Source organism: Nerophis ophidion, linkage group LG04 (genome assembly GCF_033978795.1).
Source record: "Nerophis ophidion isolate RoL-2023_Sa linkage group LG04, RoL_Noph_v1.0, whole genome shotgun sequence".
Lineage (NCBI taxonomy): Eukaryota > Metazoa > Chordata > Actinopteri > Syngnathiformes > Syngnathidae > Nerophis > Nerophis ophidion.
In genome coordinates, this window is record NC_084614.1 from 43,934,821 (window position 1) to 44,078,999 (window position 144,179).

The window sequence follows — 144,179 nt, forward strand, 5'->3', positions numbered from 1 at the left end:
TATGACAGAGCAGACAGCGGACAATTAGGAAGCATTTGCTGGTATTTCTCTCTGTGATTATAATTATTAGTATTTTTAGTTATAGTTAAATAAGACAGTAGAGTCATTTGACCATGAGCTCTTAGAATGTAGTGTGTATTTTAAGTCTGTGTGGTATAAGATGAGTAAACAATACAGTATTTTTGCTATTTGAGGTTAAGGTTACAAGGAACACTTAGAATATTAAGTGTATAATGCATATGTTCCTTTTTGACTGTACTGTAATGTATAATAGATTGTATTTATATTATTCACATGTGAATAATGCTGTATAATGGACTGTATTTATATCATTCACATGTAAAAATACCTAAGTGTTGTTTATTGTGAGCCAACTGTGGTGCTGAATTCCCCCCAGGGCTCAATAAAGTACTTTGTATTCTATTCTATCCTATCAATTATATTAGTAACAAATTCACAAAATCACAAGTTGATTCCATGTCATTAAAAAAAAAATAAGCCTTGAAATATCTCGACTTTTGCTTACTTTCAGAAAAATCTGCAGCAAATTCCGGCATTTCAGGCTGCAACAATCACAAATCAATAAAACATGTAATGAAACTGGGGGAACACTGTAATATTTTCCATTTTTGTGTATTTCCCCAGACATTAGGGACACGAAAAAAAACTGTGCATTTTTAGCAGTTGCATCGTGCTGAAATGTGCTTTGTATTGATGATGACTCAGCATATACTTATCTTCCATAACCCACTGAGTGCACATATTCTTACTGTCAGCTGTAAGAGCAGATACAACCAAACAAAGCTCTGATTATCGCTGCTCAGCAGTGTGAAAGGAGCACCTCTTGTCTCCGGTGTGGATCGCCTACAGCGCCGTTATTCAGGCCTCACCGAAAATGTAGAGTACACAACCTGCGAGTATGAAATACGAACATGATTGACGTATCAAATCACATGCATGCACAAAATGTACACACTTGCCAATAGATTGATCATAAATTCCACAAAATCAAACTTTTGTAGGGTATGTGTCATTGTTTCTGGTGGGACACATTTCAGTGTAACATCAAACAGTGGACTGACATAAAAAGCGGTATTTCCTTTATATGAAACGTCATGAAAGCAACAAAGATTTGAAAAGTGTCGTCATCATAAACGTTCTTTTGAGCATTGTTTTGTTTCTAGGCAGAAGAAGAATAGGCCACAGTGGTTAGAGTGTCCGCCCTGAGATTAAGTTAAAGTTTAAGTACCAATGATAGTCACACACACACCAGGTGTGCTGAAATTTGTCCTCTGCATTTGAACCATCACCCTTGATCACCCCCTGGGAAGTGAGGGGAGCAGTGGGCAGCAGCGGGGCCGCGCCCGGGTATAATTTATGGTGATTTAACCCCCAATTCCAACCCTTGATGCTGAGTGCCAAGCAGGGAGGCAATGGGTCCCATTTTTATAGTCTTTGGTATGACTCGGCTTGGGTTTGAACTCACTACCTACCGATCTCAGGGCGGGCACTCTAACCACTAGGCCAGCGAGTCGGTAGGTTGTGAGTTCAAACCCCGGCCAAGTCGTACCAAAGACTATAAAAATGGGACCCATTGCCTACCTGCTTGGCACTCAGCATCAAGGGTTGGAATTGGGGGTTAAATCACCCCCAAAAAAAAGACACCCGGGCGTGGCCATCGCTGCTGCTCACTGCTCCCCTCACTTCCAAAAGGGTGATCAAGAGTGATGGGTCAAATGCTAAGAATAATTTCGCCACATCTAGTGTGTGCGTGACAACTTTTAATATATCCATCCATCCATTTTCTACCGCTTATTCCCTTTCGGGGTCGCGGGGGGGGCGCTGGCGCCTATCTCAGCTACACTTTCTTTTTAAGTAGGCTAATGTTAGCTACTAAGCTTAATGGTGCTTGTTGCATCAATCTTCTGATTTCATGGAATTTTTAATGACATATGTTGGTGGCTGGTGGTGACATTTTTTAAAAAATTGGCTTTGCTCAGGTTTAAGCTGTGTAGATTTATAGTGATGATGGCTGTTATTAATAGAGCAATTTAAAAGTCCAATCTAAATGTCCTCCAACAAGCACACATAGTCATTTACAAGAGAAAAAACATGGTAAAATATCGGCTACTGAGCGCTAGCAGCTACACAAGAGCTAAGCACACAATAGTACACAAGCTTGACATACGTAATGAGTGTCCTTATTTGAACTACCGTATATTTCGGACTATAAGGCGCATTTAAAATCATTTCATTTTCTCAAAACTCGACAATGCGCCTTATAACCCGGTGCACCTAACGTACAGAATACTTTTGTGCTTACCGACCTCGAAGCTATTTTATTTGGTACATGGTGAAATGATCAATGTGACCAGTAGATGGCAGTCAGACATAAGAGATACGTGTAGACTGCAATATGACCCCGGTAAACAACACTAACATTTGATATGTTCCATTGAAAATATAGAACATTACACGCGGCTCTAAAAAACTTTCAGAATGTTTTAGTACGACTTTGGTAAGCAATGAAGCCGCACCGCTTGACAGATTGTACTGTGCTGCAACATACTAGTATTATTATGGCATGCATAAGGTAAGACATTTCTGGCAATCTGTTTCGCAATATTATGCAAAAGCAATTTTTCCTACCTTCTGGTACCTGCTGATCTGTATTTGGGATCTGCTTAAGTCCTAAAATTGTGTGCGCGTCAGCCCTTGTAGTCCGTACCCACACTGTGGGCAATAAGCTTCTTCTTTTCCTCTACCTTCTTTTTATGTGACATTCATCCTCCGCTGTTGCCATTTCTAATATAAAGTAGTGTACAGTTCTTACTTATATCTGTCAGTAAACTTGCCATGAAAGCGCTAAAACATACCGGTGTAGTGAGTTTCCATTATTCACCCAAGGAACTATAGTTATTAGAGTTCCGGTCGAACGGTTTTTCACAGAACATATTTCGGGTGTTGTTTCGGGATGAGGAGATGCTGCTCCGTTATTGATTTAAGTAAAGTCTGAATGTCATTAAAACAGTCAGCTCTATCTTTTGACACTTCTTCAACTCCCATCCTAGCACGCTACTCCACTACAACAAAGATGACGGGGAAAAGACGCTGTTGAAGGTGAGCACGTAAATAAGACCGCCCACAAAACACCGCATCCGAAAGCGACTGTCAGAGAGCGACTTGAAGATGATCTGTGAAACATCATCAATGCAACATTTTGACCAAAGAACTACCATTACATGTTATGTAGACCACAGGGAAGTGTTTTACATTTAGAAAAAGAAAAAAAATCATATGACTTTTATATGAAAATAGACCTGACTAGACCCGTTCATCGTCAGTGCGCCTTACAATCCGGTGCATCCTATGCTCCGGAAAATACGGTATGTTGCAGTCTAAAATATAACATTTGTCATTATAAACAAATAAAAAAATATTCTAGTTGCAATATTACAAGTATTATAAAGTATGAAGTAACAAACATGTACACATCTTTCAACTTACTATGTCGTTAACTTCTTGAAGTATTGTGACCACCCCACTTCATTTTAAAGACAGCCCAAGTCCATTGCAGACGGTTATTATAAATACCATTGTTCTATGTTTGACTGATTTCATTTGATCAAACCTTTTCTAACTTAAAATCCATGACTAAAAAGGATGGTTTGTGATGATATCGTATCGGATCGTAGTTGGTGTCGGCCAATAGTCAAGGCTCCAGGTATGGTATCGAAAGAGAGTCCTCTAGTTTTGAGTGTTATCTGGAGGAATATCCAATATTAATCAATCAATCAATCAATGTTTACTTATATAGCCCTAAATCACTAGTGTCTCAAAGGGCTGCACAAACCACAACACAAACCACTACGACATCCTCGATAGGCCCACGTAAGGGCAAGGAAAACTCATACCCAGTGGGACGTCGGTGACAATGATGACTATGAGAACCTTGGAGAGGACGAAAGCAATGGATGTCGAGCGGGTCTAACATGATACTGTGAAAGTTTCAATCCATAATGGATCCAACACAGTCACGAGAGTCCAGTCCAAAGCGGATCCAACACAGCAGCGAGAGTCCCGCTCACAGTGGAGCCAGCAGGAAACCATCCCAAGCGGAGGCGGATCAGCAGCGCAGAGATGTCCCCAGCCGATACACAGGCAAGCAGTACATGGCCACCGGATCGACCGGACCCCCTCCACAAGGGAGAGTGGGACATAGGAGAAAAAGAAAAGAAACGGCAGATCAACTGGTCTAAAAAGGGAGTCTATTTAAAGGCTAGAGTATACAAATGAGTTTTAAGGTGAGACTTAAATGATTCTACTGAGGTGGCATCTCGAACTGTTACGGGGAGGGCATTCCAGAGTACTGGAGCCCGAAATGAAAATGCTCTATAGCCCGCAGACTTTTTTTGGGCTTTGGGAATCACTAATAAGCCAGAGTCCTTTGAACGCAGATTTCTTGCCGGGACATATGGTACAATAAAATCGGCAAGATAGGATGGAGCTAGACCGTGTAGTATTTTTTATGTTAGTAGTAAAACCTTAAAGTCACATCTTAAGTGCACAGGAAGCCAGTGCAGGTGAGCCAGTACAGGCGTAATGTGATCAAACTTTCTTGTTCTTGTCAAAAGTCTAGCAGCCGCATTTTGTACCAACTGTAATCTTTTAATGCTAGACATGGGGAGACCCGAAAATAATACGTTACAGTAGTCGAGGCGAGACATAACAAACGCACGGATAATGATCTCAGCGTCGTCAGTGGACAAAATGGAGCGAATTTTAGCGATATTACGGAGATGAAAGAAGGCCGTTTTAGTAACGCTTTTAATGTGTGACTCAAAGGAGAAAGTTGGGTCAAAGATAATACCCAGATTCTTTACCGAGGCGCCTTGTTTAATTGTTTGGTTGTCAAATGTTAGAGTTGTATTATTAAATAGAGGTCGGTGTCTAGCAGGACCGATAATCAGCATTTCCGTTTTTTTGGCGTTGAGTTGCAAAAAGTTAGCGGACATCCATTGTTTGATTTCATTAAGACACGCCTCCAGCTGACTACAATCCGGCGTGCTGGTCAACTTTAGGGGCATGTAGAGTTGGGTGTCATCAGCATAACAGTGAAATCTAACACCGTATTTGCGTATGATGTCACCTAGCGGCAGCACATAGATGCTGAAAAGTGCAGGGCCAAGGACCGAACCCTGGGGAACTCCACACGTTACCCTAACGTAGTCCGAGGTAACATTGTTATGAGCGACGCACTGCATCCTATCAGTAAGATAAGAGTTAAACCAAGACAGGGCTAAGTCTGACATACCAATTCGTGTTTTGATACATTCTAATAAAATATTATGATTGACGGTATCGAAAGCAGCGCTAAGTTCGAGGAGCAGCAACATAGATGACGCATCGGAATCCATCGTTAGCAATAGATCATTAGTCATTTTTGCGAGGGTTGTCTCTGTAGAGTGATTTGCCCTGAAACCGGATTGAAAGGTTTCACATAGATTGTTAGACGCTAAGTGTTCATTTAGCTGCTCCGCAACAATTTTTTCGAGGATTTTTGAAATAAAGGGAAGGTGAGACACCGGTCGGTAGTTTACCATGAGGTCAAGATCGAGGTTAGGTCTTTTAAGAAGAGGATAAATAACCGCTTTTTTGAATGCTAGGGGAGCAGTGCCCGAGGAAAGTGATAAGTTTATAATATTTAGCACTGATGGATCTAATAATACAAAAAGCTCCTTGATCAGTTTCCCAGGAAGAAGGTCAAGTAAACATGTTGTTTGTTTTATTCCATTTACACGTTGTAACAATTCCTCTAATGTTATTTCCTCAAAATGAGAGAAACTATTTTGGAGGGCAGTATCCGCCGTATATACAATTGTATCTGTGTTAATAGAACCCAGCTGTAGCTGGGACGCATTTTCTTTAATCTCCTTTTTGATGACTTCAATTTTCTTATTAAAGAATTGCATAAAGTCATCAGCTGAGTGGGTGGAGCTACTGGAAGGGGTCCCTTGTTGGGTTAGCGATGCTACCGTACTAAACAAAAATTTAGGATTGTTTTTATTACGGTGGATGAGATTTGAGTAACATTTAGCTTTAGCTAAGGTAAGCATGCGTTTATAAGTTATTAAACTATCACTCCATGCTTGATGATGCACCTCAAGTTTAGTCGTGCGCCATTTGCGTTCCAGCTTTCTATATAATAATTTCTGAGCTCTAGTTTCTTCTGTAAACCACGGGGTACGCTTTTTTGGAGCCTTTTTTAACTTTAGCGGTGCTATGTTATCAATGGTTTCGCGCAGGGCGTCGTTAAAGTTGTTAGTGAGGTTATCAATAGAGCCCACATACTTTGGGAATGGTGCCATTACAGAGGGCAGTAGGTCAGCAAGAGTTGTCGTTGTGGCCGTATTAATGTTGCGGCTGCTATAGCAGTTATTATTATTATTAGTTTGACGAACATGCGTCTGAACATCGAATTTTATAAGGTAATGATCGGACAATACTTTAGTATACGGGAGTATCGTAATTTTGGAAACGGTGATACCCCTGACAAGCACTAGGTCTATCGTATTACCGTTGCGATTCGTGGGTTCATTTATTATTTGTGTAAGACCACAGCTATCAATTATAGTCTGGAGCGCTACGCATGGTGGGTCCGATGGGGTATTCATATGGATATTAAAGTCTCCCATTATGATTATATTATCCGCGTGCGTCACTAGATCAGCAACGAACCCTGAGAATTCATTGATAAAGTCCGAATAGGGCCCTGGGGGGGGGGGGGGGGGGTGCGGTAGATAACAGCCAAGTGTAGAGGCAACAGTGTGACAGACCTCATAGTAAGCGCTTCAAACGATTTATATTTATTATTTATGTTAGGACTAAGGTTAAAGTTTTCGTTGTATATCAGTGCGACCCCCCCACCCCTTTTAAGGGGACGGTCAATATGGGCATGTGTAAAGTTAGGAGGACATGCCTCATTTAGCGCAAAAAAGTTGTTTGGTTTAAGCCAGGTTTCGCTGAGACCGATGACGTTAAGATTGTTGTCTCTGATGATATCATTAACTAACAACGTTTTGGGAGACAATGATGTTATGTTTAAAAAAACTATATTAAAAGTAGGGGGCTGTTTTAGGGAATGTTTGATCAAATTATCCGTAGTAGCAATATTAATAATGTTGTGTTTATTATGCTCAGTGAATTTAGTATAATTACGACCATATCTAGGAATTGATACGACACCCTTTAGTTGGCAAATTTATTGTGTAATACAAATAACAATTCTCTGCATACTTTATGCGCAAAGTATCATTTTTCTATTACTACTAATCTATTTAACAAGAAATATACTTGCATAGTTACAATATTCCTTGAAGGCAACACATTAGGTGCGTAAATCTCTTTGACATCACATCAATGTCATAGCTGGGACATGACAGCCATGAACTGTGCTGGTTGACTTTTGCTGCTATGACTCCTTGAAGCTGTCGCCCCTGTTATGTTCCTCACGAGGTGAGATGTGGGAAAATCAAAGGCTTGTGTGTTGACCTCAGTTCAGGAATGAAGAGGCCGAGTGTAAAAAGTCTCTGAACGCGAGCCCGGTCTTGCAGCAAGCGCCACGACGCCCACACAGGTAACGATCTGGGTCTGTTCACAGTTGACTGTCACCTCAAACACTTATGCCGAAACCGCCACCTCAAACACGCAGTCACTGGACACAACATTAGGCACACCAAGGGCTCGGTAAAAATAATGCTCAGTCGTGATTGGACCGCGTAGTTATATTAGTGTTGCTGCCATCTTACAGCCTTGAAACGGAAGAACGTCAATCAAAATAATTTGAAATAAGAAACAGACAATTATTGAAACCATCAGTAATTAAACTGGAAAAAAAGAAACAAGCAAGCAATGTAATCTAAAATCATATGTCATAAATACAGTGGAGCGAGATATATGACTGACGGGTTTCCAGCCGTCCTCGTGTGGGGTGCAGTGCCGATCGATAACCATAGCAGGTTTGACTCTGATTTATTCTTTCAATAAATACTTTGTCTGGCCAGTCGGTGGCGCCAATTTCTGGCTCGCTGGCTCTTCCTGCTTGTCGCGGCGCACCTTTCGGTGCCTGGTGGCTGCGTCTGCTGCGGGGGCTCATCTTGCTCGGGTTCTCTCTCCTCGTGCTCGTGGTTGTTGTTCGCCGTGGTCTTCTCCCCCAATTCTCCTCGAGTGTTCCTTTTTCACCCCTTTTATGCTGCAGCAGAAGATGATGGGATTGAGCGCAGGTGTGTAGTTAACGCACCTGACTCGGTTGGCTGCAGCGTCGCTCCGAGTGCGCCCCGCCTCTGTGCTTCGCTGCATGCTCCGCCTTCTTGCGGCCATCTTGGGCCGGACCACCGTTTGTCCGAGCCTACTGTCGGCTCGTCGGCTCCGTCCCTCCACAATGACTTTATTGGTTCTGTGACAAAGCTCGTGCAACAAAAAAGTGAAACAGCGTAGCCCATTGAAATGAATTGAAAACATTACAATTTTAACATGTTGCATGCCCTATAAAAAGGAAAACTAACTTTTAGATTAGAAATATTTTATAAAAATAATACACAAGAACAGGGGTGTTTAAACTTTTTGGCTTTTGAAACTTGACAGTCAGACTTGGGGGTGTTTGTTTTCCCAAGATGCAAATAAAGTTGGATCGGACATGGCTTCGAGGTAAATACATGATTTTATTTTAACTCTAACAAAAGGTACAAATCTAAAGGCGCGCACAAAGGCGGAGAACAAACTTGACTAATGAAACAAAAACTAAAACTTGGCCAAAAAACTATGAACATGAAACAAACAAACACTTACTGTGACAAGAATACACAAAACTCACGTGGCAAGAAACGAGCAGCAAGAAAAATATGGCAGCATGACAATGGCTTGAGTAGTAAGGATATCAGATAGCATGGGTGTCCAGGAGGTAATGTCGCCAGGCCGACTGCCTGGCAACTGCGAGCTTAAATAATACCGACCTGATTAGTGACAGGTGCGCGAGTGCAAAATGTGAGACAGGTGAAACTAATGAGTAGTCATGGAAACAAAACAAGCAGGAGTGCACAACCAAGAACTAAAAATAGTCCAAAAAACAAACAGCACATGGCCAAAAAAAAACATGATCAATAGACATGACACCGGCGAGCACAATATGCATTTCAAAGCATATCCCATCTGTTGGAACTAAGAGTAGGCTTCTCAAACATGAGCTATTTTAATCATAATACATCTATTTTCAACAATATCATATCAGAACATCAAAGAAACATAAACATGGTATTAAAGGGGTAACACTTACATTTTCTTTTCGGGTCAGCAATGTTGTGGATCACCCTTTTTTGCCACTGTGTCAAAGTCTTGTATCAGTTTTGTTGTGGCAATTCTTAAATAAATATTTTGCTCAATTTTTTTTTTATATTTCGCGGGCTAGATTCAAAGGACCAACGGGCCGGATGTGGCCCCCGGGCCGTAGTTTGCCCGCCCCTGCACTAGAATGTAATACAAACAAGTACAATCGTTTTATGACAGTCTGTTATTGTGAAGAATTATGACGTTTGTCTCTTTTTGATGACGTATAATTCGGATGAACGGGACCTGAACGGCCCTGCGATGAGGTGGCGACTTGTCCACGGTGTACGCCGTCTTCTGCCCGATTATAGCTGAGATAGGCACCAGCGCCCCCGCGACCCCAAAGGGAATAAGTGGTAGGAAATGGATGGATGGATGGGACCTGAACGTTCAGACTGCAGTTACATGGAATAAAACCAGATTTATATTCACATACTAAAGAAGCCTGAGTCGGATTGGAAAAGATCGGAATTGTATTGTTCACACTCCATCCATCCATCCATCCATCCATCCTCTTCCGTTTATCCGAGGTCAGTTCGCGGGGGCAGCAGCCTAAGCTGGGAAGCCCAGACTTCCCTCTCCCCAGCCACTTCGTCCAGCTCCTCCCGGGGGATCCCGAGGCGTTTGCAGGCCAGCCGGGAGACATAGTCTTCCCAATGTGTGCTGGGTCTTCCCCGTGGCCTCCTACCGATCGGACATGCCCGAAACACTTTCCCTAGGGAGGCGTTTGGGTGGCATCCTGAACAGATGCCCGAACCACCTCATCTGGCTCCTCTCGATGTGGAGGAGCAACGGCTTTACTTTGAGTTCCTCCCGGATGACAGAGCTTCTCACCCTATCTCTTCTAAGGGAGAGCCCCGCCACACAGTGGAGGAAACTCATTTCGGCAGCTTGTATCCATGATCTTGGGTTCGGTACCTCCAACAAGGTTAAAAGCCTACTGAAACCCACTACTACCCACCACGCAGTCTGATAGTTTATACATCAATGATGAAATATTAACATTGCAACACATGCCAATACGGCCTTTTTAGTTAACTAAATTACAATTTTAAATTTCCCGGGAGTTTCGTCTTCGAAACGTCATGTAATGATGACGTGTACGCAAGACGTCACGGGTTTTTAGGAAGTATGAGCGCTGCGCACACACACAGCTAAAAGTCGTCTGCTTTAATAGCATAATTACACAGTTTTTTGGACATCTGTGTTGCTAAATCTTTTGCAATTTGTTCCATTAATAGTCACAGTAGAAAGATGGAGTTGGGACGCTTTAGCCACACAAACAAACGGTGATTCCTTGTTTAAAATTCCTGGAGGTGAAACTTTCCTATGGATCAGAGCGCGGTCAAGAGAACATGGATCCCGACCACATGTCAACCAGCAGGTTTCAGTGAGAAAATTGTGGTTAAAAAGTCAGTTCTTACTGGAAAAAAGCTGAGCTTGTGCCGTCCATAGCTGCCGTCGACTCCCCTGAGACACTGCGCGTCAAGACACCCGTGGAGACACCCTTCCGACTATCAAGTAATATTAAACTCACTAAAACACTAGCAACACAATAGAAAGATAAGGGATTTCCCAGAATTATCCTAGTAAATGTGTGTAAAAACATTGGAATCCGCCCCAATGCAATCTTTTTTTTTTTCTAGTCCGTCGCTATCAATATCCTCAAACACTAATCTTTCATCCTCGCCAATTAATGGGGAAATTGTCGTTTTCTCGGTCCGAATAGCACTTTTTGTTGGAGGCTGCCATTAAAAACAATGTGAATATGTGAGGAGCCATCAAACATGTGATGTCATTGTCTGCGACTTCCGGTAGAGGCAGGGCTTTTCTCTTAGCACCGAAAGTTGCGAACGTTATCGTGTAGGTTCTCTACTAAATCCTTTCAGCAAAAATATCGCGAAATGATCAAGTATGACACTTAGAATGGAACTGCTATCCCCGTTTAAATAAGAAAATCTCATTTCAGTAGGCCTTTAAGAACCACTGTGTTAGGCTAATCAGCATAAATGAACATGATTACTCTCTCCTCCTCAAAGGCATCCATGTACCCTCCCATATCTCTTTCTCCCTCTCTCTCTCTCTCCCTCTCCCTCTCTCTCTCTCTCTCTCTCTCTCTCCCTCACACACACACTCTCATACATTCACACACACTCATAACACGCTGCACGCTGCGGAAGCACACATTCATACGTGCATTCATAAAGATTCATGATCAGTAACATTGATACCACGTACATTATCAGGTACATTACCCCTCCAGTTCCTGCCCAGAGCCTTCCTTCCTTTCCGTGTTGGATTTACGGACTCATTTTTGCTGAAAAGAAAACAGAAAGCGTTCCTTTTTTTGTGTGCGGATATTGTCTTATTTCTGTCACTTTGGACCGCCGCGTCAAAGGTGGGTTTCTTTTCAAAGTATTCCAAATTGTACTTTTCTGAGGATGCGTTCACGTCCGTCGCGTACATCACCATTACCGATAGTTATTCCCGTTTTAAAACATGGGACGTAAACATAACATGTGTTTACTTTATTGTCTTTAAAATAAATGCAAAGACGTCATTGCAAAACTTACTTTTTTTTTTACTGTTTATTGACACTAACTTTAAAACGGTTCGTGTCTTTTTTAGTATAATCAATTTACAATTGTTATCTTGTTAGCTGATCTAAAGTGATGTTTTCTCTACACGTATCGATCCAATATGACATATTTAGATATTTGGATAGTTATCTGCAATAATGTATACAGTATGTGCTTTAATTGTTATTATCATTTTAGACGACTTATTTTACATTTTGTTATCATCAAATAATTACCTGTGTTTTCAATGCACAGTGAAGGAAAACCAGCATGAATGACGGATTAAAAAGACTCACCACATTCAGACAAAAAAAATAAAAAAACATTCCGTATTCATTTTATATGAATAACTACAGCCTATAATTTATTATTTAACTCATGGCAATTTGATGATCTATACCTATCATTTTTACTTCAATTGATTAGTTAAAACTATTGTGTTATAAAACCGAATAATTGCAATATTTTGTTGTTATTGTTAGGTTGTCTTTGTTGTACTTATTTTGCCAAAATCACTGTTGGTAAAAAAAATATTTTATTGGCCTGAAATTTCTGTTTTCTTCGAATTTAAGTTATGATCAACAAATTACAGACAAAATCAGTTATTGATGTTGTCGTATCGGTATCGGCGATACGCGCCATTGGATCAGTACAACAATTACAATATCGGCCACCTGTTCTCGTCATGTCCTTAAGTGACTTTGTCATGTGACAGTCACGTGACATTCTCAGGGCGTCGCTTGGCTGTGTCAGGTAAGCTAGCTTGTTTCCAAAAGCTATTTTTTATTTTTTTTACTATAACAATTACCAATTCCAATTCTTTAATAGGGTGTCAAACATTACAATGAAACTCTTCTTGCTCTATTTGTTCAATCAGTCAGTATAAAACAAGCGAGTCAAATATCGCTATCGGACCTTTAGCCGTATAATTGCGATTTAAAGACTTTCTTGACATTATTTGTCATAATAGCTATAAAGGCTACCAAGACACTCAATAAATGTCACTTTTTAAATTATTTTACATATAGTACTGTACGTTCTTTGTACATTTTTGCCACACAATTTGTTTTCAATTAAAGAATACATTGAGCATTATCAATGTAACTTATATATAACATTTTGCATCAATTACTATTTTAGTAGTATTGGGAATTAATAATATAGGGTGATTAATGCCGATACTGATACCAAAACCTTTGAAAAGTCATGATTGTTGAATACATTTGTGAATTTGCCTCAGTTATTGGGAAATATTTTAATAACTAAATACATCAGTCTCAAAAACTGATAGAATATAAATACAATACTCATTACCTTGTATAAAATGCTGTTGAACATTGCCATTTTTTATTAGATTACTCAGACTTCTGCTTTTTGCATTATCAATCCCAGTAAATGGCTTGCGTCCATTATTTATATTGACTTTAAAATGACCCCAATATTTTGACACAAATGCAGTACTATTTCTTTTCTGAAATGTTTAACCTGAATGCATGTCTTTTGTTTATTCAAACTTGCGAACAATTGTTTGACTGCACAACTTTCTACATTCTAGTTCACACAATTGTTTGAAAAAAAAGTCACAATTGCATATTGATGTAAAGTGGAGTATATTTATTAGGGGTGTGGGAAAAGATCGATTAGAATGCGAATCGTGATTCTCACGTCGATTCTCATTTAGGGAATAAGCATTAGAAAATGGATGGATGGATTATTTAAATTTTTTTTTAAAAATTATTATTATTATTATTATTTTTTAATAAACGAATAAATACTGTAAATGGGTTGTATTTGTATAGCGCTTTTATACCTTCAAGGTACTCAAAGAACTTTGACACTACATCCACATTTACCCATTCACACACTGATGGAGGGAGCTGCACTGCAAGGCGCTAACCAGCACCCATCAGGAGCAAGGGTGAAGTGTCTTGCTCAGGACACAACGGACGTGACGAGGTTGATACTTGGTGGGGATTGAACCAGTGACCCTAGTGTTGCGCACGGCCACTCTTCCCCACTGCGCCACGCCGTTTTATAAATCCAACACACCAATACACAGCAATACCATAACAATGCAATCCAATTCCAAAACCAAACTTGACCCAGCAACACTCAGAACTGCAATAAACAGAGCAATTGAGAGGAGACACAAACACGACACAGAACAAACCAAAAGTAGTGAAACAAAATAGAATATTATCAACAACAGTATCAATATTAGTTATAATTTCAGCATAGCAGTGATTAAAATCCCTCTTTGACATTATCATTAGACATTTATAAAAAAAAAAAGAACAATAGTTTCACAGTGGCTTACACTTGCATCGCATCTATTAAGATTGACAACACAATGTGTCCAATGTTTTCACAAATATAAAATAAGTCATATTTTTGGTTCATTTAATAGTTAAAACAAATTTACATTATTGCAATCAGTTGATAAAACATTGTCCTTTACAATTATAAAAGCTTTAAAAAAAAAATCTACTACTCTACCCCAGTCTGCATGTCAGCAGACTGGGGCAGATCCTGCTGAAATCTTATGTAGTGAATGAATACAGAATCGTTTTGCATCGGAAAAATATCGTTTTTGAAACGAGAATCGCGTTGAATCGAAAAAAATCTATATATATAATCGAATCGCGACCCCAAGAATCGATATTGAATCGAATCGTGGGACACCCAAAGATTCGCAGCCCTAATATTTATATAGCGCTTTTCTCTAATGACTCAAAACACTTTTACATAGTGAAACCCATTATTGAAATTGCATTTAAACCAGTGTGGGTGGCACTGGGAACAGGTGGGTAAAGCGTCTTGCCCAAGGACACAACGGCAGTGACTAGGATGGCGGAAGTGGGGATCGAACCTGTAACCCTCAAATTACTGGCACGGCCACTCTACCAACCGAGCTACACCAAAAATAAATTTGACTATGTAATAATACATATTGGCATATCTAAACAGTACTTATTTCCATTGCATGCAAATGTTTGCGAAAAATAAAGACAGTCGTGCAGGAAGCAGCAAAGCTAGCACGAGTGTGCAGCAGAAAGAGCAAGAGCTGTGGAAGCGTAAAATCTGACAGGAATATTTAATAATTTGCTGGATGAATAGAATATAAACTGCAATAAAAGTATCAATCCGATAGAAATAGGCATCCTGGTATCGATACCATAAATACGCCCAGCCCAAGTATTCTGTGTTTCATTTTGTTTGTGTTTCTTTTTTTAACTTCCATATTTCTCAACCCGTCAAAGCATGTCGGCATCAAAACATTAGAGCCCACCATCTACCCCTGGAAACATCCCCCAAATTCCCACTTTTCCTGTACTTCCACATTTCCATAGTAGTAAATAATTTAGTGTCTGACATTGATTAATTGTTCTCCTCCCAGCAGGGGTTGTTTGGCCTGACACGAGGTGAACCCTGCTAGTTGAAGCAGCTCCAAACATCTTTCTTGTCTTTGGGAGTCCCGCTGCCAACCATGAGGAGGTGCTGTCACGTCTTGCCTCTCGCCGTGCTCGCCGCTATGCTGCTCTCTCAGGTCTGCTCTGGCATCAAATGGCTGTGAGTATTCCTTCAGTCTGTGGCCCGCTTTTGCACTTTTTTTTTTAAACGGTCGCACACAATGTTGTTCAAAGTCGGGAGTGTTGTTTTTTCGAATCTCATTAAGTGATGGTAGATTAACAGGCAGGTTCTCCTGCTGGGAGCGGAAACCTCTTTAATAACTTGGATGCTCAGACTGCATGGTTCCAGGGTATCAGATGAAATGTCCCACCCGGTGTATAATAAAAGGAGTAATACGTATTACAAAGAAAAGTGGGGGGTTGTTGGGTTGCTGTGTGTATTCTTGTAGGGTTACATGTGTGAGAACAAAGCACTTAAAATGCACATGTGGATTGTTGACAAGGACCACTGGCTTCTTTACTGACGTTCGGAACAAAATAACTCTTGGATGTGTTCAGTTTTACAAAACAGACTTTAAAAAGGTGTTTTTTTGGCCCTTATTAATTATACATGTCGCTGATAAAAGCAAACATTTGAACGTTTTGCCGTTATTGTTTTGTTGAGCAATAGAAAGACTCCAAAATAATTTACACGGTCAAAATAAAGACCTTTTAATCGTTTCTCCACCCGCAATAATGACAGCATGTGAATGTGACTATGTAGAGACAGAAATTACATGATCACATGTAAATAAGATCAATACGATATCTTTGTTTAATAAAATAACTATGAAGTAAATAATAGGCAGTGTTTCACAACATTCATTAAAACATTAAAAAAAGATTTGTCGAAAAGTGCTGGTATGCATCACAACTCCACTCCAAATTCCCACACGGTACGCATTAGAAGTAAAGAAAGTGTTTCATGCGTCATGCATCATTTATTACATGCGAGGGGGTCGAGAAAGGGCAAGTATTCATCGTGGGAGCGGAGTTGCAGGGCACCTGCGCAAGTCCGAGGAGTGTTCATTACCGCGGTCGTGGAAGGTGAATCGTGGAAGTGTTGAGAACAACTACACAGGCGCGCAGGACAAGCGGTAGTCATGACTAGCACGAAGAAGACTTTTCAGTCGTTTAGTAACACTTCACCTTCCCAATTAAATCGGTAAACCCTGGGGCGCTCCTAGCTAAATTGGGGCCATAAGCAGAATTGTATTTGGAGCCCCCCTCATTATAAAATTTTTACACACTTTAATTTTTTTTTTGAATAAAACTTTAATTTAATTCGATGCATATTTTGCATTAAAGCATGTGGGAAATAAAATGTTTATTTTTTAGTGCAAAATAGCAAATCTGTCTGAGAAAACTCCGGGCTCAAACTCTTCCAAGACCAGCAAAAACGCATCGCACCGCACGGGACAGTGAGCATGGCCGCAGGAATGTGCCAATTTTATTTTTATCAGTGACAAAGACGGAAGGGCTAGAGAAATATCATATTATTGCAGCTAGTTTTTTTTATTTAATTGTAGAAATCAAATAAAAAAATAAAAAAAAAACCCAAAACGGACAACATTGAATACCTTTGGTAGTATTAATAATAACAAAAACAAAGTATTGTCTTTTAATATATTTTACATTTTAATTTAAAGAAATCTAAATAAATAAGCACATGTTTAATACCCAATTATTCAAATTAGATGCCATCTACTGCAGACACCTCCAACCTCCAGTATGACAAAACACTGAAAGGAAAACTCAAATGAATTATGTTCTAATCTGACCCTACATTGTGTAAAAAACCTATTAAATAAAATGAACTTGACATAGTTTGGTTGATGTCAGGCAAGTTTTGTCACACAGGACGCATGCGAGGAAAAAAATCTTCTAATAGCGGCCAACATTCAACACATTATTTTTCACGTTTTTAAAATGATGCATGTTTGGACACTTTTATCACATTTAAAACTTCGCAAGTAAGGTAAATTCGGGTCAGTTTTACAGATACGGTACAATAAGCTCTACAGAACTGTTTCCATTATGTTCCGTTGCAGTTGTGGCAATAAATTCTCCGTGAGTGACCGTGATGGCGTTGCCGCTTATCATCTTGCACAGAGCGGCGGCCCAGCAGCCTGGATAATGTAAAACAGACCCAGTAACTTACACCACTGCCTGTTTCTCACCAGGACCAGAGGTAGCCGTCATTCATTGGCTGCGGTTTCTCTGTGAATACATTAAACATAAACACAGTATTAGGGTGAAACGGTGAGCCATCATCACGGTTTTAAGGTCACGGTTCGGTACAGTAAGGGAACAAAATACAAAACATAAACAACTTTACAGCTTCATTACATTACAAAAATTAAATATAGTTTATATGTTTTTTTTTTAGCACCAGTAAGAGTGTGAACAGTGTAAATGAGTATATTATTGTTACTAGTGCTGTTAGGCGATTACATAAAAAAAAAAAAATCTGATTAATCACAGTAAATAATTTGTTTGTATAATTCACATTATTTTAGAAAAACACAAATGCAATGGCCAAAATAATTGAGTTAAACTCATGACGCAGTAAGTCAAATGATGCGGACACGTTTGTTACTGAATACTTTCTAGTGCACTTCTACCTTGGAAACTTTGTGTGTGTAAGTAATACGCAACTGTCATTTTTTAACCGAGTGTTTATATTACTAATTATTTAATACTTGGATGTATAAAATAATGTGCTGTTTTAGACTGCTATATTGTTCGATTATAGACACTAATTACGTTTGTCTAGTTACTGTATTGCATGGTGGAACAGGGGTTAGTGCATGTGCCTCACAATATGTGTGGAGTTTGCAAGTTCTCCCTGTGACTGTGTGGGTTCCCTCCGGGTATTCCGGCTTCCTCCCACCTCCAAAGACATGCACCTGGGGATAGGTTGATTGGCAACACTAAATTGGCCCCAGTTTGTGAATGTGAGTGTGAATGTTGTCTGTCTATCTGTGTTGGCCCTGCGATGAGTTGGCGACTTGTCCAGGTCTACCCCGCCTTCCGCCCGATTGTAGCTGAGATAGGCGCTAGGGCCCCCCGCGACCACAAAAGGGAATAAGCGGTAGAAAATGGATGGATGGATGGATATACACACAGTATGAATATATATATACATATACATATATATATACATACACAATATAATTATATATATATATATATATATATATATATATATAAATATATATATATATATATATATATATATATATATTAGATTAGATTAGATAGTACTTTATTCATTCCGTCAGGGGGGGGGAATAGAAGATTAAAATGAAAAAAAAAAAAAAAAAATCGGTCTTAGCCTGGGCCTTGGAGAGGGGGTGCAGACTGAGGCCAAGGGAAAAAAAACAACAAGAAAACAACAACAACAACTCATAGCCATAGTACACATCCCTCTTCCATGTGTGTAAGAGGGAAACATCAAACATCAAAGAACACAGAGGACATTAAAGACATTAAAGCAGCAGATACAAGCAGACACTTCTACATACAGTTATGAATAAAAAGTAAAAGAAACATATCCACTGTGGTGGCCTCTGCGGTGATCCACGCCATCGTCCGCTGGGGAGGAGGGAGCATGGCCAGAGACAGGAGCAGACCCAACAAAGAAACCAAGACAGCTGACTCCACTCTCGGCCAGTGTCCAGTCCGCATGGATGAGCGAGGATACGTCCAAGGTGACTGAGGTGTCCGACACCTGCTCACCCAGCCAATATATATATATATATATATATACATATATATATATATATATATATATATATATATATATATATATATATATATATATATATATATATATATATATATATATATATATATAAATACTTGGCAGTATCCCTGACATGATTCCTCAGAAAGGCTGGACTGTATTTATTTACCAAGTAGATGTGTGACACGAACAAACTCAGATTTTAACTGCATGTATTGTTAAACTCCGGCTAAATACGTATTGATTTCTATATGTTCTTCGACTTGTGTTCACCGTACAGAGCTCATTAAAAGTGTACTGAAGCAAGAGGAAGATGAAATGGCAATGATGAGGAGCACATGTTAGAGATCTACTGTAGAGTTAGATCTCAAAAGCACTTCTGCGCTGTAACAAAAGGGGTTAGAGTCAAGAATATGTCACATATATTTGATGTATCTGCTGCTCATTTTAGGATTTTTACCAAGATATGAGATTTTTGTCCTGTGATGGATGACCAGTTTAATGTCCCTCCCTGCCTTCTTCGTTGCCGTACGTTCACAGCTGTACAAAATACAGACGGGAATTTTTAATCTTTTAAGGGAGCCGGTTCTTTTGGCTTGCCTTCCAAAAACTCATCAACATAAAAGTGGCTCAGCTTTTGTTTCATGCTTCTTATTTTCCTCACCTTTTTGGACATGCGGTCTTAAATTCTGTAGCAACTTCACTCCCTTCTATTTCCTTTGTTCCTGCTGCGCAACGCAGTCCAACCCCATCTGCTCAGTGTCGACTCAAATGTATATCCAATCCAATATGACCGATCACGAGCGGCTTTATCCACGACGGTTCGATCACTTCTACGCGCCGACCCTGACCAGTCACTTCAAAGGGCAGAAGTTATTGCTGGAACAAAAAACAGCAACTAAAGATGTGCCAACTCATTCACCACCAATTCGTATTGGCTGATTTTTGTGGAAAAGTATTCATTCGCCATTGCAGATAAAGGCCTATCACAAACACCAATCCACTTTAATTCCCAATACTTTATTTAATTTTTTTGTGCCGCTGCTGACAAGACGGCCAGCAGCTAATTATGTATTTTTAATAAACAGCATGGTGCAACTCCTCTAAGCTAATAATAATCACCTGCGATACAGAAAATAAACTGCATTTCTTAGTATCTTAAATATCATTATCATGTATAATTATCACTGGGGGACGAGGCTAAGCATGCTACACACCGAGAGCAAGCCAGGAGCAGACATGCTAATAGCTAAGCTAACCACTAAGCTAGTTTAAACAACACCAATAAATAATTTCTTAGGAAAGTTTAAGAAGCGTAAACGGAAGCACGTCACAGCAAAAAGTAAGAAATTATTAACAGGAAATTAATAAGAATTAGAGAGAGGATAATATAACAATTGTTGGTCTGTTAGCATTGTTGCAGTCGGTACTTAAAGATACATCCTTAAATTGGTGGTGTCGATACCAAGGGTAGTGTAAGTTTATGATTGATGTTTAGATCGAGGTAGTGTGCTCTCTTGTAGTTGTTAAGTTCTTCTTTGTTTCTTGTATTGAACAAAAAGAACACAGTGGAACTAAGTGAAATTCCTTGTGTGTTAAACTTACTTGGCCAATAAAGCTGATTTTAATTCTGATATTCATGTTCTCAAAATCATATTCTGTTGTTTTTATTAACGTTTAAAAATTCAGGGAATAATTCCTTGGACACAGGAGGACTGTGGTAGGAAACACAAAAGGATTTAAATGAGCTAGTATACTGAGATAGTAGTAGATGTTTTTCTTCAACAATTGTAAGTAATACAAGAGAATAGGGAAGTAGTTTATATATTGTACTGATATTGTTAATTTGTCAACAGCACTCACCATAAATACATTGAAAGAAATTACAATAACACGTGGGATTGGTATCGGTGTTGGTATTGGCGAATCTCATGTATGAATGATGGGTATCGTATCCCTGACAGCTACCATCACCTCAACATTTAAATGTGATTTTTTTAATAAATACTCTGTCAATTGTTTCTCCACAGAGCACTATCCCACACCCCCAAGACGTTACCCATCAACCAGACCCAACATTGTAAGCTTCTGCCGGGCCTGGTGTCCTCCCAAGCTCAGCTGTGCCGCAGCAACATGGAGCTCATGCAAACCATCATCCAAGCAGCTCGCGACGTCAAGAAAACTTGTCAAAAGACCTTTGCTGATATGCGCTGGAACTGCTCCTCCATTGAAATTCCCGTCGACGCCTCAAAGTATCGTCCGGACCTCGACCGAGGTAAGGTCCACAATTTTGGATCCAAGCCAATATTACCTGCTACGTTTTTTTGCTGATATTGGACCAATATTTTACAAACCCCGTTTTCATATGAGTTGGGAAATTGTGTTAGATGTAAATATAAACGGAATACAATGATTTGCAAATCATTTTCAACCCATATTCAATTGAATATGCTACAAAGACAACATATTTGATGTACAAACTGATAAACTTTTTTTTTTTTTGCAAATAATCATTAACTTTAGAATTTGTTGCCAGCAACACATGAGAAAGAAGTTGGGAAAGGTGGCAATAAAAACTGATAAAGTTGAGGAATGCTCATCAAACACCTATTTGGAACATCCCACAGGTGTGCAGGCTAAATTGGGAACAGGTGGGTGCCATGATTGGGTATAAACGCAGCTTTCATGAAATGCTAAGTAATTCACAAACAAGGATGGGGCGAAGGTCACCACTTTGTAAGCAAATTGTCGAACAGTTGTAGAACAACATTTCTCAACGAGCTTTTGCAAGGAATTTTGGGATTTTACCATCTACGGTCCGTAAAATTATCAAAAGGTTCAGAGAATCTGGAGAAATCACTGCACGTAAGCGATGATATTACGGACCTTTGATCCCTCAGGCGGTACTGCATCAAAAACCGACATCAGTGTGTAAAAGATATCACCACATGGGCTCAGGAACAATTCATTAAACCACTGTCAGTAACTACAGTTGGTCGCTACATCTGTAAGTGCAAGTTAAAACTCTACTATGCAAAGTGAACAACACCAAGGAACGTTGCCGGCTTCACTGGGCCCGAGCTCATCTAAGATGGACTGATGCAAAGTGGTAAAGTGTTTTGTGGTCTGACGAGTCCACATTTCAAATTATATTTGGAAACTGTGGACGTGGTGTCCTTCGGAAAATAACCTCCGGAAAATAACCATCTGGATTGTTATAGGCGCAAAGTTCAAAAGCCAGCATCTGTGATGGTATGGGGGTGCATTAGTGCCCAAGGCATGGGTAACTTACACATCTGTGAAGGCACCATTAATGCTGAAAGGTACATACAGCTTTTGGAGCAACATATGCTGCCATCTAAGCAACGTTATTATGGACGTCCCTGCTTATTTCAGCAAAACAATGGCAACCCACGTGTTACAACAGCGTGGCTTCATAGTAAAAGAGTGCGGGTAGTTTCCTGGCCCGCCTGCAGTCCAGACATGTCTCCCATCGAAAATGTGTGGCGCATTATGAAGCGTAAAATACGACAGCGGAGACCCCGGACTGTTAAACGACTAAAGCTCTACATAAAACAAGAATGGGAAATAATTTCACTTTCAAAGCTTCAACAATTAGTGATGTAACACAGTGGCGAACATGCCCTTTCCCAACTACTTTGGCACGTGTTGCAGCCATAAAAAAAAAGTTAATTATTATTTGCAAAAAAAAAAAAAAAAATGTTTATGAGTTTGAACATCAAATATTTTGTCTTTGTAGTGCATTCAATTGAATATGGGTTGAAAAGGATTTGCAAATCATTGTATTCCATTTATATTTACATCTAACACAATTTCCCAACTCATATGAAAACGGGATTTGTACATTTATTTCATATTAGGTAAGAAAAATAGTATCCTATTTATTATTTACCGTCTGGAATGAACTTATGCTGTTTTTAAATTAAAGTGGATTTTTTGTTTTGTTTTTGTGGACACTTAGTGCCCACAATAATTCTAATGATGCAATAATTTGAATTATGCGGACACGTTGGTTACTCGATACTTTTCTAATACGCTCCTGCCTTGGAGACTTTGTGTGCGTAAGTAATCTGCTACTATAATTATTTTATATTTTTTTATTTTTGACCAATCAATGTGGTGGTTTTGACTGCATTATTGTTCCATTAAGGACACTTATTACATACGTCTAGCTTGTGTGCTATTGTGTGCTTACTGTAGCTGGTTGCTCCTAGTAGCATACATTTTGAAGAGGCTATAGGCTACTGCAAGAGTGCTTATATTTCAACATATATAACATATCAATATCAGATCAGGACACCCCTCGTATTAATCCCAATTGCTGTTTTTTTAATAGTTAGCAGGATGATGCTAAATAACACCAGTCCTACCTGACTGCACAGGCAGGACATTAAGGTTTTAAATTCTCTATGTAGAAGTTTCATGTTCTTCTCGTGCTTGCATGGGTTAAACGCTCACGGTGCTCCGGCTTTCTCTCACATTCCAAAAATGTGCTTTTAATTTAATTGTTGCGTGTAAAATGTGCATAAACTGTATTAAGTTAATACATTATTTGAGTTATGTACTTAATCCAATCCATAATTTAGTTACACATCTATAAAGTAAACAAACTGAGTCACAAATGTTCTAAATTATTTGTTTGAGCACTCAATTCCACAGAATCACGGGTGCAAACAATCGAGTTTGATATGTGCAATGCAACGTGTAATAACTGAGATATATTGCAAAACTTGGCATACCGAAAAACCGTATCATAGGAAAAATGAGGAGGTACCGAAACCGAGGTGCTACTGTAGTCACGTTTTATTGATCTCATTTACATGACAACATGTAATCTTTTTCCCTACATGGTCATGTTTACAATTTTATCATCTGCTGTATCGCATGTGTATGAGCGATCACATCAGGATGGAAGATAAAATCTATATCGTGATATGTATTGCAGACTCCTGCAATAACAATATAAATCACAATATTATTTGGCATATAAATGATAATAGAACACTTTCAAAACAGGTTACAAAGGCTCCTAATTTGGCTGCTGACATATGCCATACTTGCCACGTCCGCTTTCCCACAATATAAACAGAGTGCCTGCCCAATGACGTTATAACTGTAGAATGATCGAAGGCAAGTTCTTGGTTTATTGTTAGGCAGTTTCATTAACGTCCTCCCAGCGTGGTACCATAAAGCAGTCCGTCTGCTGTAAACAGCAATGTTGTGACACTATTAAACAGGACAATACTGCCATCTACTGTGCATGCATATGTGACAATAACATCTACGGCTTTTAGAGCAGTGGTTCTCAACCTTTTTTCAGAGATGTACCCCCTGTGAAAATTTTTTTAATTCAAGTACCCCCTAATCAGACCAAAGCATTTTTAGTTGAAAAAAAAAGATAAAGAGGTAAAATACAGCACAATGTCATCAGTTTCTGATTTATTAAATTGTATAACAGTGCAAAATATTGCTCATATGTAGTGGTCTTTCTTGAACTATTTGGAACAAAAGATAAAAAAAATAACTAAAAACTTATTGAAAAATAAACAAGGGATTCAATTATAAAGATTTCTACACATACTGCAATGAGTGGGGACTTGTCCAGGGTGTACTCCGCCTTCCGCCCGATTGTAGCTGAGATAGGCACAAGCGCCCCCCGCGACCCCAAAGGGAATAAGCGGTAGAAAATGGATGGATGGATAGCTGTAAATATACTCCTCCCCTCTTAACCACGCCTCCAACAACGCCCCGCCCCCTCAGCCACCCCTCTCGCCCCACACCCGACTACGCTCCCCAACCCCCACCTCCTGAAATCGGAGGTCTCAAAGTTGGCAAGTATGACATATGCGTTAACATATTGTGTCTTTTTTTGGTTTATTATTTTGGCAAAACTATAATTATTTGACTTGCTTATTTACTGTTACTATCTGGTTGTATTCTGTTGTAACATGGTTCTATTTACACTTCTGTTAAAATTCAATAATCACTAATTTTTCTGTTGTTTGGTTACTTTATGTCAGTTTTGGGAGATTCCACAAATTTGGGTAGTATTTACTGGAGCAGTATTGGTCATACCAATGCCGATACAGATGTTTAAAATTTTCAAGATCATTGAATGATTCTATTTTTGATCACAGTTATAATTAAACAAAGCCCAAGATGGCTCTGTAACAAAATACATTAAGATATTTCCTATAATTGACCCATGATCCGCCCACCTTTGTTTACGTTCGAAAGCTATAGCTTTAGCTTATCCTCCTACAGTGTGTAGTGTAGCATTTTTTAGGTATTCCTCCAGTGATAATGACACTTTGCTGCTATGGAGGCAAGGATTTCTGACTTAGAAGTGGTTTTGCACTGTGCAGGGACATTAGCCGCTAGCTCGCTAGCAAAGACCCTACAATGCATCGAGGATGCATTTGTTTGCTTGTGTCAATCTAATCTAATGTGTCAACAATATGCATTATTGTGATATAACGATGGGATTAAAGCTCTATTGTTGGCCAAATCTATATCATTCATATTGAATATCATTTGGTCTTTATTTTGACTTTAATTTTATTTTCGAGTATTTCTATTGTTTTCTGTAACTGTAGAAGAGAGTTCAGTGCATGTGACACTCAGGTGTAGACCTTGATAAAACACTGCATGTGACGACAATGTGGTTGCACAAATGAACACCTTTTTTTTCAACGTTTTGGTTATAGTTCAACCTTTGGGAGGTTAGCGCTTTTCTGTGTGCCACACACTATATGGTGATTTGTTTTCTTTTTACATCAAGAGAGTGTTGTTTGTATGTCTGATGGAGCTCCTGCACCCTGTCCAACCTGGGTCTGCCAAATGAGTGTGCGAGATTAGCGCGACGCATCAAGCTAAAAGGAGTAGCTGTAAACTCAAAGCCCAGCGTGAACTCTTTCGGCATCGGGATGTGAGGCTTTTTAACAGCCACACTGGCTGTTATCTTAACCGACAGCTTGAAACTTGAAAAAGCGAGTAGCTTATTTAGACAATGGTTATGTTTTAGAAAAGACGTTTGCATCCGCCCATTTTCGGGCGTTGGACCATCAGGTGCTAAGAGGCAGACCATTCCTTGCAAAGGCTGTTTGAAGAACTAAGGCTGTCCCGATACAGATTTGTCACTTCCGATACGATACCAATATTGGAGACTTAGTATTAATGATTATTAGCACCATTTATCCATACTTTTATTATTTTGTGGTGTGGAATGTTAGAAAAGCTCACAATGCAGTAATTTAAATGATGCAGACATGTTTGTTTATATTGACAAATGTGCTGTTATAGTCTGCAATATTGTTCAATGAAAGACACTTATGTAAGTCTAGCTTGTGTGCTTAGCTGTTGTGTAGCTGCTAGGTCCTAGGAGCCTAGAGCCTACCATGTTTACTTTTTGTAATTGACTTCAGTAAAATACAAGAAAAGACAAACCTTGTGTGCTTATTGAAGGTCATTGAGATGTTACCTGGCTGTTCATCTGTATACACGTAAACACGCTGCCGGACTGCTTGTATCGAAGCATTTTTCAAAGGTTTATGATGCAAACTGATATAATCTGATACTTGTTTTTTTGCTATCGGACCAATATCCAATGTTCATAACTAACAGTAACGCCACCTACTGAAAACCCAGGGACACCTCTAAAGTTACCTACTCAGTGCCCTATTGGACCTACTCAGTGGCCTATTGGTTAGAGCAGGGGTCGGCAACCTTTACCACTCAAAGAACCATTTTGACCCGTATCACGAAATAAAGAAGAGAATGGGAGCCGCAACCATTCTTGCTAATATCTGCTAATGGTCACCCAGATAACAATAACAAGGGAGTACTATGAAGTCATTGTCTTTGACGCCCCGTACAACATGTACAAACAGCTTACCGGCTCAGTAACATATTGTACGTGGTTTCCGCTGATAAACGTACACTACTGCAAGGGATATAGTCAACAGCCATACAGGTTACACTGACGGTTGTGATATAAACAATTTTAACACTCTTACTAACCCACATCAAACAAGAATGACAAACACTTTTTGGGAGAATATCCTCACAGTAACACATTATAAACGCAACATAACAATTACCCAGAACCACTTCCCGACCCCTCTGTGCGTCGGTTCAGGTGGGCGGGCAGGGTGTAAAATATAGCCTGGATGCGTCATGGATGCTTGGGATTCTGGGTAATTGTTATGTTGCGTTTATAATGTGTTACTGTGAGGATGTTTTCCCGAAATGTGTTTGTCATTCTTGTTTGGTGTGGGTTCACAGTGTGGCGCATATTAGTAAGCGTGTTAAAGTTGTTAATATCACAATGTTCAGTGTAACCTGTATGGCTGTTGACTATATGCCTTGCAATCTCGCACATGTGACGACAGAAGCAGCGCAATGCATGCGTCCGGCCGGCACGCAGATAGCATGCTGTAAAGGCGGGCGATAATATGTTGTAGAAGACGTTAAAAGTAAAGCCATCACGGCACGTCCTCAATATTGTAGTTGGGGTACAAATCGGAGAATGTTAACCCCATGTGATGTCCGGGAGAGGCACCAAAATACGGAAACCCCCCGAAATGGGGGTCGGCGATTATGCAGCTGAGCCACATCAGAGTGGCTGAAGAGCCGCATGCGGCTCCGGAGCCGCGGGTTGCCGACCCCTGGGTTAGAGTGTCCGCCCTGAGATTGGTAGGTTGTGAGTTCAAACCCCGGCTGAGTCATACCAAAGACTATAAAAAAATGGGACCCATAGTCTTCCTGCTTGGCACTCAGCATCAAGGGTTGGAATTGGGGGTTAAATCACCATAAATGATTCCCGGGCGCGGCACAGCTGCTGCCCGCTGCTCCCCTCACTTCCCAGGGTGTGATCATGGGGATGGGTCAAATGCAGAGGACAAAATTCACCGCACCTAGTGTGTGTGTGACAATCATTGGTACTTTAACTTTAACTTTAACTTTATGGTTATTGTGTTAGTTTATTTTGAACATGCATACAATTACAATATGATATATCACATATTTCCAGTTTCTCATTACAGCAAGTCCGAAAAGTAGTATGAGGAAGCAGAAAAGTTTTAATTTTAATCATTGTTATCAAATTAAATTAATATTGTTGAATTGACATGAGGCGTAACACACAGGTAAAATGCATTAAAATGATAAATTACTCAATTAGTTTTAGGAAGCGGTTTACTGGCAACAAATGCTCCTTTTCCAGTGTTTCAGGTAGTTAAATATAATCTTTTACATTGTATTCAATAAATATTAAATGAGATCAATGTGCAATACACTTTGCTTAATAAGAACATGTATTTTATAGTTAGTTTTATTCTGTATTTACTGTATTTATTGACGTTTCCAAGGACACAAATAGTACTTTTTTGGCGGAATGAATCTGATATAATTTTAAAATGAGCAGCTAAAGAATATGTTCACCCAACCAGCTTTGGTCAAACAGGACTCCCCTGTGTTCATACTTTTAAGTCCTTCCATGCATCATCAGCAGTCACGTAAGTGTGCACATGTGCTGCCATGTTTAACTGATAAATTGTGGACTGGCAAAAGTAAATTATAGTCGCTATAAAGATTGACGGACAAGATGGACTATGTCAGTTTTGATTTGTTATGTCTTTTGAAGAGTCTTCCTTTCATGGAAATCAGTTCCAAATAACATAACTGAACACACCTGCTTGCCAGTCTGCTGAGATCCAATGCAGAAATACCATACATCAACTTCATGTGAACGTGTATCTAAAAATATATATTTCAAGAAAGTAATGCTTGGGTTTGTATGATAGAACTCATTTTAGTTGTACTTAAAACTGAACTTTCTTACAACTTAGTAAAGCCTCTGGTTCTGCAATTATACGTAAAGTAGAAAAGTTCAGTTTTTAACTTAAAATAATTCTGCTCTAATCACAAGTGATACAGGTTTGCTAACTTAGAAGATAACAAGAAAAAGAAGATACATTTTTGTGAAAACTACTAAAATACTGTACTTATTTTTCAAGTTCAACCTTCATTTTTATTCAGACATTTAAACATTTGACATATCAAGAGAATACATTTTTTTTAACCTATAGTCTGAAATGGAGTAGGCTTATATACTGCCCTTTCACATGTTGCTGTGCAATATGGACAAAAATATATAGTAAATGTATATCCTGATAACGATATATATCACAATAGAGTATTTTTTCTTCAAATTATATAGGGTTTCCCCTAGATTGCCAAGATACCTCCAGCAGTGGTTAGGGTCATGCTAGGGGTGAGGTCAATATGACATTGTTTGCTACAATGGATGTAACTTTTTACAACTCAACGCCAAAAAAACGGAAATGCTGATTATCGGTCCTGCTAGACACCGACCTCTATTTAATAATACAACTCTAACATTTGACAACCAAACAATTAAACAAGGCGACTTGGTAAATAATCTGGGTATTATCTTTGACCCTACTCTCTCCTTTGAGGCACACTTTAAAAGCGTTACTAAAACGGCCTTCTTTCATCTCCGTAATATCACAAAAATTCGCTCCATTTTGTTCACTAAAGACGTTGAGATCATTATCCATGCGTTTGTTACGTCTCGCCTCGATTACTGTAACGTATTATTTTTGGGTCTCCCTATGTCTAACATTAAAAGATTACAGTTGGTACAAAATGCGGCTGCTAGACTTTTGACAAGAACAAGAAAGTTTGATCACATTACGCCTGTACTGGCTCACCTGCGCTGGCTTCCTGTGCACTTAAGATGTGACTTTAAGGTTTTACTACTTACGTATAAAATACTACACGGTCTAGCTCCATACTATCTTGCCGATTGTATTGTACCATATGTCCCGGCAAAAAATCTGCGTTCAAAGGACTCCGGCTTATTAGTGATCCCCAAAGCCCCAAAAAAGTCTGCGGGCTATAGAGTGTTTTCATTTCGGGCTCCAGTACTCCGGAATGCCCTCCCGGTAAAAGTTCGAGATGACACCTCAGTAGAAGCATTTAAGTCTCACCTCAAAACTCATTTGTATACTCTAGCCTTTAAATAGACTCCCTTTTTAGACCAGTTGATCTGCCGTTTCTTTTCTTCTTCTCCTATGTCCCACTCTCCCTTGTGGAGGGGGTCCGGTCCGATCCGGTGGCCATGTACTGCTTGCCTGTGTATCGGCTGGGGACATCTCTGCGCTGCTTATCCGCCTCCGCTTGAGATGTTTTCCTGCTGCTGTGGATTATGGATTGAAACTTTCACAGTATCATGTTAGACCCGCTCGACATCCATTGCTTTCCTCCTCTCCAAGGTTCTCATAGTCATCATTGTCACCGACGTCCCACTGGGTGTGAGTTTTCCTTGCCCTTATGTGGGCCTACCGAGGATGTCGTAGTGGTTTGTGTTGTGGTTTGTGCGGCCCTTTGAGACACTAGTGATTTAGGGCTATATAAGTAAACATTGATTGATTGATTGATATTTTCCTTTAAAAGTAAAAAAATTGTATATGTAAAATTAAATTATTTTTATATATATGTATATATATATATATATATATATATATATATATATATATATATATACATATATATATATATATATATATATGTGTATATGTATACACAAACCCATTTCCATATGAGTTGGGGAATTGTGTTAGATGTATATATAAACGGAATACAATGATTTGCAAATACTTTTCAACCCATATTCAGTTGAATATGCTACAAAGACAACATATTTGATGTTCAAACTGATAAACATTTTTTGTTGTAGCAAATAATCATTAACTTTTGAATTTGATGCCAGCAACATGTGACAAAGAAGTTGGGAAAGGCAAACACTCAAATGGAACATCCCACAGGTGTGCAGGCTAATTAGGAACAGTTGGGTGCCATGCTTGGGTATAAAAGCAGCTTCCATGAAATGCTAAGTAATTCACAAACAAGGATGGGGTGAGGGTCACCACTTTGTAGGCAAATTGTCGAACAGTTTTAGAACATTTCTCAACGAGCTATTGCAAGGAATTTAGGGATTTTACCATCTACGGTCCGTAATATTATCAAAAAGTTATGAGAATCTGGAGAAATCACTGCACGTAAGAGATGATATTACGGACCTTTGATCCCTCAGGGATCAGCATCAAAAACCGACATCAGTGTGTAAAGGATATCACCACATGGGCTCAGGAACACTTCATAAAACCACTGTCAGTAACTACAGTTGGTCGCTACATCTGTAAGTGCAAGTTAAAACTCTACTATGCAAAGCCAAACCCATTCATCAACAATATCCTAAAACGCCGCCGGCTTGGCTGGGCCCAAGCTCACCTAAGATGGACTGATGCAAAGTGGAAAGGTGTTCTGTGGTCTGACGAGTCTACATTTCAAATTATATTTGGAAACAGAGGACGTGGTGTCCTCCAGAACAAATAGGAAAATAACCATTCAAATTGGTATGGGCGCAAAGTTCAAAAGCCAGCATCTGTGATGGTATGGGGGTGTATTAGTGCCCAAAGCATGGGTAACTTACACGTCTGTGAAGGCACCATTAATGCTGAATGGTCCATACAGGTTTTGGAGCAACATATTTTGTCATCCAAACAACGTTATCATGGACGCCCCTGCTTATTTCCGCAAGACAAGTGTTACAACAGCGTGGCTTTGTAAAAAAAAGAGTGCGGGTGCTTTCCTGGCCCGCCTGCAGTCCAGAACTGTCTCTGATCGAAAATGTGTGGCGCATTATGAAGCATAAAATACGACAGCGGAGACCCCAGGACTGTTAAATGACTGAAGCTCTACATAAAACAGGAATGGGAAATAATTCCACTTTCAAAGCTTCAACAATTAGTTTCCTCAATTCCCAAACGTTTATTGAGTGTTGTTAAAAGAAAAGGTGATGTAACACAGTGGTGAACATGCCCTTTCCCAACTACTTTGGCATGTGTTGCACCCATGAAATTCTAAGTTAATTATTATTTGCAAAAAAAAAAAAAAGTTTATGAGTTTGAACATCAAATATGTTGTCTTTGTAGTGCATTCAATCGAATACGGGTTGAAAAGGATTTGCAAATCATTGTATTTCGTTTATATTTACATCTAACACAATTTCCCATCAAATATATATATATATATATATATATATATATATATATATATATATATATATATATATATATATATATCATATTATATTATATATTGACATATATTTTTCTAACATAATATCGTATTGCCCTACTTCAATTGTTGCTGCTTTTTGTACAAGGTACTTTGAGATTTATTTAAATTTTTCTCAAGAATTCTCAGATCCTTTTAGTCGGTTTTTCTTTTTAAAACAAGTGGCAACAAATCCAGTTTTTAAAACAAGTGGCAACAGATCCAGCATCTATTTCTGGTGTTATTGTAGACAGTACTCGTGTTTAGAGACTCTTTACTTCTGTCACTCCATGTCGGGGATTAAAAGCGAGATGCAGAGAGCCTGGCGTCACACTTGTTTCATGCTGCTGGGAGCCTTTCCGTCCTTAAAGGCCGCCACTATCATCGCTGTCTGTGGGTATATCCTAAATATAATAAAAGTATGTCTACATCGCGGACATGCTGCCTTTAATCCAGACAACCCTGTGCGTATGGTACGGTTTTGGCAGCGCTGTTCCAGTGATCAAAGTACAGTGCATCACTAATCAGTATTGCGCAAATAATAAACTATATATTACCATTCATACTGTAACTACCTACTTGTGTTAATGTATATGTTAGTGTGTAGTGATGTTAATTTTTTCCATGGGCTGTGAACACACTGTGTCAGCATAGAATGAGGAAGTGTCGTTGTGTGTCCGGGAGTGAACTATGGAACAGAAGTGTTTGCACGGAGGAAATACATGTTTGAATTAAGCCCATAGCTAGCACAAGACTGGCAATAAAAGCTAAAAAGAGCGTCAGACTTTGTGTTTCTTCTTCTGGGCCCTACAATACATTATATTACTGTGGAGGTCTGTTGCTTCCGGGTTCTCCAGACCACCAAGGACCGACATGACAGGCTTCTTCAGGTTCAACAATGTTTTATTTTTCAATAGAATTGTCTTGGTGCTTTTCAGCAATTGTCTTTGTCGGTCTCCGTCTCGCTCGTGCTCCACCATCCACACCTCTCCTTCCTTTCCAACAGGTGATTAGACAAACACTTTCAGCTGTGTCATCCACTCACCTGTCGCTAATCTCGAAGCCGGTTCTGCCACACCCCGGGAGAGAGCGGGAAAGGAAGTCGGCCACGGCCATCTGTGCACCAGGTCTGTGGATTACTTTGAAGTTGTAGGGTTGCAAAGCTAGACACCAACGGGTGATCCGCGCGTTGGCATCTTTCATGCAGAGGAGCCACTGGAGGGGTTTGTGGTCCGAGCAGAGGCTGAATGAGCGCCCCAGGAGGTAATATCAGAGGGCCTCGACCGCCCACCTGATGGCGAGGCCCTCCATATCCACTGTGCTGTACCTGGCCTCCCTTTCGGATAGCTTGCGGATGATGTAAAGGATGGGTTGGTCAATACCCTCCTCCTGCTGGGACAAAACCGCTCCCAGTCCTCTGCCCGACGCGTCAGCCTGCAGACAAAACGGGAGAGAAAAATCAGGCATTTGTAGGACCGGCTTCTTACAGAGGGCCTTCTTAACCCTCTCAAACGCCTGCTGGCACTTTTCCGTCCACTGGACCAGATCTGGGGCACCCTTTCGGGTGAGGTCAGTTATTGGGCTGGTCAGGTCCACAAACCGGGGGATAAACCTCTGGTAGTAACCCGCCAGACCCAAAAACTGCCTCATCTCTTTTTTTCGTCTAGGGTGTTGGGCAGGCCGCAATTGCCGCTGTTTTATCTACCTGCGGCCGCACCTGCCCTCCTCCCAAGTGGAACCCCAAATACTGTACTTCCCTCCGGCCAACTGCACACTTCGCCGGATTGGCGGTGAGCCCTGCCTGCCTCAGGGACTCGAGCACTGCCCCCACCCGCCGCATGTGTTGTTCCCAGACGCTACTCTGGATGATGTCATCATCCAGGTAGGCGGCCGCGTATGCAGCGTGGGGTCGCAGCACCCGGTCCATGAGGCGCTGGATTGTGGCGGGCTCACCGAACAAGCCAAACGGAAGTGTTACATTTTGGTATAAACCTTCTGGAGTGGAAAAGCCCGTTTTTTCCTTGGACTCCGGTGACAAGGGAATCTGCCAGTAGCCCTCGGTTAAATCCAGTGTCGTGAAAAAACGAGCAGTGCCCAGCCGATCTAGGAGCTCGTCGACCCGAGGCATGGGGTACGCGTCAAAACGTGATACTTCATTCACCTTGCGGTAATCCACACAGAACCGAACATACCAGTTGAAGTATTAAGAGGTGGCAGCATTTAACGAGAGAAAGTGTGTGTGTGTGTGTGTGTGTGTGTGTGTGTGTGTGTGTGTGTGTGTATATGTATATATATATATATATATATATATATATATATATATATATATATATATACATATACACACACACACACTTTTTATATCAATTTGGCCTGGGGTTAAAATAATTGCTTAGGTTAGAGCTATCGTTCTTAGATATTCAAAATTGGCCCTAGTGTGTGAATGTGAGTTTGAATGTTGTCTGGAGTTTTTCCCTTCACACTGACTCAACCATCATCCCCGCCCGGGCGGCCATGATTGTAGTTTCAGAGAGAACCTCCCCGCAAGCAAGGTAGTGAAAATTATCTTATTCTGAGGTGGCGACTTGTCCAGGGTGTACCCCGTCTATCGCTCGAAAGCAGCTGATATAGGCTCCATCACCCCCCGCGACCCCAAAAGGGACAAACTGGAGAAAGTGGATGGATTTTAAATCGGATTTATTGGTATGACATCATATTGGCCTGATAAATATCCGTCTGATATTTATTCTGCACCTCAGTAATATGTATTAAACAGCTATGTTGAGCGACTAGCCACAAAAAAAGCAAAATACACTCGCTTTGAGGCTAAACAGGTGAAAAACTTGCTCTTGCCGTACGAACTGGTTTGTCCAAAAATGATCGCTTCAATGTTGCTTTTTAGATATTTATTTGCTTGGAAACAATAATGACATATCTTTCCAAACAAAATGCGATATAAATGGGTTCAATCAATGCCTTCTATCAAACTAAATGTGTTATATCAATGCGATCGAAATGCGGTCAGCAAAGTAGGACATCCCCTGTCCACCTTTCACTTGCTCAATGAGAACACCAGGTTAACAGCTGTTATTACTACTGCTGACATACCACACTCCACGTGACTCACGTCCCCATCATTCAGTAAATGACAAACTAATCAATTGTAAAAAGAACATGCACCACAAATAAAACAAATAACATTAGCTGGCACCTACATCCCAGCCCCAAAATAATTACAGTTGCCCCAGTAACAATTATAAGCACATAACCCACATAAAAAAATTTACATATTATACAATTTCTTTGGCTCTTTGTTTTTTTTTGTTTTTAATCTTTCATGAGGTGTCCATAGTCCATCTTAAGTATAAAGTTCATGGTAGATCTTGATCCAATCTTCTTCAACATGTCAAGTCAAGTCTAGGACAGAGGTTACCAGCCCATGTCCTAAGTGAGTCAACACTCACGTCAAGTCTAAATCCAACAAGTCAAAGCTGCCTTCAAGACTCTGCCGACTCCTTGGTCACACGTCTGCTGAGGGTGCTGGTGTGGGTTCTAATTTTGACGTTCCGCACTAGTCCCCTTCTGTCTGGAAGTGCCTCAGTGACCCTTACATGGATCCAGGACTACGGATGGGCAGAATCATCCAATATCAGCACAGGGTCCCAGGAATGAAGTTCCTCTTGACTTTTGTCCACTTCTGGCGTTCCTGTAGTTGTGGTAAATACTCCATAGTATATATTTTCCAAAATAAATCAGCAATACGTTGGACCTGTTTCCATCTGCGTTGTGGATAACTCTACGGCTTGTGAAACAGACCAAGTGGTAAACAGGGCTGGGTTTTGAGAAGCAGAAGACGGTTTGGTGTACACTCTTCTGGCATAGCTGCCTTACCAAGCCAACCTCCGACTCTCAAAATGCCATCTTCTATTATCAGATTGAACTTGGAGATGTGACTGTTTCCTTTCCACTCTCTCCTCTCTGGAGGCAAGAAAAACTCTTCTGAGTACATTTGTCTCTGACAGAACTTGATTAATTCCATTTCACTGTCTTTGATTTATTTTAATGAGAGGTGACGTTGACATATCCCACCATCCTTGTACTGTTTTCCATTTGATGCAGACTGAGAAGCATGAGCATGAACTTCCTTCCGTTGCCGGATACTCAATAGCAAAGCTTTAAGGTTTAGTAATCAGGCCATCACTCTTACGAGACGTGTCCAGGATAAGCTGCGGTTTATTAAACATGTCACAGCATCGTCTTGAAACAATAGCAGAAACCTTGACTTCTGGGTCACTAGACAGCAACTCTCCCAAGTCATCTGGATCCACAGACCAAGCTTCTTCCCCTTGGTTGCAGGAGAAATGGGGGACCACATATCCACATTTCATTCTTCAAGTAAAGTCAACTTTAATTTATATAGCACATAAAAACAATTTGTGTTGACTGAAGTGATACACAGGGCACATAAGACAGTAAAACCAATAAAAAGAATACAAATAATAAAACAGTGAATAATAGAATAAACAGTAATAAAAGAACAGCAAAAAAGAAACGGTTGGGCTAAAACCAAGGTGTTATCTGCGAAATGCTTGAGAAAATAAATGCGTTTTTAGGATGGTTTTAAAATGCTCTGTTTGAGCATCCCTGATGTGCAGAGGTAGATTGTTCCATGAGTTAGGGGCAGCTACAGCAAAGCTTAGCGTGGGACAGACAGCAGCAGTTTGTTTACAGACCTTAATGCTCTGCTTTGGCAGTGAGGCTGCAGGAGCTCAGACTAGTAAGATGGGGCAAGTCTATGCAAGCATTTAAAAACGAAGAGCAGCTTTTTAGCATAATTCCTTTAAAGTACTGGAAGCCAATGGAGAGCCGAGAGCATAGAGGTTATGTTCTCCCAGCGTTTGGTCCCTGTTAGCCAGCGGGCTGCTGCGTTCTGTACCTTTGGAGGCAGCGGAGAGAGGACTAATCAAGGCCAATATAACGTCAGAACGGATTCGACACGCACACTTCTGGAGGCAAAATCTGCTGGATTGTGTATGGTAGGCTCATATTTCCATAGAGATGAATTGGATATCTTGAGGATCTCTGTGTCTCTGTTGGCTATGAAGACACAAATTCTTGACATTTAATTTTTGATATATTCCTGAACAGAGGTACTGTCTGACCAAAAAACTTGTCTTGCAGCTACTTCCTCAGCTCCCTTCTCCACAGCTAATCTATACAAACTGCCACCACAGCTGCTGTCAGTTCCGTACGTGGAATTGTCACAGGCGTTAAAGGTGTGAACCTGTACTCTCTAATTAAGAAATCACTGTGTGCCAGACCATTATGATTGTGCAACAGCAGGTAGGTGACAGTGCCAAAAGCCTACAACAAATATTCAAACAAGAACATCAAAGAACACAAAAGGCATTAAAAAAAAAGCACAGATGAGGCAACCAGCTGCCACTTCAGCGGCGACATTTCTACATACAGCCCTTCTCACTCGCATCCGCAAAAGGATGTAACTGAGCTACAGTTTTTCCTGCAAAGCTGGGAGGTTTCAAAAATCTGCTGGTGCTGTAGCCGTCCAATATTTGTAGCTGCTTTACCCAACCTGTCCACTCTTGGGCAGCAGATCTGTGTTTGGAACGCTCTCTGCAAATCCACTTGCTATGAGGTCGATCATGAATGCAACGTAGTCCTTGTTAAGAATACGTTGCTCAACAACATTGCGATTGTTGGGTATGCTGAAATTTCTGTCCTAAAGAGACACACCGATGCTGTAATGGCCATCAATCAGTTTCACAGATCTGTCAGCCATTTCAAGGAACCTGCAATCCTCCGTTGATATCCCCAGTAATTGGTCTTGGTTGTTCTCAATGAAACTTGTCTTATACTGCTTATTCCTAACCTCGTCAAGTGTGATGACTGATATTTTATTGACGATAACTGGTGACTGACACTGAGGACTATTACTGCATCCACCAAGTGGCCCATTTACCCTCCAACCTAACCTTGTCTTGACAACATATGGCTCTTCATTCATATTTCTGATTGGCTCCAAAGCACTGGGGACATTTGTGACTATCAGAATCTTCCCATCTGCATCTATTTCTGGTGGGCAGACATTGTTTCAAGTGAGGTAAATTTCTCAAGTTTTGCTATTGTGTGATATTGCATCCATCGACAGGCATCTTATGTTGGACAAAGATCTTCTGTATTTAACAATACGCATCACTCTCCAATCCAGCGATTTCCAAATGAGATGAAATACCACTCTCCACCACTTTCTTTTGGCCCATTGTGCAAAACAAAATCCTTGTTTTCCAAGTCTTTCAAACACCTTGTGTGCAGATAGATGCAGTATTTCATGGGTCTAAAAAGCCAAACTGACCTTAGCCCCTTAGTTGATTTGACCTCGGACTGTCATGATGGCAAGTTTACATTCTAGGTCACCTCCCCAGTGAAACTACTAGTTCCTATACCAATGGATGGATGTGCAGCAAGCTGGGGTGTCGTGAGCCACATATTTTATATATCAATACGCGTCTTACATTCTCTGTTAATGTGCCTCATACCCAAGCAGCCAAAGCAAACTCCATTAGTTTTCACAATCTTTTAAATGTGGGCTTTCCTCTCCAGCATGTGTCCACAATTTTTATGATATAGGCAAGCAATCTCCGATCCATCCCCTTTGTTATCTGTTGGGGCCTTTTTTTGATTGCTGTAACAGTTGTGGCAAAACTGCTCCCTTTGACCTTTTAACGAGGCATGGATTTTGTTCTGCGGCCTTGCTTGACTGACACCAGTGTTGGGGCATCCTGTTTGTCTCCAAATACAGGGTCCATAACAATTTCTACTTGACACACAATAAAGCTTACAATATCAGGGTACATGACTCACTCTGCCGACCCCTTTTCTGTACTGTATGTCGCAAACTGTTGTGCGCCACTAGTTCCTTAGCTTATATGGTAGCTTCTTGATCACAGTGAGCATTTTCGCTAATGTATTCAAACCACACAGACTATATACGGTACATCTTTCATGACATTACAACATCCACGTAAAAACGGACTATACTTGCATAACCTTTGCTTCTTCTGATTTAAATGATGACAATGAAAATATTTTATTTATGTAAGTAGAGGATATTTACATGATCATTTCCAAAATGCTCATGAATCAAAGCCTTTGCTGTAGCAAATCCATTTCCATCATTCAGGCACCTGGGTTACTGCATGTGCCTCACAATACGAAGGTCCTGAGTAGTCATGAGTTCAATCCCGGGCTCGGGATCTTTCTGTGCATATTCTCAAAGCATTCTTCCTTATGTTTATTGGAATCATTCATCACTGGGAATTAACTGCATCTGGGACTCATGTAAAGCAAAGGCATCATCAGACAGTTGCAGTAAAACATCTAGCTGAGATCTGACCAATGAAATATTTTTGTCACCCTTTATGAACTCTGTTATAGAAAAAAATCTGGCATTTCATTTCATTCACTTTCCTTTTCTGTGCCGTGTGAACTGATTAAATTTTATTCATCATGGCCTTTTCCGTGAGTTATACTCTTTCTGCCATTTTACCAACAGTTGAATGATCACGAAAACACAATAAAAGCTAGCGGCATCAAAAGTCACAAGAGCTGTGTGATAACTTTAAAAAAAATCCAGCTCTGCGTTCCCAACCCCACACTAGCCTGACGCAGCGATCCAAACACTTGGCTCCTCTCACCAGCAACAACCGACAAACTGAGACAACAAGCCAATTTCCACTCGGCAGCAACCAGTTCAAACTGTTTCCATCAAGCCAACATAACGGAAAAACTTGAAAGGGTTACATACCGTCAATCACCATACGATGTTGGTCGGCCGCAGGCATGCTGTGAGGCGTCCGTGTGTCCCTGTCAACCATTCCATTTCAATTCATTAGCTTTGTGTCCAAAACGTGTGGCTTGTTGAGTACCTCGTGTATACAATTCAACTTAGTTTGTCTCGTTTTTCTGACAATGTATCTTAGTTGTCTTGTTGGCTGACAACAGCTATGTGCACATGGACACAATTAATTGGATTAAAAGCCTAACAAGAATAAAAATGCTTTATGTAAACACGACATTCGGAATATTCTGACCCGATCACATATTTTGGGATAAAAATTTCATTCCGATCAAGATGGGTGGTTGATGCCGGTCTATACATTTACTTTACTTTTGTAGTACAAAGAGTATTCTGGAACATTTAGGAGTAATATGAGATATCTTCTTTGTCTGTTATATCCACTGCAGATGCATGCTAAATATCCAACCGACCAACGTAAGAAAAGTAAAAAGCTTTGTTATCCATTTGACCAGCTGGTTTCTTACCAGTAACAGTTAGTTATTAGCATGTATCCTTTGCTTTGTCACACACTTCAACCAGTTTAAATGGGCAAAATTGAAACAATTATATTATCATTATATTTATTGGATCTGATATTGAGCAGCACGGTGAAGAGGGGTTAGTGCGTCTGCCTCACAATACGAAGGTCCTGGGTTCAATCCTGCGCTCGAGATCTTTCTGTGTGGAGTTTGCATGTCCTCCCTGTGACTGCGTGGGTTCCCTCCGGGTACTCTGGCTTCCTCCCACTTCCAAAGACATGCACCTGGGGATAGGTTGTTTGGCAACACTAAATTGGCCCTAGTGTGTGAATGTGAGTGTGAATGTTGTCTGTCTATCTGTGTTGGCCCTGCGATGAGGTGGCGACTTGTCCAGGGTGTACCCCACCTTCCGCTAAATTGTAGCTGAGATAGGCTCCAGCGCCCCCGCAACCCCAAAAGGAATAAGCGGTAGAAAACGGATGGATGGATCTGATATTGATATCAGTCCAATATCAGCAAGAAAAAAAAAATCAATTATTGGATTATATCACCTTGCATCTAAAATGTGCGGTCTGAGCTCCAATACAAGCAGTCCTATGGCGCATTTACTTGTGCAAAGCTGGACAGCCAGTTAAGATCTGAATACTTGGTGGTATCAGGTATCAATATTCTCAATATTTTCGATACCAAAGTGGGAATTGGCATCAAGTTGATACTCACGTGATGTGATCGATACTGTTGATGCCGTTCTTGCCTATACGTCCAGCAAATGACTTGCTTTCACGAGACTGCAGTGAAACTCCCAGTCTGTCAGCGCAAACTGCGCACCTCTTGCTCATTCCACTGCTCACTTTGCTTCCTGCTTCACTGACTACTGACTTTATTTTTCACGAACATCTGGCTGCAATGGAAGTTATTTATGGTTCTTTTTTAATATATTCACATTTTTGTTAAATTTTTGCATTTTGTTGTTATCAAGCACTGGTACATTTTTTCCTAATAAGAGAGGTATTTTAATAATTTGATAAACATTTCATACAAATTGTATGGTTGCATTTAGTTATATAGCCATTTTTTTGTGAATAAAATATTGTCCTGTGTTATTGTAGTCATAATCAACGAACTAGAGGCACATTCACAAAATGATTCAATAATTTGACATTTCAAGTCAAACTATCTGTATTAGTATTGGCGATACTAGCTAGCCTTGTATTTACTTGGTATCGGATCAATATCGAAATTAAAAACTATCGCTCTCCCCGAATAAATTTCAGTAAAGTCATTCATAAAAGATTATCATTGTGGGTAAACATGGTATTAGGAGCTAGCAGCTACGCAACAGCTTAGCTCACATTAGCACTCAAGCTAGACATATGTACTGTAATAAATGTCATTAATTGAACAATATTACAGTCTAAAACAGCACATTTTGCAATCTAAACAAAGTATTAAATAATTATAGTTGCATATTACTTACACATACAAATTTTTCAAGGCAGAGGAGTATTTGACAGTATCCAGTAACAGACGTGTCCGCAATATTCAACGTATTTAGAAGTCTGTTAAATGTTGGTTCTTGTTTCGTTCACTAGGAACGAGGGAAACAGCGTTCGTGTATGCCTTGTCTGCTGCTACCATCAGCCACACCATCGCCAGGGCCTGCACATCAGGAGATTTGCGACTGTGCTCGTGCGGTCCCATTCCGGCTGAGATTCCCGAGCCCGGCTATCGCTGGGGGGGCTGCGCTGACAACCTACATTATGGTTTAATAATGGGCTCCAAGTTTGCGGACGCTCCCATGAAGATGAAACGTGCAGGCTCTCATGCCAACAAACTGATGCACCTTCACAATAGTGAAGTGGGGAGACAGGTAAGCAAGCTACAGCAATGTTTAGAAGTGCCTTGCTAGTAAACATGCAATAGAAAAACCGAACAGTGATCCCAATCTAAGCTTTGAATTCTTTGTTGATAGGCACTGAGGGAGGCGCTGGTGATGAAGTGTAAATGCCATGGCGTATCCGGTTCCTGCTCCATCAGGACCTGCTGGAGAGGCCTTCAGGACCTGAGAGAGATCGCCATGGACCTGAAGACTAAGTACCTGTCAGCGACAAAGGTGGTGCACCGACCCATGGGGACACGCAAGCAGTTGGTGCCCAAAGACATTGACATCAGGCCTGTGAGAGAGAACGAGCTCGTCTACCTGCAGAGCTCCCCAGACTTCTGCAGCAAGAGTGAAAAACAGGGTTCTGTTGGCACGCAGGACAGGTGAGACTTTTGATTTCTACTGCAGAAGCAGTGTAGATTTTGTAGTACCACAATGGTAGACCCATACCATATGGTTATTCTGTAGGGGTGTAAAGGTACACAAAAATTTTGGTTCGGTACAAATCTCGGTTTAGAGGTCACGGTTCGGTTCATTTTCGGTACAGTAAGAAAACAACAAAATATAATTTTTTGGGTTATTTATTTACTAAATTTGCAAGATCTTCCACCAAAAATATTTTTGTTAGTGGAATATTTGATGTGAAGTAATCGGAACCTTGGATAGATCAATAATTCATAATAACATTGATTTTGATTCAATATTATGTTTTGAGCAATGACAGTTTGAAAGAAAAAAAAAACAGCTTAGTTTTATTAGTCAACATTGCAACTTTTTTTAAATCACATTTAACCTTCAAGCTTTTTTATTTCACTTTGTCATGTTTTTGTTTATTTTCATAGTAGTTTTAGAATGTGCCGTGGGCCTTCAAAACATTAGCTGTGGGCCGCAAATGGCCTCCCGGGCGCACTTTTGACACCCCTGCTATAGATAATAAAAAATTAAATCTGATAAATCAATGGATAAAAAGCAGAGCCTGGAGACGCATGCGCGTTTATCATAACTCTCTCGCTCTCTGCCCCTCCCTCACGAATGCTGCTGATGCGCGCACAATTTGTTTTGTTTTTAACCCCTTCTTAACCCTGAACGTACATTGTTAATACACACAACCATAACTCAAAATGCCGGACATTTGAGGCATTTAAGAAACTTCGCCCGGACAGCCCCGTAAAAGAAGACATATAAGACATGAAAAGAGGACGTATGGTCAGTCCATCCTAGCCCGATCGCTGCTAACACCGGACATGTCCTCTTTTGCTAGCATGCCTCAAATGTCCGGCATTTTGATTATTGTTTACGCTACTTAATATGTCCGTGTGGAAACTTGTTCGGTACACCTCCGCACCGAACCGAAACCCCTGTCCCGAAACAGTTCAATACAAATAGACGTACCGTTACGCCCCTAGTATTTTCTAATCGTGGCAAAACCTCAGTTTCTCACAAAGTAGCATTTGGTTCAGTTTGTTAAAGTACCAATTGTCAAAGGTTCCATATGTGTGTGACCTATACTCTCGCAAATTCCAGCATTGTTCAATTGGTGCACCAACAACTGTGAATGATCACTTTGTAGCAGTTGCCAAAGTGGTGGTTTGTGGAAACACACATTGAGGTTTCTAAATACGTCTTGATTTTATGACTGCAAACATAAAACTGATGCACAACAAACCGTGCCCCCACCTGCATGCCGACCTGAGAGGACAGATCTTAATGTCCCCGACCACTTTAATGTTATGAAAGAATGGAAGAACACAAAAGGCTAAAATCAAAGTATTGCAGATTAAAGATAGTATGTATTGGATATGCTTTGGTGTAAACTTTGCATACATTTTGCTCCACAGCCAATTTTATAACTTTATTTCTGGAGGAATTCCCAGATTGCAAATAAAACCATGCCCCACCTTCTCCAAAAGTATCATAACTTATCTTTTAAAAATGTACAGTTAAAATACAGTGTATGTCTTAAAACAACTATGCTTTTTTAGATGTGGTCGAAACAAAAAAAAAACATTATATTGATTCACCCGGTCACGACATTCGGTACACCTACACACTTTCTGATCGATTCCGACTCCAGAGCTGCATAAAAAAGTTATTTTTTACCTTCATTACGCTGGTGTTAGTGTGCGCATGCCAAGATGATATGTAAACAATACTTTATCATACTCTCTCTCAAACCTCAAGTAGTAATTATGCTGTCATTTGACATCAAAGTTGAGTCACTAATCCGATTTTGTACTAGTCCATCTTAACAAAACAGTGCAATGTGGCAAGGACAAACACAGAAGTATTTGTTTCATAAACATCAGAGCGAGTAAGACATTAGACAATAAGGTATACCACACAAGCAATAGGCAGCAGCCGTTATACTCTCACAGTCTATGGCAGTGCTTCTCAGATATTTTCTGTTATGCCCCCCCCCCTTGGATGAAGAAAATATTTCGCGGCCAACCCCCCACTCTCCATTTTGGCTATAAATAGTATAATTTGTCTGTAAAATTGTTATATCTATACCATTTCGTAACATTGTAAACTTAATAGCATTAAAGGACACAACACACCGTTTTTTCCTCGTCTCCCACCATGGTTACATTGAAGCCAAATGCTACACACGCTTCATCATATTGTGGTATGGCAAAAAAAAAGCATCTTCCCTGAGGTCACACGTGCCCCACTAGTTGAGGAAGGACTGGTGTATGGTGCAGAGTGAAAGGAGCACTACAGGCTGCATATTAGAAATGCCCACATAAGTAGATCTGCCCCAAAAATTTTTAAACAGAACTAATACCTTCTTAAGCCAGACTACGGTTTATTATTCTGTGATGCACTGTGAGCTGAATTGCGTCACTCGGTAAACACGCGGCTAATCACGGCTGCTGAACAATGGCAGGCCCACACGGCAACAAATAGGAAATGACTGATCCTTTGACCGATTGTTGGTTCGTCCACAGTGTTGACTTTAGGAAAGTGACGTCCTGCCTGGTGGCACAGTTTAGTTAGCGGGCTGGCTGATAACAACCAGAATACCCTGCTTGTCTGAGCACGTGTCACCAAAGAAGGCTACTGTGACCGAGGTCCTTGTCCCTTTATCTGCAACAATGACTAATGTACTTATTCTTGGGCACGACACAACTGCAGCTGATATCGTCTCAAGGGGCTCACACGGATTTGGAAGCATTTAAAGGTTTCCCATTGATAAAGTTTTGCTTACACTATTCGCTCCCTGTAGTGTGTAAGTGTGGTGAGAACCAAGAAAGCTGCAAAGAGTCATTTTGTCTGAGGGTTTTACCCGGCTAAGCAGTATCAGGGAAAAAATATGCTGTTATCTTGCAGACTTATTGAATTTTCCAATTTTCTTTCAATGCACGGCTGAGAAGGAAATGCCTTATCTTCAGACTCGATTCATTTGTTATGGATTGCAGGACACCGGAGGCATATTTTGACAATAACAATTGCAGTCACAGGAGTTTTTTTAGTAACATATAAAGCTTATTATGTTTCATCTTGTTTTATTGCAAATTGTGTGCAATTGCTGAGAGATGCTAGGAAGAAATAAAAACATTATGCACTGTAAGGGGTTCAGATTGTTTCCAGAGGGGGGACAAATACATTCAGACCTCTCGTTAGTGATAAATTCCAAAAGGTCACAGACAAAAAACATGAAGTAAATTAATCTGTTCAAGACAACCAACAATTTGATTTGTGTCGAATTATTGGGAGTCTTTTTTAAAACACATACAATTATGCAAGCAAGTAATAACCTGTGATTAATCTGATTAAAAGAATCAATCATTTGAAAGCGCTACTACCAACACATTCAGAGATTTATGCTGCCAATTCTGATACTGATCATCCATGAGTGAGATTGGCCGATACTGATACCGATTACATATAAACTGTATATTTTGTTATTTATGTATGATGAGTGCTATTGATTAACAACATGTAGTAATGTGGCTAGATATGGTACTACAATCATGGTATGTAGTCCCCTCCTACTCTCCATGACTGAGGATGCCAGATACACAAACTTCAAATGGAAATCGACGAGTCCTACGCTGTAGTTTTCTCTTGTTTATGCTTTTTGCAAGATGCTTTACTAAGTAATTATGGCAAATTTTACTGATGTCGATTAGCCAAATGTGTTTGCAAAGTTACGCAGCAATATTTTTGTCGGGAGTCAGAACAGATTGTTGACATTATCCTGTTAAATTGTCTCGTTTGAGCGCACGGACAACCATAGAAATAATATGATAATATTCAATATCGATCGCATAGACCTACTTTGATGGCAAGCCAAGGCCAACAGTAAAATTACCCCAACATTTCGTTCAGCATAACTCCCATGTTGCATCCAATCTGACGCATTGCATTATCTTCCTTGTACGGACTAGAGATGCGCGGGTAGGCAATTATATCATCCGCAGCCGCATTACAATAGTCGTCATCCACCCGTCATCCACCCGTCATTCACCCGAACCAACATTTTATCAAAGCCACAACCGCCCGCCACCCGTTCGTTGTTATATATCTAATATAGACGATGCAAGGCATTAGTGAGGTTAGAAAGTGTAACTCCCTCCAAATAGCACAGACACAATGGCTTTCTTGAACTGATTTATTTGAAGGCTTCCTTTCCTTTCAAATTCACCGTGAAAACTGTAATAAATAAAGCACGTTACAAATGTAAAAATAATAACATGCACAGCATGTGGATTAAACATTTTACCAAGTAAAATACCAACAAATGACAAACAAATACCTTGTTGGCCTGCATGTTTCTTTTAGGAGGAAATTGTGATCTTCTGGTTCTTATAGCCCAAATGCTTAAAGTCCTTGTGACACTTTTTAGTCTTTGTTACAATCAGTCGCTTTCTTTCTCCCTTCTCATGCATCAAAACAATGTGTACTCATACCCAGAAGTAGCTTTCTTACATCCATCCACAGACCAAACGAGACACAAAATTATGCCCACATACTGTTTCAAAGAGTGCTGCTCGTTTTTCGTATGTGGGTAACAACATTAAACTATTTATTAATGGTTGATTGATATAGGCTAGTAAGGTAAAGTGTTGTACCTGACAAGTTTGGGCTACCTTGCTTCTGCAGCCTTCATCAGAGGTGTCACGTGATGTTAGCGTGACGTCGTCTGTGACGTGTTATATGGTTTGTTTTGATTGATACTTTTATTAGTAGATTGCAAAGTTCAGTACATATTCCGTACAATTGACCACTAAATGGTATCACCCGAATAAGTTTTTCAACTTAAGTCGGGGTCCACGTTAATCAATTCATGGTAAAAAAAGTGATTTCCCTGACCGGGAATCGAACCCGGGCCGCGGCAGTGAGCGCATTGAATCCTAACCACTAGACTGTACATCAAGTACTGTCAGGAACAACGCTTTACCTTACTAGCCTATATAAATCAACCTTTTATAAATACACGTCAGTAGGCTAAATGAACCTCTTCAACATAACATTTAACTATGTATATATATTTCTGAATTGGTTCAACCGCCACCCGCCCGAATCTATCCATCCATCCATCCATTTTCTACCGCTTATTCCCGCCCGAATCTATTTAAAATTAATTTTTTCGTCATGTCACCCGCCCGACCCGCGGTTTATCCGCGGACTCCGCTGTTGTGACCGCAAACCGCGCATCTCTAGTACGCACATTACCATCTTTTAGTGCAGAGTGCCATTCTATGAGCCAACTCACATTACGCAAAAACCAAGTTACGCATAAATCATTTAGCCTACTACCATGTCAATACACAAAGTAGAAAATCATTACATGTAAAGCATTATATTGTGCCAAGCAAATACCACCCCATACATGTTTGATGCACATACAGTACCAGAAACTGCAATTAGCCGTGCTAATGTTGGAACCCATTTCATCAGCATATTTAGAACGAAATAGGCACTAACACTACCCATATCCACATAGGTTTTATTTGTCGGAAATATATTTTTCCCTGTCAGTTGGATGACACATCGGCATACAGGCTAACGGGCATATATTTCGCCCGTTATTTTATATGTCGATGTGTCATGAACCGGGCTAGCATGCTAAGCATTCGTTGCACGAACATACTACCTTTGTTAGACAAGGTCATAGACTATATTGGACATTATAGTTTACATAAAAAATGTCCATTTCCATTTATTACAAGTAATAAGAAAACGTAAATGCCTGACTTACCCATCAAGGAGGAATATAGCAAGTTTGGCGTCAGATGAAAACATTTTCTCCATCTTCAATCGTCTCCATCTTTCAAAGACAAATCTTCGTTTTGTTCCTGGCTTTGTCATGAATAAGTTGAGAATCGTAACAACGCCTTTTAGATTTACTAAAGTCAGTTTAGTTTAGTAACTTTACCAGTGGTAATATCTCGACCAACATGGCGGTGCGTAAATGGCAACCTGGATGTGACACACTCACAGACATTCTAATTGGTCAAATGGTCGGAGGCGGGGCATCGAAATAAAAACATTAACAATATTTCGAGGCTGTAAATCTAATTTTGAAATGACCATATCTCGGCTGAACTATCGTTATCAGTTATAAAGGTATATGAAAGAACATGATTTATTAATACCTTTTGACATATCAGGGCCATTTAATGATGACTTGACATGAAATTATTACATATGACACCTTTAAACTAGTTCCATATTCTCTTTCATTACATACAATTTTTTGATCAAAACAAAGTCTAGACTAAATCAAAAACTGCTCTTTTCTAGTCATTTAAACCCTTTTGACCTCAAAGTCTTCCTGTTCAGGCACTCATTCTTTGACTTTGTAAGCGTTACCAAGAAGGAAGAAAGTGCTTGTAAAAGACAGTGCTTAGAAGAATAAATTAATGATATTTATTAAATTTAAGGAACAAAAGCATCAAACACATGACAGAGCCTGTGGCTAGCGCATTTTGTAAAGCAGTTGAGTGTAGCACTGCTAGTATGCACGCTACTGAAGCAGAGTTAGTTGTTATAGCCAGCTAAGGCCGTTAGAATAACAACTAAACGGCAGACATTTATCCATGAAAATATGGAGATGTTGCAGATAGTGTGTTTGATGGAGAATTAGCTGAAATGATATACAATTGTATTGATTTTCATACAATAGTATCTAAAGGTTATTTTTTTCTTTTTGAAAGGCATGTTACATGTTAAAATTGTTTGGGGGCAAGCACATAAATTGATTTCAATTCATTTCAATGGGCGATGCCGTTTTGCTGTTTTTGCAAGGAACAAACTTACCACAGAACCATATCCTTAGGTACCACTCCATAACACACACTTTTTAGCAATAGTTTACATACAGCAGTGTTTCTTAACCATAGGGCCCCAAACGGGCCACCAAAAAATATATGCTTCTCAGCTGTGGTACGCATGGGCCCCAGCTGTACTTTTCCACCACTTGTTGCAGTAATGACAATATCAAAGTTTGGAGCTAAAGTCAAAGAGAAGTTTATCATGCGCAACAATAAATGACTAAAATGGTGAAATTAAATTTTCATTTGCACTTTAATTTCATTAACAATTTAGTTAAAAACATATGTTATCATTTTAGTGTATTTATTTTAGCACAACATAATTGTATGTAAATCTATTTTTCGTCACTAATTAAAGAGTCCCGTCTTATGCAGTATTTTTGGTTAGTACTTATTTTTCTAATCAGCCTGACCTAAACCTAAGGTTTATGTGTTAAATATATAATAACTTTGGTGATTAAAACGAGGTTTCATATCATTTGACAAGGTTGTAAACTGTAAGTCGGTTAGATATAATCAATCACTGAATGAGATTAAAATCAAGAGTATAAATACTAATTCAGTGTTAATATTTGAGTGGGCCCCAGGTCCCTCTGTAGTGGAAAAGTTGGCCCCAGAGGTCAAAAAGGTTTAAAATAGAGTAAAGTAAGTTACATTAGTGTACCACTACTGAAGTGGTGGCAGAGACCCTGGAAGCAGGCTCAGAAGGGGCAAGGAAACGTGGGAGGCAACTTTACCACATGACCTTTTTGAACTATTATAAATGTCATACATCACATGAATGTCATATTCAGGCACTTTACAGATAAACTATAGACATGTTTCATGTCAAGGACACTCACCAGCTTCAATTTCCGATATCTTAGCAGCCATCCGAATATGTAAAATTTTTGCCAAATCTCAATGGGCCTTGAGAGGACAAATATTGCGTCAATAATCCTCATGTGCTCGCCTAGCTCATCAAACTTTGAAAAAGTCCCCCAAAACTTTGTCTTTAGCTTAGCCTTGTGCAGTATCACCACTAAGTTGTCACTCACTTGTCGCCACTTGAAGACAGGCTTTATCTGTCTTTACACTTGAACTGACCTCCTGTCTCCATAGTTAGGCCTGACAGTCACAAGACCTCAATGTTATGGATGCTCCTTTTATGGTCAATGCTTTATGTGGAGGATGTAAGAGCAAATTAAGTGTGGGGATTAGAAAGTGAAGACTAAAGCTTGGACTGGCACTTGGCTAATTGTACCGTGATTTGCTCCGCTTCACACCCAGCATAATTCATCTGTGATGTTCCTATTAGGGATGTAATGCTATTTTTCTATGTATTTATGGGGAGTGCTATTGACAGCGTAACAATATCAACACAATACTTAAACTACTCCCCTTGTCTCTTTTATTACATACAATTATTTGATCAAAACAAAGTCAATAGTACACAATGACTAAACAAAAGCAAAAACAACTATCAACTACAGCTGTATCTTGTAATGTATTCTTTGGTATACAAATAAGGGTTTTACAATCGGGGTTTTTTGCTGCCGATTCCGATCATCCATGAATAATACCGGCTGATACAAATACCGAACCAATCACATGTACTAATTGTACATTTTTCAATCTATTTATGGTGAGTGCTAGTGATATGTATTTTCTTCTTCAGTGATAAGATAAGAAATACTGTTTTGTCAAAATGAAGGTGATTATTATTAACTCAGAGGATCGGCTCTACACTGTGTATAGTGATACATAATTAGATGCTAGCTGCGAGTCAGTCGGGGATACTAAAATTTAATACGGCGTCATCCAGATAGGATCGGCAGTTGTGATCAGCAATAAAAGGCGTTAATTGGCAATGGCGATCATATACTTTTTTAAGAAAGTACCGATCAGTGGCGGATCGATTGGTACAGCCCTTATAAAAATGATAAGAAAATCTTTTGAAAACATGTTACAGGTTACAAACGCTCCTCTTGGCTGCTGACATATAACACAGCGAGAAGCAAGCTTAGCGGTTAGCTTAGCCATTGACATGCCTGCTCTGATAAAATGTTTAGCCTTGTCCTCCTGTGATAATACTACTTGACAATGATACTTACGATAAGCAATCAATCAATCAATCAATCAATCAATCAATCCATCATTCAATGTTTATTCATATAGCCCTAAATGACAAGTGTCTCAAAGGACTGCACAAGCCACAACGACATCCTCTGTTCAGATCCCACATCAGGGCAAGGAAAAACTCAACACAGTGGGATGACTATGAGAAATCTTGGAGAGGACCGCAGATACTAAGGAACGCAATTTATTTTCCGTAATGGAGGTGATTATTAAGGTGATTATTATTAACTTAGGGGAATGGCCCCACACTATGTATGAAGACACATAGATAGCTGCTAGCCACCTGCCAGCCAGGGAATTAAAAATATATAATGTCTGCCAGAGGGGATCTGGGTATATGATGGGCATTAAAATGGCAATCACAAACTTTTTCACAAAAAGCGTCCCATACTGATCAGTAGCCGATGTGTGTGCTTGAGTGTTTGGGGGCGCCGGGTTAGGTCCCTCTTTGGAGGTCATGGTGCATTTTGAGGTCTCCCAAGGGGCTTGTGTCTCTAGTCTTTTTCTTAGAGCAGTGCAGTTTAAGCACAGGAGGTGAACAAACCTTGGAGTAATCAGTGATGGGTAGTACTGCGCTACAAGTAGCGACACTTTGTAGCTTGACTACTTGTCCCAGTACGTGGCAGTAGCATCGCTCCTTTTTCAACCATTAGTGATTCCTGTAGTTTAGCTACACTATATCGCCAAAAGTCCACCCATTCAAATGATCAGAACCCGGTGTCCTAATCCAGGTGTATAAAATCAACCACTTGCGCATGGAGACTGTTTCTACAAACAGCTGTGAAAGAGTGGGCCGTGCTCAGAAGCTCAGTGATTTCCACAGTGGAACTTTCATAGGAAGCCACCTGTGCAACAAATTCAGTCGTGAAATTTCCTTGCTCCTAAATATTCTAAAGTCAGCTATTGGCTTTATTATAAGAAAATGGAAGAAGTTGGGAACAACAGCAACTCAGCCACAAAGTGGTAAGCCACATAAACTGACAGAAAGGTGTCAGCAGATGCTGAAGAGCTCCAAACTTCATGTGACCTTCCAATTAGCCCAGCTGCTTCTAAGCCATACATCACAAAGTCCAATGCAAAGCGCCGGATGCAGTGGTGAAAAGCACGTCGCCACCGGACTCTAGAGCAGTGGAGACGCGGTTTCTGGAGTGATGAATCACGCTTTTCCATCTGGCACGTGTCTGGGTTTGGAGGTTGCCAGGAGAAAGCTACATTTCGGACTGCTTTGTGCCTAGTGTGAAATTTGGTGGAGGAGGAATAATGGTGTTGGGTGGTTTTTCAGGAGTTGAACTTGGCCCCTTAGTTCCATTGAAATTAACTTTGAATGCTCCAGGATACCAAAACATTTTGGACAATTCCATGCTCCCAACCTTGTGGGAACAGTTTGGAGCAGGCCCCTTTCTTTTTCCAACATGACTATGCACCAGTGCACAAAGCAAGGTCCATAAACCCATGGATGACAGAGTCTGGTGTGGATGAACTTGACTGGCCTGCACAGAGTCCTGACCTAAACCTGATAGAACAGCTTTGGGATTAATTAGAACGTAGAATGAGAGCTAGGCCTTGTCGACCAACATCTGTGTGGGACCTCGCCAATGTGCTTTTGGTACACAATCCGCAATCTTGTAGACAGCCTTCCCAGAAGAATTGAAGCTGTAATACGGCCCCAAACTACGGACCCCGGGCCAGATCCAGCCAGCCAGATCTGGCATGCGGGAAGTCCCAAGTTAAAAAAAAGAAATGTTTTAATTTTTCTATTTTTTCTTATAATCTGTCCTTTCTAACCCATTTTCTACCGCTTTTTGCTTGTTACTCTCAGAGTCTCCTAACTGCTCAGGCAAATCACATTGTCTAAAAATCCATTTCCCAAACGATGACATGATATCATATATATATATATATATATATATATATGTATATATATATATATATAAACAACCCGCCCCCCAACCAATTTATTTTAACCCAATGTGGCCCCCGGGTCAAAAAGTTTGGGGACCCCTGCTGTAATAGCTGCGAAAGGTGGACCGACATCATATTGAACCCTATGGGTTAGGAATTGGATGGCTCTTCAAGTTCATATGTGAGTCAAGGCAGGTGGCCAATCCATGTAGCAACGTAGCGTCTATCAAACACTACAAAGAGAGAAAGTCTGGAGGGGGAAAAACAAAAAATATGATCCATGATTATTGGTGTGTCCCCAACCGATACTGGCTGTCCAGAGTCGGGACACAGGCGAGCGGTCCATCCTGGGTCCCGACTCTGGACAGCCAGTACTTCATCCATGGCCACCGGACCTGTGTCCTCCCCCTCCACAAGAGAGAGGGGGACAGAGGAGAAAAAGAAAAGAAACGGCAGATCCGGTCTAAAAAGGAGGTTTATTTAAAGGCTAGAGTATACAAATGAGTTTTAAGATGAGACTTAAATGCTTCTACTGGGGTAGCATCTCGAACTCTTACCGGGAGGGCATTCCAGAGTACTGGAGCCCGAACGGAAAACGCTCTATAGCCCGCAGACTTTTTTTGGGCTCAGGGAATAACTAATAAGCCGGAGTCCTTTGAACGCAGATTTCTTGCCGGGACATATGGTACAATACAATCGGCAAAATAGGCTGGAGCTAGACCGCGTAGTATTTTATACGTAAGTAGTAAAACCTTAAAGTCACATTTTAAGTGCACAGGAAGCCAGTGCAGGTGAGCCAGTATAGGCGTAATATGATCAAACTTTCTTGTTCTTGTCAAAAGTCTAGCAGCCGCATTTTGTACCAACTGTAACCTTTTAATGCTAGACATGGGGAGAAACGAAAATAATACATTACAGTAATCGAGACGAGACGTAACAAACGCTTGGATAATGATCTCAACGTCTTTAGTGAACAAAATGGAGCGAATTTTAGTGATATTACGGAGATGAAAGAAGGCCGTTTTAGTAACGCTTTTAAAGTGTGCCTCAAAGGAGAGAGTAGGGTCGAAGATAATACCCAGATTCTTTACCGAGTCGCCTTGTTTAATTGGTTGTCAAATGTTAAAGTTGTAATATTAAATAGAGGTCGGTGTCTAGCTGGACCGATAATCAGCATTTCCGTTTTCTTAGCGTTGAGTTGCAAAAAGTTAGCGGACATCCATTGTTTAATTTCATTAAGACACGCCTCCAGCTGACTACAATCCGGCATGTTGGTCAACTTTAGGGGCAGGTAGAGTTGGGTGTCATCAGCATAACAGTGAAAGCTAACACCGTATTTGCGAATGATGTCAATGTATATGCTGAAGAGTGCAGGGCCAAGGACCGAAACTCCACACGTTACCTTAACATAGTCCGAGGTCACATTGTTATGGGAGACGCATTGCATCCTGTCATTAAGATAGGAGTTAAACTAAGACAGGGCTAAGTCTGACATACCAATTTGTGTATTGATACGCTCTAATAAAATATTATGATCGACGGTATCGAAAGCAGAGCTAAGATCGAGGTGCAGCATCATAGATGACGCATCAGAATCCATCGTTAGCAATAGATCATTAGTCATTTTTGCGAGGGTTGTCTCCGTAGAGTGATTTGCCCTGAAACCGGATTGAAAGGTTTCACATTGATTGTTAGACGCTAAGTGTTCATTTAGCTGCTCTGCAACAATTGTTTTGAGGATTTTTGAAATAAAGGAAAGGTGAGACAGCGGTCGGTAGTTTACCATGAGGTCAGGATCAAGGTTAGGTAATTTAGGGAGAGGATGAATAGCCGCTTTTTTGAATGCTAGGGGAACAGTGCCAGAGGAAAGTGATAAGTTTATAATATTTAGCACTGATTGACCTAATAATACAAAGAGCTCATTGATAAGTTTTCCAGGAAGTGGGTAAAGTAAAAATGTTGTTTGTTTTATTCCAGTTCTGACCATTAGTTTTACAAAATAAATTTTATTGTGGGGGGTTTCACCAAAAATTGTATGTTTTCCATTTTTGTGTACCAGTTCAGACACCGTTGAAGCACTGGCACCATTTTTAAGTACCGATATGGTACTAGTATTGCTTAAAACAAAACCAATACCCATCTGTAATTGTGGCTCTTTGAGAGAGCTAGTCCGTCTATGGACGACTGCACACAACTATAACTGTCTAAATTGCACACAACTATAACTACGTCTAAACTGTACACAACTCTAACTATGTCTTAACTGTTCACAACTACAAGTATGTCTAAATTGTACACAACTATAACTATGTCTAAACTGCAAACAATTATAACTGTCTAAACTGTAAACTTTGTCTAAACTGTACACAATTATAATTTTGTCCAAACTGTACACAACTATAATTATGTCTATACTGCACACAACTATAACAATGTCTAGACTGCACACAACTATAACTGTCATAATTGTACACTCTATAATTATGTCTAAACTGTCCACAACTATAACTATGTCTAAACTGTACACCGCTATAGCTATCTAAGACTAGACACAACTATAAGTACGTCTAAACTGTACACAACTATAATTATTTCTAAACTGCAAACAATTATAACTATGTCTAAACTGTAAACCTTGTCTAAACCAGTGGTTCTTAACCTTGTTGGAGGTACCGAACCCCACCGGTTTCACATGCGCCTTCACCAAACCCTTCTTTAGTGAAATATAAAATGTTTTTTTTTCTTTCAAATTCAAGACAAAGTTATGTTTTTTTTTTACTGGTGCACAAAATGAACTGTGCATGAACATCACCTTGTTCAAAAAACAACACAAACATAGTGCATGAACTCACAACAATATACACACTTGCAAATCATATGGAAAATTAAAGGAAATATTGTTTGGGGTGGTATCTATAATAGACCGATAGGGAGAAGTTTTTATTTACACGATGACTTGGGTGTGTCTTGACCTCAGAGGCGGAGGCTCCGCCGAACCCCTGAGGCCGACTCACTGAACCCCTAGGGTTCGATCGAACCCAGGTTAAGAACCACTGGTCTAAACTGTACACAATTATAATTTTGTCTAAACTGTACACAACTATAATTATGTCTAAACTGCACGCAACTATAACAATGTCTACACTGCACACAACTATAAGTGTCATAACTGTCGGAGGTGGGTAGAGTAGCCAGAAATTGTACTCAAGTAAGAGTACTGTTACTTTAGAGATTTATTACTCAAGTAAAAGTAAGGAGTAGTCACCCAAATATTTACTAGAGTAAAAGTAAAAAGTATGTTGTGAAAAAACTACTCAAGTACTGAGTAACTGATGAGTAACCTGTTCGTTTAATGATTACGGCAACAAATAATGCACAAAAACATAAAAATAGCAACAAGCAAATTCAGGGCCAGGAATATCTCTTAAGCAACTAAAACAATAATATATATTAAATAATACTACATTAAAATAAAAAAAAATTAAGTCACATTGAGCCACAATAACTTAACAGCACCATAGGCTCAGTAGGTATTCATTGATTGATTAATTGATTGATTGATTGATTAAAACTTGTATTAGTAGATTGCTCAGTACAGTACATATTCCGTACAATTGACCACTAAATGGTAACACCCCAATAAGTTTTTTAAAGTTAATCAATTACTTTAAAAAAATGACCAAGTCGAGGTGATCTACCTCATATATACATATACATACACACTCATAACATATATATATATTTGTATATATATATATACTGTATATATATATATATATATATATGTATATATATATACTGTATATATATATATATATATATGTATATATATATATACATACATACATAAATTTATATATACAGTATAAATTTTATATTATTTTGCCGTTTTTGTTGACATGTTAAAGGTGTTTTAATGAATATACATGCATGTTTAACACATAGATTCCTATCTTTCATGAAGACAAGAATATAAGTTGGTGTATTACCTGATTCTGATGACTTGATTGATTGGAATCAGACAGTATAGTGCTGATAATGTTTACGTTTTCAAATGGAGGAGAAAAAAAAGTTCATCCTATCTGTATAATACCACATGAAACTCGTTGGTTTTTGGCATCTTATTTGTCCAGCTTCCATATTCGTTTTTATACACTTTACAAGAAATACATTGGCGGCAAACTCCGTAGTTTGCTAACTTGTATGCTCTGGCTTTCGGAGACGCTTATTTTGTTAGTGCAGGCGCGATGAAGCGGCACTTTTATTGTGAAGACAAGAACTGTGCGATCAGTCTTTAGGCTTTTGACGGGAAGTACGGTTGAAATAAAAAGTGTCTTTTTTCCTTTACACTTTTGATTGATTGATTGATTGATTGAAACTTGTATTAGTAAATTGCACAGTACAGTACATATTTCTTACAATTGACCACTAAATGGTAACACCCCAATAAGTTTTTCAACTTGTTTAAGTAAGATGTATATGTGTGACGGTCACGTGACCGCCTGGCTCTGTTTGATTGGTCAAACGTAACCAGTGACCGCATGTGATTAGTGAAACGCAGGCATGCGTAGATCTTACTTTGAAAAACCAAAACAAACATTAATAGATCGATAAAAAAAAGTAGCAAGTAGCGAGCTGAACGTAGTAAAATGGAGCGGAGTAAAAGTAGCGTTTCTTCTCTATAAATATACTCAAGTAAAAGTAAAAGTATGTTGCATAAAAACTACTCTTAGAAGTACAAATTATCCCAAAAGTTACTCAAGTAGATGTAATGGAGTAAATGTAGCGCGTTACTAGCCACCTCTGATAACTGTACACTCTATGTCTAAACTGTAAACAAGTATAATATTTATGTCTGAACTATACACAACTATAGTTCAGACATAAATATTATACTTGTTTGATTGGCAACACTAAATTGGCCCTAGTGTGTGAATGTGAGTGTGAATGTTGTCTGTCTATCTGTGTTGGCCCTGCGATGAGGTGGCGACTTGTCCAGGGTGTACCCTGCCTTCCGCCCGATTGTAGCTGAGATAGGCGCCAGCGCCCCCCGCGACCCCGAAAGGGAATAAGCGGTAGAAAATGGATGGATGGATATACACAACTATATCTATCTAAATTGTACAAACCCCGGCCGAGCCATACCAAAGACTTTAAAAATGGAACTCATTACCTCCTTCCTTGGCACTCGGCATCAAAAGTTGGAATTGGGGGTTAAACCAACAAAAATGATTCCTGGGCGCGGCCACCGCTGCTGCCCACTGCTCCCCTCACCTCCCAGGGGGTGATCAAGGGTGATGGGTCAAATGCAGAGAAATAATTCTGCCATACCTAGTATGTGTGTGACAATCATTGGTACTTTAACTTTAATAACAATTTCTAAACTGTACACAACTATAACTATGTCTAAACTGTACACAACTATAACTGTCTAAACTGTACACAACTATAACTATGTCTAAACTGCACATAACTATAACTATCTAAGATTGTACACAACTATAATTATATCTAAACTGCACACAACTATAATATGTATGTCTAAACTATACATAACTATAAATACGTCTAAACTGCACACAACTATAATATTTATGTCTAAACTATACATAACTATAAATACGTCTAAACTGTACACAACTATAAATTCGTCTAAACTGCACACAACTATAAGTACTTTGAAACAATACACAACTATAACAATATTTTAACTGTACACAACTATAACTATCTGACTGTACACAAGTATAACTGTCTAAAGTGTATACAACGATGAGTACGTGTAAACTGTACACAACTATAACTATATCTTTTTTTTTTGTTGTCCTGTCCAGCTTCTCAGGCAAATCATATAGTTGATGTAGATGCCCATATCGGCTGTTCAGATTTACTTTACAAAAGAGAAGTGTACGATACTTCTCTTGTTGCCTTATTTGAATTTGACTTTATTAAATGTATTTATATTATCATTTGTTGCAGCCGGGCCGGAGCAGGTGGAGATAGAAAGAGAAAAAAAGGAAGACAGAGGGGGAAATTGTGGGGATAAGAGGGGGATTAGACAGAGAGACAAAAACAACAACAGTAAACACAACAATAAGAACAACAATAAAACAACACCAGCACATACGATATGTACAAATATGATTGTAAAAGTGATAGCAAATAAGCAGGTAGTGAAATAAATAATAATATAGAAATTACATTCAGCATTTTACACTAAAACTGGAGCAATACAAATACCAATAGAAAAAGCGCTATTAATCATGAACAATACCAATAGTTTACCTCTATTATCAACAATACAGTTGTTCAAATGCAACAATACGTATACATAATAACTAGAAAGACAAATACAATAAAAAATAAAATAAAATAAATAAATAAAAAGGAATACCGAAAGATGGAGGGGAAGAGACAGAGACAGAGGCAACCTATATTAATCTTGTAGATTGTTATAGTAATAATAGGTTAAGCTTTGTCAGTATGCCATGTGTTACCCAGTTTACCCTAGGGCATGGGTGTCAAACTCTGGCCCGCGGGCCAAGTTTGGCCCGCCGTGTAATTTCATTTGGCCCTTGAGGTAATATCAAATTAAGATTAGAGCTGGCCCGCCGGTATTATACAGGGGCGGTGCTGCTGCAACAACGCATTTGCCAACCCTCACGATTTACCCGAGAAACTACCAAATTTCACTGCCCCTCCCCAAAATCTCCCGGGGCAACAATTCTTCAGAATTTCTACCTATTTCCACCCAGACAACAATATTGGGGGCGTGCCTTGAAGGCACTACCTTTAGCGTCCTCTACAACCTGTCGTCACGTCCGCTTTTCCGCCATACAAACAACGTGCCGGCCCAGTCACATAAAATTTGCGGCTTTAACACACACGAATGAATGCAACGCATACTTGGTCAACAGCCATACAGGTCACACTGAGGGTGGCCGTATAAACGACTAACACTGTTACAAATATGCGCCACACTGTGAAACCACACCAAACAAGAATGACAAACGCGTTTCGGGAGAACATCTGCACCGTAACACACGTAATACCCAGAACCCCTTGCAGCACTAACTCTTCCTGGACGCCACAATATACGCCCCCGCTACCACCAAACCTGGCCCCCCCAATTTTTTATTTAAATTTTATTTGATATGGCATTGATATTTTTTAATTATTATTGATAGGTTGAAACTCGACTTTGCATGTCACTATAAAGTTATATGAGCCTTGCTTGTTCAATACTCAATGCAAAACTTGTTTGGATCCCTCTTAAAAGGTTAATTTTTTCAACCTTGGCCCGCGGCTTTGTTCCATTTGACATTTTGGCCCACTCTGTATTTGAGTTTGACACCCCGGCCCTAGGGCAACAACATTGATATATGTTTGATGGAACGTGATTATGTGCACGAGTGTATGTATGTATATGTACTTGTATATGAACAGAATGTGTATATGCATGTTTGTACAGTGAATTTATATGTACAGTATATGTATGTTAGTACCGTGAATGTACATGTACAGTATATGTATGTTTGTTTGTACAGTGAATGTATATGTACAGTATATGTATGTTTGTACAGTAAATGTATATGTACAGTATATGTATGTTTGTACAGTGAATGTATATGTACAGTATATGTGTGTTTGTACAGTGAATGTGCGTGTAGATGGACAAACTTGGAATATGTCGGTATGTACTGTATTTATGCATGTATGTGGGAGCGTAGCTACCTATGTACAGTATGTATGTTTGTATGTATGAATAACGGTGTGTGTGTGTGAGTATATGTGTGTTTGTATGTACAATATATTTGACTCCCAGTGTGCGTGGGAGCCAGAGAACGGCCCCAGCGGCCCAGAGAGCCCAACCCAAACAGCAGGTGTGGCGCCCGGGGAACCAGGGACCACCGGCCCCACTATAACTATGTCTAAACTGTACACAACTACAAGTATGTGTAAACTGTACACAACTACAAGTATGTGTAAACTGTACACAACTACAAGTATGTGTAAACTGTACACAACTACAAGTATATGTAAACTGTACACAACTGTAACTACGTCTAAACTGTACACAACTACAAATATGTGTAAACTGTACACAACTATAATATTTATGTCTAAACTGTACACAACTCACAGTATGTGTGAACTGTACACAACTATAACTATGTCTAAACTGTACACAACCACAAGTATGTGTAAACCGTACACAACTATAATATTTATGTCTAAACTGTAAACAACTCACAGTACGTGTGAACTGTACACAACTATAACTATGTCTAAACTGTACACAACTACAAGTATGTGTAAACTGTACACAGCTTTAATATTTATGTCTAAACTGTACACAACTCACAGTACGTGTGAACTGTAGACAACTATAACTATATCTGAACTGTCCACAACTACAAGTATGTGTAAACTGTACACAACTATAATATTTATGCCTAAACTGTACACAACTCACAGTATGTGTGAACTGTACACAACTATAACTATGTCTAAACTGTACACAACTATAACCATGTTTCAAGTATAGAAATGATACAAAAATAAAGAAGCCATTAGCAACTCTGCCTGACTGTCGTCCTGCTGCTGCGATTCCCCCTGCGCCCGTCTCACCATGCTGGTGGCTAACACTGGGCCGTCATAAAACCGAGGCATAACGTGGAAAGGGCAAAGTTAAAAAGGGGGCAGGCCTGCGTATTAAGGGTGATTTACGGCGGCTTATTCACTGGCCATTCAAAGCACGGGCTCAGAGATGGGGGCGCGTTGGTGGGTCAGGAGTATTTAAAGGGTCATTGTGAGGCTGGGAATTTGAAACGTTTCCAACCGAGCCATTAACCTAATTGTCTCTGGTGGGAAGTCAAACTGGAACCGGCTTGTCTTTTAGAAGAAAGGCGCTCACTCAATCTTCTAACCTTGTGTGCGCTCACATTGCAGGCAGTGCAACAAAACCTCGGCGGGCAGCGACAGCTGCGACCTGATGTGCTGCGGCCGCGGCTACAATCCGTACAGCGAGAAGCTGGTGGAGCGCTGCCACTGCAAGTACCACTGGTGCTGCTACGTCACCTGCAGGAAGTGCGAGAGGATGGTGGAGAGATACGTCTGCAAATGATTCCTCCCACCGCCCCGACCCCTTCACCGAGTCGCAGAAGAACCAAAGATAACCAGAAGGCAAAGCGGTCTTCAGCTTCAGCATGTGACGTGGTCTAGTCATCACTTTAGTATCCAAGCGTTCTGGTTTCTGCCGGACATGGACTGTGACGACACTTTATGTGAAGACCGCAGTCCTCCTTTCTCTTGTTAATGACCATGAATTCCCCCAACGGGGATGAGGGAAGTCTCTTGTATTGTAGCGCTAATAAAAAAAGTAATAATATTGGATTTTTATTCTGGAGGAGAAAGATGGTTTCCCTTCTCGACTGAGACTTATGTCTGGCTTCATTCCACACAAATGGAAGGGATTTGTTGGACTGGTGGGACTTTTTTTTTTTTTTTTTAGGTACAGTTGACACTTTTTCCTTCTGCATGGAAGGACAAGGGAGGCAAAGGAAACATAAAGGGAACTTCGAGTACTCGGGACTGTCACGTCGTCCTGCTTGACTTCATCCCTGTGGACTGAAAGGACTTGCAGATTGATTGTCCCTGACCTTTGACCTGCAGCCATCAAATTGTATTCTATTTTTAGAGCATATGAACGAAAGGATTTTGTAAACCACTTTTGTGTGGATGTACATACTCGTATTTTGTATACTGGAATAAAGATAAGTATTTATGAAATGATTAAATGATTACGACATGTTTATTTTTATTTTTTTTCCTTAACATTTAAAACAAAAAAAAAGGTTTTCAGTGCTCTTAGAGCCTCACCTGTCATGCAAAATACAAAAAAAACAACAAATAATGCTAACATAAAAATTATATATGCCCATTGAACTGTTCTAAATGTATTTTCTGTATGATTTCAACAGGACTGCAACGATTCATCGAATAAATCGATCAGAAAAAAAGCTTTGATTTGTATTTTGTTGCTTCGATGGTTCGTTTAATGCTTAGAGTGCCCGGAACTTAAAATACAAACCCCACTTCCATATGAATTGGGAAATTGTGTTGGATGTAAATATAAACCGAATACAAGGATTTGCAAATAATTTTCAACCTATATTCAGTTGAATATGCTACAAAGACAACATATTTGATGTTCAAACTGATAAACATTTTTTTTTCTGCAAATAATCATTAACTTTTGAATTTGATGCCAGCAACACGTGACAAAGTTGGGAATGGTGGCAATAAATACTGATAAAGTTGAAGAATGCTCATCAAACACTTATTTGGCACATCCCACGGGTGTGCAGGCTAATTGGGAACAGGTGGGTGCCATGATTGGGTATAAAAACAGCTTCACAAAAAATGGTCAGTCTTCCACAAGAAAGGATGTAGCGAGGTACACCCCTTTGTCCACAACTGTGTGAGCAAATAGCCAAACCGTTTAGGAACAACCTTTCTCAAAGCGCAATTGCAAGAAATTTAGGGGATTTCAACATCTATGGTCCATAACATCATCAAAAGGTTCAGAGAATCTGGAGAAATCACTCCACGTAAGCGCATGGCCAGAAACCAACATTGAATGACCGTGACCTTCGATCCCTCAGACGGCACTGTATCAAAAACCGACATCAATCTCTAAAGGACATCACCACATGGGCTCAGGAACACTTCAGAAAAACACTGTCACTAAATACAGTTTGTCTCTACATCTGTAAGTGCAAGTTAAAGGGGAACATTATCACAATTTCAGAAGGGTTAAAACCAATAAAAATCAGTTTCCAGTGGTTTATTTTATTTTTCAAAGTTTTTTTCAAAATTTTACCCATCATGGAATATCCCGAAAAAAAGCGTTAAAGTGCCTGATTTTCGCTATCTGTAAATCCACCCGTCCATTTTCCTGTGACGTCACATAGTCAATACAAACAAACATGGCGGATAGCACACCAAGATATAGCGACATTAGCTCGGATTCAGACTCGGATTTCAGCGGTTTAAGCGATTCAACAGATTACACATGTATTGAAACGGATGGTTGGAGTATGGAGGCAAATAGCGGGAACGAAATTGAAGAAGAAACTGAAGCTATTGAGCGAATAGCTATTGAAGCTATTCGGCGATCGCCTTCTAACCAACGATTGCATCTTTTGACCACTGGAGCAACTTATATCTGTCGATTGGTAGGTGTTTGTTTGGTAATAAATATGGGTGGAGGGAAAGGCTGGATGCAAATATAGCTACAAATGTACATACAGCTAGCCTAAATAGCATGTTAGCATCGATTAGCTGGCAGTCATGCCGCGACCAAATATGTCTGATTAGCACATAAGTCATTAACATCAACAAAACTCACCTTTGTGATTTTGTTGACTTTATCGTTGGAAATGCATCTGCTTTGAGTGTCGCAGGATATCCACACATCTCTGTGCCATGTCTGTCGTAGCATCGCCGGTAAAATGTGCAGACCAAACGAGGGACTTTCGCATCTTTTGACACTGGTGTAACTTAAATCCGTCGATTGGTATGTGTTAGTTTGGCATTAAATGTGGGTGGAGGGAAAGGCTGGATGCAAATATAGCTACAAATGAGGCATAACGATGCAATATGTACATACAGCTAGCCTAAATAGCATGTTAGCATCGATTAGCATGCCGTGCTAATCGGTGCACATTCCACATAAATCAACTTGAATCCGTCCCTGATTGGGTTGTTACACCCTCCGACAACACACCGACGAGGCATGATGTCTCCAAGGTACGGAAAACAGTCGAAAAAAAGGAAAATAACAGAGCTTATTTGACTTGTGTGTGTAATGTGTTTGAGAAAATGGTGAATTGCTTCCCATTGTGACGTCACGGGTGAAAGGTCATTGCTCCGACAGGCGAACAATTGAAAGGCGTTTAAATCGCCAAATTCACCCTTTCAGAGTTCGGAAATCGGTTAAAAAAACATATGGTCTTTTTTCTGCAACATCATGGTATATATTGACGCTTGCATAGGTCTGGTGATAATGTTCCCCTTTAAAGCTCTATTATGCAAAGCGAAAGCCATTTATCAACAACATCCAGAAACGCCGCCGGCTTCTCTGGGCCCGAGATCATGTAAGATGGACTGATGCAAAGTGAAAAAGTGTTCTGTGGTCTGACGAGTCCACATTTCAAATTATTTTTGGAAATATTCACCACCGTGTCATCCAGACCAAAGGGGAAGCGAACCATCCAGAACCATATATGTTTTTTTTCTTCTTTTTTATGCATTTCGGAGCAACTTATACTCCGAAAAATATGGTAGTTTTAAAGGAGACCAATCATCTTTTTTCCTAAACATTGTTGACATATTTTTTTGTCCTACATTAAGCATTTCAAGCATATAAATGGGTAAATTGGACTAAAAATATCAATAGTACAGTAGTGTTGGCCACAAGATGAGACCATGGCTGCAAAAGTAAATACATTAGTCCTATTTTACATCATTATGTCTACTCTAGTGGATTAGACCAGTGGTTCTGAAATGCGGGTACACGTACCCCTGGGGGTACTTGAAGGTATGCCAAGGGGTATGTGAGATTTTTTTTAATATTCTAAAAGTAGCAACAATTCAAAAATCTTCTATACATATATTTAATGAACATTACTTCAAGAAAATATGAATGCAAGTTCATACACTGTGAAAAGAAATGCAACAATGCAATATTCAGTGTTGACAGCTAGATTTTTTTGTGGACATGCTCCATAAATATTGATGTTAATTTTTTTTTTTTCTTTTTTTGTGAAGAAATGTTTGGAAATAAGTTGATGAATCCAGATGGATCTCTATTACAATCCCCAAAGAGGGCACTTTAAGTTCATGATTACTTCTATGTGTAGAAATATTTATTTATAATTGAATCACTTGTTTATTTTTCAACAAGTTTTTAGTTATTTTTATATATCTTTTTCCAAATAGTTCAAGAAAGACCACTACAAATGAGCAATATTTTGCACTGTTATACAATTTAATAAATCAGAAACTGATGACATAGTGCTGTATTTTACTTCTGTATCTCTTTTTTTCAACCAAAAATGCTTTGCTCTGATTAGGGGGTACTTGAATTGAAAAAATGTTCACAGGGGGTACATCACTGAAAAAAGTTTGAGAACCACTGGATTAGACAATCAAATAATCATTTGAAAAATTGATTTAGAAGGTTATAAACAGCTTTTATTCTCTAGAACTGAAAATATTCGATTCATAATTAACGTCAGACCTACGATGTCCAAAATGTGAAATCGCACGCGTCTTGGAAACTTATGTCCTGACTTGCTGGAGGGGAAAATGTGTGACGTTGTGTTTTGCACATACAGTATTTTAGCCTCTGACCAATTTGCGTTAGTTAGAGTGCTTCTCATGAATTTGTGCCGACAGAAATAGCTGTGAAAAATACAGTGCTTTGCTGCGAGGTCACATGACGCACGCTAAACAGTGAACAACACGCCCAGTTCAATACTTGTTGACCCCCAAGCATGTCTACACACACAAAACCTCAAAAACACCTTCAAATAACCCAACATCTGCTATAAACAAGGTTGTTTATGTATTTTCATATAAAACATATTTTATTCCCCAGTACAAAGCATATCTAATCATATTTGTTGATGTGTGATGTTACATACATGTGACATCTTTCATGATAAATGTTTTATTTATTTAAAAACAAGTCAACTTTATTAAGTGTCTTATCTACAAAACCCCAAACCAGTGAAGTTAGCATGTTGTGTAAATCGTAAATAAAAACAGAATACAATGATTTGCAAATCGTTTTCAACTTATATTCATCTTAATAGACTACAAAGACAAGATACTTAACATTCGAACTGAGAAATGTATTTTTTTTTTGTTGCAAATAATCATTAACTTAGAATGTAATGGCGGCAACACATTGCAAAAAAAGTTGGCATACGGCGCATTTTTACCACTGTGTGACATGGCCTTTCCTTTTAACAACACTTAGTAAATGTTTGGGAACTGAAGAGACCAATTTTTGAAGCTTTTCAAGAGGAATTCTTTCCCATTCTTTCTTGATGTACAAACCCCGTTTCCATATGAGTTGGGAAATTGTGTTAGATGTAAATATAAACGGAATACAATGATTTGCTAATCCTTTTCAACCCATATTCAATTGAATGCACTACAAGACAAGATATTTGATGTTAAAACTCAAACTTAATTTTTTTTTGCAAATAATAATTAACTTAGAATTTCATGGCTGCAACATGTGCCAAAGTAGTTGGGAAAGGGCATGTTCAACACTGTGTTAAATCACATTTTCTTTTAACAAAACTCAATAAATGTTTGGGAACTGAGGAAACTAATTGTTGAAGCTTTGAAAATGGAATTCGTTCCCATTCTTTTTTTATGTAGAGCTTTAGTCGTTCAACAGTTCGGGGTCTCCGCTGTCGTATTTTACGCTTCATAATGCGCCACACATTTTCGAGGGGAGACAGGTCTGGACTGCAGGCGGACCAGAAAAGTACGCGCACTCTTTTTTTACGAAGCCACACTGTTGTAACACATGCTGAATGTGGCTTGGTATTATCTATTCTTCTACAAGATATACAGTAAAATTTGAGCCGTGTTGCAGATGAAGCAGAGAAGACCGGCTTAAAAAGGATTGAGCATAAACAACAAACGGCAATATCAAATACGACTGCACCTGGAAGATATCCACAAAGTCATTAAGTTTGTATATCTTGGAAGCGTCATCAGTAAAGATGGGGCGGACGGATGAAGACATCAAGTGCCGAATCAACAAAACCCGACACTTCAACATTCTACCGCCCATTTGAAGATCAACTGCCCTTTCACTGCACGACAAGCGCCTTATTTTTAACACCAATGTCAAATCAGTTCTGCTCTATGGCTCAGAAACCTGGCGGGTTACCAAAACTAACACACACAAACTCCAGGCATTCACCAACAGGTGTCTTCGCAACCAACTGTGGGACAGGACCAGACAAGCCCCAATCCAATGGGACATCAAGAAAAGGAAATGGGAATGGATCAGCCGCACGCTTCGCAAGCATGCTTCAAACATCACCAAGCGTGCCCTGGACTGAAATCCACAAGGGAAGCGGACAACGGGTCGTCCAAGACAGAGTTGGTACCGAAGTATCAAAGCGGGGGCAAAGACAGCTGGGGTGAAGAGATGAAGAGGGTGGCCCCAAGCAGCGTAGTATGGAGAAGCTTTGTCGTGGCCCTATGTTCTTTGAGGCATCAAAAGGCTATGCATTAATTTTTTTTAAATTTGTATAAACTTCAGATGATAAATATTGTAGTTTGTGATACCCTGTTTTGTCACATTTATAATTCAATGACATTTGGACATTTGTATCCATGTTAGATTAAAATGATGAGCGTTGATCATGGATACATGTGGAGAACTATTTACTGTCTTGATGGTTACCATTGTCGACCGCATAACTCAAAACTTAACCAATGTGGAAATGAAAACCTCAGGAATGCTTCAACAAGGACGCAAACATGATGCGTGAAGTAAGTCAGCAATCAAGTCTAAGACGTCTAACGGTATATCAAAAAGATCAGTAAGTAGATGTTCTCTAAGCAGAAACAGGCAGTGGGGACAGAAGTAGCGTGTAATGGTCTTGTGGTTTGGGGTGGGGGGCGGGGGCAGATCTGCTTGTGTGCAGGTGAGTTGGGGGTCTGAGAAGTCCGCACACAGGCCTGTCTATCGACAGCCTCAAGGACTCTTCAGTCACTGGCATTCCTCACTTTGGCAGTAGGAGAGAATAGGTTTTATGTGTGCATTAGGGTGCGTTTGTGTCTGTCGCTAAGTGCTTCACTCGAGTCATATGAAGCTGCACCTGTTGATGGAGGTAATGCATGCTGTCTGAGAACCGAGATACAGGTGAATTTCTGGACTTTTGTCTGACTAAACGGGAAATAACTTCTAATTGTTAGGGCTGGGCGAAAATGAGGACTCAGGTGCAGAAGCATGACAATTGAACTCAGACTTTATTTAATTAAATTTCTATGCTATCTTTAGAACAGAGTGATCAAAACAAAGTGGCTACAAAATCTGAGATATATTTGAGGAACAAAGGAAGGTAGCAAAGACCATAAGGCCAAAAACAGAAAAATCACTCCATAAGGAGGAAAAAGGCAATAGCAAAATTTCTATACGAATCTAATAGCGAAAACCAACAATGTACAATTATCTACAAAAGGAAAATCAAACATGCAAAGCAGTCGAGAAGACAGTAAACTAAAGACGCTCCAGAAGGAGGGAAAAGGAAAACACGGCACTAGGAACTAGATACAAATTACTAGCATGAAAAACTTTAGCAACAGAAAATCACTCTCTCAGAGGAAACAAAGAAATCAATAAATAAAGTGAGACAATACTTATCAAACTTGGTACAAGGCTGTGGACAAAGCTGGAGGCACGTAGCGAGACGATATACTCTGGCACAAGACAAGAGGAGGAAGAGACATTTATACACATAAGGGAGGGTGACACAGGTGGGCACAATTAGGCAATCAGGAGAGAGACCAGTGACACGGGAGGAAGGGCAAGTGACCTGAAACGAAAGGGAGAGTTAACCTTTCAAAATAAAAGAGGAAATGACAAGACATGAAACCAGACAAGACTTCACCCAGGTGTGACACTAATTCTAAGATCAGTTTTAACAAAAAATCTGAATGTAATCCATGGACATAAAAGCAGACACTTAAAGAACTAACACTGCAGATCAATTCTCATTGATTGCCCATATGTGACATGTATCTGATTTTTTTGTCCCCCCCTTCCTTGAGAAGGGGGTCCGGTCCGATGGCCATAGATGAAGTACCGGCTGTCCAGAGTCGGGACTCAGAATGGACCACTCGCCTCTGTATCGGTTGGGGACATCTCTACGCTGCTGATCCGACTCCGCTTGGGATGGTTTCTTGTGGACGGGACTCTCGCTGCTGTCTTGGATCCGCTTTGAAATGAACTCTCGCGGCTGTGTTGGATCCATTATGGATTGAACTTTCACAGTATCATGTTAGACCCGCTCGACATCCATTGCTTTCGGTCCCCTAGGGAGGGGGGGTTGCCCACATTTGTGGTCCTCTCCAAGGTTCTCATAGTCATCATTGTCACCGACGTCCCACTCGGTGTGAGTTTTCCTTGCCCTTATGTGGGTTCTTCCGAGTATGTCGTAGTCGTAGTGGTTTGTGCAGTCCTTTGAGACATTTGTGATTTAGGGCTATATAAATAAACATTGATTGATTGATTGATTTTCATGTCAATGTGAGTAATAATGTGGTTCCTCTCTTTAAGAACAGGAATCGGAGAGTGTGTTCCCACTATCATGGGATCACACTCCTCAGCCTTCCCGGTAAGGTCTATTCAGGTGTACTGGAGAGGAGGCTACGCCAGATAGTCAAACCTCGGATTCAGAAGCAACAGTGCGGTTTTCATCCTGGTCGTTGAACTGTGGACCAGCTTTATACTCTCGGCAGGGTCTTGAGGGTGCATGGCAGTTTGCCCAACCAGTCTACAAGTGCTTTGTGGACTTGGAGAAGTCATTCGACCGTGTACCTTGGGAAGTCCTGTGGAGAGTGCTCAGAGAGTATGGGGTAACGGACTGTCTTATTGTGGCGGTCCGCTCCCTGTACAATCAGTGTCAGAGCTTGGTCCGCATCGCCGGCAGTAAGTCGGACCAGTTTCCAGTGAGGGTTGGACTCCGCCAAGGCTGCCCTTTGTCACCGATTCTGTTCATAACTTTTATGGACAGAATTTCTAGGCGCAGTCAAGGCGTTGAGGAGATCCGGTTTGGTGGCTGCAGGATTAGGTCTCTGCTTTTTGCAGATGATGTGGTCCTCATGGCTTCATCAGGGCAAGATCTTCAGCTCTCACTGGATCGGTCGGTTCGCAGCCAAGTGTGAAGCGACTGGGATGACAATCAGCACCTCCAAGTCCGAGTCCATGGTTCTCGCCCGCAAAAGGGTGGACTGCCATCTCCAGGTTGGGGAGGAGACCCTGCCCCAAGTTGAGGAGTTCAAGTACCTCAGAGTCTTGTTCACGAGTGAGGGAAAACTGGATCGTAAGGTCGGCAGGTGCGGCATATTCAGTAATACGGACGCTGAATCGATCCGTTGTGGTGAAGAAGGAGCTGAGCCTGAAGGCAAAGCTCTCAATTTACCGGTCGATCTACGTTCCCATCCTCACCTATGGTCATGAGCTTTGGGTTATGACCGAAAGGACAAGATTAGGGGTACAAGCGCCCAAAATGAGTTTCCTCCACCGTGTGGCGGGCTCCCCCTTAGAGATAGGGTGAGAAGCTCTGTCATTTGGGAGGAGCTCAAAGTAAAGTTGCTGCTCCTCCACATTGAGAGAAGCCAGATGAGGTGGTTCGGGCATCTGGTCAGGATGCCACCCAAGCGCCTCCCTTGGGAGGTGTTTCGGACACGGGGAAGACCCAGGACACGTTGGGAAGACTATGTCTACCGGCTGGCCTGGGAACGCCTCGGGATCCCCCGGGAGGAGCTGGATGAAGTGCTGGGGAAGAGGAAAATCTGGGCTTCCCTGCTTAGGCTGCTGCCCCCGTGACCTGACCTCGGATAATCGGAAGAAGATGGATGGATTTCTTTAGTCGTCTTTATAAATCTCATTGTAACGGCACCAGACAAAAGTTACAGCATAATTACTGAATATGACTTTCATCCAGTGATCTATAGTCTAGGATTATGTTTCCTTAGCCCATTGGAACTTATTTTTTTTTCTTTATTCAAGTCCCATTTCCTTTTTACAGTTTGGTGACTCCAGTTTCTGCCCCTGTGTTCTTAATTGGTTTTGCTGTGCATGTTCTGTTTTCAAGACATAGTGCTTTAACATTTTTGTTCTGATGGATTGACATAGTCCTTGGTCTACCAGTATGCTTGCCTCTTACAACCTTCCCATGTTATTTGTAATTGGATCAGATTTTAGACGCAGCTGACTGTGAACAATCAACATCTTTTGCAACATTGAGTGATGATTTACCTTCTTAAAGAGGTTTGATACTCCTCTCCTTTGTTTCAATTGGCATATCTCATGTTGGAGCCATGATTCGTGTCAATCCACCTGGTGCAACAACCTGTCGCCAGATTTTTTTACTGCAGACTAAGGAATAGATTTAATCCGATGCAGGTGTTAGCTTTGGAAATGAACATTTACAAGGGGATTCCATAATGTTACTCAGATTTGAGTTATTCCATACTATTTTTACTCTGTTTTAGCTAATTATTGATTTTCTTGATTTCTTTTCGTGTTTCTTAAAACCAGAAAGTTTTTATTCGAAACAACTATAGTTTTGTCATGTCTGTTATCTTTTTTTCTTTTCTACAAAATCAAACAACTGAATGAACGTCCTTTAAGTCGGTTGATTCCATCTTTTTTCAAGGGGTTGTATAATTGGAGCCAAACACCTTGCAGCACGTGGGCATCATGACGTCATGTAAAATCACTCTAAGGACACGTTCCACTCAAATATTTTGTCATTCGAACGACGACATGAAAAGATTGTATAAGCGGTAGAAAATGGATGGATGGATGGGTTTACTTCCATAAGCACTGCAGTGTGTGTCATAACGTTTTTATTCATAGGCTGGTCCCTTCATGGACCATCCCGTTCACATTGAAAATTTTACAATACCATGTTAGACCCGCTCGACATTCATTGCTTTTGGTCTACCCTATAAGGGGGGTGTTTCCCACATATGCGGTCCTCTCCAAGGTTTCCCATAGTCATTGTCATCGACGTCCCACTGGGGTGAGTTTTTCCTTGCCCTTATGTGGGATCTGTACCGCGGTTGTCGTTGTGGCTTGTGCAGCCCTTTGAGACACTTGTGATTTAGGGCTGTATAAATAAACATTGATTGATTGATTGAAAAATACCTTTTTTTGGGGGTGTCATTTCAATGGCCATAAAAAAAGTATAATAAAAAATTCTAACTATGTATCATACCCTGTAGTGTGAAAAAACGCTCCCCAAAAAAAACATTCCAGTCCAAATATTTTTATATGTATAATTTTTAAACAATTTGTTAACTCATTGTAATGTTGTCAATGTCAGCATAATATTTGCGTAAGTAAGATGTGACTATATTACATGTATTTGCTAATTCTAGGCTATCAAACTCACTCCTGTTACATTCAGTACTGTCACTCAAATAGGTTCTCTTCAGTGTAGGAATGTTTTACAAAAATGAAAAAAAAAACTGCTTTAAGCCGAAATAAAAATTCAAATTCAGATACAGCGGTACCTGAAGATTTGTATGTACATGCAGTTCATTATTATTACATAACTTCATACAACTACTGTAGTTGTTTGTACTATATTTTATTGTATTGTTTATTCTACAATGTTTCTTATCTAAAAGTTTTTATTCTTATTTTAAGGCATGATACATGTTAAAATGTTGCCGTTTTGGGGGTCGGACACAGAATAAATTGTTTTTAATTTATTTCAATGGCCCACACTGTCCTGTGATGAGGTGGCGACTTGTCCAGGGTGTACACCGCCTTCTGCCCGAATGCAGCCGGGATCGGCTCCAGCCACCTCCGTGAGCCCGAGAGGGACAAGCGGTAGGAAATGGATGGATGGATGGATGGGAGGATTTTCAAGATACAGGCTGGGTCACAGATCCAATCAAAGTCGTTTCCCAAGGTACCGCTGTCATTCAATATGTTTATTATTAGATTCATGGTAAAAATAGATAAATACATAAATTTAAACATTTTTTTTGGAGAGATTTTTAGGGAAAGGTCACTATTGGGCCTATAAAAAAAAAGGGAAAATAAAGTTTTTTGTTTTTCTGTAGATTAGATCAATTTGTGTTACTTCCTATTGGAAAATAAGTTCTACTTTGAAACTAATCAGAGCTCTTAAGCTGATTGGTCTTAAGAGTCCAGATTTTTTGTACACAATGTCTAATGTGAATGCCAACTGACCTGCACACAGACGTGCAGTGATGGGCAAGCTACTTGGAAAATGGAGTAAGCCAAGCTACAAGATGCTCTTGATTAAATGTTAAGCTATAGGGGAAGCTATCCCCAGAAAGGATTCTAAATATTAATTACAAGTAAATAAAAGTTGGCTTACAGCAGAGCCAATGGAAGCTCCTCTATTCTGCCCGAAAACCCCAATAAATAACCATTCAAAAAGCGGCAATAATACTCCATTTACATTTTGTGACTTGAATATTAACCAAGTATTAGTGATATTGTTATTATACGTGCTAACACAGACAAACTATTTATAGCTGTGATGTCCAGTTCATGCTGCTATGTTTACATCATCGAGTAGTCAGCTTTTTCCTCGCTTCCTTGCTCTTTGGCAGTGTATTGTCGATCATAAACCATGTATCTCACCTGCATAGAAGAAGGCTGAGGCAAATGTCAACAAGTTGGCACATTTTGACAGCCAATTTAGACCCGGCAATGGCGAGAATGACAGAGTGAGTCACTCTTTATCTAGACAGAAATATAACACGATTCTATCACTTAGCATCCTAATGACAGCAGACAGTGTACAGTAAATTATGTTTTATTAGGTTTTTTGGCTCTCCTTAGGTCTGCAGTGAGCAGTAATCAGTGATGTTGTATGGGGGAAAAAGCATACGTCGTGATGCGTTCTTAAAATTAATGTGTCGTGTATGCTTAAAATGTTCAAAATATGTAAATATTACATCTTACCATACATGTATCTGTTACTATATTACATACATACATACATCATGCATATAAAACATAAATGGAGGTGTTTACATGTTTTTAGGGGCAGAATAGAGGAGCCTCCCGTAGGCGGACTTTTGATCACATTTATCTAATATTTAGAATACATTAAAACATCCATTTGTCGTCATGTCTTTCATAATGGTTGTGAACGATAGGCAAAATTCCCAAAAATGTGCACTTCCCCTTTAACAAACTCAATCTTTACAGGAACAGGAATCAACAAAACTGAACATATTTCAAATAAGCATGTTTTCCTGCCTGGAACAGTCAAACTAAATTAAATTCTTCCCCAATTTCTACAAACCCTGTTTCCATATGAGTTGGGAAATTGTGTTAGATGTAAATATAAACAGAATACAATGATTTACAAATCATTTTCAACCCATTTTCAGTTGAATGCACTTCAAACACAATATATTTGATGTTCAAACTCATAAACTTTATTATTTTTTTGAAAATAATAATTAACTTAGGATTTCATGGCTGCAACACGTGCCAAAATAGTTGGGAAAGGGCATGTTCACCACTGTGTTACATCACATTTTCTTTTAACAACACTCAATAAACGTTTGGGAACTGAGGAAACTAATTGTTGAAGCTTTAAAAGTGGAATTCTTTCCCATTCTTGTTTTATGTAGAGCTTTAGTCATTCAACAGTCCGGGTTCTTGTTGTCGTATTTTACGCTTCATAATGCGCCACACATTTTCGATGGGAGACAGGTCTGGACTGCAGGCGGGCCAGGAAAGTACCAGCACTCTTTTACTACGAAGCCACACTGTTGTAACATGTGGCTTGGCATTGTTTTGTTGAAATAAGCAGGGGTGTCCATGATAACGTTGCTTGGATGGCAACATATGTTGCTTCAAAACCTGTATGGACCATTCAGCATTAATGGTGCCTTCACAGATTTTCTAAGTTACCCATGCTTTGGGCACTAATGAACCCCCATACCATCACAGATGCTGGCTTTTGAACTTTGAGCCTATAACAATCCGGATGGTTATTTTCCTCTTTGTTCCGGAGGACACCACGTCCACAGTTTCCAAATATAATTTGAAATGTGGACTTGTCAGACCACAGAACACTTTACCACTTTGCATCATTCCATTTTAGATTCCTAGGTGTTGTTGATAAATGGCTTTCGCTTTGCATAATCGAGTTTTAACTTGCACTTACAGATGTAGCGACCAACTGTAGTTACTTATAGTGGTTTTATGAAGTGTTCCTGAGCCCATGTGGTGATATCCTTTACACACTGATGTCGGTTTTTGATGCAGTACCGCCTGAGGGATCAAAGGTCCGTAATATCATCGCTTACGTGCAATGATTTCTCCAGATTCTCTGAACCTTTTGATGATTTTACGGACCGTAGATAGTAAAATCCCTAAATTCCTTGCAATAGCTCGTTAAGAAATGTTGTTCTAAAACTGTTCGACAATTTGCTTACAAATTGGTGACCCTTGCCCCATCCTTGTTTGTGAATTACTTAGCATTTCATGGAAGCTGCTTTTATACCCAATCATGGCACCCACCTGTTCCCAATTAGCCTGCACACCTGTGCGATGTTCCAAATAAGTGTTTGATGAGCATTCCTCAACTTTATCAGTATTTATTGCCACATTTCACCACTTCTTTGTCACTTGTTGCTGGCATCAAATTCTAAAGTTAATGATTATTTGCAAAAAAAAAAAAATGTTTATCAGTTTTAACTTCAAATATGTTGTCTTTGTAGCATATTCAACTGAATATGGGTTGAAATGAATTTGCAAATCATTGTATTCCGTTTATATCTACATCTAACAATTTCCAAACTCATATGGAAACGGGGTTTGTACATTTTAAGTTCTTATATAGGTAATACAGTTCATGTAACTGAGAGTGTACATATGGAACCAATAGGTGTCAATTACTATTAACTATCTGTCATTTTGCGGGGGACACCTAACAACTCCGTTTGGGGATCCCCCCACCCAACTACATGTATCTATTTTTGTGTGCATTTTCTTTGACCCACCTCTATAATGTTAACAATTTTCTCTACCTACAGTAAAAAAAAAACAGCATTTATCTACATCTCGACATAAAAACAATGACTTGTGTGTTGTTTGAGAGCAGTTGATAATAGTTATGTGCAGTAAAACTTTTCATGAACGCAACTCACCTTATTGTTTGATTTCAAATTTGTGTTCCTCGTCTTCGATGTTGAGATTAGTTTTGATTTGGGCTTACAAAGTACACAAATAAAGTAAATGTTTTGGGCATTCCTTTATCCAAATGCAGACACTTGTAGAAATGTGGCCGAGTAGTCGCATTGTGGGTTTCTACATCGCTAAAAGAAAAATGGTAAGAAAGAGAATCCTTGTGCCATCTTCCACGAGGTATTTATTTATTGCCCATTTGAATATTCCTTCTTCTCTTCTCCTACTCCCACTGTCGCCATTTGGGATGTGCGTGTGTGTTGTGATTTTTCTTCCTGTTTCATTGAATTTCCCTATATTGCCTCTGATTGGCTTGTCTATAATGTTTTGCCCTAATCGTAACCAATTGTCATTCATCATAATAAAACAACCAACCATCATTAATATTCTCCCAAGTTTTTCCGCTGCTCCTGGATTTGCAGTCCATCCATCCATCCATTCATTTTCTACCGCTTGTTCCTTTCGGGGTCACGGGGGGTGGTGGAGCCTATCTCAACTGCATTCACCCTGGACAAGTTGCCATTTCACTTTCTCCCTCTAACTTATTTTGTAGCTTGTAGCTTTCTAGCTAAAAATAGCTAAGGCATACTTGCCAATCTTGAGACCTCCGAATTCGGGGGATGGCGGGGTTGAGGTGGTCGGGGTTAAGGGGGCGGGGTTTTGTGGTGACGGGGGGTGTATATTGTATCGTCCTGGAAGAGTTAGTGCTGCAATGGGTTCTGGGTATTTTTTCTGTTGTGTTACGGTGCGGATGTTCTTCTGAAATTTGTTTTTTTTATTCTTGTTTTGTATAGGCTCACAGTGTGGCGCATATTAGTAACAGCGTTAAAGTTGTTTATACGGCCACCCTTAGTGTGACCTGTATGGCTGTTGATCAAGTATGTGAAGTGAATTATATTTTATGTAGCGCTTTTTCTCTAGTGACTCAAAGCACTTTATATAGTGAAATCCAATATCCAATTTACATTTACACCAGTGTGGGTGGCACTTACCTCGAATTGATTAACATGGACCCTGACTTAAAAAAGTTGAAAATCTTATTCGGGTGTTACCATTCATCCATCAATTTTCGACCGCTTATTCACTTTTGGGTTGCGGGGGCAACTGGTGCCTATCTCAGCTACAATCGGGTGGAAGGCGGAGTACACTCTGGACATGTCGCCACCATTTAGTGGTCAATTGTACGGAATTTGTACCGTACTCTGCAATCTACTAAAAAAGGTTTAAATCAATCAATCAAACTGGGAGCAAGTGGGTAAAGTGTCTTGCCCAAAGACAAAACGGCAGCGACTATGATGGCGGAAGTGGGGATTGAACCTGGAACCCTCAAGTTGCTGGCATGGCCACTCTACCAACAGACCTATACCGCCCACTGAATGCAAGTATACGTTGCATTCACTTGTGTGTGTCTACAAACCGCATATATTATGATGTTTGTATGGAGGAAAAGCGGACGTGACAAAAGGTTATAGAGGACGCAAAAGGCAGCCCCCAATATTGTTGGCCAGGTGGAAATTGGGAAGGATTCGGAAGAATGGTTGGCCCGGGAGATTTTCAGGAGGGGCACTGAAATTCGGGAGTATACCGGGAAAATAGGAAGGGTTGGCATACTTGGCAAATATGAGCTAAGGTACGGAATTTTCTACTCGTTCAAATAGTAGCCAAGCTACTGGGAATGTAGTTAAGCTACATTGCTTCGCTACATGTAGCTAGCTACTGCCCAACACCGCAAGGCCTTAGAATGATTCATGTCCTCTGTTTTTGACTGTTCCAGTCAAATTTGAGTCAACAGTTAAGGAATTGTGTAAATGTATATGTTTAAATTAAGTCAAACTGGCGTGTGTAACACTAGATTGACTTCATCACGTCTCCCAAAGATTAGGTTGGACATGGTTTAATAGTTAACCAGGCCAGGTGACCATTTCTGCAACCGCTGTTATCATAAGCCGTGCAAGTATTCGTTTCACCTCCAGCTAACCCTCTCAGAAGTGGCTCACTCGGACACGGTCCTCACAAGAACACCATATTTCATGCTAAGGATGGCTTGTGCAAACACTGCGTTCATGGCGTTCACATTCATTTGGTCCACATTCCTTCATTTTTGTGTCTGAAGACTCAAAGCTGGAACTGAGCGGAAGAGCAGCTGAGTCATTGAGACATGAATGGGCTGGTGGAATGCAGCTGCAAAGCAACCCTCGTTTTTGGAAAATGTTTATGTCTGGAAAAAAGACAAAAAAGACACAACTTTAAATGTAAAAATAAAGAAAGAAACTAGAAAAGACCTCGGAGAGCAAATATCTCCAAATACAGTAGTACTTCAATTTGCAAGTACCTTAACTTATGAGTAATTTGGGATACAAGCTGTATCTTTGCTTTAAGTTGTGAGCATACCCTGAGTTACTTCACATAGACATGTTTTATCTTTACATATATTTACAATATCAATTATTTATTTTTTCCACTGCTGTGAGGAACATTGAGTTAGTCTTTATATCTGTAAGATTACGATCCCAATCCTGTCATGACAAGGGATCAGAATTTTTTTCAGCCAGGTTTGGTTCAAGACTCACAAAGAACTGGTTAAAGCTATGTGCACTTAAGATGCGACTTTAAGGTTTTACCACTTACGTATAAAATACTAAACGGTCGAGCTCCATCCTATCTTGCTTATTGTATTGTAACATATGTCACGGCAAGAGATCTGCGTTCTAAGAACTCTGGCTTATTAGTGATTCTCACTGCCCAAAAAAAGTCTGCAGGCTTCAGAGCGTTTTATATTTGGGCTCCAGTACTCAGGAATGCACAACAGGTAACAGTTAGAGATACTACCTCAGTAGAAGCATTTAAGACTCATTTGTATAGCCTTTAAATCAGGGGTGCCCACACCTTTTCTGCAGGCGAGCTACTTTTCAAATGACCAAATCGAGGGGATCTACCTCATTCATATATATCCTTTATATTTATTTACTTATTAAAGAGACGTTTTTGTTAACAAGTTAAATGCGTTTAATGATAATACAAGCATGGATAACACATATAGATGCCTTTCTTTCACAAAGACAAGAATAGAAGTTGGTTTATTACCTGATTCTGATGACTTGCATTGATTGGAATCAGACAGTAGTGATGATAACGCCCACATTTTTGAATGGAGGAGAAAAAAAGTCCTCCTTTCTGTACAATACCACATGAAAGTGGTTGGTTTTTGGCATCTTATTTATCCAGCTTCCATACACTTTACAAGAAAAACATTGGCGGCAATTTCCTTAGCTTGCTCGCTTGTGCACGCCAGCTTTCCGAGACTCTTATTTTGTTAGCGCAGGCAGCATGAAGCAGGGCTTTTATTGTGAAAATAGGAAATGTGCAGTCGGCCTTTAGAGTTTTGACGGAAGGTACGGCGCGATAGTCTGTTGAAATAAAAAGTGTTTCTCGCCTTCCTGTCGGTCATTTTTTCTTAATAAAGATTTCGCAGCAGCCAGGGTCATCTCACAAGACCTTCGGGTGCCGTGAATGTCAATCAAGTGACGTCTTGGTGAAGATTGATGATCGCTAATTTTTAGGTCTATTTTTTCAAAGCCTGGCTGGCTATTGACTGACACACCCTCCGCGGTCGACCGGTAGCTCGCGATCAACGTAATGGGCACCCCTGCTTTAAATAGACCCCTTTTTAGGCCAGTTGATCTGCTGTCTCTCTTTTCTGCTCTGCCCACCTCTCCTGCGTGGAGAGGTTATTAGGTGACCACGGATCAGCCTCCATAATATATTATTTATTATATAATGATGTAAATATGCTTAAAAATGTGTTGAATGCCTTGTGGATATCACTTTCCTTATACACAGTGTATTGTAACATATTAGAGACTTAGTTGGTTAAATTTATTTTGAAGTTGGGGCTCTTATTCTGGCACATCCAGTTGTTCAGAAACTGCCTGCAACATCCTGTAGGTAGACATTTTATTCAGTGAGAGATGTTGTGGTGTGTTGGCACAACCTTACACCATCTTCATTCTGCTCCTTTCGTGTGGCATTGCCATTAAGTGCATTTAGTTGAGTAAGTTTAGAACGAATTGTAGATTGATAGTTTGTTGGTTGAGCTATGTGGTACTTACCAGTTAATTTGTTTCATTGCAGTTTGTCCTTTTCTTCAATAAATATCCCTGCCAAGGACAACACATCATCTGTTTACTGGAGGAATCTTTGAGGAAACAAGTTTACACTAGCTGTTATATCTCGCATGGTAACAGTATAGTAAAAGCCGAAAACAGAGCAAGTGAAATATTCTCAACTTGAAGTTCTGAATGAGGGAACATTAACGACACAGACTAATTTGGACACGGGGGACTCAAAGTCATATTTGTGTAAATCACGTCATTCCCAAAAGTGTTATCAATCCTTATGCTCATGTCACTCCAGCATCAGTATGGCGGCGGCCAAGGCTCGCACGGAGGCAGGGGTCGGGAACCTTTTTGGCTGAGAAAACCATTTAAGCCAGGGGTGTCAAACTCATTTTAGATCGGGGGCCACATGGAGAAAAATCTACTCGTAAGTAGGCCGGAGTGGTAAAATCACGGCACGATAACCTAAAAATAAAGACGACTACAGATTGTTTTCTTTGTTAAAAATAGAACAAGCACAATCTGAAAATGTACAAATTATGTTTTTTTACACTTACATGTTGCAGTTAATAGTATTCTATCTTTATTTGTCGTTATTTATACTCTCTAAATAAATTACGTGATAATGTTCATCAGTCAACTCATTGGTGTTAATTTTCAATCTATCAAGATAAAACAATAATATCAAAATCAAATTACTGGAGGTTATTTATGAAGTTTGCTCATTTTCCTCGACTGGTGCACTAACATATTGTGGTTTATTTTGTAGCAGGATCTACAAAGATACATATAATTGCTAATGTGACATCTAGTGCAGTGGTCCCCAACCTTTTTGTAGCTACGGACCGGGTCCCCCGGCCCGGTGGGGGGGATTATTATTATTTATTATTTTTATTTTTTTTGTTTTTTGGGTTGGTGCACTAATTGTGGGTGTAACTTGTGTTTTTTATGTTGATTTAAAAAAAAAAAAAAAAATAAAGTAAATAAATAAAATAAAATAAAAATGTTTTTATAAAAAATTATTCTGCGGCCCTGTACCGGGGTACAGGGCCGCAGATCTAATGGACACATTTAGAACTGTTTATTTCATTCAAAAATTCTCGCTCATTTTTATACTTAGCAAACTCATCCGGCGGGCCGGATAAAACCTGTTTGGGGGCCTGATCTGGCCCACGGGCCGTACGTTTGACACATCTGATTTAAGCCAAATATTTTAAAATGTATTTCCGTGAGAGCCATATAATATTTTTCAACACTGAATACAACTTAATATCTGCATTTAAGTAACACAAACTTTTATAGAGTATATTATGTCACAAACTCGCATAGCAGCAATAGTGGCGACCCCAAGAAGCAGGAACCAGGAGAGGGAAGAGCAGATAAGTTGCTTTTAATATCATCAACATAGGAGAATGAAGCAATCTTGCATGTATAATTCTAAACAATAGTCATTCTTTGAGCCCTGAGTAGCGCATGACACAAGCATAAATAGAAACATGCTGATTGGCAGCAGGTGTGGACCAGCTGCCAATCAACAGCAGGTGAGGGAAAAAAACAGTGCTCAGCGGAAATAGAAACAAAATAAGAGCACTGATGGGAGGTATATACAAAACAAAGAAGCACAAACAGAAATGAAGTGACAGATCCTAACATAATAAGTCTGTTATTCTTTTTAATAACATTGTTATTCGGGAGCTCACCGATGATAAATAAAATACTTCTTACCATTAATGCGATTTCTTGAACAGGTGCGGTAGAAAACAGATGGGTGGATAAAAATGTATGAGAATGTTTTATATTTTGAATGTTACGGAGTAGCGCAGTGGAAGAGTGGCCGTGCGCAACGCGAGGGTCCCTGGTTCAATCCCCACCTAGTACCAACCTCGTCACGTCCGTTGTGTCCTGAGCAAGACACTTCACCCTTGCTCCTGATGGGTGCTGGTTATCGCCTTGCATGGCAGCTCCCTCCATCAGTGTGTGAATGTGTGTGTGAATGGGTAAATGTGGAAGTAGTGTCAAAGCGCTTTGAGTACCTTGAAGGTAGAAAAGCGCTGTACAAGTACAACCCATTTATTTATTTAACACTGATTACCAGCTGAATTATTCATTACTTATCATGTTAAGCAATGTCAGCTAAGATTTATATGAGAGCTAGATGCAGTCATCAAAAGAGCCACATCTGGCTCGAGAGCCATAGGTTCCCTACCCCTGAGCTACAGCAACTTTCGGCAGGAAGGAAATGGAAATTAAAATAGAGAAGACTTGTCTGGAGGCACAATTGGATGTTCTTAAAAAGGAAAAGGAAGTAGAAGCTGCCATAGACAAAGCCATTGTAATGGACGCTGTTGTTGTGGGGATAAAGTCTGGAGGGAGCTTAGAAATCATCAAGTATCTACCCGAAGTAATAATTTCACATGAAAAAGTTAGTGAATATGTGGAAGGACACAGACGGGTGTGGGATTATCACCTAGTTTAGGGATGTGATGTAACACCACAACCACAACAGCGATCTGAGCATTTTGAATTGGACGCTGAAGAGTGCAGCGTACTCAGCCAAGGTCAACAGCAGTATAACAAGCAACACTCCAGCCCACACCAGGCACGTCACTGTCATTTCGAGTCATTTTTGGCGGACCGCCAGTTGTGGGCCTCTCAGCCAAGTAACCAACATGACTGTAGACTGGGTTACTATCCCAAAATTGAAGGCAAAGATAGACCCCAAAGGAATCAAATCACACATCATTATGTGCCAGATTATTCAAGCAAAAGCGCTCCGAACAGTACATCAGACCTGGCTAAGTTCCTGCTCAGAAGTCAGTTAATATCAGGGGGCCTGACCCGATTTGATGATCAGCCGGAAAACTATCTCAGCTAGAAGTCAATATTTATCAGCGCTGTAGAAGGTTTGGATCCTGCTGCTCATGAACAGATTGACCTGCTCATAAAATTGGTTAGGTCCAAACTCCAGTCGAGTAGCTCGAAAAATGTAATCAGCAAATGTCAAGCACCCAGTCATCGGCCTTACTCTGATTTGGACCCAACTGGACGAAATCTATGGTGCTCCAGAAGTCATAGTAAGAACCTTAATTGGAAAAATAGACAACTTTGCGAGGATTGGTAACCAAGATAATCTCAGGCTTTGAGAGTTTTGAGACTTAATCTTTGAATTTGAAGCTGTGAAGGAAGATGGATATCTAAAGGGATTATTATACTTAGATACGGCAAAGGGAATAAGCCCTATTGTGGAGAAGTTGCCTTTCCATTTACAGGAAAAATTAATGACATTTGGGTCAAAATACAAGGAAGAGCATCATGTACGGTTTCCACCATTCTCAGTTGTCTCTGTTTGTCATCCGAGAGGCCAAGACAAGCAACGATCCAAGCTTTAATGTGTTCTGTTCCACAGTGCCAACTCCACAAATGGAAAAGACTGGGAACTTTAGCTACAGAAGCTCATATTCAGTCCACAAAACTAACTAAAAAGAGACGACTGGCGGTATGGAGATTCAAGAAGAATGCCTGAACACACTACGTTCAATCCATAAGAAACCATACCCACTCGAGAAATTAAAGCGCTTTCGAGCAATGTTGCTACACAACAGAAATATATTCATCAAGGACAACAGTATTTGTTTTTGTTGCTGTGCTTCAGTTTCCCACCTGGCAAGGAACTGTGGAGCTTCCATAAGATGTGCAAAGTGAGAGATGAAAACGTGAAGCTGCACTTCATCCAGGTTCGGCACCCGAGGGGTCAGAGACGATTAACCCTATTATAGGCCATTGCGGGGAGCTGGAGACTGCGTCTGGAGATGTATCAATATCTGCCGGTACAACAATGTGTACTAATGTCTGTGGCAAGGGTAGCAGTGGGAAAATCATATTCAAAGATATGCTTGGTCAATGTATATCCACAAAGTTGTCGGGGGAAAAAAGCAATTGGATGTGTCCAATTCTAGACGATCAAAGCAACGTCTCACTAGCCAAGAGAGAGTTCTTTGATGCCTTCGACATACAAGGACCGTAAGTATCATACATTCTTTCTACATGTGCTGGAGTTATCAATGTGACCGGAAGAAGAGCTCGTGGTTACGTTGTTGAGCCACTGAAGGGAGAAATAAGCATTCCGTTTCCAACTTTTATAGAGTCTAATAACGTGCCCAACTGCCGACCAGGAATTCAGATGACGGACCTGCATCCAGAGCTCCTGCAACAAGAACCGCCATTCATCTACGTAGGGCTAGATGTTTTTGGACCATGAGGTGACAGTGCCAACAGCAAGAGGTGGGCAATACCATTCATCAGTATGTTTACAAAAGCGGTCCATATGGAAGGGACTGAGGACGTAAGTGCTTCAAGCTGTGTAAACACCCTCCGTAGGTTTTCCATGATAAGAGGACCAATGAAGAAGTGCAGGTCTGATCGGGGAACTAACTTTGTTAGGGCCTCCACTCAGGTGAAGTTTGCTACTGATGAAGAGTAAAGGAATGATGTGAAAACCTATCTTCTTACCAAATGGTGTACATGGGTTTTTAACCCTCCTCATTTGTCCAACATGGGAGGCAGTTGGGAACACATCATAGGTACGGCACGGCGTACCCTGGAACCCATGTTGCTCCATTGTGGACGGACAAAGGTTAACCATGAAGTCCTGTGCACGTTGATGGCTGAGGTTATATCAATAATGAACTCCAGACCACTAATACCGTTGTCATAAGACCCAGATGCACCACTGATTCTCACCCCATCGATGCTGCTTACGCAGAGGTTTGGCACCCTCCCCACTCCTACGTTCAGATGTCAGTCCTTTCCAGCATCAATGGAAGAGAGTTCAGGCTTTAGCTGAGAAGATCTGGGCGAGATGGAGGCGAGAATATTTAAGAATGATTCAAAGTAGACAAAAGTGGCACAGGAGGAAGCCAAACCTCAAGCAAGAAGATGTGGTGTTACTTAAGGACAAACAAGCCACACGTCACGAATGGTCAATGGGACAGATATGAAAAGGCCTACCAAAACACTGACGGACGAGTCTGGAAGGTTGAAGTAAAGGTGACGTCCCACATGTCCCCTAAAACCTACCTCAGAGTTGTGTTTGAGTTGGTTCTAATTTTGGACTCAGGGGATATTTAGGTAAACGTATTCTCTGGACCTCAGACAGGGGAGTGTATTGTAACGGATTAGAGGCTTAGTTGGTAAAATTCATTTTGAAGTTGGAGCTTTTATTTTGGCACATCCTGTTTTTCAGAAACTGTCGGCAACATCCTGTAAGTAGCCATTTTGTTGAGGGAGAGGTTGTGGCATGTTGGTACAAACTTTCACCATATTCTTTCTGCTCCTTTCCTGTGGCCTTGCCAGTAAGGGCAATACGTTTGGAAGGAATTGTATACTAATTCTTAATCGCAAAATGTGATATGTGAGATCATTTTTACTGTATATTTGTTGGTTGAGCAATGTGGTACTTGTTTCATTGCAGTTTTACATTTTATTCTATGAATATTCATGCAAAGCACAACACATCGCCTGTTCACTGGAAGGCAAGTGGTCACTAATGTCAATGATAAGTAATCCACTGACATTGTGTTCAATATCATTCCTGAACATGTTCTTGAATAATGTGGAACAGTGAGATGTGATTCTGCTAGGTCTGGTGTTTTTTGGATAAAGGCTCATGCTGTACATTGTGTTAATGAATTAGTCTGAGTGGAGTTTCTTTGTGGGGGTGGTATTGATGTCTCTTGTTTGCGTGATGGCGTTTGGGCTGACTGGCGGTCTGGCGCTGGCTGGTCCCAATGGTCTTGTCAGCGTGTGGTTGTCAGTTGCAGTTTTTCGGTCAAGTGCCAATTGTCGAGGTTTTACAGCTGTTGTTTTTGCCACTGTTTGTTTGTGGTGCGAGCGCACGTGGCTGCTAGGTTCAGTGCGTTGGGGCGGCCACTGTTTTGGTTTGTAGCGGCGCGTGGTGGTTGTTGGCGCTGGCGTACTTGCTGGCTTTGTTTTTGTTTGTTGATGTGTTATTTGGCTTGTTGGGCCTGCCCTTGCACTCTGCCGTGCCGTTCTTTGAGCCCGAAGTCATGCTGTCGTCTGGGTGTGGGTTTGTCAGAAGTTGTCCCTGGGAGAGGGGCGGGTGGCCAGACCTGTGGGAGGGGGGGGAATGGATTGGCTGGTTCAAAGTGGACAGGGGGTTATGGGGCTGGATCGCTACCTCTCCAGCTTATTTATGGATTTGTTTGTTTATGTGTGTGTGTGTGTGTGTGTGCGTGCATGCGTGCGTGCGTGTGTGTGTGGATGTATATATATATATATATATATATATATATATATATATATATATATATATATATATGTATTTATATACAAGTACACCGTGTATATATTTTGGGGGGGGATGGGCGCACTCGGGGCCTGCTTGCAGCTCTGGGTTCAGTATCTCAAGCCGCTGCAGCCGGGCTGCATGTTTGGGGCTCATGGGGACCTGGTTGCTTGTGGGTTTGAGGCGGTCTTCCCGTCCGGCTGCGGCAAGGCTCTGGGCCCCTCAGTACAGGGCATCCTGCATTTTCTTTCCTGTCTTTCCTGCATGGGGTATTGTCTCTCAGTGGCTTGGGGGATGTCTCCTGCTTCTCCCATGCTTTGTCCTCTGCCGGGCACATCTGGCTATGGCCTACCGCTGGCCTGCTAAGTGACGCTAGGTTCTGTCGCTGGCTAGCCGGCCTGGCTGTGTGGGGTCGGTGGTCCTTTGTTCCCTGTGTACTGTACCTGCTGTTTTGGGTTGGGCGGTACTTTTGCTCCTGCAGTTACTAGGACACAAATATGTTGTACATACAAACACACGCACAATTCTTCATACATTCATACAAACATACGCACACACATTGATACTTACGCACATACAGAGGTAAATATGCTTGCATATACATATACAAATACAGTACATATTTACACACTCACGGTACATACATCCACACACACATTCACTGTACAAACATACAAATACACGTACTGTACATACACAAGCACATATGCATACATACACTCATGCATACATTCATGTTTCATTGAACATATTTCAACATTGTTCCCCGAGGGGAAACTGGGTAAAACACAGCACACTAATACAGCTTAACCAATTTTCTATAACAATCCACAAGGTTAATAGCGTTCGCTTTCTTCCCCCCCATTTAACTGCTTTCTTTTGTAATTCAATTTATCATTATATATACTGTATGTATTGTTGCATTTGAAACCGTAGTATTGTTCATAATTGAGGTAAATAATATTATTATTCATTATCAATAGTGTACTTTCTATCAGTATTTTTCTTTTTCCATTTGTAGTGAAAAAATATATAAATTCAGTCATTTCTCAGTTAGTAGTATCACTCACTAACTTCACCAACTGGATCTCTGCTATCACTTTTCATATCACATTGGTACATGTTGTGTTGTTGTTGTCTCTCTGTCTTATCCCCTGTTGTCCCCGCAATTTTCCCGTATGTCTTCCTTTTTTTCTTCTTTCTATCCCTCCTGCTCCGGTCCAGCTGCGCCAAACATGAAATAAACCCATTTAATAACAAGAGAAGTATCCCACACGTTTCTTCTGTAAAGTAAATCTGTACAGCAGAAATGGGCATCGACATCAACAATATGATTTGCCTGAGTAGCTGAACAGGACAAAAAAAACCTGGTTTCAACCAGATTCATGCAATAATTTGTTTTAGTGCATGTAAACATACCAAGTGTGTGTATCAGGTGGAAATGATGGGTTTGGTTAGGGACAGGGCTCAGGAATCTTTTGTATGGGGTCCAGAATTTGGTGCTGCACCCACTCTCATACCCGTGGTGCATTTAAGGACTTGTGATTAAAGTAAGAAACAAAGGCATCACTTCGTTTGAAAGACAACTCACAAGACATGCATGAATAATAATAATACTCTTAAACTTACAATAATAATATTTTAATACAATTTGTGTTACTCACTGGTGATAATTGTATGATCAGCTAATCTTAATTTTACACACTCTGAAATAAAGAAAAATCATATTTAAGTGAATAATTCAAATTCTGGCCACTTTATATTGACATTTTTGGAACAAATATTTTCCCTTCATCTACTTCAAAATTAATGTACAGTCGCGATCAAAAGTTTACATACACTTGTAAAGAACATTTCCAATAATTTCTACAACTCTTATTTTTTTGTGATAGAGTGATTAAACCACACACTTGTTGGTCACAAAAAGAATTCGTGAAGTTTGGTTCATGAATCACAAGGACAAAGATAAGACCTTTTGGAGGAAAGTTCTGTGGTCAAATTAAATAATTATTGAGCTGCTTTGCCACAATACCCAGCAATATGTTTGGAGGAGAAAAGGTGAGGCCTTTAATCCCAGGAACACCACACCTACCGTCAAGCATTGTGGTGGTAGTATTATGCTCTGTGCCTGTTTTGCTGCCAATGGAATTGGTGCTTTAAATGGCACAATGAAAAAGGAGAATTACCTCCAAATTCTTCAAGAAAACCTAAAATCATCAGCCCGGAGGTTGGGTCTTGGGTGCAGTTGGGTGTTCCAACAGGACAATGACCCCAAACACGTGTCAAAAGTGGAAAAGGAATGGCTAAATCAGGCTAGAATTAAGGTTTTAGAATGACCTTCCCAAAGTCCTAACTTAAACATGTGGACAATGCTGAAGAAACAAAACCATGTCAGAAAACCAAAACATCTAGCTGAGCTGCACCAATTTTGTCAAGAGGAGTGGTCAAAAAATCAAACAGAAGCATGTGGATGGCTACCAAAAGCGCCTTATTGCAGGGAAACTTGCCAAGGGACATATAACCAAATATTAACATTGCTGTATGTATACTTTTGACCCAGCAGATTTGGTCACATTTTCAGTAGACCCATAATAAATTCATAACAATGTGACCAACAAATATGTGCTCCAATCACTCTATCACAAAAAAGTAAGAGTTGTAGAAAGTATTGGAAACTCGACAGCCATGACACTATGTTCTTTAGAAGTTTATGTAAACTTTTGATCGCGACTGTACCTGTATTTGTTTTTACTTTGTGTTTCTCTCTGTTACAAAACAGTTCATATCTTTGTCAGCGGGGTACCTTACAAAATCAACAGGGGATCAAATACTTCTTTCCCTCCACTGAGTCCCAAGTAACGCCATGGCTGGCGTGACCTTGTGCTCTGTGGGAACAGCGCGGCGACAGAGAAGGAAAAACGGATGTGAGTGGACAGCAGTAAAAGTATCAAGGGTTAATGTCAGCCCGGACAATATAACGCCAATTGCCTTTGTGTTGGGCGTGCTGGAGATAAGTTGCTGTGAAAGAGGGAGACAAAGAATTTGGCTGCAGTAGTAAAGGCTTTCAGATCTACTGACCCATACTGTAAGTGGACATTTGTCACCCCACCCCCACCCTCGCTCTCAAGCCTTTAAATTGAAGCCCGGCAGTTTGTGCTCCTAATGGCCAATTTGTGTTTGTTTTCTTTCCTTGTGTGTTCCTAAACATGTTGCTGGGAGATAGTAAATAATGCAAACTATGTACTTTTTTTTAAAACAACACCAGCAGTTTGCAATGTACATGGAGACTAATTGGAACAAGAGAATGTGAGGTTATTATCCTGCTATTTGTAATATCTACATGACTGAACTTTTAGGTTCAGGTTCTGTGTCCATTTTTGTTCAGTAATACAATATTCTCAGCTTTATTTTATTGATTTTTAAGCAGCCAGCAGGCATACAATGTCTTGACAGGAAGCTTTTTCTAGCCACTCCAGCAATGAATCAGTTTCTAGGTCTTTTTTGGATTCATCTTTATCCAGCATCATGTTCGTCACAGTCAGGTCGCAGAAAATGTGGATCAGGGCTTTATGCTGATATCTATCTTGCATGAGTGAGATCAGCAGATACCAATCACATGTATCAACTGTCATTTAAAAAAACATCTATTAATGGTGAGTGCTGGTAATGGTCGATACGGCCTCAAAACTCTATTGCGATATACAAAACCCAAAACCAGTGAAGTTGGCATGTTCTGTAAATCGTACATAAAAACAAAATACAATGTTTTGCAAAAAAACCTCAGTAGAAGCATTTAAGTCTCACCTTAAAACTCATTTGTATACTCTAGCTTTTAAATAAACTCCCTTTTTAGACCAGTTGATCTGCCGTTTCTTTTCTTTTTCTCCTCTGTCCCACTGGATGGGTTCCGGTCCGGTGGCCATGGGTGAGGTGCTGGCTGTCCTGAGTTGGGACCCAGGATGGACCGCTCGTCCAGAGCCGGGACCCAGGATGGACCGCTCGCCTGTGTATCGGCTGGGACATCTCTGCGCTGCTGATCCGCCTCCGCTTGGGGTGGTTTCCTGGGATTCTCTCTGCTATGTTGGATCCACTTTGGACTGGACTCTTACGGTTGTGTTGGATCCACTATGAATTAAACTTTCACAGTATCATGTTATACCCACTTGACATCCATTGCTTTCGGTTCCCCTAGAGGGAGGGGGGGGGGGGGGTTGCCCACATATGCGGTCCTCTCCAAGGTTTCTCATAGTCATCATTGTCACCGACGTCCCACTGGGTGTGAGTTTTCCTTGCCCTTATGTGGGCTCTACCGAGGATGCCGTTGTGGTTTGTGCAGCCCTTTGAGACACTAGTGATTTAGGGCTATATAAATAATAATTGATTGATTGATTGATTGAAATCCTTCTCAACCTATAATCAAATGAATAGACTGCAAAGACAAGATACGAAACGTTCGAACTGGTAAACTTTGTTGACTTTTGAAAATATGAGGTCATTTGGAATTTGATGCCTGCAACATCTTTCAAAAAAGCTGGCACAAGTGACAAAAAAGACTGAGAACGTTGAGGAATGCTCATCAAACACTTGTTTGGAACATCTCACAGGAGAACAGGCTAATTGGGAACAGGTGGGTACCATGATTGGGGATAAGAGCAGCTTCAATGAAATGCTCAGTCTTTCCCAAACAAGGATGGTGCCAGGGTCACCACTTTATGAACAAATGCGTGAGCAAATTGTCCAACAGTTTAGGAACAAGATTTCTCAAAGAGCTATTGCAAGGAATTTAGGGATTACACAATCTACGATCCGTAATATTATCAAAAGGTTCAGATAATCTGGAGAAATCACTGCATGTAAGTGGCACTGCCTGTGACTTTTGATCCCTCAGGCAGTACTGCATCAAAAAGCGACATCAGTGTGTAAAGGATATCACCACATGGGCTCAGGAAAACTTCAGAAAACCATCGTCAGTAACTACAGTTCGTCGCTACATCTGTATGTGCAAGTAAAAACTCTACTATGAAAGCGAAAGCCATTATCAACAACACCCAGAAACGCTGCCGACTTCGCTGGGCCCGAGCTCATCTAAGATGGACTGATGCAAAGTGGAAAAGTGTTTTGTGGTCTGAAGAGTCAACATTTCAAATAATTTTTGGAAACTGTGGATGTCATGTCCTCCGCACCAAAGAAGAAAATAACCATCAGGATTGTTGTAGGCACAAGGTTGAAAAGCCAGAATCTGTGATGGTATGGGGGTGCAATGGTACCCAAGGCATGGGTAACTTCCACATCTGTGAAGGCACCATTAATGCATACATACAGGTTTTGGAGAAACATATGTTGCCATCCAAGCAACGTTATCATGGACGCCCCTGCTTATGGCAAGACAATGCCAAGCCACGTGTTACAACAGTGTGGCTTCATAGTAAAAGAGTGCGGGTACGAGACTGGCCTGCCTGTAGTCCAGATTTGAAAATGTGTGGCGCAATATGAAGCTTAAAATACCACAACGAAGACTCCGGACTGTTGAACAACTTAAGCTGTACATCAAGCAAGAATGGAAAAAATTCCACTTGAAAATCTTCAAAAAATGGTCTCCTCAGTTCCCAAACGATTACTGAGTATTGTTAAAAGGAAAAGTCATGTAACACAGTGGTAAAAATGCCCCAGTGCCAACTTTCTTGCAGTGTGTTGCTGCCATTAAATTCTAAGTTCATGATTATTTGAAAAAATAAATAAAATACATTTTCCAGTTTGAACATTAAATATCTTGTGTTTGCAATCTATTCAATTGAATATAAGTTGAAAATACACATAATTGAATTCTGTTTTTATTTACAAATTACACAACATGCCAACTTTACTGGTTTTGGTTGGGTTTTGTATATTGCCGCCTCCTGCCATAATGATGTATCTAAAAATAACGTATTTGGCATATGAATGTTAAAAGAACCATTTCAAAACAATAACAAAGCCTACTCATATTACTGCCTATGTATGCAGTAACATATCGCGTACTTTCCCGTTGTTAATATCTGGTTTCTTTCTGTTGTAACGTGTTTCTGTTTGAACCCAGGATACATCACTGAGGATGTGTCTAAGTGGCACCAAAAGTGTACATTAGAACTAGTTAATCTGGCCAAGACAGTGACCTCCAGGGATTGGCTTGACGATGACCATTTGCACTATGGCGAGGCATAAAAGACATGGCAGTGCTTTGGCTTGACCTTGCCAATGCCTGCGGGTCCATTCTACACAAGCTGGTGGAAACCTCGCTTGACCGACACCATGTTCCAAGCAAACTCAAGGACCTCATACTGGACTATTACAGCTGCTTCGGTTTGAAAGTCAATTCCAGAACAGAAACTTTCACATTTCATCGGCTTTATCCCTGGATGCACCATTTCTGTGATATTGTTTTCCTTAGCCATGAATATGTTGGTGAAGTCAGGTATGCGGAAGCCTCCCATCACCTGACTGTGACTACAACATCAGTCTCAGGCTGTAGATAGATCCTTTAAGCATCTCATCAGCTGGGCTCCAAAGAACTTAAAGCCAGCCAAGTCCACATCTTGGTGGTAAAGAAGGGGAAAGTTACAGATGAGTTTCACTTCACCAGGTGGCACCCAGAAAAATAATTACTATATTGTATGCTTCATCGACATCACAATGTTGCCTTTCTAAGTCAATTAGATATTTAGTCCCCAATCATAGTTTTCTCTGTGTATAATCTTTCACTGGAAAAAAATGCCCCTTGTAAAAAGAGTTAAAAAAATTAAAACAACAGTAATAGTTATTTTTGCTTGTGATGAGCAAAAAAAATCGGCCAATGGAATAAGTTAAAATTGTCTTGGTAAGATTTCTTGAAATAAGACATGATATAGATCAATAAACAGTGCAAAATATTGCTCATTTGTAGTGGTCTTTCTTGAACTATTTGGAAAAAAAGATATAAAAACAACCAAAAACTTGTTGAAAAATAAACAAGTGATTCAATTGTAAATAAAGATTTCTACACATAGAAGTAATCATCAACTTAAAGTGCCCTCTTTGGGGATTGTAATAGAGATCCATCTGGATTCATGAACTTAATTCTGAATATTTCTTCACGAAAAAATACATCTTTAACATCAATATTTATTGAACATGTCCACAAAAATCTTGCTGTCAACACTGAATATTGCACTGTTGCATTTCTTTTCACAGTTTATGAACTTACATTCATATTTTGTTGAAGTATCATTCAATAAATATATTTATTGAAGGATTTTTCAATTGTTGCTATTTTTAGAATATTTAAAAAAAATCTCACGTACCCCTTGGCATACCTTCAAGTACCCCCAGGAGTACGCGTACCCCCATTTGAGAACCACTGGTTTACAGTAAAAGCTGCCTTATTACAGCTCTTAAAAATGTCAATACTTGACTTAGGTGTTCTATATACAGCTGATCAATGCATCTCTTTTTGTGACATTCCAGGGTGTTGTCATGATCCGTGGTCCGGATCACATCTTGTGTTTTCTTTAGTTCCTGTTTGTGCACCTCTGAGTTTGTTTTGGTTGCCACGGTTGCTCATTATATTCACCTGTCTCTGATTAGTGTTCGCCCGCTCACCTGCTACTCGAGCACTAATCAGAGGCATTATCTAGGCCTGCCTTTAGCCGATGAGTCGGCCTGAAGTCATTGTTTGCTTCATGCCTTGCTACGTAAGTTTTGTTTGTTTCATGCCACAGTTCCCTGAGTATTGCTTGTTCCTAGTCCATGCTAAGAGTTAGCTTTAGCTCCAGGTGCAATCAGCACGTAGTGCCTTCCCCTTGTTCCGTTTTTGTGTGTACCTCTTTGAGTTTTGATAATTAAATCATGTTCCAATCTTACGCTTTTGTCCGGAGTCTTCCGTCTGCATTTCGGGAGAACAAACCCCGTCCTGACAGGTGTACCCCGCCTACCACCCGAGTGAAGCCGAGATAGGCTCCAGCACCCACCGCGACCCCAAACGGGACTAGCAGTAGAAAATGGATGGATGGATGGATATGTCAATGGTTATACTCTTCATCCCACCTACAAAAGGTGCACCTGGAGACAGGCTGATTGGAAACACAAAAATGGCCTTGTGAGTGAATGTGATTGTAAATGTGGTTTGTGTTGACCCTGAGACTTGACTTGTCCAGGTGTACACTGCGTTCTGGTGCAAAATGGCTGGATGGATTTCGATGGTTATGTATTCGAGTGTATCATAAATACTAAATAACAGGTTTTTCACCACTTTGTATTTCAGGTTCTTCATCATGTACGTACACTACTACACCTCCTCTAATCAAGTTGGTTATGTTGATGTAATTTAATTAATATCCTTCCAAATCTATATATATATATATATATATATATATATATATACATATATATATATATATATATATATATATATATATATACATGTATGTATATATATATATGTGTATATATATGTATATATGTATATATATATATATATATATATATATATATATATATATATGTATATATATGTATGTATATATATATATGTATGTATATATATGTATATATGTATGTATATATATATAAATAAATATATATATATATATATATATATATATATATATATATTTATTTTTTAGCATCAATCTGTGGTTCTGAGATGGCGCTCACTTTGAAGTCTTTGTTGAATTGTTCCAAAAATTGTTGTAATTTGCATGCAAGCTACTGCTGTTGAAATTATCCATCCATCCATTTTCGACTGCTTGTCCCCCTCAGGGTCCTGGGGGAGCTGGAGCCTATCCCAGCTGCACTCAGGTAGAAGGCAGGGTACACTCTGGGAGGAAGCCAGAGTACATGGAGCAAACCCATAAGGTCATGGGGAGAACATGCAAACTCCACACAGAAAGACCACAAGTCCAGGAATCGAACCCAGGACCTTCTCGCTGTGAGGCTTGAGCGCTAACCATAAAATAACGTGTGTGTTACACAATGAAACAAACCGAATGTGATATGATTGTGATTTAATATAAAGTAAGATTTTGTTCATATTATGCATGACTTCCATTTAAAGCAGACCTGGGCAAATAAGGCCCGGGGGCCGTTAAGCTTTTCAAACTGGCCTGCTGGACATTCCCAAATATTTTTTTCTATATCTTTAATATGGAAACTGTAGCTGCCATTATGATGTGCAGTGATGTTTTCAAATAACCTTAAGTCTTGAACTATACAAATATTTCAAGGGTTGGAATCTAAAGTTAAAGTTAAAGTACCAATGATTGTCACACACACACTAGGTGTGGTGAAATTGGTCCTCTGCATTTGACCCATCCCCTTGATCACTCCCTGGGAGGTGATGGGAGCAGTGGACAGCAGCGGTGCCGCGCCCGGGTATAATTTATGGTGATTTAATCCCCAGTTCCAACCCTTGATGCTGAGTGTCAAGCAGGGAGGCAATGGGTCCCATTTTTTAATAGTCTTTGGTATGACTCGGCCGGGGTTTGAACTCCCAACCTACCTATCTCAGGGCGGACACTCTAAGCCAGAGGTCATCAACGCGGTGCCCGCGGGCACCAGGTAGCCCGTAAGGACCAGATGAGTCGCCCGCTGGCCTGTTCTAAAAATAGTTCAAAAAGCAGCACTTACCAGTGAGCTGCCTCTATTTTTCAAATTGTATTTATTTACTAGCAAGCTGGTCTCGCTTTGCTCAACATTTTTAATTCCAAGAGAGACAAAACTCAAATAGAATGTGAAAATCCAAGAAAATATTTTAAAGACTTGGTCTTCACTTGTTTAAATAAATTAATTTATTTTTTTACTTTGCTTCTTATAACTTTCAGAAAGACAATTTTAGACAAAAAATAAAACCTTAAAAATGATATTAGAATTTTTAAACATATATACCTTTTTAACTTTTAAATTCCTTCCTGTTCTTTCCTGACAATTTAAATCAATGTTCAAGTAAGTTTATTTTTTTATTGTAAAGAATAATAAATCCATTTTAATATAATTCTTCGTTTTAGCTTCTGTTTTTTCGACAAGGAATATTTGTGATATATTTCTTCAAACTTATTATGATTAAAACTCCCCAAAAATATTCTGGCAAATCTAGAAAATCTGTAAAATCAAATTTAAATCTTATTTCAAAGTAGAATTTAACCTATTTAAAAAATGTCATCAAAATTCTAAAATTAATCTTAATCAGGAAAAATTACAAATAATGTTCCATAAATTGTTTTTGTAATTTTTTCAAAAAGATTTGAATTAGCTAGTTTTTTTCTTCATTTTTTTCCGTTGAATTTTGAATTTTAAAGAGTCGAAATTAAAGATAAACTATGTTTTAAAATTTAATTTTCATTTTTTTTGTGTTTTCTCCTCTCTTTTAAACCGTTCAATTAAGTGTTTTTTTCCTAATTTATTCTCAACCAAAAAACTTCCGTAAAAGGAAAAAAAATGTACGACGGAATGACAGACAGAAATACCAATTTTTTTTATATATATACATTTATTTATTAAAGGTAAATTGAGCAAATTGGCTATTTCGGGCAATTTATTTAAGTGTGTATCAAACAGGTAGCCCTTCGCATTAATCAGTACCCAAGAAGTAGCTCTTGGTTTCAAAAAGTTGGTGACCCCTGCTCTAAGCACTAGGCCACTGAGTAGTCTGTGCTTTTGAATGATATACTAGTTACTATGGTCATCTAAGTCACAGCAGCTCCGACGAGGCACCGAGCAGTGTGGGAGGGGAGTGTTTCCACAGAGTGTTTCCAGCACGGCCAGCCTGAAATGTGGGTGTCAGAGAGCGACACGGAAGGAGATTTTTTTTTTTAAAGCTTAGTGATATCAGATACATTAGAGAGGTTTTATCGTTCATAGGTAACATTGTAAAGCACATATTATTTATTTTCATGTTCTTTCTGGGTGTCTCATTGATTAAAAAAAAAGGGAAAATTCCATTCCGTTTTAAGGAGGTCTGTCATAATCTTTTTAGCATTAAATCAGACATTATTGTGAAGTTTTGTATTAGTGTTCCTAAAAATCAGATATACCGGCCCCCAGAGACATTTTTTTTTTCTAAATAATTGCCCTGGTCACAAGTCCAGGAATCGAACCCAGGACCTTCTCGCTGTGAGGCTTGAGCGGTGATCTTTTTAGACGGTCATCAAGAGGGATCATTGTCACAATATGGAAAAAGAACGGGGTGGCTTAGATTTAAGTTCAATAAAAGAAATAGAGAGCTAAGTATGCTGGGAAAAGTAAACACGGCTCTGCAGTAATCAGCGGTCCGCGCGCTCAGCGGAGGAGTCAACAAAGACGGAGAGGAAAACACACTGAGTGAGGATAAAGAGGGTAGCGGCATGGCTGGATTGATATGAAGATCAGTAAAATGAAAGTGTGTTTGCACAGTGTCTGGCCGACTTCAACTATGTCAACACCAGAGGAGCATTCAAGACAGAATTAACCCACCAAAGTACTTGAGGAACATATTTAGAAGGTGCTGGACTTACGTATATGTCAGGAAACTTGTGTCTGCCTAAGGCTGGAGAATATGACCAAGATGAGAGATAAATGTGTGTGTGTGTGTGTGTGTGTGTGTGTGTGTGTGTGTGTGTGTGTAGCGGGACCACACATCACTTACAGAATCAGATTAATTGACTTAATTGCTTCTTTTACTAAAGAGATATTCAACTTAATTAAGAAATCAATCATCAATCAATCAATGTTTACTTATATAGCCCTAAATCACTAGTGTCTCAAAGGGCTGCACAAACCACCACGACATCCTCGGTAGGCCCACATAAGGGCAAGGAAAACTCACAGCCAGTGGGACATCGGTGACAATAATGACCCAGTGGGACGTCGGTGACAATGATGACTATGAGAACCTTGGAGAGGAGGAAAGCAATGGATGTCGAGCGGGTCTAACATGATACTGTGAAAGTTAAATCCATAATGGATCCAACACAGTCGCGAGAGTCCAGTCCAAAGCGGATTCAACACAGCACCGAGAGTCCCGTTCACAGCGGAGCCAGCAGGAAACCATCCCAAGCGGAGGTGGATCAGCAGCGCAGAGATGTCCCCAGCCGATACACAGGCAAGCATTAAATGGCCACCGGATCGGACCGGACCCCCTCCACAAGGGAGAGTGGGACATAGAAGAAAAAGAAAAGAAACGGCAGATCAACTGGTCTAAAAAGGGAGTCTATTTAAAGGCTAGAGTATACAAATGAGTTTTAAGGTGAGACTTAAATGCTTCTACCGAGGTGGCATCTCGAACTGTTACCGGGAGGGCATTCCAGAGTACTGGAGCCCGAACGGAAAACGCTCTATAGCCCGCAGACTTTTTTTGGGCTTTGGGAATCACTAATAAGCCGGAGTCCTTTGAACGCAGATTTCTTGCCGGGACATATGGTACAATACAATCGGCAAGATAGGATGGAGCTAGACCGTGTAGTATTTTATACGTAAGTAGTAAAACTTTAAAGTCACATCTTAAGTGCACAGGAAGCCAGTGCAGGTGAGCCAGTACAGGCGTAATGTGATCAAACTTTCTTGTTCTTGTCAAAAGTCTAGCAGCCGCATTTTGTACCAACTGTAATCTTTTAATGCTAGACATGGGGAGACCCGAAAATAATACGTTACAGTAGTCGAGGCGAGACGTAACAAACGCATGGATAATGATCTCAGCGTCTTTAGTGGACAGAATGGAGCGAATTTTAGCGATATTACGGAGATGAAAGAAGGCCGTTTTAGTAACGCTTTTAATGTGTGCCTCAAAGGAGAGAGTTGGGTCGAAGATAATACCCAGATTCTTTACCGTGTCGCCTTGTTTAATTGTTTGGTTGTCAAATGTTAGAGTTGTATTATTAAATAGAGTTCGGTGTCTAGCAGGACCGATAATCAGCATTTCCGTTTTTTTGGCGTTGAGTTGCAAAAAGTTAGCGGACATCCATTGTTTAATTTCATTAAGACACACCTCCAGCTGACTACAATCCGGCGTGTTGGTCAGCTTTAGGGGCATGTAGAGTTGGGTGTCATCAGCATAACAGTGCAAGCTAATACCGTATTTGCGTAGGATGTCACCTAGCGGCAGCATGTAGATGCTGAAGAGTGCAGGGCCAAGGACCGAACCCTGGGGAACTCCACACGTTACCTTAACGTAGTCCGAGGTCACATTGTTATGGGAGACGCACTGCATCCTATCAGTAAGATAAGAGTTAAACCAAGACAGGGCTAAGTCTGACATACCAATTCGTGTTTTGATACGTTCTAATAAAATATTATGATTGACTGTATCGAAAGCAGCGCTAAGATCGAGGAGCAGCAACAAAGATGACGCATCAGAATCCATCGTTAGCAATAGATCATTAGTCATTTTTGCGAGGGCTGTCTCCATGGAGTGATTTGCCCTGAAACCGGATTGAAAGGTTTCACATAGATTGTTAGACGCTAAGTGTTCATTTAACTGCTCCGCAACAATTTTTTCGAGGATTTTTGAAATAAAGGGAAGGTGAGACACCGGTCGGTAGTTTACCATGAGGTCAGGATCGAGGTTAGGTCTTTTAAGAAGAGGATGAATAACCGCTTTTTTGAATGCTAGGGGAACAGTGCCCGAGGAGAGTGATAAGTTCATAATATTTAGCACTGATGGACCTAATAATACAAAGAGCTCCTTGATCAGTTTCCCAGGAAGAGGGTCAAGTAAACATGTTGTCTGTTTTATTCCATTTACACGTTGTAACAATTCCTCCAATGTTATTTCCTCAAAACGAGAGAAACTATTTTGGAGGGCAGTATCCGCCGTATATACAATCGTGTCAGTGTTAATAGAACCCCGTTGTAGCTGGGACGCATTGTCTTTAATCTCCTTTCTAATGACTTCAATTTTCTTACTAAAGAATTGCATAAAGTCATCAGCTGAGTGGGTTGAGCCACTGGAAGGGGTCCCTTGTTGGGTTAGCGATGCTACCGTACTAAACAAAAATTTAGGATTGTTTTTATTATGGTGGATGAGATTTGAGTAATATTTAGCTTTAGCTAAGGTAAGCATGTGTTTATAAGTTATTAAACCATCACTCCATGCTTGATGGTGCACCTCAAGTTTAGTCGTGCGCCATTTGCGTTCCAGCTTTCTGCATAATAATTTCTGAGCTCTAGTTTCTTCTGTAAACCACGGGGTGTGCTTTTTTGGAGCCTTTTTTAACTTTAGCGGTGCTATGTTATCAATGGTTTCGCGCAGGGTGTCGTTAAAGTTGTTAGTTAGGTTATCAATAGAGCCCACATACTTTGGGAATGGTGCCATTACCGAGGGCAGTAGGTCAGCAAGAATTGTCGTTGTGGCCGTATCAATGTTGCGGCTGCTGTAGCAGTTATTATTATTATTAGTTTGACGAACATGCGTCTGAACCTCGAATTTTATAAGGTAATGATCGGACAATACTTTAGTATACGGGAGTATCGTAACTTTGGAAACGGTGATACCCCTGACAAGCACTAGGTCTATCGTATTACCGTTGCGATGCGTGGGTTCATTTATTATTTGTGTGAGACCACAGCTATCAATTATAGTCAGGAGCGCTACGCACGGTGGGTCCGATGGGGTATTCATATGGATATTAAAGTCCCCCATTATGATTATATTATCGGCGTGTGTCACTAGATCAGCAACGAACTCTGAGAATTCATTGATAAAGTCCGAATAGGGCCCTGGGGGGCGGTAGATAACAGCCAGGTGTAGAGGCAGCGGTGTGACAGACCTCATAGTAAGCACCTCAAACGATTTATATTTATTATTTATGTCAGGACTAAGGTTAAAGTTTTCGTTGTATATTAGTGCGACCCCCCCACCCCTTTTAAGCGGACGGGCAATATGCGCATGTGTAAAGTTAGGAGGACATGCCTCATTTAGCGCAAAAAAGTTGTTTGGTTTAAGCCAGGTTTCGCTGAGACCGATGACGTTAAGATTGTTGTCTCTGATAATATCATTAACTAACAACGTTTTGGGAGACAATGATCTTATGTTTAAAAAACCTACATTATAGGTAGTGGGCTGTTTTAGGGAATTTTTGATCAAATTATCCGTAGTAGCAATATTAATAATGTTGTGTTTATTATGCCCAGTGCATTTAGTATAGTTACGACCATATCTAGGAATTGATACGACGGGAATTTTCCGATTGTTTGTTTGTTGCTTTGATAAACTGCACGCATCATGGTTAGCTACCTCAGTAACAGGAATTTTCCGAGTGTTTGTTTGTTGCTTTGATAAACTGCACGCATCGTAGTTAGCCACCTCAGTAACGGGGATTTTCCGAGTGTTTGTTTGTTGCTTTGATAAACTGCACGCATCATAGTTAGCCACCTCGGTAAAACACATGTCCAACTCTGAAACACTCAAAGCAGAAAAAACTTGTTCTAATTTAACTGACTCCTTACCCAGACCAGTAGTCTCGCATTTTCCATTTAAATCCGTCTTCAGGATGGAGGGAAGTGGTGTTCTGTGGGGATTAGCCTTCTGCTTTGTTTTTAGCCCCGCTTGGCATCCGCGTTTCCGATCAAACCGCTGGAGTCTGCTCCGTAGACGGCCTCCGCTGCTACTAGACTCCCCTGCTTCACAGGCCGCTGGATGTAGCCGCCGACGTATTCCCATGCTAGTTAGCAGGTTTAGCACGCACGCGTCTATCAGTCCAAAACGGCCCGATATGTCCACATCCACAAGTGTCTGGCGGTCGTACGTGATCACAGAGTGACCACGATGTGAGCCAGCCATAAAGTTTGTAGAATTGTCCGGTATTTCTGCCAAATGTTCCATCTTTAGCAGGAGCTCCTCGAGAGCGCAGCCCGTCCGGGCGCCGCCATCTTGGTTCCCGAAACCAATTTTTAAGACCTCCGAATTCGGAATGTCTCATTTTGGAACTTGCAAGCGTATTTTTTTCTTCTTACTCGTCGTCGCCATGTCTCTTCTTCATTCTTCTGCTTCGTCTCCTTCTTGTTGTGTGTGCAGTTGTGCACTGAGCTCCAAAAGCCGTAGATGTTATTGTAGTGTCCCGAAAGAGTTAGTGCTACAAGGGTTTCTTGGTATTTGTTCTGTTGTGTTTATGTTGTGTTACAGTGCAGATGTTCTCCCGAAATATGTTTGTCATTCTTGTTTGGCGAGGGTTGACAGAGTTGCGCATATTTGGGGACGGCGTGGCAAAGTTGGGAGAGTGGCCGTGCCAGCAATCTGAGGGTTAACTGGTTCAATCCCCACCTTCTACCATCCTATTCACATCCGTTGTGTCCTTGGGAAAGACACTTCACCCTTGCTCCTGATGGGTCCTGGTTAGCGCCTTGCATAGCAGCTCCCGCCATCCGTGTGTGAATGTGTGTGTGAATGGGTAAATGTGGAAATATTGTCGAAGCGCTTTGGGCTCATTAAAGGGGAACATTATCACAATTTCAGGAAGGGTTAAAACCAATAAAAATCAGTTCCCAGTGGCTAATTTTATTTTTCAAAGTTTTTTTCTAAATTTTACCCATCATGGAATATCCCGAAAAAAGGCTTTAAAGTGCCTGATTTTCGCTATATGTGAAGCTACCGTCCATTTTACTGTGACGTCATCCAGTGATGCCAATACAAACAAACATGGCGGATATCACAGTAAGATATAGCGACATTAGCTCGGATTCAGACTCGGATTTCAGCGGCTTAAGCGATTCAACAGATTACGCATGTATTGAAACGGATGGTTGGAGTATGGAGGCAGATAGCGAAAACAAAATTGAAGAAGAAACTGAAGCTATTGAGCGAATAGCTATTGACGCTATTCGGCGATTGCCTTCCAACCAATGATTGAGTGTCGGAGGATATCCATACATCTCTGTGCCATGTCTGCCTTAGCATCGCCGGTAAAATGTGCAGGAGCAACTTAAATCTGTCGATTGGTTAGTGTTTGTTTGGCATTAAATGTGGGTGGAGGGAAATGCTGGATGCAAATATAGCTACAAATGTACATACAGCTAGCCTAAATAGCATGTTAGCATCAATTAGCTGGCAGTCATACCGTGACCAAATATGTCTGATTAGCACATAAGTCAATAACATCAAAAAAACTCACCTTTGTGATTTCGTTGACTTTATCGTTGGAAATCCATCTGCAGGGTATCCATACATCTCTGTACCATGTCTGCCTTAGCATCGCCGGTAAAATGTGCAGACCAAATGATCGGGACTTTCGCATCCTGTGACACTGGAGCAACTTAAATCTGTTGATTGGTAAGTGTTTATTTGGCATTAAATGTGGGTGGAGGGAAAGGCTGGATGCAAATATAGCTACAAATGTACATACAGCTAGCCTAAATAGCATGTTAGTCTCGATTAGCATGCACACTCCACGTAAGACAACTTGAATCCGTCCCTGATCGTGTTGTTACACCCTCCGACAACACACCGACGAGGCATGATGTCTCCAAGGTACGGAAAACAGTCGAAAAAACTGAAAATAACAGAGCTGATTTGACTCAATGTTTATAATGTGTTTCAGAAAATGGCGGATTGACTACCTATGTGACGTCACGTTGTGACATCATCGCTCCGAGTGCGAATAATAGAAAGGCGTTTAATTCGCCAAAATTCACCCATTTAGAGTTCGGAAATTGGTTAAAAAATATATATGGTCTTTTTTCTGCAACATCAAGGTATATATTTACATAGGTCTGGTGATAATGTTCCCCTTTAAAAAGGGGTAGAAAAGTGCTATAGAAGTACAACCATTTACCATTTTTATATTTAACAGTGTTAAAGTTGTCTCTGAGCTGCAACCTTATCGTGGTAGAGGAGTTTGCGTATCCCAATGATCCTAGGAGCTATGTTGTCCGGGGGCATAAAGCCCCCTGGTAGGGTCTCCCAAGGCAAACAGGTTCTAGGTGAGGGATCAGACAAAGAGCAGCTCGAAGACCTTTATGAAGATGAAAAACCATGGACCCAGATTTCCCTCGCCCGGACGCGGGTCACCGGGGCCCCCCTCTGGAGCCAGGCCCGGAGGTGGGGCACGATGGCGAGCGCCTGGTGGCCGGGCCTGTTCCCATGGGGCCCGGCCGGGCACAGCCCGAAGAGGCAACGTGGGTCACCCCTCCAATGGGCTCACCACCCATAGCAGGGGCCATAGAGGTCGGGTGCATTGTGAGCTGGGCGACAGCCGAAGGCAGGGCACTTGGCGGTCCGATCCTTGGCTACAGAAGCTAGCTCTTGGGACGTGGAACGTCACGTCACTGGGGGGGAAAGAGCCTGAGCTAGTGCGCGAAGTCGAGAAATTCCGGCTGGATATAGTCGGACTCACTTCGACGCACAGCAAGGGCTCTGGAAATACTTCTCTCAAGAGGGATTGGACCCTCTTCCACTCTGGCGTTGCCGGCAGTGAGAGGCGACGGGCTGGGGTGGCAATTCTTGTTTCCCCCCGGCTCAAAGCCTGTACGTTGGAGTTCAACCCGGTGGACGAAAGGGTAGCCTCCCTCCGCCTTCGGGTGGGGGGACGGGTCCTGACTGTTGTTTGTGCTTATGCACCAAACAGCAGTTCAGAGTACCCACCCTTTTTGGGAACACTCGAGGGAGTACTGGAAAGTGCTCCCCCGGGTGATTCCCTTGTCCTACTGGGAGACTTCAACGCTCACGTTGGCAACGACAGTGAAACCTGGAGAGGCGTGATTGGGAAGAATGGCCGCCCGGATCTGAACCCGAGTGGTGTTTTGTTATTGGACTTTTGTGCTCGTCACAGTTTGTCGATAACAAACACCATGTTCAAACATAAGGGTGTCCATATGTGCACTTGGCACCAGGACACCCTAGGCCGCAGTTCCATGATCGACTTTGTAGTTGTGTCATCGGATTTGCGGCCTCATGTTTTGGACACTCGGGTGAAGAGAGGGGCGGAGCTTTCTACCGATCACCACCTGGTGGTGAGTTGGCTGCGATGGGGGGGGAGGATGCCGGACAGACCTGGGAGGCCCAAACGCATTGTGAGGGTCTGCTGGGAACGTCTGGCAGAGTCTCCTGTCAGACAAAGTTTCAATTCCCACCTCCGGAAGAACTTTGAACATGTCACGAGGGAGGTGCTGGACATTGAGTCCGAGTGGACCATGTTCCGCACCTCTATTGTCGAGGCGGCAGATCGGAGCTGTGGCCGCAAGGTAGTTGGTGCCTGTCGGGGCGGCAATCCTAAAACCCCTTGGTGGACACCAGCGGTGAGGGATGCCGTCAAGCTGAAGAAGGAGTCCTATCGGGTCCTTTTGGCTCATAGGACTCCGGAGGCAGTGGACAGGTACCGACAGGCCAAGCGGTGTGCAGCTTCAGCGGTCGCGGAGGCAAAAACTCGGACATGGGAAGATTTCGGGGAAGCCATGGAAAACGACTTCCGGACGGCTTCGAAGCGATTCTGGACCACCGTCCGCCGCCTCAGGAAGGGGAAGCAGTGCACTATCAACACCGTGTATGGTGCGGATGGTGTTCTGCTGACCTCGACTGCGGATGTTGTGGATAGGTGGAAGGAATACTTCGAAGACCTCCTCAATCCCACCAACACGTCTTCCTATGAGGAAGCAGTGCCTGGGGAATCTGTGGTGGACTCTCCTATTTCTGGGGCTGATGTCGCTGAGGTAGTTAAAAAGCTCCTTGGTGGCAAGGCCCCAGGGGTGGACGAGATCCGCCCGGAGTTCCTTAAGGCTCTGGATGCTGTGGGGCTGTCTTGGTTGACAAGACTTTGCAGCATCGCGTGGACATCGGGGGCGGTACCTCAGGATTGGCAGACCGGGGTGGTGGTTCCTCTCTTTAAGAAGGGGGACGGGAGGGTGTGTTCCAACTATCGTGGGATCACACTCCTCAGCCTTCCCGGTAAGGTTTATTCAGGTGTACTGGAGAGGAGGCTACGCCGGATAGTCGAACCTCGGATTCAGGAGGAACAGTGTGGTTTTCGTCCTGGTCGTGGAACTGTGGACCAGCTCTATACTCTCGGCAGGGTTCTTGAGGGTGCATGGGAGTTTGCCCAACCAGTCTACATGTGCTTTGTGGACTTGGAGAAGGCATTCGACCGTGTCCCTCGGGAAGTCCTGTGGGGAGTGCTCAGAGAGTATGGGGTATCGGACTGTCTTATTGTGGCGGTGCGTTCCCTGTACGATCAGTGCCAGAGCTTGGTTCGCATTGCCGGCAGTAAGTCGAACACATTTCCAGTGAGGGTTGGACTCCGCCAAGGCTGTCCTTTGTCACCGATTCTGTTCATAACTTTTATGGACAGAATTTCTAGGCGCAGTCAAGGCGTTGAGGGGTTCCGGTTTGGTAACCGCAGGATTAGGTCTCTGCTTTTTGCAGATGATGTGGTCCTGATGGCTTCATCTGACCGGGATCTTCAGCTCTCGCTGGATCGGTTCGCAGCCGGGTGTGAAGCGACCGGAATGAGAATCAGCACCTCCAAGTCCGAGTCCATGGTTCTCGCCCGGAAAAGGGTGGAGTGCCATCTCCGGGTTGGGGAGGAGACCCTGCCCCAAGTGGAGGAGTTCAAGTACCTAGGAGTCTTGTTCACGAGTGAGGGAAGAGTGGATCGTGAGATCGACAGGCGGATCGGTGCGGCGTCTTCAGTAATGCGGACGTTGTACCGATCCGTTGTGGTGAAGAAGGAGCTGAGCCGGAAGGCAAAGCTCTCAATTTACCGGTCGATCTACGTTCCCATCCTCACCTATGGTCATGAGCTTTGAGTCATGACCGAAAGGATAAGATCACGGGTACAAGCGGCCGAAATGAGTTTCCTCCGCCGTGTGGCGGGGCTCTCCCTTAGAGATAGGGTGAGAAGCTCTGCCATCCGGGAGGGACTCAAAGTAAAGCCGTTGCTCCTCCACATTGAGAGGAGCCAGATGAGGTGGTTCGGGCATCTGGTCAGGATGCCACCCGAACGCCTCCCTAGGGAGGTGTTTAGGGCACGTCCAACCGGTAGGAGGCCACGGGGAAGACCCAGGACACGTTGGGAAGACTATGTCTCCCGGCTGGCCTGGGAACGCCTCGGGATCCCCCGGGAAGAGCTAGACGAAGTGGCTGGGGAGAGGGAAGTCTGGGTTTCCCTGCTTAGGCTGTTGCCCCCGCGACCCGACCTCGGATAAGCGGAAGATGATGGATGGATGGATGGATGGATAAAGTTGTTAATATGGCCAGACTCAATGTGACCGTATGGCTGTTGACCATGTATACCTTGCATTCACTTGTGTGTGTGTGTGTGTGTGCTTGAAATTAACGTTATCATTTTAAACCAGTTAAAAGATCATACAACGTATCAGCTTTTCTTGACATCTTCAAGTAGAGACCATTGTTAAACCCCTCCAACGCTACATCTTTATGTGACTGGGCCGGCAGCCTGTTTATACGGAGGAAAAGCGGATGCATGGACGGCATGCGGCTGTTAAGGGGTGAAGGTTTCAGGTGATAGGACGCTAAATGCAGTGCCTTAACGCCACCAATATTGTTGTCCGGGTGGAAATCGGGAGAAATTTGGGAGAATGGTTACCCCAAGAAATTTTCGGGAGCGGCACTGAAATTCGGGAGTCTCCCGGGAAAATCGGGAGGGTCGATAAGTATTATTTGAGGACCTTGTGAAAATCTAATCTCTACCATGTTTGTTAATCAAAGAGTTTTAGCCTCTTTGAGATGTGAAATTCGCAAAAAAGATTTCTTTATTTGCGGGAATCGATCCCAATTAGGTGTAATCTTGCTAGCATATGTAGCATACATGCTAGTGGAACAGGAGCCAGCCGGACCTGCTGCACCAGATGTAAGATGGTAAACTTCACACCGGTGGGGAGCGGTGGCAGTATGGGGAACATCAAGACACAACGCAGACGGCGCTATACTGGCATATGTTTTATGGACAAAATCTGAAAATGGGTTAAAATGGGTTATACCTGTATGGCGCTTTTCTACCTTCAAGGTAGTCGAATCGCTTTGATACTAATTCCACATTCACCCATTCACACACACACATTCACACACTGATGGCGGGAGTTGCCATGCACGACCCATCAGGAGCAAAAGTGAAGTGTCCTGCTCAAGGACACAACGGATGTGACTAGGTTGGTAGAAGCTGGGAATCGAACCAGGAAGCATTTAAGTCTCACCTTAAAACTCATTTGTATACTCTAGCCTTTAAATAGACCTTTTTAGACCAGTTGATCTGCCGCTTCTTTTCTTTTTCTTCTCTGTTCCCCCCTCCCTTGTGGAGGGGGGTCCGGTCCGATGACCATGGATGAAGTACTGGCTGTCCAGAGTCGGGACCCAGGATGGACCGCTCGCCTGTGTATGTGTTGGGGACATCTCTACGATGCTGATCCGACTCCGCTTGGGATGGTTTCCTGTGGACGGGAGTCTCGCTGCTGTCTTGGATCCGCTTTGAACTGAACTCTCGCGGCTGTGTTGGATCCACTATGGATTGAACTTTCACAGTATCATGTTAGACCCCGCTCGACATCCATTGCTTTCGGTCCCCTAGAGGGGGGGGGGGGGGGGGGGGAGGTTGCCCACATTTGAGGTCCTCTCCAAGGTTCTCATAGTCATCATTGTCACTGGCGTCCCACAGGGTGTGAGTTCTCCTTGCCCACTGGGTGTGAGTTTTCTTTGCCCTTATGTGGGTTCTTCCGAGGATGTCGCAGTCGTAGTGGTTTGTACAGTCCTTTGAGACATTTGTGATTTAGGGCTATATAAATAAACATTGATTGAACCCTCAGGTAGCTGGCACCGCCACTCCCCCAATCGTGCCACGCCGTCCTCAATCCCTAAATAAATTAGTAATACATATAGGATAAGTAATACCTTGCTAAAAACACTCTTTTACTGATTCTTAAACTCCTTTTTGTACATTGTTTTACTTATTTTACTTAACCCACTCCACACTTTAATTTCATATATTGATATTCTCTGTTTTATGCGTTGTACGCGCATAAAAAAAATATTTTCCTGAGGTCTTATTTTTTCTCTTTTGTTGAAAAAAAAGGATTTTACATTATGGTTGGCAATAATGTACAAATAATTTTCAGTGAAATGAGCCATTTTCGAAACGTTAACAACAATGGAAAACATTGTTTATTGATGTCTGTAACACAGCTTCTTTCTTCTTTTGTCTCTTATAATTTACGCCATAAGAATGATTCAAAAAAGCTCTTGCTACAAAAGATTTAATACAATTGTCATCAGAAAAACAGTTAATATCATTTTTAAGAGTGTTTCATTTCAGATTTACAGCTGTATCATGAGTTACAGATGCTTACTTTTGAACACGTCTGAGAATCGTACGACGTATTATACGAGGTTCACTAGATCATAATTGGGAAACATCGACTTTGGTGTCCCACTCTGTCTTAATTGGCAGATCAAAACTGTATTTTCCTTCATCTGCTTTATTTAAATACTTTTATTTTTTTCTGGAAAATAAATGTTATCCTAGGAAGTTTTCCCATTAGGTTAAATGTAAAAATTATTCTCTGTGTTTCTTTTCATGAGCAACAGTATTCCGCCTCGTTTCACTTTTTTGATAACCCAGACAACTCAGGTTGAGCACGTGAACATGGCCACAAGCTCCACAGCTTAAGAAGTGTCTCCACTTCTTTCCACAGCTGCAAACACGTTTCACAGCTCAAACCCCACAGTTGTATTGAAGGTCATCTCCAGTTGTTACCAAATAAAAGTTAGACTTGTGTTTTCTTGAAGCGACTCAAGAAGTTTAATCTCTGTCCTTCTTTTGCCCATAGGACGAAAATCAGCAGATTTGTTTCAGGTTCTACACCATGAAAGATATCTTGACTGGTAGCCAGATGACCTCCCTTTAATGGTTTCCATATTTCTCAGCCTGGATGAGGTCATAACGTTTATTTGGCAAGGGCCTAAAGGGGAGGAGCTAAACCACAAAGTCATTATATGTGATTAGCAGCTTGTAGCGCTAAAGAGATTTGTTTTAAAGTATTGTTGATGTCAAATGTAATCATTTTATGCAGCACATACGTAGTGGAAATTGTTATGAGCGCTGAAGAAAAAACGCCCGCCAGAATAATCGCTGAAATGATTGGAAACTGACAAAAGTAATAACACAGATAAACATAGTCAAAAACAAACAAATGGAAATAAGACATTACTTTAAAATTGTTTTTTCAAAATAAATTTTTCATAAAACAAACTAATGAAAGCAAGCTTGGACACGGGCAATTATAGTGTCTGTTTGTCCAGGTGAGGAGTTAGTTAAGCTAGAACTAACCAGGGACAGGCTGTAAAAATTCCTGCACACACAGCATTTCTGGCATAATAATAAAGGACTCACACAATGAGATGGACATGCATTCTACTGAGGTGGCAAAATATGAAGTGTTAAATCTATCGCAGCACCAAGCAAATAATCTCAACATCCCCACCATATCAATTCTTAGATGTGATCGAAATTATTTAAGGCACACAACGCAAAATAGATGTTAAGTTATTCACATCAGTACCATGGATAGCATTAACAAAAATGCCTCAAAACAGCCTACTAACTATAAGATTGGAAAATCAGATTTGTCTCTTAAATCGTTATTAGTTGATGAGGTCATGAGAGACAACAATCTTAAAGTCATTGGTTTCAGTGAGACTTGGCTAAAACCAGATGATTTTTTTTTCTACTTAACGAGGTATCTCTTCTTAATCATACAAGTGCACAAATTGCCCGTCTCCTTAAAAGGTGTAGAGTGGTCGCACTAATAACCAATGAAAACCTTAACCTTAGTCCTAACTAAGTAATATATATAAATAATTTGAGGTCCTTACTATGAGGTCTGTCACACCGCTACCTCTCTATCTGGCTGTTATCTATCGCCCCCCAGGGCCTTATTCAGACTTTATCAGGACATTTACAGAGTTGGTTGCTGATTTAGTGACGCATGCAGATAATATGAATATAATGTGGGATTTTAATGTCCCTAGGAATACCCCATCAGACCCTACGTGTGTGGCGCTCCTGATTATAATTGATAACTGTGGTCTTACATAAATAATAAATTAACCCACACATCGCAATGGTAATACGATAGATCTACTCCTTGTCCACGTGTCACAACCTTCAAAGTTATATTACTACCCTACACTAAAGTAATGTCAGATCACTACCTTTTAAAATTCGAAATTCTGACTCATTGCCAACAAGCTACAAATAACCACTGCTTTAATGAAATTAAAACAACGTGTCCCAGTTCAAGTTAGGTTCTATTAACACAGATACAACAGTATGTACGACGGATATTGCTCTCTAAAATAATCTCTCTCTTTTTGAAAAAATAACAAAAGAGGAACTCCTGCGACTCATAAATGGGACAAAACAAAAAGCATGTTTACTTGACCCACTTTCTGGGAAATTTATCAAGGAGTTGTTTGTAATATCAGGACCATCAGTACTAAATAATATTAAATTATCACTTTCCTCTGGTACTGTTCCCCTAGCATTCAAAATAGCGGTTATTCCCCCTCTGCTCAAAAGACCTAACCAACCGGTGTACCACCTTCCCTTTACCTCGAAAATTCTAAAAGAAATTGTTGCACAGCAGCTAAATGAACTCATAACGTTTGACAATCTATGTGAACCATTTCAGCCTGGTTTCAGGACAAATCACTCTACTGAGACAGCCCTCGCAAAAGTGACTCATGATGATGCGTCATCCATGTTGTTGCTACTTGATCTCAGGGGTGCTTTCCATACCGCCTATCATAACATGCTATTCGCACAAATTAAAACACGTATCGATATATCAGACTTAGCCTTTTCTTTGTTTTAACTCCTATCTTACTGACATGATGGAGTGCACCTCCCATAAATAGCATGACTGTGGATTTCCATAGGGTTCAGTTCTTGGCCCTGCACTCTTTAGCATCTATATGCAGCATCTATACAAGTACAACCCATATGCTGCCGCAGGTGACATCATACGCAAATACAGTGTTGGCTTTCACTGTTATGCTGATGACACCCAACTCTACATGCTCCTAAAGCTGACCAACACACCAGATTGTAGTCACCTGGAGGCCTGTCTAAATAAAATTAAACAATGGATGTCCAGCAACGTTTCACAACTCAATGCAAACAAAACGGAAATGCTGATTATCGGCCCTGCTAGACACCGTCACCTATTTAATAACACCACCTTAAAATTTGACAACAATACAATTATACCAAGCGACTCGGTAAGAATCTCGGTATTATCTTTGATCCAACTCTTATTTGAGTCACACATTAAGAGTGTTACTACAACAGCATTTTTTAATCCCTGTAATATCGCAAAAATGTGTCCCATTTTGTCCACCATCGACGCTGAGATCATTATTCATGCGTTCGTTACGTCTCTTCTCAATTACTGTAACGTATTATTTTCGAGGCTCCCCATGTCTAGCATTAAAAGATTACAGTTGGTACAAAATGCGGCTGCTAGACTTTTGACAAGAACAAGAAAGTTTGATCATATTACGCCTATCCTGTGCACTTAAGATGTGATTTTAAGGTTTTACTACTTACGTATAAAATACTAAATAGTCTAGCTCCATCCTATCTTGCTGATTCTTTTGTTTCCATATGTCCCGGCCAGAAATCTGCGTCCGAAGAACTCTGGCTTGTTAGTGATTTCCAGAGCCCGAAAGAAGTCTGCAGGCTTTAGGGGGTTTTCTATTCGGGCTCCAGTACTCAGGAATACCCTCCCTGTGACAGTTAGAGATACTACCCTAGTTGAAGTATTTATGTTCCATTTTAAAACTCATTCGTATACTATAGCCTTTAAAAAGACCCCGTATTATACCAGTTGATCTGCCATCTCAAGGCAGCTCAGCCCCGAACTCAATGAGGTTTTAACAAATGTTGTGAGCTCGGTAAATTTTATCAAAACACGAAAAAGTGGCACATTTAATTAATTTATTATTGAACTTGATGCAAGTTATTTGATTTATTATTGAACTTGATGCTAGTTATTTGATTTATTATTAAACTTGATGCAAGTTATACCACAGCTGCACAGTTATTTTATTTATAATTGAACTTAATGTTATTTTATGTTATTGAGTTTGAATGTATACAACTTGATGTTACTTGATGTTCAATAAATTTGAAAATGTTAATCTTGGCATTAGCGTTCTGTTTGGGCGATGGGGGCAGATGGGGCTTGAAAACTCCCCTTTGTCCAAAGTGGGGGATGACTAAATAAAGTTTGAGAACCACTGGATTAAGGGCTGTGTGATTAAATTTTGATTAATAGATTGAAGTAGAGTTCCTATGGAAGCGCTAAAAACTACAACATGGCTGACAATGTGTAGATGCAGTCAATGTGGGCTGGGCTTGGAGGAAGGCTTTGGCACGTAAGTAAGAAAGCTCACAAAACGGCACATTCTAAACAGACGGTCAAAAAGCTGTCTGCAAAACTAATCCATGCAAAATTTTTATCAAATAGCTACTTTTGCATGTTATACAGACCACACGTGAGTGTTTTAAATGAAGAAAAGACATTAAAACATGACCCCTTTAATCAAATTTGGATTTAATTTGATACATGTTTTGTACTAAAGCAAATTCATGGTAAATTTTTTTTTTTTATTGCAAAATTCAACATAAATACAGTATAACATAAATATGCAATCTTTCCTGAGACAACTCCGACCTGGACTTAAACTCGATATAATTGCCTTACAAGACCAGCACTAACGCAGTGTGCTACAGGTTTAAGGGGAAATTTGCCATCAAGTTTTTACCAGTGACAGAGCGGGAAGGGGTTAGGACTTGTACAAAACCCAAAACCAGTGAAGTTGGCACGTTGTGTAAATCGTAAAAAAAAACAGAATACAATAATTTGCTAATCATTTTCAACCTATGTTCAATTAAATAGACTGCAAAGACAAGATATTTCATGTTTTATTTATTTATTTTTTATTTTTTGCAAGTATAAGCTTATTTGGAATTTGATGCCTTCAACATGTTTCAAAAAAGCTGGCACAAGTGGCAAGAAAGTTGAGAAATGCTCATCAAACACTTATTTAGAACATCCCACAGGTGAACAGGCTAATTGGGAACAGGTGGGTGCCATGGTTGGTTAAAAAAGCAGCTTCCATGAAATGCTCAGTCATTCACAAAAAAGGATGGGGCGAGGGTCACCACTTTGTGAACAAATGCGTGAGCAAATTTTTAAACAGTTTAAGAACAACATTTCTCAACAAGGTATTGCAAGGAATATAAGGACTTCACCATCTACGGTTCGTAATATCATCAAAAGTTGCAGAGAATTTGGAGAAATCCCTGCACGTAAGCATCAAGGCTCATAGTGAACTTTGAATGCCCGTGACCTTTGGTCCCTCAGGTGGTACTGCATTAAAAAAAGGATATCGCCACATGGGCTCAGGAACACTTCATAAAACCACTAACAGTAAGTACAGTTGGTCGCTACATCTGTAAGTGCAAGTTAAAACTCTACTATGCAAAACAAAAGCCATTTGTCAATAACACCCAGAAACGCTAAGATGGACTGATGCAAAGTGGAAAAGTGTTCTGTGGTCTGACGAGTCCACATTTCAAATTGTCTTTATAAACTGTGGACATTGTGTCCTCCGGACCGCAGAGGAAAAGAACCATCGGGACGGTTCAAAAGTCAGTATATGTGATGGAATGGGGGTGTATTAGTGCCCGGGGCATGGCTAACTTACACATCTGTGAAGGCACCGTTAATGCTGAAAGGTACATACAGGTTTTGGAGCAACATATGTTGCCATCCAAGCAACGTTATCATGGACGCCCCTCCTTATTTCAGCAAGACAATGCCAAGCCACATTCTGCACGTGTTACAACAGCATGGTTTCGTAGTAAAAGAGTGCGGGTACTAGACTGGCCTGCCTGTAGTCCAGACCTGTCTCCTGTTGAAAGCCCATGAAGCCTAAAATACCACAACAGAGACCCCGGACTGTTGAACGGTATAGCTCGGTTGGTAGAGTGGCCGTGCCAGCAACTTGAGGGTTCCAGGTTTGATCCCCGCTTCTGCCATCCTCGTCACTGCCGTTGTGTCCTTGGGCAAGACACTTTACCCAACTGCTCCCAGTGCCACCCACACTGGTTTAAATGTAACTTAGAAATTGGATTTCACTATGTAAAAAGCGCTTTGAGTCGCTACAGAAAAGCGCTATATAAATATAATTCACTTCACTTCACTTCACATAAACTGTACATCAAGCAAGAATGGGAAATAATTCCACCTGAAAAACTTCCAAAATTGGTCTCCTCAGTTCCCCAACGTTTACTGTGTTGTTAAAAGGAAAGGCCATGTAACACAGTGGTAAAAATGCCCCTGTGCCAACTTTTTTGCAATGTGTTGGTGCCATTAAATTCTAAGTCAATGATTATTTGCAAGCAAAAAATTAGTTTCTCAGTTTCAACAATAAATATCTTGTATTTTCAGTCTATTCAATTGAATATAAGTTGGAAAGGATTTGCAAATCATTGTATTCTCTTTTTAATCACAATTTACACAACGTACCAACTTCACTGGTTTTGGGTTTTGTAGTATTGAGATTGAATTTCATATAAATCACCCTGTCATTCATTAATTGACATTTTACATGCGCCCTACGCACACCGATGGGGGCCCTTGAACAGGAGTGTCCCAAAGAGCAGGTCCTGAGGTGCAGGTTGTAGTCGTGGATCTTTTCTATCCTCATTAACCCTGCTGCACCCCTTTCATGGCCCTGCTGTGGCCTGCACATTTGCAGCTCTTTATAAATGGTCCACTCCCAATATTTACTTCCCACTTTCAAGCCCGGGCAGAGCGGGAGCGGCACATTCTGTCTCTGGCGGCCTTAACTGTTCCCCTCATTAATTCTGCAGCGGGGAAACAAACATTTGTTCTTTCAGGGCCTTTTGTGACTTTGTGGAGGGGCTCAGAGGCATTCTTGTCAGGCAGGTTTGTTTTATCAACTATTGTGTCTACGTGCATTCATCAGTGTCCGTGAAGCCGCAAAATAAATCCTGTGACTGTCATGACAATGTGCATCAATTTGTGATGCGTCTGCAGTTGAAATGCATGTTTCAGCCACACGTTTGACAACTGGCGCTCTGTTAGCCCTTGCTCGTTAACACATTGTAATGGGACTGTCTGTGAAATGTAGCTTGGCGTTACAACTCCTTACAGCAGTTGGCAGTATGTACTGTATTGTACTGCCGCTTCTTAAAACACCTCATAGACACCTGGTCTGCCAGAAAACAAAAATATGCAGCAGTAGAGATCAGTGTTGCTGCACATGCGTCATGGCCAATTATGCAATGCGATGAGGTGGCGACTTGTTGAGGGTGCACCCCGCCTTCTGGCCAAGTGCGGCTGAGATAGGTTCCGGCCTTTTCCCCGCTGCCCATCACCCAAAAGGGACAAGCGGCAGAACATGGATGGACAGGCTTCAAATTCATTTAGCCTTCAAATCACTTTAAAAATGCATCAAAAAACCGTTCCATAACCTGTGTAATAACCAAGCTGCAGACCAGGAGTCACCAACGTGGTGCCCGTGGGCACCAGGTAGCCCGTAAGGACCAGAAGAGTAGCCCGCTGGCCTGTTCTAAAAATAGCTCTAATAGCAGCACTTACCAGTGAGCTGCCTCTATTTTTTAAAATTGTATTTATTTACTAGCAAGCTGGTCTCGCTTTGCTCGACATTTTTCATTCTAAGAGAGACAAAACTCAAATAGAATTTGAAAATCCAAGAAAATATTTTAAAGACTTGGTCTTCATTTGTTTAAATAAATTCATTAATTGTTTTACTTTGCTTCTTATAACTTTCAGAAAGACAATTTTAGAGAAAAAATACAACCTTAAAAATGATTTTAGGATTTTGAAACACATACCTTTTTACCTTTTAAATTCCTTCCTTTTCTTTCCTGACAATTTAAATTAATGTTCAAGTAAATTAATTTTTTTATTGAAAAAATAATAAATACATTTAATTTAATAATAATTAAATTCTTCATTTTAGCTTCTGTTTTTTCAACAAAGAATATTTGTGAAATATTTCTTCAATCCTATTATGATTAAAATTCAAAAAAATATTCTGGCAAATCTAGAATATCTTTAGAATCAAATTTAAATCTTATTTCAAAGTGTTTTGGATTTCTTTTTAAAAAAAATTCTGGAAAATCTAGAAGAAATAATGATTTGTCTTTGTTAGAAATATAGCTTGGTCCAATTTGTTATATATTCTAACAAAATGCAGATTGGATTTTAACCTTTTTAAAACATGTCATCAAAATTCTAAAATTAATATTAATTAGGAAACATTACTAATAATGTTCCATAAATTATTTTTTAAATTTTTTCAAAAAGATTCAAATTAGCTAGTTCTTCTCTTCTTTTTTTCGGTTTAATTTTGAATTTTAAAGAGTCAAAATTGAAGATAAACTATGTTTCAAAATTTAATTTTAATTTTTTTCCTGTTTTCTCCTCTTTTAAACCGTTCAATCAAGTGGTTTTTTCATTATTTATTCTCTACAAAAAAACATCCGTAAAAGGAAAAAAAATGTGCGACGGCATGACAGTCGAAAAATACCCATTTTTTTTATATATATAGATTTATTTATTAAAGGTAAATTGAGCAAAATGGCTATTCCTGGCAATTTATACAAGTGTGTATCAAACTGGTACCTCTTCGCATTAATCAGTACCCAAGAAGTAGCTCTTGGTTTCAAAAATGTTGGTGACCCCTGCTGTAGACAATATTATTGTAAGAGCAAACACCGAGGAAATCTTTTTCTCGCGTAGTAACACATTGTCTTGCGATAAGCTAGCTTCTGTGTCAACACCTAAATGGCGTTTTTGTGTTTGTAATGTACAAAACAATGCAATATATTTACGGTATCTGTTAAGTATTAGCCCACATTTCATGTTTTGTTTGTACACAAAGCTAGCTCCTCAACTACTGTAGTTGTACTAATGATCTACTCAGTGGCCTAGTGGTTAGAGTAAAAATGGGACCCATTACCTCCCTGCTTGGCACTCAGCATTAAGGGTTGGAACTGGGGGTTAAATCACCAAAAATTATTCCTGGGCGCGGCCACCGCTGCTGCTGACTGCTCCCCTCACCTCCCATGGGGTGAACATGGGGATGGGTCAAATGCAGAGGACAAATTTCCCCACACTTAGTGTGTTTTTGTGAGTTTCACTAAACTAACAAGCATGATGTGCTGCATATCATGATCAGTATTTAAGTTACCCACTTGATGGACAGTTTTTTCCAGTTGATTTTAGGTAAGTACTCCATTTATGTCGGCATAGCTTAGCTTCATGTTCCACATTTAGACCGTCAACTCACGCCGACCACACTTTCTTGGCTTTCGTCTGCTCCAACTGTTTACCCTTTTCTTCACATTCGCTTTTATAACCAACAGTTCATCCTCCGTACATTCAGCTTCAAAAAGAGAAAGTTGTGAATCCTCATGTGTACAAAAATTGTTGTCTTCATTTTCTGTTACCAAGTCTGCCACGATTCAAACACGTTTATTGCCGTAAACGGGCTGATATGGAGACGGAAATAAATGCGCTGAAGAAACAAGTTCCGGCATTGCTCAAAATGATCAAAATTATGTAAATATTGTACTTATTACATATTGTTATGAAAATGTCTGTCATCACTTTATATACGTACTACTCCCATTAACCTCATTTTGCAAGCGCTTTTTAATCATCCTCAAAATCCTAAAAAAATAAATAAAAGACGGGTTCTTGTTGGCTGCGATGATATGGCGACTTGTCCAGGGTGTATGCCGCCTTCCGCCCTATTGTAGCTGAGATAGGCACCAGCGCCCCCGCGACCCCAAAGGGAATAAACTGTAGAAAATGGATGGACGGGTTCTTGTTGCTCATGAATGTAACCGATAAGCAAAATTCCCCAAAAAGTGCACTCCACCTAAAACATATTTTCGTCTGCATAACATGTCATAATGGTTCTTTGATACAACATATGCATAGATTTTGTTTTACAGACCTACCTTAGGCCCCGTTTACACTAAGCCGGCTAAGGTTATCCAGGGTAAATCACGCCTAACCTTATCCTTGTCCACACACAACAATGCCACCATTTAAGACCCCCGCCCCTCTCCGACCACCGGCGCAACATGACCTAGTACGCATGCGCGGAAAAAAACAAAACAAAAAAAAACGTCCATCTGCTCCAATCTCCCCAGTAGACGACTTTACTTCACTGTGAAGTTATTTAAAAGAGCTATATTGAAAATAGTTTACTGTGCATTTTACATTTGTTTGCTGTGTTTTGTGTTTTTAAATGAAAATGTATCTTCTTTGAACAATATCCAGGGTATTGGTATTTCAATTACCTAGAATCCAGTGTGCTGTGGGGCTCTATTGTAGTGAATCACACCTGAGCCATCATACAATAATCAAATCTTTAATCGACATGAGAAAGTAGACAACGTCATAAAGAACATTTTCGAAGAATTACAACAATTAATCCAGAATACTTAAGTATTGTTGTTGTGGGTTGACTCCACCGTTGTGGTATTCGTTAGTGAGTAATGACGTCAGGGGATAAGCTGGGTCACCCCAAAGAAAAACAACGAGCAAGTCTTCATCTTCCAGCAGTTGTTTGGGACACGAGGGGATGGTTCCATCCATCAGCTGTGCGCTAATGCGGGCATCATGCATGCTGCCTGGCCATGCTTCTCTGACACCTGATTTTCAGCTTCTTTGCATTCCTCCATGAGTCACGTGGCACACGAGAGACCGGAGTTTAACATAAAAATGCAAACAGCTATATATATTTGTACCATGAATTGATTAACGTGGACCCTGACTTAAACAAGTTGAAAAACTTATTCGGGTGTTACCATTTAGTGGTCAATTGTACGGAATATGTACTGTATTTTTCGGAGTACAAGTCGCTCCGGAGTATAAGTCGCACCTGCCGAAAATGCACAATAAAGAAGGAAAAAAACATATATATATATATATGTCGCATTTTGGGGGGAAATTTATTTGATAAAACCCAACACCAAGAATAGACATTTGAAAGGCAATTTAAAATAAATAAAGAATAGTGAACAACAGGCTGAATAAGTGTACGTCATATGACGCATAAATAACCAACTGAGAAGGTGCCTGGTATGTTAACGTAACATATTATGGTAAGAGTCATTCAAATAACTATAACATATAGAACATGCTATACATTTACCAAACAATCTGTCACTCCTAATCGATAAATCCCATGAAATCTTATAAGTCTAGTCTCTTACGTGAAGTAGCTAAATAATATCATTTTATATTTTGTGTTAATAATTTTACACATAAGTCGCTCCTGAGTATAAGTCACACCCCTGGCCCAACTATAAAAAAAACTGCGACCTGTAGTCCAAAAAATACAGTACTGTACTGTGTAAACTGTACGGTTTCATATAATGTGTTCTCTTCCTTTGCAATCTACTAATAAAAGTTTCAGTCAATCAATCAAAAAAAAAAATTCATTACGCCGACTAATGGTGGGAAGCCTTGTAACCCCAATGTTTGCTTGCAACTTAAACATAACAATTAACTTGGAGACAGCTTCTTTCCCGAAAAACTCCTAAGCTGGGGCACCCGTAACCCTGAGTACTGCTGTATAGCAGTGGTTCTCAAATGGGGGTACGCGTACCCCTGGGGGTACTTGAAGGTATGCCAAGAGGTACGTGAGATTTTTTAAATATATTCTAAAAATAGCAACAATTCAAAAATCATTTATCAATATATTTATTGAACATAGCAACAATTCAAAAACCCTTTATTAATATATTTATTTAATAATACTTCAACAAAATATGAATGTAAGTTCATAAACTGTGAAAAAAATGCAACAATGCAATATTCAGTTTTGACAGCTAGATTTTTTTGTGGACATGTTCCATAATCTTGATGTTAAAGATTTATTTTTTTGTGAAGAAATGTTGAGAACTAAGTTGATGAATTCAGATGGATCTCTATTACAATCCCCAAAAAGGCAATTTAAGTTGATGATTACTTTTATGTGTAGAAATTTTTATTTATAATTGAATCACTTGTTTATTTTTCAACAAGTTCTTAGTTATTTTAATATCTTTTTTTCCAAATAGTTCAAGAAAGACCACTACAAATTAGCAATATTTTGCACTGTTATACAATTTAATAAATCAGAAACTGATGACATAGTGCTGTATTTTATTTCTTTATCTCTTTTTTTCAACCAAAAATGCTTTGCTCTGATTAGGGGATACTTGAATTAGAAAAATGTTCACAGGGGGTACATCACTAATAAAAGGTTGAGAACCGATGCTATATAGAACTGTGATTCAATCGTAAATGAAATGCACTATTTCATTATTCAACATTTATCTTTCATTGTGTAAACGGTAAACATTTTTTTATTTAAACCTTATAATCCAGCGCACTGTCGCAGGAAGTTGTGCCGTTTGTTGAGAGGTTTTGCAGTGAGCTACACGTATTAGACTTTGCACCCTTCATGAGACGTTGGTGAAGAAAGATGAAGTTGTGTGACACAACATTTCCTCTCGCCGGTCCTTTCCCCCTCCTCCTCCTTTCAGTCTTCTGCGGTGAAACCAAAGTCTTTGCCTTCAAGTTTGATCTTTGTGCATTCCAACGCAAATAGCCTCCCTGAAGATTTTGACTCCATGCTCGTGCCGCAGTGCGCCTACCACAATTCCCAGCTGTCTACAGCCATTAGCGGACACAGATTGCAGCGGCAGATACCTGGCTTGTAGCAAAACATCTGATGACAGCTTTTTAAGTCAAACACAATGACATTTATTGTTCTTTGATGTTTGAGCTTTACGAAATGACGTTTTGGAACGGTTCTGCTACGAACCTCTCGTACCGAAGTACTTCCTAAGTACATTTGACGGGAAGGACACAGAGCTCTTGACAGTGATGGACGGCCTCTTTAGGGTAGAGGAGCTCACATCACATGTCTTCTCTTCAGCCTGCCAACTGGGGATTTAGCACTACCACCTCATCCTTTCCTCCGACACCTGATTTTTAGCCGCTTGCATTCTTCCATGGGTCACGTGGCACACGAGAGACCGGAGTATCAGCACAATGCCGACATTCCACCGTAGCGGCCGTTTTTGTTGGAGGGATTTCCTGACGCTTCACGCGGGTGTGGTTGAATTACTGCTGCTGAGCAAACAGGCTGTGACAGGTCGGATGTTGGGCCAGAAGCATCTGACCAACACTACATGGGCTGTGAAGCCCCTTTGGTGCTGGAAATGGTGAATGGATTGTTTTTTTGTATGGCAATAAGAATTGTCGCATATTTAGGAACAAAAGTACACCTCCTTTATTGAGGCCTACAATGAATACATTTTGTCCCTTATTACCGTGCATAGGGACCGGCACCAACCAAATTCTGTTGGTACGACCAGGTTTCGATTCACGTGAAACCAAACTATACCATATTTCGATATCTTTGTTGCATGTCTGGTTGCAGACTATGCACCGGCATGCACACTCAAAGTGGACTCAGCTGTACTTCTTATACTTCTACATCCGGAAAGTATTCTCAGGGCTCGACTTTTTCCACATTTTGTCATGTCACAGCCTTATTCCAAAAAAGAATGCATTCATTTTTGTTCTCAACATTCTACATTCAAATACACCATAATTGTCAAGGCGTGGACTTGGGTGTGGATTGTTGTCCCGTGGTGCAAAGCGATTCGAGCTTACACGGTGTGAAGGTGAAGACATCTTTTAATTCTACTATAAAAAGGAACAAACAAAGGGTAAAAAGAAAAAGGTAAATGGTTGTACTTGTATAGCGCTTTTCTACCCCTTTCTAAGGAGCCCAAAGCGCTTTGACAGTATTTCCACATTCACCCATTCACACACACATTCACACACTGATGGTGGGAGCTGCCATGCAAGGCGCTAACCAGGACCCATCAGGAGCAAGGGTGACGTGTCTTGCCCAAGGACACAACGGTTGTGACTAGGATGGTAGAAGGTGGGGATTGAACTCAGATTGCTGGCACGGCCACTTTCCCAACTTCGCCACGCCGTCCCCGTGCGCACAAGGCGGAGAACAAACTGTGGTATGAAAACAAAACTATTTCTATAACATAAACTATGGACATGAAAACAAAACTTTAAATCTATGGCATGAATAACGAAAAAAACTTACTTGGAAAAAGAAAGTAACATGGATCTTTATTCTACTTCGGGCGGTGTTCCATTTGGAATTACGACAATGAACTCGGAAATTCTAACTTCCCACAGCAACTAGAACACACCACAAAATGAAGTGTACGCTATTTTGTAATAAAATTGGCAATAGCGGATGATGCATGTGCATGTACGAACCAGTCAGCCTTACAACAAGAGGATATATAAACAGAAGGAGCTTATTGACTACAGGTTCCGACTACAATGGCGGACTCGCGTAAAGTTGTTTGGTCATTTTCCACCATTTATGGGAAGACGTCACTGGAAAATTCCAATCGGAGATAAGGTTCGAAGATTTTTTTATAAACATCTCCGCCATGACTCCGCAGTTGGATTTGAAAATTTCGGGATTAAAGGAGATCCCCAAAAAACAACAACAGGTACAAATAGGTAAGAAAAGCTGGTTTTACATAATAGGGCACCTCAAGCGAAGTACTGGGCAGTTTTTCAAACAATAAAAGAAAGTAAAAAAAACTAATGTAAATCAAAGAAATGTCAGTGCAACAAGTTTGGAGTGTTTGGCAGCTTTACTATTATGGAAAACAGGAGAAAGGAGTCTTGCCTTCAGGCTTCTCCAACATTCCCTTTCCTTATCAGCACCATTGTCTTAAGTTGTGCCGCACTTCAACCACACAAGGGCCAGATTATCTTTAAATCAGATCATGTTTAACTCAGATTAAATCAACTCTGTCCCTCAACAAGATGCAGCTGCGTGTCCGGCTGTGTTTCACTTTTGCTTTTTGAAGAGACTTTGATGAGGACCGTGGCATAAATCCCCAATCCGTCATCCTCGCTATATTTCACAGACAGGCCTTTCCATCCATCTCAGAAGCGCTGTCAGACTTCCAATCGGTGCCTCCGGCGTGACACGTTGGCAGTAGAGGTGTTTCCAAGAAAATAACTCGTTAAAGGTTGGAATAGTGTGTGTTTGCTTGAAATGCAAACTCTTTCTTTGCTGCGGTCAAGAGGGTTTGAGCCCAGATGTCACTCAAGCAGCTTTACTGAGGCTGATCACCAGATGATCAAGGCAGGGATGGAGATCATTAGAAATGCATCAGAAGAACTCAAAATCCTGCTCTCTAACCACGCTCAACCCATTTCAGTCTCAGTCCCTACCTCGTCTTTCTCAGTTCCAACATGGATATGCAAAAAAACGCGCAATTCTTTAAGTGGCTGCCTGCATGCATGGGGTGTAATGGTACTCATTTTACTTTACCATTTACTGAGTGCCAGGAAACTCGGACCAATGAGATAATATATACCACTCAAGGTTCTCTCAAGCATTTAAAGTTTGCTTCCTCTGTATAAAAAGCAAATTGTTATATTTGTGACGATTTGTCACTTCATTTCTGTTTGTGCTTCCTTGTTTTGCATTTACTTCCTATCAGTGCTCTTTTTTTGGTTTTATTTCCTGCTTGTCCCGCTGTGCATATTTCTATTTATGCCTGTCTCGCACGCTCCTCAGTGCATGAGGTTTGACTATTGTTTGATAACTGTTACATGCAAGACGGCTTTGTCCTCTGTTTTTGATATTTAAAATCATCTTACCTGCTCTTCGCTCTCCTGGTTCCTGCATCTCGGGGTCACTACAACTGCGGCTATGCAAGTACCTAACAATATTACGAAATATTGAATGCAATTTGTGTGGAAAGAGCTCATGTCAGCTGAACTGAAATATTGAATAAATGTTGAAATAAGTATATCTAATGTAAGAATTATTTAAGTATCTAGAGCGGTACTGATTTGCTAACAGTTAGCACGCATCAAGTACTAAAACTTAAAGGCCTACTGAAACCCACTACTACCGACCACGCAGGCTGATAGTTTATATATCAATGATGAAATATTAACATTGCAACACATGCCAATACGGCCGGTTTAATTTACTAAATTACAATTTTAAATTTCCAGCGGAGTTTCTTGTTGAAAACGTCGCGGAATGATGACGCGTGCACGTGACATCTCGAGTTGGAGGGGACATATCAGCGCAGCACCACTAGCGGCTAAAAGTCATCTCTTTTCATCACGCAATTATACAGTATTCTGGACATCTGTGTTGCTGAATCTTTTGCGATTTGTTCAATTAATATTGGAGAAGTCAAAGTAGAAAGATGGAGGTGGGAAGCTTTAGCCTTTAGCCACACAAACACACGGTGATTCCTAGTTTTAAATTCCCGGAGGTGAAGCTTTACTATGGATCAGAGCGGTCAAGCAAACATAGATCCCGACCACTTGTCAACCGGCTTGTTTCGGTGAGAAAATTGTGGTAAAAAGTCGCCTCTTACCGGATATCAGCGGAACTTCTGTCGTGCTGCTGCTGCCGTGACTAATTCCCTCAGAGACTGGCGTCAAGACACCCGTGGACACACCCCTCCGACTATCAGGTACTATATAATCTCACTAAAACACTAGCAACTCAATAGAAAGATAAGGGATTTCCCAGAATTATCCTAGTAAATGTGTCTAAAAACATCTGAATTGCTCACGATGCAATCGCCTTTTTTTAAAAAACTTTTTTAAATTTTTTTTTTTTTGTAGTCCTTCGCAATCAATATCCTCAGCCACGAATCTTTCATCCTCGCTCAAATTAATGGGGAAATTGTCATTTTCTCGTTCCGAATAGCTCTTTTTGTTGGAGGCTCCCATTATAAACAATGTGAGAATATGAGGAGCCCTCACACGGGTGACGTCATCGTCTGCGACTTCCAGTAAAGGCAAGGCTTTTTTATTAGCGACCAAAAGTTGCGAACTTTATCTTCGATGTTCTCTACTAAATCCTTTCTGCAAAAACATAGCAATGTCGCGAAATGATCAAGTATGACACATAGAATGAACCTGCTATCCCCGTTTGAATAAAAATATCTCATTTCAGTAGGCCTTTAAGACTGACGTTTATAGCCTACCCATACTTGCCAACCTTGAGACTTCCGATTTCAGGAGGTGGGGTTTGGGGGCGTGGTTGGGGCGGAATATATTTACAGCCAATTCACCAACTCGCGTATTTCATATATGTATATATATGTATGATATACTTCACCTTCAGTAAATTCTAGCTATACATATATTTATTCTATTATATATATAGATAAATTGAATGAATTTCAGGCGGCACCTATCAAATACACAGTAATAAAAACACAGTTGTTCTACTAACTTTACTGTGCTTGCTGGTTACTAAAAAAACAACAACAACACTTACAGTACCTTTCACTATTTGAGTAACGTCACTTCCGAGTTTCCAGAAGATGGCGCCAGTATGTCTCTCGCTGTCAACTCTGTTCGTTTTTGTGTTGTTTGCGTCTATTTTCGTCTCTGTCAGCTCACTGCTTGTGTATGACCGCCAAACACTGTTGGATCTTTGCCCCTCTCCCACTGATATGATCAACTTCGACGTTGGTTTTTCAACGTTCCAGTCAGCTTTTTCACCTGGCCGGATTCCTGCCTTCCTTTCTCGCCTTGTGGCTCCTCTCCCCCGCCATCTGCGGGCTGTGTGTCGGGCCCCACCTGTATTAGCCGCGCCCTTGGACGTGCTGCCCCCCGCCAGGTTCGGTCTTGTGAACGCAAGTTCTTTGACAAACAAAACGTTTATTCTGAAGTATTTCTTCACTTCCCGCGAACTTGACTTCCTCTGTGTGACGGAAACATGGCTGAGAGCCGGTGAGTCCGCCCCTCTTAATGAACTTCTGCGACCGGAGTGTTCCTACTTTAATTCTCTGCGGTCGTCCGGTCATTTTTAAAAATGACTTAAAATGCCATCAGATCCGACTGCATTCCTCCTTTTCAAGCTTCGAACTGTGCGTGTTTGAGCTGGAAGGGGCGTGGCCTCCAGCTCCCGCTAAATTTCGGCAGATTTTCGGGAGAAAATTTCTTCCGGGAGGTTTGGCAAGTATGAGCCTACCTGTAAATAAGCTAAAAAAAAAAATAGCAGGCTGAAAATGTTGACATGCTAACATTTTTATGGTAACAGTAGCATACATCAAGTACCAAAATATTTGACTCAGATATATATTCATGTAAAATGAGCTGAAATTACTTGCATGCTAACATTGACATGCTAAAAGATGGCATGTGTCAAGAACCAAAAATTACTTTCTGGTGAATACTTTGAAAATGAGTTAAAAAAATAAATAGCATTCTAATATTAGCGCGCTAACAGTCAGCATATACATATATATATATGTATATATATACATATATATATATATAATTAAAAAAAAAAATATATATATATATATATATATATATATACACACAAACCCTGTTTCCATATGAGTTGAGAAATTGTGTTAGATGTAAATATAAACGATGGAATACAATGATTTGCAAATCCTTTTCGACCCATATTCAATTGAATGCACTACAAAGACAAGATATTTAATGTTCAAACTCATAAAGTTTTTTGTTTTTTTTTGTGCAAATAATTAACTTAGAATGTTATGGCTGCAACATGTGCCAAATTAGTTGGGAAAGGGCATGTTCACCACTGTGTTACATCACCTTTTCTTTTAACAACACTCAATAAATGTTTGAGAACTGAGGAAACTAATTGTTGAATTTTTGAAAGTGGAATTCTTTCCCATTCTTTTTTTATGTAGAGCTTCAGTCGTTCAACAGTCCGGGGTCTCCGCTGTCGTATTTTACGCTTCATAATGCGCCACACATTTTCGTTGAGAGACAGGTCTGCACTGCAGGCGGGCCAGGAAAGTACTCGCACTTTTTTACTACGAAGCCACGCTGTTGTAACACGTGGCTCGGCATTGTCTCGCTGAAATAAGCAAGGGCGTTCATGATAATGTTGCTTGGCTGACAACATATGTTGCTCCAAAACCTGTATGTACTATTCAGCATTAATGGAGCCTTCAAAGATGTGTAAGTTACACATGCTTTGGGCACTAATACACCCCCATACCATCACAGATGCTGGCGCCTATAACAATCCGGATGGTTATTTTCCTCTTTGCTCCGGAGGACACCATGTCCACAGTTTCCTAATATAAATTGAAATGTGGACTCGTCAGATCACAGAACACTTTTACACTTTGCAGCAGTCCATTTTAGATGAGCTCAGGCCCAGCGAAGCCGGTGCGTTAAATGGGTTTGGCTTTGCATTGTAGAGTTTTAACTTGCACTTACAGATGTAGCGACCAACTGTAGTTACTGACAGTGGTTTTATGAAGTGTTCCTGAGCCCACGTGGTGATATCCTTTACACACTGATGTCAGTTTTTGATGCAGTACCGCCTGAGGGATCAAAGGTCCGTAATATCATCGCTTACGTGCAGTGATTTCTCCAGATACTTAGCATTTCATGGAAGCTGCTTTTATACTGAGCTGAGCTGTTTAACTACTTGATTAAGTACGCCTTTAAATATTTTCGAATCTGTGTCACTACGATTTTTAATATAAATTTTTAAGGCATAATCTCGATTTTTCATTAATTTCCGGATATCATCATTAATCCACGGTAACTGAAATTTCCTGTGGGATTTTTTTCGCTTTCTAATATTTTTATCAATAATGCCTCCGATAGTAGACATTAGCTGATTACAACAAGCGTGTACTTGGTCATGTTGTTGGAGCTCGTCCCAAATAATACCCTTAAATTCGTTTTCAAATGCAATTGTTGATTGGCGAGGGATCTCAAGTTTAAAAATTTTCTGATCTTGACTTTTAAACCTCGTCAGACGTTTCTTTGTGAGTTTTCTTGCAGCTAATGTCAGATTATGATCTGACAAGCCGATAACTAGATTGTATGTTTTTCTGTCAGGTTTGATTGTGAAGATTAAATCAAGTAGAGACTGGGTGTTTTCAGTGATACGTGTAGGGGTTTCTGTCTTCTGACTAAAGTCATGTTTGGATGTGAGGTCTTTTAATTTTTTTCTGCAGTGTTTGTCTAGCCAGTTTCAGTTGAAGTCTCCGAAGACAAGTAAACAAATATACACAAACATATATTCATATACATACATGTATACATATATGTATATACACATACATATATTTCATTCATAAAATAATTAATTAATGACTAATTTAAGTAATCAGTTGACAATTTGATGATTTATTTAATCTTTGTCCTATTTGACCTGCCATAAAACTGAGTTATAGCTATGTGTTACCCTCTAAAAATTGCCAGAGCATAATTGTTTACTTCATTGGAAGCTAAGCGAAGGAGATGAAAAATATCCTCTGGGAACATTCTCAGCAATCCCTCAACCTTTTCTTTGCTATAAACATTTTGAATTGGAGTAACAAAAAACACACACAGAGATGCAGGAAATGCATTATTTGCAACAACACTTTAAAAATGTGACACTTGTTGGGGTTATAGTGGGAGAAGTTATCTGCCTGTGTCCGTGACTCAGTGGCGATGCGTTGACCCCGTAGGTAAAAGGACCACATGAGATGTTCCCACTTGCACAACTCTTCTCTGCCTTTTGCTTTAATCATCGCTGGCCCTGGACCAGAGGAACTTTTTAATGTCTGCGTTAACTGTGTTACAAGCTTTGTCATAGGGTTGGTATGTCTGTTTGAAGGCCTCACACAATTAATGTTACACAAGTTAATCTTTCCCAGTCCTTAGCGTAAACACATTTTGCAGTTGTTTAGGGTCACAATCACATGATCATAGCCAAGCCATTTTTCTAAAGATTTGACAATTTTTTTTCTTTCATTCAAACCTGTCAGTTGTTAAAAAAACTAACAAAAATAAACAATGTCATAAAAGCTACGTGAAATAGATTTTTGCTGTCAAAGGCCTATAATAATGTTTGAATCAAAGTTCACATTTACAGTATGCATTCACAAATGTTTTGGAACCAGGATTAGATAATAGAAGACATATAAACATTTTATATTTTTGGACAAAGTCATGTCTAAGTTTTACTTTTGCATCTCTTAGCACAAAACTGTGGTGCATTAGAGGATCTTTGATTAAAGTTAGAAACAGAGGTATCGCTAGATTTTAAATGGGAATTAAACATTTTTTGGGAATTCACAATCGTATAAGACAACAACACATGTTTTTCTTTTTTTATGCATTCTTATTATTTGTACTAGTTGGCTAACAATACAGCTAATGGGAGTACTCTGTTGCACCCATAAAACCCTCTAAAGCAGGGGTGCACACACTTTTTTACAGACAAGCTACTTTTTAAATGACCAAGTCGAATATATATATATATATATATATATATATATATATATATATATATATACATATATATATATATATATATATATATATATGTATATATATATATATACATATATATATATATATATATATATATATATATATATATATATATATATATATATATATATATACTGTATCTATGTATAGATATTAGGGGTGTGTGAAAAAATCTATTTGAACAAAATAAATGTAAGTTATAAATATATATATATATATATATATATATATACATATATATATATATATATATATGTATATATATATATATATATATATATATATATATATACATATCTATCTATGTATAGATATTAGGGGTGTGTGAAAAAATCTTTTTGAATATGAATCGCGATTCACACGTTGTGCGATTCAGAATTGATTCTTATTTTTAAATTTTTTTATATTTTTTTAATCAAAATGTGTTTTTTTTAATTTTTTTACCAATCCAACAAACCACTACACAGCAATACCATAACAATGCAATCCAATTCCAAAACCAAACCTGACCCAGCAACACACAGAACTGCAATAAACAGAGCAATTGAGAGGAGACACAAACACGACACAGAACAAACCAAAAGTAGTGAAACAAAAATGAATATTATCAACAACAGTATCAATATTAGTTATAATTTCAGCATAGCAATGATTAAAAATCCCTCATTGACATTATCATTAGACATTTATAAATATTAAAAAAAAAAGTACAATAGTGTCACAGTGGCTTACACTTGCATCGCATCTCATAAGCTTGACAACACACTGTGTCCAATATTTTCACAAAGATAAGATAAGTCATATTTTTGGTTCGTTTAATAATTTAAAAAAATTACATTATTGCAATTAGTTGATAAAACATTGTCCTTTACAATTATTAAAGTTTTTTTTTTTAATCTACTACTCTGCTAGCATGTCAGCAGACGGGTAGATCCAGCTGAAATCCTGTGTATTGAATGAATACAGAATCGCGTTGAATCGGAAAAATCGATTTATAATCGAATCGTGGGTCACCCAAAGATTCGCAGCCCTAATAAATATTATATATATACTGTATATATGTATATATATTATATATGTATACATATATAAATAATATGTGTATATAATATGTATATACACACACACACACACACACACACACACACACACACACACACATATATATATATATATAAATATATAAATCTCCTGATGATTGAGGGAACCCCCTCATGAAACAGATCTGTAGAGATGAAGTAGTCTTGTGATTTTTTCCCACACCTACATATATATATATATATATATATATAATATTTATATAATATATATTTATTTGTTTATAACTTATATTTATTTTGTTTATGAAAGAGGTGTTGTTTAACATGTTAAAAGTATTTGATGAAAATAAAATTATGTTTAACACATATAAATCCCTTTCTTTCATGAAGACAGGAATATAATTTGGTGTATTACCTGATCCTGATGACTTGCATTGATTGGAATCAGACAGTAGTGCTGATAACTGATTGGAATCAGACAGTAGTGCTGATAACTTCCACATTTTCGAACAGAGGAAAAAAAAAGTCCTCCTTTCTGTCCAATACCACATGAAAGTGGTTAGTTTTTGGCATTTTATTTGTCCAGCTTTCATATTCATTTTTATACACTTTGTAGCTTGCTAGCTTGTGTGCGCTAGCTTTATAAGACTCTTATATTGTTAGCAGAAGGAAGTATGGAGCAGCGTCTTTATTTTGAAGACAAAACTGTGTGGTCGGTCTTTATGGTTTTGACAACAAGTACGGCGCGAGAGTCTGTTGAAATAAAGAGTATTTCTCGCCTTCCTGGCGGTCTTTTGTACCTAGTACTTAGCTTGCAGCAGCTAGAGTCACCTCACAAAATCCTCGGGTCCCATCAATATAAGTCAAGCGACCAAGTTGATGATTGTTCATTTTTATTTTTATTTTTTTAATGCCTGGTTGACACACCCTAAGTGATTGACTGGAAGCTTGTGGTGGACCTGATGGCCACCCCTGCTGTAAAGGAACATAGACAAAGTTTATACATTACTCCATTTAAATGGTTAATGGGTTATACAGTACATGTATAGCGCTGTTCTACCTTCAAAGTACTCAAAGCGCTTTGACACAATTTCCACATTCACCCATTCACACACACGTTCACACACTGATGGCGGGAGCTGCCATACAAGCCCCTAACCACGACCCATCAGGAACAAGTGTCTTGCTCAAGGACACAACGGATGTGATAAGGTTGGTAGAAGGTTGGGATTGAACCAGGAACCCTCAGGTTACTGGCACGGCCACTCTCCCAACTGCACCAAGCCGTCTCGTTAAAGTACCAATGATTGTCACACACACACTAGCTGTGGCAAAATTATTTGACCCATCACCCTTGATCACCCCCTGGGAGGTGAGGGGAGCAGTGGGCAGCAGCGGTGGCCGCGCCCGGGAATAATTTTTGGTGATTTTAGAGTGTCCGCCCTGAGATCGGTAGGTTGTGAGGTCAAACCACTGCCGAGCAATACCAAAGACTATAAAAATTTCACCCATTATCTCCCTGCTTGGCACTCAACATCAAGGGTTGGAATTGGGGGTTAAATCACAAAAAATTATTCCCGGGCGCGGCCACTGCTGCTGCTCACTGCTCCCCTCAAATCCAGGTGGGTGATCAACGGTGATGGGTCAAATACAGAGAACAATTTCACCACACCTAGTGTGTGTGTGACTATCAATGGTACTTTAACTTTGTGACCTGCATATTAACCAAGTATGAGCAATATTGTTATTATGGGCACTAAAACAGACAAACCAACTTTTTTTGTTTCTTTTTGTTACCCCCGGGTGGAATATGATTGATTTTTCTTCTAAACGGGAAGATATAAACATCCCATCAATCGACATCCCAGTGAGAACATACATTGTGCAGTAAGTGACTGTTTTATTATGTGCATAGTTTGTGTTTCTTGTTTAGCACTTAGCAATACTGTTACTTGATCCCTAATGTTTCACTAAGGCTGGAGCTGTTTAGCACCCAGCTTCTAAAACTTGTAGCACATCCTCCTTACATTCAGGCTAAAAAATATATGGTTCTAGATCATTCATCACATGTCCCAAAGTAGTCTTCGTTGGTTCTCAAGAAGTCTGTCATGAATGAATACACCACAGTATGTTTAAAAATGCAAAATATGTATATATCACATGTTATTATGAATGTGGGTATTACTACATTGCATATTTACTTACAGAGTGTATAGAAAACCTTGATGGAGGTTTTCTCAGGTTTATTAGAGTGCTCTGTAGGCGTGATAGAGCAACAGTCCTTGCCTCTATTGTTAGCTGACTTTTGCCAATGTTTATTTACAAATTGGCAATTCAAAATCTAGAATAACTAAACTAGTCGGTGAAAAAGGTTCCAAAAAAAAGGAACAACCAAAAATCCCTCCGAAAGGAGAAAAACACAGAAACAATGACAACCTTTACTTGGTGCCGTATATTGTATGACACTTATTACAAAAACAAAACGATCCAACAGTAGGAAGAAACAATGGCTATGAAAAATTTCTAAATCTGATAAAGGTTACCAAAAAAATGTTACTCAAACATTTGAGGAAAGAAAGAACTATAAGAAAAACTGAAAACTCACCACTTCAGCTGTAAAACTAAATAACACAAAATCACTCTGTTGAGGAGGAGAAAAAGAAAACTCAAAATAGGAACAAAGGAATTCAGGATCAAGGTGTACAAACGTGAGACGCGGCAAGGCATGGACAGGATGCTAGAGAGGCACGAATACTCGAGACAATCTGGCACAGAACAAAGGGAGGCGTGGGCTTATACATATTTTCCTAAAATACGAACAACTAAAGACACTATTCAAATGTAAAAATAGGAATATTTTAATTTTTTTTTTACAAACCCCATTTCCATATGAGTTGGGAAATTGTGTTAGATGTAATTATAAACGGAATACAATGATTTGCAAATCCTTTTCAACCCATAGTCAATTGAATGCACTACAAAGACAAGATATTTTATGTTGAAGTTGTTTTTTTTGCAAATAATAATCAATTTTGAATTTCATGGCTGCAACACGTGCCAAAGTAGTTGGGAAAGGGCATGTTCACCACTGTGTACATCACCTTTTTTTTGAACAACACTCAATAAACGTTTGGGAACTGAGGAAAAAATTGTTGAAGCTTTGAAAGTGGAATTCTTTACCATTCTTGTTTTATGTAGAGCTTCAGTCGTTCAACAGTCCGGGGTCTCCGCTGTCATATTTTACGCTTTATAATTCGCCACACATTTTCGATGGGAGACAGGTGTGCACTGCAGGCAGGACAGGAAAGTACCTACACTCTTTTTTTACGAAGCCACGCTGTTGTTACAAGTGCTGAATGTGGCTTGGCATTGTCTTGCTGAAATAAGCAGCGGCGTCCATGAAAAAGATGCCGCTTAGATGGCAGCATATATTGTTCCAAAAGCTGTATCTACCTTTCAGCATTAATGGTGCCTTCACAAATGTGTAAGTTACCCATGCCTTGGACACTAATGCACCCCCATACCATCACAGATGCTGGCTTTTGAACTTTGCGTCGATAACAGTCTGGATTGGTTCACTTCCCCTTTGGTCCGGATGACACGATGGCGAATATTTCCAAAAACAATTTTAAATGTGGACTCGTCAGACCACAGAACACTTTTCCACTTTGCATCAGTCGATCTTAGGTGATTTATTGATGTTGTTAATAAATGGCTTTCGCTTTGCATAGTAGAGCTTTAACTTGCACTTACAGATGTAGCAACGAACTGTATTTAGTGACACTGGTTTTCTGAAGTGTTCCTGAGCCCATGTGGTGATATCCTTTAGAGATTTATGTCGGTTTTTGATACAGTGCCATCTGAGGGATCGAAGGTCACGGTTATTCAATGTTAGTTTCCGGCCATGCCGCTTACGTGGAGGGATTTCTCCAGATTCTCTGAACCTTTTGATGATTTTATTGGCATCTGTATTTTGAAATCCCTAAATTTCTTGCAATTGCACTTTGAGAAACGTTGTTCTTAAACTGTTAGAATATTTGCTCATGCATTTGTGGACAAAGGGGTGTACCTCGCCCCATCCTTTCTTGAGAAAGACTTAGCATTTTTGGGAAGCTATTTTTATACCCAATCATGGCACCCACCTGTTCCCAATTAGCCTGCACACCCGTGGGATGTTACAAATACGTGTTTGATGAGCATTTCTAAACTTTATCAGTATTTATTACCACCTTTCCCAACTTCTTTGTCACGTGTTGCTGGCATCAAATTCTAAAGGTAATGATTATTTGCAAAAAAAAAAAACATGTTTATCAGTTTGAACATCAAATATGTTGTCTTTGTAACAGATTCAACTGAATATGGGTTGAAAATGACTTGCAAATCATTGTATTCCGTTTATATTTGCATCTAACACAATTTCCCAACTCATATGGAAACGGACGGGGTTTGTAATATATAATATTCAAATCTCTTGTGTGTATTTTCAGGCTTGACTGGCTTAAACATGTTAGTTGAAATCATTCAGGAGTTGAGACCAAAAGCAGACCTGGAGACTATCTTTCCATTGTCCGTTATTGAAGTGGCACTGATCCTTTTAGAGTTCATATTAAGCCATAAAGCTGGGCTCCGTTCCAAAGTTACTCCAATGAATGCAAAAATCTCTCCTGCCAAAGTCAATCATCACCTAATGACCTGCGTCTGCACTCGAACAGTCCAATAAGCTAGTTCCATGTTTTTTTTTTTCAAACAAGGAATAAAAAATGCAGGGAATCAATCTGGTGGACTTCCTCCGTGTTCACATGTCTGAACAATGTGTCAGAGCACCTCTGGCTCAACAGACTCACTCCAGTCAGGAGGTCCAAAACGTTACTTCACAAATCAAAATCAGGATATTGCCATACAAAACAACCAATAATCTTATCTATCTATTCAATAAATAATTATTAAATCATATTAAGCACAAAAACATGCACCTGGGGATAGGTTGATTGGCAACACTAAATTGGCCCTAGTGTGTGAATGTGACTGTTAATGTTGTCTGTCTATCTGTGTTGGCCCTGCGATGAGGTGGCGACTTGTCCTGGGTGTACACCGCCTTCCGCTCGATTGTAGCTGAGACAGGCACCAGCGCCCCCCCGCGACCCCAAAGGGAATGAGCGGTAGAAAAAGGATGGATGGATGGATATTAAGCACGTAGATTAATGTTAATTTTTTTTAAAAAGGTTATACCTTTCTTCTGAAAATATACATTTTCAAATACAGCAAGTTAATGATGAGTTATGTTCATGGATAGCAAGGATATCACAATACGATATGTATCACAATAACTTGAGTTACGATGCGATAAAGTACAGAGTGGACTGATAAATGTAAAGGGCATCTTAAAATACAAGTTCTATGTATGTACATTAGAGGTGGTGGCCCACTTTAATATTAAAGGGGAACATTATCACAATTGCAGAAGGGTTACAACCAATAAAAATCAGTTCTCAGTGGCTATTTTTACTTGTAAAAGTTTTTTTCAAAATTTTACCTATCATGGAATATCCCGAAAAAAGGCTTTGAAGTGCCTGATTTTCGCTATCTGTAAATCCACCCGTCCATTTTCCTGTGAAGTCACATAGGGACGCCAATACAAACAACATGGCGGATAGAACAGCAAGATAAAGCGACATTAGCTCGGATTCAGACTCTGATTTCAGCGGCTTAAGCGATTCAACAGATTACACATGTATTGAAACGGATGGTTGGTGTTTGGAGGCAGATAGTGAAAACAAAATTGAAGAAGAAACTAAAGCTATTGAGCGAATAGCTAATGAAGCTATTCGGCGATCGCCTTCTAACCAATGATTCCATCTTTTGACCACTGGAGCAACTTAAATCCGTCGATTGGTAAGTGTTTGTTTGGCATTAAAAGTTGGTGGAAGGAAAGGCTGGATGCAAATATAGCTACAAATGTACATACAGCTAGCCTAAATAGCATGTTAGCATCGATTAGCTGGCAGTCATGCCGTGACCAATTATGTCTGATTAGCACATACGTCAATAACATCAACAAAACTCACTTTTGTGATTTCGTTGACTTTATCGTTGGAAATGCATCTGCTTTGAGTGTCGCAGGATATCCACACATTATTGCAATTTCTGCCATGTTAGAATCGATTAGCATGCCGTGCTAATCGATGCACACTCCACGTAAGACAACTTGAATCCGTCCCTGATCGTGTTGTTACACCCTCCGACAATACACCGACGAGGCATGATGACTCCAAGGTACGAAAATAGTCGAAAAAACTGAAAATAACAGAGCTAATTTGACTTGTGTGTGTAATGTGTTTGAGAAAATGGTGGATTGCTTCCCATTGTAGCGTCACGGGTGAAAGTTCATCGCTCCGACAGCGAATTCACCCTTTTAGAGTTCGGAAATCGGTTAAAAAAACATATGGTCTTTTTTCTGCAACATCAAGTTATATATTGACGCTTACATAGGTCTGGTGATAATGTTCCCCTTTGACACAGAATGTCACTGTGACGAACTCCTGACTTCTTCTGTTTGTTTGATAGTGTCATTACTGCCACAAGTGGTGGACAAGTGTATTACAACCGAGTAGGCTGTAGCCCATATGGGCCAAAGCTGAGAAAAATATTTTTTTTGGCGGCCCTCGAGGAGAAGCTTGCAGCCCAACAATGGGCCACGGCCCCATAGTAAAGGAACACTGCCCTAGGTGGATGTCATGTCTTGGTGATCATGTTTAGTTTGACTATGTTCTGTTGGGTTTTTGGATTTTGTCAGTTCCTATTTTTTCCCTGTTTTGTTTCCATGACAACCCATTAGTTTTCACCCGTCCTAGTGTCACGCACCTGATTCATTTGGACTCATGCACCTGTTGTTAATCACGTCACCACTATTTAAGCCTGTAGTTGCCAGGGAGTCAGCCTGGCGACATCACGTTCATGCTCTGCACTCTTGACACTATGATTACTCTGTCCAGGTCATAGTTCATGCTGCTCTTTTCGTGCCAAGTATGTTTTTTTGTTTATTCAAGCCACAGTTAAATGAGTTTTTTAGTTCATGTTTTCATGTCCATAGTGTATGTTGTAGTAATAGTTTTTGCAGTCGGCTCGAAATTGGAAATTGGAAGTAGACCTTGATAAAAAGCTTGTGTTTCCCCCAGAAATAATGGCTACAACACTCCGGCCAGACATGGTCCTGTGGTCTCCATCAGCAAAGCTGGTTTATGTCGTGGAGCTCACAGTACCATGGGAAGAAGGGGTTGAAGAGGCTTACGAGAGGAAAAGAAACAAATATTCTGACCTGGCAGCTGAAACATCCCAGAACGGCTGGAAGACCAACATTTTCCCAGTAGAGGTGGGATGCAGGGGATTTATTGCCACATCTACCATCAGTCTATTGAGAAAATTGGGGGTGAAGGGACGGTCCCTCCAACAGGCTATGAAGTCCATGTCAAATGCTGCCGAAAAAGCCAGCAACTGGCTCTGGATTAAGTGCAAGGACCCCAACTGGGCGGTAAAATAAGAGACAATGGTATGCGGTCAGTCTTAGGCCTGACTCAGGGAAAAGGACGACCCTGCCATGCATAGTCCGACAGGATATGGAGGGTATTGCATGGAGGGGGGTGTACCTGGGACGCTAGGTACACCGTTGAGCCCTCTGCAGACGTCGATGAAGCAGGGTGCCCACCCGAAGACCCCAATGACATACTTACCCTCCCTTTCACCACTCCACACCGACTGCTACCGTCAAGACTGTTCCTACTTACCAAAGGGATTGAAACACCTAGTTCTACTTGCTTTACTGATCTTCTGGAAGAAAAACCCAGTGACTGTTGTGAAAGTGCAGCTGACGACAAGGGAAAGACCATGTGACAGCTTGGAGAGACAGCTGACAGGAGGCAATAGACCCCAACGGGGCTGTTATGGGCTAGCTACCCACAGCAGCAGGCTCCGTCACCCTATCAGGGCACAAGAGCCACCTTAATTGGCTACAGAAAGTTCAAGAAGAAGAATACCCCTAGAGTCTGCGAGAGCAGAGGCGCAAGAAGACTCACAGGCTGATCTCCTGGTAACGACCCTTGGAATGGACACGACAATGAATGAAGGTAGTAGTAATACTCTTGAGAAACCAGCAGTTGGACATGTTCTTCAGACGTGTGTGTGTGGATGGGCTAAAGTAACATCAACCCATGGTCTTAAAGTTCACCAAGGACGGAAGAAATGCCTGATAACCTCTAACCCAGGGCCCCGCATTGACCGGCTTCTGTTAAGAAGAAGGTTAAATCAGTCGGATGAAACTCAGCGGCAGGAAGAAACCCACAGTCCGCAGAGCATCAGCACCCCGCAGGATAAGGAGGAAGCTTCAGGCAGAACCACCAGTCCAAGACCATACCCAGTACACCGCAAAAAGGAAAACATGCAAGGACGTAAGCCGTTGGTGAAATGGCCGAAGTCTAACAGCAAGGAGTGGGAAACCATCAACATAGACTTAAGCCTTATCCTAAGTAACATCAAAGGATCAGCCGAAAAGAAGCTGGAGAATATGGGTGACCTAATCTACAGCTACGGAGAGAAGAAATGTGGAGTGAAGGAACAAGTCAGAAAGAAAGACATGCTTCCCGCCCCCAAATCTCGTCGGCTTCAAGAAATCCATCTACTTGTAAAAGAAAGGCAACAGCTAAGGAAGTTGTGGAAAAAGGCGACAGCAGAAGAAAGGGAAGGCATCGACCTCCTTCAAGAAGAACTAAAAAAGAGGCTCTCAAAACTCCGTCGAGCGGAAAGCCTAAGGGTGCGTCGGAAGAAGAAAGAAAAAGCCAGAACCGACTTCTAAAAAAGACCCCTTTAAATTTGTGAAAGGGATTTTCTCAAAAGAGAAGAGTGGATTTCTGAAAACATCAAAAGACCAGGTTGAAGAATATCTGAGAACCATCTATACTGATGAGAAAAAACATGAACCGATCATTGTCCCCACTAACATCCCTCCTATATCACCCGCACAATATCAGGTTGATGTCAGCCCTCCCAAGCTGAGCGAGGTGAAGCAGGCAGTAAAAAAGGCAAGATCGGCATCTGCACCAGGCCCTAATGGTATTTCGTTTAGTGTCTACAAGAACGCTCCAGAGGTTCTGAAATTCCTGTGGAAAAACATGAGAGTGGTGTGGGACAAGCAGATCATCCCAAAAGCCTGGCGAAGAGCGGGAGGAGTGCTTATCCCAAAAGAAAAGAACTCGACCACCATTGAAAAGTTTCGCCAAATAAACCTTCTGAACATCGAAGGCAAGATTTTCCTCAGCGTATTGGCACAGCGACTAACAAAGTATCTGAAGCAAAACCACTTTATTGATACATCGATCCAAAAGGCTGGTATAGCAGGCTTCTCTGGATGTCTCGAACATAACAGCATCATATGGCATCAAATCCAGACTGGTAAAAAAGAAGGAAAAGATTTTCATGTCTTGTTCCTTGATCTGGCCAACGCCTATGGATCAGTCCCTCATTCATTGCTGTGGACTGCCTTTGAATTCTTCCAAGTGCCAACTACAATCACAAATCTTGTAAAACACTATTTCCAGGATTTGCAGTTTTGCCTCACAACATCAGGATTCACCACTACGTGGCAATCTCTGGAAGTAGGCATCATGGCTGGGTGCACCATCTCCCCATTGGCCTTTACGATGGCAATGGAGATCATTATTAGAGCCTCGAAATGGGTGGTTGGTGGAGAACGACTACAATGTGGTCAGAGATTACCACCAATTCGAGCCTATATGACGATATAACAACACTCACAACAACTGTCCCCTGCACCAAGAGACTGCTGGAGGAACTTCATTCAAATATAACATGGGCACGGATGAAGTTAAAGCCCAGCAAGTGCAGAAGTATCTCCATTGTGAAAGGCCAAGTCACACACCAGAGATTTCATGTCAGCGGAACAACAGTACCAACTGTTTCAGAGATGCCAGTAAAGAGCTTGGAAAGGTGGTACGATGCAAGGCTCAAAGACACAGAGCAGTTTGAGCAACTAAAAAAGGATACCATCACTTACATGGATCGTATCAATAAAAATTTGTTGCCAGGAAAACTCAAGTTGTGGTGTTTTCAATTTGGCATACTCCCAAGACTTTTGTGGCCTTTAACTGTGTACAAAATCCCCATCACCAAGGTTGAAAAATTTGAACGTGTGATAAGCACGCAGCTGAAACAGTGGCTTGGAATTCCAAAATGCTTCAGTTCCATCGGACTATATGGGCATGGCAAATTGGAATTACCAATCTCAGGACTGGTGGAAGAATTCAAATGCACCAAAGCAAGGCTGGTCATGACGCTAACCGAAACTGAGGATACAGTCATTCGAACAGCGGCCCCCAGAGTAACAGCGGGAAGAAAGTGGATTCCATCAGAAGCTGTTCAAAGTGCAAAGTATGCTCTTCA

At 40.3% G+C, this 144,179-nt stretch overlaps 1 protein-coding gene across 4 annotated transcripts; it reads left to right on the top strand.

Annotated features, from left to right (window-relative positions):
- Positions 1–11,518: 11,518 nt before the first annotated feature.
- On the top strand, positions 11,519–63,640 carry wnt11 (wingless-type MMTV integration site family, member 11). Of its 4 annotated transcripts, none has more exons than XM_061898138.1 (6): positions 11,519–11,779; positions 15,358–15,530; positions 21,188–21,432; positions 42,251–42,528; positions 42,631–42,923; positions 62,793–63,640. In XM_061898138.1, the coding sequence occupies exons 2-6, from the start codon at positions 15,448–15,450 to the stop codon at positions 62,965–62,967; spliced, it is 1,074 nt and encodes a 357-aa protein (XP_061754122.1). In that variant the 5' UTR covers positions 11,519–11,779; positions 15,358–15,447; the 3' UTR covers positions 62,968–63,640. The 4 variants fall into 4 exon arrangements, with proteins under 4 accessions (XP_061754122.1, XP_061754121.1, XP_061754123.1 ...); XM_061898137.1 differs by having other exon boundaries at positions 15,361–15,530; XM_061898139.1 differs by lacking the exon at positions 11,519–11,779 and adding an exon at positions 12,612–12,713 and having other exon boundaries at positions 15,361–15,530.
- Positions 63,641–144,179: the final 80,539 nt, after the last annotated feature.

Bases quoted from the DNA above. Each gene is read 5' to 3' on its own strand.
- wnt11 (XM_061898138.1), top strand. From the start codon at position 15,448: ATGAGGAGGTGCTGTCACGTCTTGCCTCTCGCCGTGCTCGCCGCTATG. The intron at 15,531-21,187 runs GTGAGTATTCCT...GTTTCTCCACAG, and splicing joins TGCTCTGGCATCAAATGGCT to AGCACTATCCCACACCCCCA. The intron at 21,433-42,250 runs GTAAGGTCCACA...TTCGTTCACTAG, and splicing joins TCGTCCGGACCTCGACCGAG to GAACGAGGGAAACAGCGTTC.